Source organism: Dermochelys coriacea, chromosome 28, assembly GCF_009764565.3.
Source record: "Dermochelys coriacea isolate rDerCor1 chromosome 28, rDerCor1.pri.v4, whole genome shotgun sequence".
Taxonomy (NCBI): domain Eukaryota; kingdom Metazoa; phylum Chordata; order Testudines; family Dermochelyidae; genus Dermochelys; species Dermochelys coriacea.
Window position 1 is genome coordinate 552,370 of NC_050095.1, and position 133,938 is coordinate 686,307.

The 133,938-nt window shown below is 63.3% G+C and overlaps 8 protein-coding genes across 30 annotated transcripts in view; 4 read left to right on the forward strand and 4 right to left on the reverse strand.

Moving 5' to 3' along the window:
* Positions 1-4,654: 4,654 nt before the first annotated feature.
* MINK1 (misshapen like kinase 1) lies at positions 4,655-37,357 on the forward strand. Of its 18 annotated transcripts, XM_038386141.2 has the most exons (33): positions 4,655-4,736; positions 14,301-14,357; positions 15,090-15,215; positions 15,862-15,972; positions 17,368-17,458; positions 17,991-18,121; positions 19,078-19,132; positions 19,465-19,543; positions 20,673-20,848; positions 21,029-21,098; positions 21,559-21,769; positions 22,662-22,778; positions 23,352-23,438; positions 24,209-24,415; positions 25,014-25,193; positions 25,389-25,625; positions 25,760-25,848; positions 26,543-26,689; positions 26,836-26,948; positions 27,399-27,487; positions 27,889-27,912; positions 28,615-28,775; positions 29,748-29,871; positions 29,986-30,123; positions 30,259-30,367; positions 30,869-31,036; positions 31,641-31,784; positions 32,118-32,252; positions 33,043-33,143; positions 34,525-34,674; positions 34,853-35,012; positions 35,207-35,346; positions 35,971-37,357. In XM_038386141.2, the coding sequence occupies exons 2-33, from the start codon at positions 14,343-14,345 to the stop codon at positions 36,052-36,054; spliced, it is 3,969 nt and encodes a 1,322-aa protein (XP_038242069.1). In that variant the 5' UTR covers positions 4,655-4,736; positions 14,301-14,342; the 3' UTR covers positions 36,055-37,357. The 18 variants fall into 18 exon arrangements, with proteins under 18 accessions (XP_038242069.1, XP_043359612.1, XP_038242071.1 ...); XM_043503677.1 differs by having other exon boundaries at positions 34,525-35,012; XM_038386143.2 differs by lacking the exon at positions 27,889-27,912.
* A 2,909-nt stretch (positions 37,358-40,266) lies between these two features.
* Positions 40,267-54,343, forward strand: CHRNE (cholinergic receptor nicotinic epsilon subunit). Its single transcript, XM_038386039.2, has 12 exons — positions 40,267-40,340; positions 40,596-40,735; positions 40,873-40,917; positions 41,312-41,421; positions 45,292-45,447; positions 45,566-45,669; positions 45,947-46,147; positions 46,798-46,912; positions 47,200-47,314; positions 53,383-53,584; positions 53,691-53,821; positions 54,132-54,343. Exons 1-12 carry the CDS (start codon positions 40,289-40,291, stop codon positions 54,285-54,287), a joined length of 1,527 nt encoding a protein of 508 aa, XP_038241967.1. The 5' UTR covers positions 40,267-40,288; the 3' UTR covers positions 54,288-54,343.
* Positions 54,344-56,580: 2,237 nt separating this feature from the next.
* On the reverse strand, positions 56,581-66,836 carry SLC25A11 (solute carrier family 25 member 11). 2 transcript variants are annotated; one of them, XM_038386219.2, is made up of 8 exons: positions 66,528-66,836; positions 63,517-63,669; positions 62,444-62,650; positions 62,168-62,258; positions 60,065-60,155; positions 59,450-59,549; positions 58,873-58,924; positions 56,581-57,173 (listed from the first exon to the last, which is right to left on the reverse strand). In XM_038386219.2, the coding sequence occupies exons 1-8, from the start codon at positions 66,602-66,604 to the stop codon at positions 57,018-57,020; spliced, it is 927 nt and encodes a 308-aa protein (XP_038242147.1). In that variant the 5' UTR covers positions 66,605-66,836; the 3' UTR covers positions 56,581-57,017. The 2 variants fall into 2 exon arrangements, with proteins under 2 accessions (XP_038242147.1, XP_043359655.1); XM_043503720.1 differs by lacking the exon at positions 66,528-66,836 and adding an exon at positions 65,831-66,029.
* Positions 66,837-74,189: 7,353 nt separating this feature from the next.
* Positions 74,190-85,731, forward strand: RNF167 (ring finger protein 167). 2 transcript variants are annotated; one of them, XM_043503715.1, is made up of 10 exons: positions 74,190-74,373; positions 78,048-78,182; positions 78,304-78,384; positions 78,746-78,868; positions 79,178-79,265; positions 79,619-79,709; positions 80,082-80,187; positions 80,628-80,721; positions 83,739-83,819; positions 84,034-85,731. In XM_043503715.1, the coding sequence occupies exons 2-10, from the start codon at positions 78,090-78,092 to the stop codon at positions 84,351-84,353; spliced, it is 1,077 nt and encodes a 358-aa protein (XP_043359650.1). In that variant the 5' UTR covers positions 74,190-74,373; positions 78,048-78,089; the 3' UTR covers positions 84,354-85,731. The 2 variants fall into 2 exon arrangements, with proteins under 2 accessions (XP_043359650.1, XP_038242126.1); XM_038386198.2 differs by having other exon boundaries at positions 78,071-78,182.
* A 1,246-nt stretch (positions 85,732-86,977) lies between these two features.
* PFN1 (profilin 1) lies at positions 86,978-93,452 on the reverse strand. Of its 2 annotated transcripts, none has more exons than XM_038386239.2 (3): positions 92,896-93,385; positions 88,792-88,984; positions 86,978-87,284 (listed from the first exon to the last, which is right to left on the reverse strand). In XM_038386239.2, exons 1-3 carry the CDS (start codon positions 93,025-93,027, stop codon positions 87,187-87,189), a joined length of 423 nt encoding a protein of 140 aa, XP_038242167.1. In that variant the 5' UTR covers positions 93,028-93,385; the 3' UTR covers positions 86,978-87,186. The 2 variants fall into 2 exon arrangements, with proteins under 2 accessions (XP_038242167.1, XP_038242166.1); XM_038386238.2 differs by lacking the exon at positions 86,978-87,284 and adding an exon at positions 87,757-88,063 and having other exon boundaries at positions 92,896-93,452.
* Positions 93,453-95,173: 1,721 nt separating this feature from the next.
* On the forward strand, positions 95,174-105,546 carry ENO3 (enolase 3). 3 transcript variants are annotated; one of them, XM_043503710.1, is made up of 12 exons: positions 95,174-95,190; positions 100,463-100,552; positions 100,792-100,887; positions 102,147-102,205; positions 102,596-102,665; positions 102,845-102,978; positions 103,134-103,356; positions 103,828-104,025; positions 104,130-104,331; positions 104,768-104,876; positions 104,966-105,024; positions 105,266-105,546. In XM_043503710.1, the coding sequence occupies exons 2-12, from the start codon at positions 100,468-100,470 to the stop codon at positions 105,333-105,335; spliced, it is 1,305 nt and encodes a 434-aa protein (XP_043359645.1). In that variant the 5' UTR covers positions 95,174-95,190; positions 100,463-100,467; the 3' UTR covers positions 105,336-105,546. The 3 variants fall into 3 exon arrangements, with proteins under 3 accessions (XP_043359645.1, XP_038242106.1, XP_043359646.1); XM_038386178.2 differs by lacking the exon at positions 95,174-95,190 and adding an exon at positions 99,122-99,318 and having other exon boundaries at positions 100,466-100,552; XM_043503711.1 differs by lacking the exon at positions 95,174-95,190 and adding an exon at positions 99,242-99,305 and having other exon boundaries at positions 100,458-100,552.
* A 421-nt stretch (positions 105,547-105,967) lies between these two features.
* On the reverse strand, positions 105,968-111,437 carry SPAG7 (sperm associated antigen 7). The gene is given in 8 exon segments (XM_038386228.2): positions 105,968-106,854; positions 108,012-108,168; positions 108,407-108,496; positions 109,046-109,130; positions 109,619-109,629; positions 109,631-109,708; positions 109,827-109,894; positions 111,280-111,437. Coding segments are annotated over 8 exon segments (699 nt in total). The 5' UTR covers positions 111,371-111,437; the 3' UTR covers positions 105,968-106,735.
* Positions 111,438-111,998: 561 nt separating this feature from the next.
* The window catches only part of CAMTA2 (calmodulin binding transcription activator 2), a 36,313-nt gene continuing 14,373 nt past the window's right edge, over positions 111,999-133,938 (reverse strand). Inside the window, 24 exon segments of the mRNA XM_043503689.1 lie at positions 111,999-113,406; positions 113,711-113,785; positions 114,038-114,231; positions 116,291-116,311; positions 116,516-116,587; positions 116,963-117,194; positions 117,408-117,598; positions 117,940-118,247; positions 118,338-118,602; positions 119,154-119,232; positions 119,325-119,503; positions 120,568-120,686; positions 125,186-125,320; positions 125,593-125,719; positions 125,847-125,906; positions 125,908-126,123; positions 126,125-126,717; positions 127,530-127,670; positions 127,801-127,954; positions 128,163-128,234; positions 128,501-128,636; positions 128,777-128,844; positions 129,089-129,192; positions 130,685-130,794. Coding sequence (XP_043359624.1) covers positions 113,343-113,406; positions 113,711-113,785; positions 114,038-114,231; positions 116,291-116,311; positions 116,516-116,587; positions 116,963-117,194; positions 117,408-117,598; positions 117,940-118,247; positions 118,338-118,602; positions 119,154-119,232; positions 119,325-119,503; positions 120,568-120,686; positions 125,186-125,320; positions 125,593-125,719; positions 125,847-125,906; positions 125,908-126,123; positions 126,125-126,717; positions 127,530-127,670; positions 127,801-127,954; positions 128,163-128,234; positions 128,501-128,636; positions 128,777-128,844; positions 129,089-129,192; positions 130,685-130,715 — 3,636 coding nt within the window. The 5' untranslated portion in view covers positions 130,716-130,794 and the 3' untranslated portion in view covers positions 111,999-113,342.

Here is a 133,938-nt window from a genome sequence, read left to right on the forward strand (position 1 = left end):
AAGCCTGGGACGGAGGGGAAATAGCAGGGGCCCGGAGCGGGGAAGGGACTTGCCTGAGGTCTCCCAGCGCCAGCAGGGACCGGAAGCCCAGTCCCCTGACTCTCAGCCCAGCAGCCTACCCGCTAGGCCGTGCTATCTCTGTGCCTCAGCGTGCTGGGGAATTGCAGCAGGCTTCCGAATCCCCGGGGAATTGCAGCTCACCACCGGGCAGAGAATTCCCACAGTCCCCCCAGTGGCCGGGCGTCATCCCCACAGGGTAACCTGAAGCAGCGCCACATTGTGGGTCACTTGCCCAGAAGGCATTGCTGCCGAGGCAGCTCAGCCTGGAGTGTGTTAGCGATAGTGCGGCTGGCATACGCTGACCTGCCCCAGCGGGTAGCGCCACTCCAGGGCTGTGAGCACGGACCCTGGCGTCTGGGCAGGAGAGGGGAGCAGAAAGCCCTGCTAGCTGGCCTCTGTCCCAGGCCCCTTGTGATCGATCCCAGCCTGGCTTCTCTGTTAATTCCTTTGTGTGGCAGGGCTTGGGGTCCGGTTGGGCGGAGCTCAGCTGCTCACAGGGCTCTTTTGTGTTCCCCCTTGCACCACTCGTGTCAGCTGCCAGCTTTTTTGGGTGGCGTAAGGGCCAGGAGGGAGCGACAATGAATGCTGGGCCCTGAGAGCACTGCGCCGTCTCCAACAGACTGAGCCATTCCTGGGGCAGTGGGGGCTGGGAGCCAGGACTCCTGGGTTCTCTCCCCGGCTCTGGGAGGGGCGTGGGGGCTGGGAGCCAGGACTCCTGGGTTCTCTCCCCGGCGCTGAGAGCAACGTGGGGTCTGGTGGGTTAGAGCAGGGGGCTGGGAGCCAGGACTCTTGGTGTGCATCCTGGTCCCTTTCACTAAATCATTTCACCTCTCCGTGCATCGGCATGCCCCCGCCGTGGAAGGGTGCTGTATCTGTGCTGCGAGGGGGGATGAGTGCAGGGAGCAGAGCAAGGAGGGGCTGTCTGAAAAGTTGGTTCTAAGGTCCCATTGTGCCAGGCGCTGCACAGATCCCCGGGCTGAGATGGGGGGCGGGGGGCCCTCCTGACTGAGATGGGAGCCCTCCAGCAGGCAGGGTGCTGCATGGACACACACGGGCAGCCCCCACGAGCTCCCAGCCTAGCTAGGTCTCGCTGTAGCAGGGTGGGAACGGAGGAGTTTATGGCTCACGCCTCCTTGGGAGCATCTGTCTTCTCAGCCCCCAGGCTCCTCCAGAGACCTGCCCCTCTGCGCCCTGGGCGGGATCTGGAGCCCCTCGGCTGGCGGCCGGCGCTCTGTCGTCTCTCTGAGCATTGTACAGGCGCAGACCCGTTTCTGCCCAGGACGTCTTATCGCCAAGGCCTAGCGGGGGCACACGCATCCAGAGCTCCCAGGACAGCCCCCCCATGTATTCATAGGGAGTAGCCGCCTCCCCTCTGAGCCAGACCAGAGCTTTGTCTCCTCTGCTGAGGCCGGGTGGCCCATCCCCTGAGCACCCTGGGAGCCCCGGAATTCAGAACCGGAGCAGAATTGTCCCGAGGTGAGGGTGTTAGCAGTGGGGGGCCAAGCGTGGGACCAAACTCCATGGGGCGGGGCGGAGTTTTCTGGACCCTTTCTGGGAGATACGTTAGTGCAGCCCGAGGGATGGCCTCCCTGCGGAAGTAGCTGGTGGAGGGCCAGTCACAGGATGATCCGATGGGCTCTTAGGGTCTCTTCGGGCTGGTTTTGGCATCTGTCTCCATTTGTGCAGCTACCTCAGGCCTCCTCAATGATCTGAGGCCTGGGCCAAGATCGAAGGGACCTCATCATGCTATAAGCTGCATGGACTCCCTGCTGAGATTAGGGAGACCCTGTTGTGCTAGGTGCCTCTCGGAGCCCCCCAGCTGAGATGGGGAGGATCCTGTCACTCCGAGTGCCTCGCGGAGCCCCCCCAGCTGAGATGGAGGCGATCCTGTGATTCTGAGTGCCTCGCGGAGCCCCGCAGCTGAGATGAATGGGGATCCTGTCACTCCGAGTGCCTCATGGAGTCCCCCAGCTGAGATGGGGGGGATCCTGTCCCTCCGGGAGCTGCCCATGCACATAGCAAGGGACTGTCCTTGCCCTGAAGATCTTACTGTCTAAGTAATCGAGAGAGGGAGCATTATTCTTCCTTCGCATTTTACAGGGCACTGAGATCCAGAGACTCACCCGAGCTCAGGCAGGGAGTTCGAGGCAGAGCCAGGAACAGATCCCAGGAGTCCTGACCCCCCAGCCCCATGTCTGAACCACATGACTGCCCTTTCTCTCTCTAGGGTCCCAGTTCGCTCCACCATGACGCTTGCAAAATGCTGGTGAGCTGAGATTTCTGCTTATTCTAGGAGATCCTGGGGCCGGGTTCACAGAGCCTACAGCCAGGACCGCCAGGACCGGCTCGCCTGACTTCCTGTGGGCGATGCCTGAGAATTCCCCTAGGGATCTGCGGATCCCTGGGGGAACACTCCCGTACCAGCCCCAGAGGGGGTGTTTATTGTGCGGATGGCCCCGTCCAGGCCTGTACCAACCCAGAGCGAACAGCTGATCGCTAATAGACGCTCCTGCAATGTGACATTGTGCTCAGCACTTCCCTGCAGCTTGTATCTTGTTAGGTGACTTTCTTGTCTGTTCCCTGCCCTACTGAATATGTAAAACCTTCAGCCGCCTTCCTGTGCCCTTGTGAGAAATTAGTTTAATGAGGATCTTGAGTAAATCAATTAAGAAGAGGAAGGCAAGTCGCGCAGCAAGAGCCCTGCGTTCTGTTAGTCTTCTGGAGCCATTCATTGTACCCAGGCGATGATTCCTCCACCGAGACACCCATCTAATAGACCGTCCGGATAACCCAGAACAGAGGTTCTCATCCTCTTTTCCCTGTATTGAGCCCGGTCTCTAAAGCACCTTCCAGGAAGGCTCCGGGCCAGGTGGGAAGTGAGGAAGAGATGGATCCACCGCTGCCCTGGGGAGGAGGGTCTAATGGCTCATCACCCTGTCTGTGAAAACCTGGTGCCTTGTTTTCCCTGCTGGGTCCTGATCTGCCTCTCTCCGTTATATCAAAGAGCCCTGCAGCACCGGGGGTTTTCTCCCCATGGAGGGAATCTGCAGATAAGTCACCATCTGCATGCTGCAGATAAGTCACCACTTGATCTTTTTGTTAAGGACTCGATCGGTTTTAGCTTCATTCTCACTGCACAGCATCTTCTCCAGCCGTAGCCCCTCTCTGATTCCCCCCCCATCCTCTGTAAAATGCCCACCCCAGAGCGGGGCGCAGGGTTGGGTGTTCTTTGCCGGCTGGTTTGCATTATCTTTGTCAGTTGCTCAGCCCCACGCTGCCGCTCCTGGAGTCAGAGGGGACCTGGTATTCCGGGGGGTATTCGCAGGTATTCGGGGGGAGCTGACGCTGCAACCAGAGGGCTGTGTGGGAGAGAGGCCGGCTCATATGGCCTCGCTCTCCAGCTTTGGCGCAGCCCCAAAGTCCTTCCTGTGTTTTTGGAATCAGATAAGGGCTCCGGGCTCATCCTCGTGGTACAATACTCGTTCTCCGACCAGCCTCCTGGGCTATGAACACAGAGCAGCGGGGAGGTAAAACCCTCTCCTGTACACACCATCCTCCCCCAAAGTCTAAGAGCCAGCGTGCCAGGACCCGGTGGGGCCGGGCAAGGGCTCCGTGCACCAGCAGCTAACCTTGGGCGGGGGTTTTGGAGGCAGTGTGGTGAAGGAGGTGGCTGTGGGGGCTCAGTGTTTAAGGGAGCTGTGGGAGAAGGCACTAAGGGGCTCAACATCACCAATGGGCGATGGAGACTGGTGGCTCCGATCGGAGGTGGGGGTCGGTATCTCGAGAGAGGATAGGGTGGGTGGGGACAGGCAGCGAAGGGCCTGGAGACGGAAACTGAAGGGTTGGTGTCTGAGCCAGTGGAGAACAGGAAGAACAAGGGGGGAAACCTTGGTCGGGGGGGCGTCTGTGTAGCACCCAGAACAATGGAGGGCCCTGATCTCACCCTGGGGGGGTCTGTGTGGTACCCAGTGTGATGGGGACCTCAATCTGAGTCAGGGAGGGAGAGGTCTAAGCACCATCAGAGACTATGGGGGCCCTGACCTCCATCCGGGAGGGGTCTGCGTGGTGCCAGCGTGACAGGGTCTCCTGTCTTGGTCTGGGCTTTGTAGGTACTGTTACGATGCAAGTTACATCCACGTGGGAAGAGGGCAGAGAGAGGGGTAGGGAGCCAGGACCCCCTGCTCAGCGCTGGTAACCTGGCTGGCTGGTCCTGACTGTGTCTCTGAACCAGGAACTACTTGGCCAGCTGTACAGATGTACACCCAGCTCTCACGGGCTCGTCCCTCCCCCTCCAATATAGGTTAGCACTTGGCACATGCTGTGTGCCCGAGGGACCGCATGGCATCAGGCCCCAGCCATAGTATTAATAGCTCAGCAGTGTGATACGCGGCAAAGACCCTGCCCAGTGCTACCTGGGAATTGGAGGGTGGGCTGGGGCTGGGGGAGGAAAGGGGCTCTCCAGGGCAGGCCGGCACAGGGGGCAGGGACTGGAGTTGAGGTGGGGGGAGGACAGGGCAAGCTGGCACCGGGAGGGTCTGAGGGTGGGCTAGTGCAGCAGGAAGGTTTGTGGCACAGTCACCCCTGACATTGTGTCTGTTCCCCCCCCCCAGGACCCTGCCGGAATATTCGAACTGGTGGAGGTGGTCGGGAACGGGACGTATGGACAGGTCTACAAGGTGAGTTTGCGGCCGGCCCACCCTGTCCCGCTTTGCCATTCATCTGCCCCGTCCCCAGGCACCGTCCAGAGCCAACCAATGGCAGGGGCAGTCCTCTGAGCGCCAAGAACAGTGCACCATGACCCTGAGCCGGAGACAGGGGCTCTGCCCTGCCACTCACCCGCTAGGGAACGGTCCCACATTCTCAGGATGGGGGGAGTTTTAACGCGGACCCCCTCGGAGATGGAGAGGTCTTGTGTGTGTGTGATCGTTCATTGCCATGACAAACGCCCCCCGGCTGCTGGGGAAGCTGGGCAGGGAGAGGAGAGCTGTCTTGGTGGGGGCTGCTCAGTGCCCACCCCCAGCTGAGATCGGGGCCCTCACAAGCCTCACACCTCCCCCACAACTGAGGCTGCGGGGCTCCAGTTGTGCCAGGTGCTGTGCAGACCCCCGGGGAGAGACGGTCCCAGCCCCGGCACTCTAAATAGCTGAAGGATGGTAGTTCCGCAGAGACACACATAGCGGGGCAGAAACTCCCGCGAGGTCAGAGCCAGGAATGGAACCTGGGACCCCCTAGCCCAGTCACAGCACACGTTGTCTGGAACTCCACGGCAACCCGTGGCCGTGAGAACAGAGCCCTGGGTCTGCTCCCCATGTGCTTCCGTGGTCAGAACAGTGCTGGTCTTAGGGCGGTATTGCCTCGGAGCCCTGTCCTTGTGCTTGGCAAGGTGTGTTATTTAGTACGTCTATTATGGTAGTGTCGGGGTACCCCAGCCAGGGCCCCGTGGTGCAGGGTGCTGTACATTATTAGGTGTATTACAGTAGTGTCGGCATACGGGCCACGTGGGGCAGGGTGCTGTACATTATTACGTGTATTACGGTAATGTTGGCATACCCCAGCCGTGGCCAGGGCCCTGTGGTGCTGGGTGCTGTACAAACACAGCCCGAAACGTCACTCCCCGCCCCACAGAGTTGACATTCTCACTCACTCATCTCCCCACCTCCACAGGCCTGGCGCTCTACTAGCCCCCGGTAGGTGGGCCCAGCGAGCCGAGCACAGCCGCTGCAGAAACTCTTCCTCGTCTCGAGCCAGTTAGTAGCACCCCCGAGGCTGGAGGCGGCAAGTGTGCTTGGCCTTCGAGGAGAGAGCGGGCGGAGCTGTGAGACCCGACTTGAGCAGGGGCTTCAGCTGGCAGGAGCCCCGACCCTCTCCCCCACGGTGGTCCGGGGCACCCCCTTGCCGTCCCACTGGCTGGATGTGCGCAGACACTCCTGTAATAAATACGAGCAGTGACCTGTGCAGGGCCCAAGCTGCGTACAGCCTGGCGTGCGGTGATACCACTGGACACGCCGGTTCAGACTCAGTTCCGCACTGTATGATTCTGTGGCTCCAGCCCCACGGCTCTGCTCTTTAGGGTACTGAATTGCCATCCGAGTCTCTGCTGCCCCGTGGGCTATTTGCATGCGAGGATGATGGGGGAGGGACTTAATTTCCCCTGTGAATGGGAAGGGATGGGGAGGGAGCCCAGCAGCTTGGCTGGAAGAGATGGACCCTGCGGCTGTGGTGAAGTCTCCTCTCTGGGAACCCAGATCCATCTGTCTGGGTGCAGTCCAAGGGAACGGCAGTGAGGAGGTGACTTACTTCCTGCTCTTTCGCTCCGGTTCTATGGCTGCAATATCCAAGTGCCTCCCCGTTTTCAGTGGATTCACGGTCACAAACCCAGGTGGGGAAACTGAGTCACGGAGCAGCTAAATGACTCACTCAAGGTCATGCAGAAAGTCTGGCAGAGCAGGGACTCAAACCCAGTCTCCCCAGTCCCAGGCTGGCGCTGTGACCGTTCCCCACCCTTCTCCTCTCTGGAGCACTGATTGTGGGCCACGAATGCCAAATCCGGGTGGCCCACGCCCACGTGTGTCATTTCCCTGGGGAGTGGTGGGTAGACGGCCGGCACCTGGCATGCCAGGCTTGAGAAGCACATAGGCACGGGACTGGGGGAGCGGTTTCTCGGTGGGACATTGGGTTTGTTACCCACGTGGCCCCGGTGCCTCGTGGGAGTTGTAGTTTGGCTGCCCCTGTGGGCCCAGCAGCTTGGGTGGAATAATCTCCCATGAGGCACAGCGGTGGCTCTGCAGAAAGAGCAACCACGGTGCATCCTGGGAGATGTAGTCCAGGCAGAGAGCCAGGCCCACGGACAAGGGGCATGCAGCATCTGAACTACGCCTCCCCTGAGGCACCTGAACGACAATTCCAAATGGAAATTTTCAATTGTTTCACCACAAATGTGAGACTTAGTGTGGGGGGGGCACCCCCATTTTCCGATAGTCTCTGCTACAGGGCCTGGTACAAGGGAGACCGAGAGCAGCGTTGCTAACTCCCTTAAAGCCCCAGCTGCTGGAGTCATGCTGTTGCTGGGGAATCCTGTCTCCTTTTTTCTTTCCAGGGGAAGTTGCCAGTTGTCCTGGTTTGATTTGGGGGGCCATCTCCTTGCTGGTGGTCCCGGTGATTGCTAAATTGCTGATAGGTTTCAGAGTAGCAGCTGTGTTAGACTGTATTCGCAAAAAGAAAAGGAGGACTTGTGGCACCTTAGAGACTAACAAATTTATTTGAGCATAAGCTTTCGTGAGCTACAGCTCACTTCATCAGATGCATCCTTATGCTCAAATAAATTTGTTAGTCTCTAAGGTGCCACAAGTCCTCCTTTTCTAAATTGCTGATGTGACTGCTCACACTGAACGAGGCCAGCCCCAGCGCTCGGCATACCCTGGGAGAACCGCTGGCTGGCAAATCAGGCCTGCTTCCCATTAAGGTTCCACAGCTGAGTGGCTGTGCCGGGGTTAATGGGTGCTGAATGAATGTCGTAAGCATCCTAGCCTCGTCAGAGATGGGCGGAAGCCACATCTTGAGTCACGAAAGGTTGATCAGTCATTTATTAGAACACCTGTGAATCAGATGTAAATGGAGCTCGGGTAGGAGTACAGAGGTTATTTTACTTCTGCATTTGGCACTGGTGCTATCTCCAGCTTCCTCCGCCCCTGCTCTAACCACTAGCCCCCCTCCCCTCCCAGAACCAGGAGAGAATCCAGGAGTCCAGGCTCCCAGCCCCTCTGCTCCAACCGACCAGCCCCCACTTCCCTCCCAGAGCCGGGGAGAGAACCCAGGCATCCTGGCTCCCAGCACCCCTCTCCTCCCCCTGCTCTGACCACTAGCCCTCACTGCCCTTTAGTGCAGTGTTTGTGGTGAGAAATGTGATGAGGCGTTATACCACTGCCCTTGGCAGCCTGCCCTTCCCCCGAGAGGAGCTGGCAGGGCTAATTGCAGGCTGACGAGATCCAACTTCAAGGTGAACCAATGTGAAATATCTCCAGCGTTGTAGGTCAGTTCCTATCTGCGCTGGTTCCCAGCAGAGGGGTCCTGCTGGCGCACCACGCTTCTCCAGTCGCTCCAGTTCCGGGTACAGGCCTGAAAGCGCCTCTGCCACCTTTCCGGCCTGCCTCCAGGCACCCCAGCCTCTCCGCAGTCTCCCACCCTCCAGCCGGCATGTGGGTCCGCTTCTACCTGCTGACCTCCCCAGCAGCCTTCCCGGCAAGCGGCGTCTCTCCGATCCCCGATCGTGTAGTCCGACCCCCTGCGCGACACAGGCTGGAGGATTTCACTCCCCAGATCGGGTCCCGTCTGGGCTGGCCGGCAAGAGATGGGCACTCCAAGTAGCCGTCCTTGGGGGGCAGGGGATGATTTGAACCCAGCGTGTTTAGTGTGCGTGCATTGTATCTTGGGGGTGTGCCCACGCTAGGAGGAAAGAGGGCGGGTACCGTGTGGCCGTACTCCAGCTACCTTGGCACTCACAGGTCGTGCCCAAGCTTGGCCCCGTGGGGGGAACCCCGTTCAGCGCGACAGCCCTTCTCGGGGGTCTACTCTCTCTCGGCAGTCCAGCCCCTCCACCTCCTGGAGCCGCACCTCTCAGAGCCTTAGCATGCCTGTCTCTGCCGTGGGCCCCCTCAGAGAGTCCCCTCGCTCAGGACCCCTGGGGCCTCCATTCCCAGAGGGAATAATGCCCCTGTTCTCTAGAGTGGAGCGACTCCCAGCCAGCGTAAAACAGGGGGGGTTAGTGAGCGTCTGAACCCACCACAGGAAACTCTCCGGGCCTCAGGCCTGGCCTCCCCCAGCCCAGCACATCTAGGTCTTTTCCGCATCCAGGGGGCTCTGGGGGCTCCCTCTCTCCAGCCCAGCAGCCCCCTCCTTCCAGCTGATCATCCCATATCACCTGCCCCAACAGCTCCTCTGTCCCAGGTGAACAGGTCACTGGGGCCCTCTCTCTTCGTCCTTTGTTCCTCTCTGGCTGGAACTGATTGGTCAGGTCAGCGGGGTCTCTCCACAGCCCATTGTCCTCCCACTGGACAGAACCGGCTGATGGCCGAACTGGGGTGGGCCTCTTAATCACCATTTGTTAGGGTTCTCCATCTCCAGGCCATTGTCCGGGGGGGGGGGGTCGCAGCTGCCAAGTGAAGTCGCATCTGGTCCTCTGCAAGAACAACCCCTCTCCCACCACCTTGTTAAACATGCAGCACACAGGGAAACTGAGGCGCGCACACACTGTTCATGTAAAACACTACAAAAATCCCCACTTCCTCACAATAAGATTTTGCCACCTGGTTTAAAAGAAACCCAAAACAACCCCCCCTTTTCTCCTAGTGAAGATGGGGCCTGTCTCCCCACCCGGCTCTGTTTGGGATCTGCCCCAAAATCTCCCCCAAGGGCTGATTCCTTCTCAGCTTTGGTAGGCTGGTACAGCCGAGGGGTGTCCCTCTCTGCTCCGTCTGGTCAGATCAGGGCTTTGTGCCAGTCTGCAGAGGCAGGCCAGCATCCTCTCCTGCCCAGGCAGCGTGGGACGGGCTGTACAAGATGGGTGGCGAGGGCACAGCTTTTCCGCCCCCCCGCACCAGAGTAGCCGGGCCACCCGGTTAAGGATCGGCCCATCCACAGCCAGGTGTGGAGGCTGCTGTGGCTACAGGGGGAGTGGGAGAACCAAAGAAGGGGGCTCGTGTGTGTGTGAGAGAGAGAGAGAGAGAGAGATTCTGGTGTTTTAATTTCTTAATGTTCCTACTCCTTGCGGTCCGAGGCTGGTGGGAGAGTCTCTGCTTTTCATTAAAACCAAATCCGTCCGTTCCGAGCCCTGCGGCTGCAGAGCAAAGGTCCCCCAGCTCCTCAGGAGGCAAATGAAAAGAAGCAAAACTGGTTTCGGTTTTTTGAAGATTTATTTTTAAGCGACTCTCACGGCTTTTGAGAGCCTGGCTTATGATAATTGGGTTTGGCACGTTGGGGGGTTGTATGGGAACGTGTGTTCAAAACCCAGGAGTCAAGTCCTGAAACGCTGAGAAAAAAATCACAAGATTGATTTTTAAAAAGGTCCTTTTGTATGAGGTTTATGAGCACTGCCCAGACCCTCCCCAGCCGAGATCAGGGGCCCCTGTTGTGCCAGGCACTGTCCAGACCCTCCTCCCCCGCTGAGAGCAGCGCCCCCGGTGCCCACTGTTCAATTTGGGGTGACAATTTCTTTCCTTCCTGCTCTGTTTTGTGTCTGTGCCTTGCTGGAAATGCCCCTGTGTGTTGTTCCCATGGAAACCCCAGCTCCATTTTCTGGATCGACCCCCTGTTCCTGGAAGCCAGGCTGATCTCAGCACTGGGTAAAAATAACCCCCCCGACTCCCCATGGGAGCCCGATCCAGGGACCCCGCCACTCCTCTGCCGTCTCGGTGCGGCCGAGCATGTGCCAAGCTGTACAGTGCCAGGACTTGCAGCCCCCCCCAGGGAAGAACTGGAATCCCCTTTGAGCCTGAGCGTGGCATTTATAAGGGCACAGAGTCCTCATCCTCTTGAGCCCAGGCCAGGGAATTGCACTGAGCCCAGCTGCCTGGGTCAGACCAAAGCATTTCAGCCCCCAGGAGATCCGTTGGCATGGACCCCAGGAGGGAGCGAGGGGCCCCCAGCACCCCTGATCCAGCAGGTGACCCGTGCCCCATGCCACAGGGGAAGGGGAAAACCACCCCCAGTCCCTGCCAATCTGAGCCAGGGACAATTCCGTCCCTGCCCTGAGCGTGGCGCCCTGAGCCAGCCCACGCAGCTCAAGTGGCTCCCCGTGGGGCAGGCAGGAAGGGGACAATGGGAGTCAGGTGCTGTGGTGGGCCGCGCTGCGCACTTGTCTGCAGCTGCAGGTGCTAAAACCCTGGGAAATCTGGCCCTGAGTCACCCAGGGGCAGAGTGTGGGGCACCCAGGCTGCCAGCTGCCTAACCAGGAGCCCCTCCTTCCTCCCGGGCCCTAGAGCAAGTGTGGTAATCCCGTCCCAGTGCTGCTCCTTCCCAGCCGTTCCAGGCAAAGCCCCTTTCTCCCGAGTGCCTGGCTGCGGGGATGGTTTGAAGGGCCTCGGCCCAGTTCAAACCCCGGAGCTGCCAGCCCCTGCCCCAGCCACCTTGTGTCAGCAAATTGAGTCCCGGCTCTTCTCCAGGGCTGCAAATTGCCTCATTAGCAGATCACGAGCCAATTGTGCTCATCGCAAGGAGCTGGATTAGCCTGGCTGTGTTGCCGCGGGGCAGACCAGAGGCTAGGGGGATGGGTGCGCACAGTTAGGAAGGGGCCCACAACCAGGGGTGGAGGGTGGCAGTCAGAGCAGCTGCATTGAGCCCAGTCACTCGTGCTGGAGCAGAGCGTGCTGCAGCCCCAGAACGGGCCATGGGATTCCTGGGTGCAGGGCTGGGACCCCTGGGAGGCCTCTGCCCCTGCTCGAGCACCCCCCTGCCGGACCGGGGCCAGCTCCCTGGAGAAAGGAGATGCAATCTTCCTTGGCGGCGGCAGCAAGCATCTCCTGCGGGGGCAGGGGGCCACCTCCCACGCCCCCCGCACGTCAGTCCCCAGCCCAGAAGAGCAGGAGGCAGTTGCTAGGTGACGGCCGCCCACCCCCCCAGCGTGTGGCACACTGCACAATGCGGGCACGTGGCAGAGGGCTCTGGGGGCCCGCGTGGGATGGAGCCGTGGCACTGCAGCGCAGGGGTCAAGGAAATCCACCCAGGGGGTCTCCAGCCCCTGCACGTGGGACCCTCAGGCTTGCACTGCTTTAACCCCTTTGCCCCCTGTGGGGTCGGAGAGCCCCCAGCCAGCAGGCCTGATCAAAGCCAGGCTGGGACGGAGACCAGCTGCTCTTCTTAATTGGTGATTGATATGGCAGTAGATCAGTGCTAGCACCCGGCAGTCCTGGCTCCAGCCCCCCTGCTCTAACCACCAGCCCGCACGCCCCTCCCAGAGCCTGGAGAGAACCCAGGAGTCCTGGCTCCCAGCCCCCCCTGCTCTGACCCACCCCCCTCCCCACTGCCCTTCCAGAGCCTGGAGAGAACCCAGGAGTCCTGGCTCCCAGCCCCTGCAACCCACTCCCTACAGAAACACCCACACATGACTCTCCTCCCATCCCCCTCCTGGGCCCTGGCATGTCCGTGGGCTCATCCCATCACTGCCAGCCTGTGCCCCTGCCCTGGGTTTGCTTGGCCTGGAGCTGGAGCTGGGAATGTGCCCTGAGCCGTCAGCTGGCGGAGAGGCTCCCCGCATGGGTAGAGCCCAGTACAGGCATGGTGGCTCCTTCCCTGCTGGAGCGGGTCCCAGCTCCAGGTGAGTCCGGCCGGCCTGGAAGGGAGTCAGCACCAGCAGGCCCCAGCCTGCACACCAAGGTTCTCATCCACTTGGCCTGCCATTGCCTGCCTGATCTGGGGGTGCTTTGCCCACCTGGGCCCATCTAGCCCAGCCTTGAGTCTCCCCCAGGAGCAGAAAGCCCTTGGGGTGGCCAGCCTGTCCCCTCACCCCGAATTATCCCTGCTCACTGTGATCAGGTGGGTGGGCCTCAGGACATCTGGATTCTATTCTCAAGCAAAAGGATAGGCCCATCCCCTTCAGTGCCTCAGTTTCCCCCTCTGGGGTGTGCGGATAAGGAAACCTCTCCTTTGTGAAATGCCTTAAGAGCTAGGGATAATTTAACCAGGGGAGCACTGATCCTTTCCCAAACCCTTGCTGCAATCTAACCTGTTCCTCTGAAAAGCCTAGATCTTGTGGCAGGGAGTTCCGCAGGCTGCTAACACACTGCAGGGGGGATGTGTCTTTCCATCTGTTTGAAACTGGCTGCTGCTGTTTCTTCCTTGTCAGCCTCCTGACTCGACTGTCGGTAGCGCTGACGCTGCCCCATTGCCTGAACTCGCCGGGTCTGGCCTCACCCTCCCAGCCCCCCAGGAGGCAGGGCTGATTTCCCCATTGCACGGGTGGGGCACTGCAGCCCAGAGAGGCTGGGGGGCTTGGCCAAGGTCCCCCAGGGAGTCTGTGCAGCACCTGGCACAACGGGACCTCTAATGGGGCTGTGATCTAAGTTGGGGGGGGGCTGTCTGCAGGGCGTACGACATGGGCCCAGCACGGCCTGGCTCAGCCCCCTGGAGTCTTGGGGGGGGAAGCGTAGCCATCTGCAGCGGGGGGTGCATGCTGCGTTTCTGGCGCTGGGTCACGTGCTCTGCAGAGCGCACGGCGTGGAGCGAGCCCCGGCCTGGCCTGGCCTGAGCCAGGAGCCCACTGATGAGCCATTGGGCCTCCACCAGCGTCTCTGATCACACACTGACCCCATGGCCCGTGTGTTTCGCTGGGTCGCTGCATCCACTAGCCCCCAGAGCCGGGGAGAGAACCCAGGAGTCTGGCCTCCCAGCCCCACCCTGCTCTAACCACCAGCCCCCACTGCCTTCCCGGAGCTGGGGAGAGAACCCAAAAGTCCTGGCTCCCAGCCCCCCCTGCTCTAACCACCAGCCCCCACTGCCTTCCCGGAGCCGGGGAGAGAACCCAGGAGTCCAGGCTCCCAGCCCCACCCTGCTCTAACCACCAGCCCCCACCCGCCCCCAGAGCCAAGGAGAGAACGTGGGAGTGGGGGCTGGGGAGTAGAACAGGGGGCTGGCAGACCTGGGCTCTATCTCTGGTGTTGGCACTGCCTTGCTCTGGGTGTAGGACGTTCCCTTCTCTCTGGGGAGTGGCACAGGGCGACTCAGCTGGGACTGTGTGTTGCAGCCTGACTGAGGGGGTGGCGCCTCCTGCTGACCGTACCACTGCTATACTCTCCCGCCCTGTCACTGATGTAGCAAGCGGAGCGGGGAACGTGTCTATTAGGTGCGTGGACCCCAGCACAATGGGGCCCTGATCTCAGCTGGGGGGCAGGCGGCCGGTCTGGGTAGTGCCCGGCAGAATGGGGGCCCAATCTTCAACCAGCAGGCTCCAGGGGGCTAATTAATCACACACGTACCCCAGCCCCATGGTGTGTGGGGGGTGGAGGAATTTCCCCCTGCTCCCTGTTAGTTATGGGTCAGCTCTGCCCCAAAGCCTGACACTGAAACCCTGAACATACCCACTGTCCACAGCCACGAAGATCCAGTGGCGGTTAGTTCCACCGACCAGCCACACAGAGCTGGGTCCGAGTGCTGTGCCCATGGAGCGGGGCTGGACAGAGGAGCCCATCCTACCCCCCATGCCCCCAGCGCTCATGGGCTGACCCTCTGTCTCTCTGCCTTTGCCTCCCCAGGGCCGCCATGTCAAGACAGGGCAGCTGGCCGCCATCAAAGTCATGGACGTCACCGAGGTAAGAAGGATGGGGGTGGGGCACCCCATGTCAGCCCTGCAATGCCTGCCCCCTCCCCTTCCCTGGGGGCGCCCAGTCTCCCCCCTCAGCCCCATTCGCTCTGCATCCCTTCCGTTCCCCTGGCCTGCTGCAGTGGCTGGGCTCAGCCGCCCGCCTGCGTCTGCCCCCTGCTGCCACGGCAGGCCGGGCCCTGCTGGGTGAAACCCGTCTCCTCTCCGGAGATCCCTGGCCTGTTTGCCCCCCTTGCTCTGTGGCGGCCAGCACTCCTCTGCCCCGGGGGCTTATATCCCAGCCTAGCTCTGCCAGCCTCCATCCCCTGAGCTGTCTGGCATCCCTCCTCTGCACCCGGGCACATGCACACCCCCCCAATCAAGGAGGAACCAGCAGGGCTGGGCTAGCAGGTGCTGCGGGTCAGGAGTGAGGGGCACCGGCAGAGCCGGGGGGGGCAGGGCTGGGCTAGCAGGGGGCTGCGGGTCGGGAGTGAGGGGCACCGGCAGAGCTGGGGGGGGCAGGGCTGGGCTAGCAGGTGCTGCGGGTCAGGAGTGAGGGGCACCGGCAGAGCTGGGCTAGCAGGGGCTGTGGGTCGGGAGTGAGGGGCACCAGCAGAGCCGGGGGGGGCAGGGCTGGGCTAGCAGGGGCTGTGGGTCGGGAGTGAGGGGCACCAGCAGAGCTGGGGGGTCGGAGCCCAGCAGGGAGGGCTGCCTGTAACCCGGGTCCTTTCCGCCCCCCCAGGACGAGGAGGAGGAGATCAAGCAGGAGATCAACATGCTGAAGAAGTACTCCCACCACCGCAACATTGCCACCTACTACGGCGCCTTCATCAAGAAGAGCCCACCCGGGAATGACGACCAGCTGTGGGTGTGTGGGGCCGGCAGGGTGGGGCGGGCAGCCCCTCGGGCTCCCATGGCGCCAGGGCCTGAGAGCACGCGCTGCCGGGGGGACTCACAGATGGGGCCCACTGCTTGGCCATGTCTGGCACTTGCCCGGTGGCACCCAGGCTCAGAGAACAATTAGACAAGCTGCCTGGCTCTGTGCAGCGCTTGGCACAGTGGGGCCCTGATCTCACTTGGGGGGGGGGGATATCTGTGCAGAGCCTGGCGCAGCGGGGCCCCGATCTCACTCTGGACGTGGGGGGGGGTGTCTGTGCAGCACCTGGCACAGCGGGGCCCTGATCTCACGCGGGGGGGGGGGATATCTGTGCAGAGCCTGGCGCAGCGGGGCCCCGATCTCACTCTGGACGTGGGGGGGGTGTCTGTGCAGCTCCTGGCGCAGCGGGGCCCTGATCTCACTCTGCGGGGGAGTCTGTGCAGCGCCTGGCGCAGCAGGGCTCCAAGCTTGGTCACAGTCTATGCCACACTGAGATCCTGTGACCATCTGTCCCCTGTTCGCACCCAGCCCCGTCAGTGGGGCTGTCCCTGCTCAGTGGCTCTCTGCCTGTCCGTGCCCCCAGCCCCGGCCACGCGGCGTCCGGGGGGCCGGGCTGGTAACTCTGTTCTCCCCCCAGCTGGTGATGGAGTTCTGCGGGGCCGGTTCCGTCACAGACCTGGTCAAGAACACCAAGGGCAACGCGCTGAAGGAGGACTGCATCGCGTACATCTGCCGGGAGATCCTGCGGGTACGCTGGGCCGCGCTGCCGGACCCTGCCCTCTGCGCCCCACCGGCCAGGACGCTGGCAGCCAGGGCTCCTGGGTTCTCTCCCCGGCTCTGGGAGGGGAGTGGGGGCTGGTGGGTTAGAGCAGGGGGGGCTGGGAGCCCGGACTCCTGGGTTCTCTCCCCGGCTCTGGGAGGGGAGTGGGGCCTGGTGGGTTAGAGCAGGGGGGCTGGGAGCCCGGACTCCTGGGTTCTCTCCCCGGCTCTGGGAGGGGAGTGGGGCCTGGTGGGTTAGAGCAGGGGGGCTGGGAGCCCGAACTCCTGGGTTCTCTCCCTGGTGCTGGGAGGGGAGTGGGGGCTAATGGGTCAGAGCAGAGGGGCTGGGAGTCAGGACTCCTGGGTTCTCTCCCCGGCTCTGGGAGGGGAGTGGGGCCTGGTGGGTTAGAGCAGGGGGGCTGGGAGCCCGGACTCCTGGGTTCTCTCCCTGGTGCTGGGAGGGGAGTGGGGGCTGGTGGGTTAGAGCAGGGGGGGCTGGGAGCCCGAACTCCTGGGTTCTCTCCCTGGTGCTGGGAGGGGAGTGGGGGCTGATGGGTCAGAGCAGAGGGGCTGGGAGTCAGGACTCCTGGGTTCTCTCCCCGGCTCTGGGAGGGGAGTGGGGCCTGGTGGGTTAGAGCAGGGGGGCTGGGAGCCCGGACTCCTGGGTTCTCTCCCCGGCTCTGGGAGGGGAGTGGGGCCTGGTGGGTTAGAGCAGGGGGGCTGGGAGCCCGAACTCCTGGGTTCTCTCCCTGGTGCTGGGAGGGGAGTGGGGGCTGATGGGTCAGAGCAGAGGGGCTGGGAGTCAGGACTCCTGGGTTCTCTCCCCGGCTCTGGGAGGGGAGTGGGGCCTGGTGGGTTAGAGCAGGGGGGCTGGTAGCCCGAACTCCTGGGTTCTCTCCCTAGTGCTGGGAGGGGAGTGGGGGCTGGTGGGTTAGAGCAGGGGGGCTGGGAGCCCGGACTCCTGGGTTCTCTCCCTGGTGCTGGGAGGGGAGTGGGGGCTGGTGGGTTAGAGCAGGGGGGCTGGGAGCCCGGACTCCTGGGTTCTCTCCCTGGTGCTGGGAGGGGAGTGGGGGCTGGTGGGTTAGAGCAGGGGGGGCTGGGAGCCCGAACTCCTGGGTTCTCTCCCTGGTGCTGGGAGGGGAATGGGGGCTGGTGGGTTAGAGCAGGGGGGGCTGGGAGCCCGAACTCCTGGGTTCTCTCCCTGGTGCTGGGAGGGGAGTGGGGGCTGATGGGTCAGAGCAGAGGGGCTGGGAGTCAGGACTCCTGGGTTCTCTCCCCGGCTCTGGGAGGGGAGTGGGGCCTGGTGGGTTAGAGCAGGGGGGCTGGGAGCCAGGACTCCTGGGTTCCTGTGACAATCCCAGCTGACCTTTCCCTGCTCCCCTAGGGCCTGGCTCACCTCCACGCCCACAAGGTGATCCACCGGGACATCAAAGGGCAGAACGTGCTGCTGACGGAGAACGCCGAGGTGAAGCTGGGTAAGTGTGGGGCAGCGCCCAGAAGCCCCATTCCTGCTGAAGGGCCCCTCGTCCCGGACTCCTGGGTTCCGTCCCCAGCCCTGCCGTGCACTCTGGTCTCCAGCAGCTGCCATGCCCTGTGTGTGGGCAACCTGCCATCTTCTCCCCCGACAGCTCGGGGCGCTCCCTCCCGGCTCACGTGACGGGGTTAGAGTCCCATCTATTTCCTTTCTGTCTGGCTGATCTGACGGCCCACATAAGTGTCAGTCCTGATTCAAATCTCTTGAGGACCAGCAACATCCTGTGGCAGGGAGTTCCACCGGCCACCCATGGAATAGATTATCTACTTGACCTGCTTTAAAATGGGCCACTTCTCCCTGCCTGATTCTGCAGAGAGCCTGAGCCCATTGCTGTGAGGCGGGGAGCTTCTGGCTGGGGAAGGAAGGGTGACCATGCCACTGCCTCTCTGGGGTTGGGGCCGCAGGCCGGGGTTGCTGATGGGTGAGGGGGTGAGGGTTCCACGTGCTGATGGCTGCGTCTCCTCACTCCCCAGTGGATTTCGGGGTGAGTGCCCAGCTGGACCGGACGGTGGGGCGCAGGAACACCTTCATCGGCACCCCCTACTGGATGGCCCCAGAGGTGATCGCCTGTGACGAGAACCCCGATGCCACCTACGACTACAGGGTAGGGCAGGCCCCATGGACTGGGGGCTCGGCGGGGATCCCTGCTCCAAGGGGAAGAGGGGCAGCCTGGCCTTGGGATCCAGGACACCTGGGTTTTGCTCCCAGCCCTTGGGCCTGACTTCGGGGGGAACCAGCCCCATTCAGGTCAGCGCCGCACTCTCTCCACCCCTATTAATCCGGCCCTGCTACCCGTGGGGACAGGGCTGTGAAGCGACAAATCTTGCCTCTCTCAGCCCTGGGGCGCGCCTGTCCTCTTTTTGGGGAGCATGCTGGACTGGGGGGCCCTCCACTGGCTCACCCACCGAGTTCCCCCCAGCCCAGGGATTCCCCCCTGGCCCCCAGGAGGTCAGAGCTAGAGGGTGAACCCCAGGACCTACTGAATCTTTGTAGGGCTGGAGAGTCCTGTCGCCCATCCCTACACCCCTGCCCTTCGCCAGGGCATAGAGGGGACATACAGCGTAGGGGTGGGTCTCACAGGACCCCCAACCCCCTCAGTGTCCTCCCCCCACTCTGATCCCCCAGGTTCCCCACATCCCAGTCCCTCTGGGACCCCCCCACCCCCATCCCCCTGGGTCCTCCCCCACTTGGATCCCCCTGATGTCTCCCACAGTTTTGACCCCCTCTGGATTCTCCGTACCCCAGTCGTCCCAGCCCACCCCCCCCATACACACTTTGATCGCCTGGGTTACTCACACCCAGTCTCCCCCATCCCAGTCTCCATAGACTCCCCTTCACTTTGATCCCCCCGCGTTCTCCCCCCTCACCCTGATCCCCACAGACACTCCAATGCCTCTGGGTACCCCCGACTCTGGCTTCTGGCTCCCCCACAGCCCAGTCCCCCCTGCGGGCAAAGGTGCTCCCCATCCCCTCCCCACCTGCCGCATGGGCCCTGGGCTTGGAGCCATGGTGGTGCAGGGAGATCCCCACTCCCAACCTGTCCCTCCTTTCTCTCTGCAGAGCGACATCTGGTCCCTGGGCATCACTGCTATCGAGATGGCGGAGGGGGCACCACGTAAGTGCTGGGCTCTGCCCTGCCCAGAGGGGAAGCTGCTGCCCGGGTTAGCCACGCACACCCCCCTGGGGGGCTTGTAACCTGTGGGGAGTCAGAAGCTCTCCTGGGTGCTCTCCCCAGCTCTGGGAGGGGAGTGGGGACTGGTGGGTTACAGCAGGGGGGCTGGGAGCCAGGACTCCTGGGTCGATCCCCTGTAGGGCTAGGGGGTATAAGGATCTGCATGGGGCCATGGCCATTGCGAGCAGGGGGCCCAGGCCGGGCAGGGCACTCTGAGGGGACGCTGTGGCTGGCGGGGGGTGCAGCCCATGTGTGACTGTCTCTCTCTCCCCCAGCTCTGTGCGACATGCACCCCATGCGAGCGCTCTTCCTCATCCCCCGCAACCCACCGCCCAAGCTCAAGTCCAAGAAATGGTACGTTCCCCAGCAAGCCCAGCGCCTTGTCCTGGCCACCCGCACTGCCTAGCCAGAGCCCAGCTGGGGTCCCTGGGCCCAGATCCCCCCAGCTGGGGTCAATGGGCCCAGATCCCCCCAGCTGGGGTCAATGGGCCCAGATCCCCCCCAGCTGGGGTCAATGGGCCACCCCCCTTCGGAGTCCCTGGGCCCAGATCCCCCCAGCTGGGGTCAATGGGCCCAGATCCCCCCCAGCTGGGGTCAATGGGCCACCCCCCTTCGGAGTCCCTGGGCCCAGATCCCCCCAGCTGGGGTCAATGGGCCGCCCCCATCAGAGTCCCTGGGCCCAGATCCCCCCAGCTGGGGTCAATGGGCCGCCCCCATCAGAGTCCCTGGGCCCAGATCCCCCCAGCTGGGGTCAATGGGCCACCCCCATCAGAGTCCCTGGGCCCAGATCCCCCCAGCTGGGGTCAATGGGCCACCCCCATCAGAGTCCCTGGGCCCAAATCCCCCCAGCTGGGGTCAATGGGCCCAGATCCCCCCAGCTGGGGTCAATGGGCCGCCCCCATCAGAGTCCCTGGGCCCAGATCCCCCCTAGCTGGGGTCAATGGGCCGCCCCCCTTCGGAGTCCCTGGGCCCAGATCCCCCCAGCTGGGGTCAATGGGCCGCCCCCATCAGAGTCCCTGGGCCCAGATCCCCCCAGCTGGGGTTCCTGGGCCCAGATCCCCCCAGCTGGGGTCAATGGGCCGCCCCCATCAGAGTCCCTGGGCCCAGATCCCCCCAGCTGGGGTCAATGGGCCGCCCCCATCAGAGTCCCTGGGCCCAGATCCCCCCAGCTGGGGTCAATGGGCTGCCCCCATCAGAGTCCCTGGGCCCAGATCCCCCCAGCTGGGGTCAATGGGCCCAGATCCCCCACAGCTGGGGTCAATGGGCCGCCCCCATCAGAGTCCCTGGGCCCAGATCCCCCCAGCTGGGGTCAATGGGCCTCCCCCCTTCGGAGTCCCTGGGCCCAGATCCCCCCCAGCGGGTGTAGCCAGGACCTGGATGGTCCTGCCCGGGCTCCGACTGGGGCTGCAGACAAGCGTCACGGGCCCGTCTGGCCTCAGCCACGAAGCGTGGGGCTCATCCCATGTCCGCCCCCTTCCCCCAGGTCCAAGAAGTTCATCGACTTCATCGACACCTGTCTAATCAAAGCCTACATGAGCCGCCCGCCCACGGAGCAGCTGCTGAAATTCCCCTTCATCCGCGACCAGCCCACGGAGCGCCAGGTCCGCATCCAGCTCAAGGACCACATCGACCGCTCCCGGAAGAAGAGAGGAGAGAAGGGTGAGTGGGGCGGGATGGGGTCTGTCCCCTCTAGGGGGTGCCGGCTCCCTTCTGGCCACAGGGCGGGGCCTGGCTGGCTCGGGGGGAGTGGGGAATGGGGCAGGCACTGGGTTGCTCAGGGAGTGGGGCGCTGGCCCCACCCGGCCCATCGCTGTGTAACTGGGTCTCTCGCCCCCCCAGATGAGACAGAGTACGAGTACAGCGGCAGCGAGGAGGAGGACGACAGCCACGGGGAGGAAGGGGAGGCCAGGTAAGGAACGAGGGGGCAGGACAGATTCTGTGGGGGGCAGCGTGGCTGGTTGTTGGGGCAGAGCTAGGGGGCCTGAACTCGGGGCCATGGGCTGGGTATGGGGGCGAGGCTCTTGTGAGTGCGTGAGAAAGGCTGATGGCTGCCAGGGATGCATGGGGTGGGGCCATGTGGGTGGGGCTGGTGACAGAGTCTGTGGGGGGGGTTCTGGGGCGCAGCTGTGTGGGTGAGGCTGGGGGGCACCAAGGCGGGACCACGCTGTTGTGGAGTGTGTGGGTGGGGCCCAGGCGCTGGGGGCCGTTTGGCCATGATGGGGGGTGGGGCCCAGGTGCTTGGGGGCAGGGCTGGGGCCGGGTGGCCAAAGGGCTGGGCAGGGCCCAGGTGTTGGGGGCGGGGCCCAGGGGCTGGGGACGGGGCCGTGGCCCCCCACCCCCGCTGACGCCCCCGACGCCCCCGCCCCCAGCTCCATCATGAACGTGCCGGGCGAGTCGACGCTGCGGCGCGAGTTCCTGCGCCTGCAGCAGGAGAACAAGAGCCACTCGGAGGCGGCGCTGAAGCACCAGCAGCAGCTGGCGGCCCAGCACCGCGACTCCGAGGCCCACATCAAACAGCTGCTGCACGAGCGCCAGCGCCGCATCGAGGAGCAGAAGGAGGAGCGCCGGCGCGTGGAGGAGGTGAGCGCGCCCGGACGCCTGGGTCCCACCTCTCCGGGCCCCGCCACTGCCCTGGGAGGGGAGCGGAGGGGCTCCAGTCCGAGCGCGGGAGCTGGGAGCCAGGACTCCTGGGTTCTCTCCCTGGCTCCGGGAGGGGAGTGGGGGGCTGCTGCGTAGAACAGGGGGGCTGGGAGCCAGGACGCCTGGGTCCTCTCCCTGGCTCCGGGAGGGGAGTGGGGGCTGCTGGGTTAGAGCAGGGGGGCTGGGAGCCAGGACTCCTGGGTCCTCTCCCTGGCTCCGGGAGGGGAGTGGGGGCTGCTGGGTTAGAGCAGGGGGCTGGGAGCCAGGATTCCTGGGTCCTCTCCCTGGCTCCGGGAGGGGAGTGGGGGGCTCGTGGGTTAGAGCATGGGGGGCTGGGAGCCAGGACTCCTGGGTCCTCTCCCTGGCTCCAGGAGGGGAGTGGGGGCTGCTGCGTAGAACAGGGGGGCTGGGAGCCAGGACGCCTGGGTCCTCTCCCTGCCTCTGGGAGGGGAGTGGGGGCTGCTGGGTTAGAGCAGGGCGGCTGGGAGCCAGGACTCCTGGGTTCTCTCCCTGGCTCTGGGAGGGGAGTGGGGGCTGCTGGGTTAGAGCAGGGGGCTGGGAGCCAGGACGCCTGGGTCCTCTCCCTGGCTCCGGGAGGAGAGCGGGGGCTGGTGGGTTAGAGCAGGGCGGGCTGGGAGGCAGGACTCCTGGGTTCTCTCCCTGGCTCTGGGAGGGGAGGGGCTCCAGTCCGAGCGTGGGAGCTAGGAGCCAGGACTCCTGGGTCCTCTCCCGGGCTCCGGGAGGGCAGTGGGGGCTGGTGGCTCAGGGCAGGGGGGCTGGGCCCCCCACACACGGCCGGTTCCACCTGCCCCGCTGGCCCCTCCCTCCACAGCAGCAGCGTCGGGAGCGGGCGCAGCGGAAGCTGCAGGAGAAGGAGCAGCAGCGGCGGCTGGAGGACATGCAGGTGCTGCGGCGGGAGGAGGAGCGCAGGCAGGCGGAGCGCGAGCAGGTACCGCCCGCACCCCCCGCGGCCTTGCTCAGCCCCAGCTCCCCCGATGGGGGTTGGGGGGCGGGGCCAGGGGGCTGCGGCCCTGGGGACTCCCTGCAGTCGCCGCTGCGTCCTGGGGAGATCAGCACCCCAGGGACTCCAGCTGCCTGGCACCCCACGTTCCCCTCGTCCAAGCCAGGCGGGGCCTCAGCGGGGGACCTAGCAGTAGATGGAGTCTTCAACAGTGGAGCGGGGGCTGGTAGTTAGAGCAGGGGGGCTGGGAGCCAGGACTCCTGGGTTCTCTTTCTGGCTCTGGGAGGAGAGCGGGGGCTGGTGGTTAGAGCAGGGGGGGCTGGGAGCCAGGACTCCTGGGTTCTATTCTATTCCTACTTCTGATCTTGTGAGCTTGGAGCCCCTCTTCCCCCTCTCTCCCCCCCCCCCGGGGTCAGTGCACTAGACCGCTTGGCCACGGGTTCAAATCTGCCCTGGCCCCTAGCTGGCGGGTCTCCCCGGGGGGGTCTGGGCCCACTCCCCCTCCTCTTCTCGCTCCCTGCGCTGTGACCTGTCTCTGTCTGTCTGTCCGTCCCTCTCCAGGAGTATATCAGGCACAAGTTAGAGGAGGAGCAGAGGCAGCTAGAAATCCTCCAGCAGCAGCTACTGCAGGAACAGGCCCTGCTTCTGGTAACCCGGCTGCGCCCCCGGGCGGGGGGGCGCGCCCCGATCCCTCACTGCAGACTCCCTCGGAGCTGGCCCCCCCCCCACAGCCATGCTGGGGGGAGCATTCCCCAGTTGGAGCAGCCTGGGGGCTGCTCTGAGCTGCACTCAGCCATGGCGACGACCCCCAGTGCAGAGCGCCGCCGAGGCTGGGTGTTTGGCCTGGGGCGGGGGGTGGCGCCTGGCCAGGGTGCAGGGCTGGGGGCGCTGGGGGGCAGTGTCCACTCCCTACAGGCTGTGCCACTGGGGGGCAGAGATCCCCCTCAGCCCATAGCTCCCCCATCTGGTGGGGCTGGGGAGAGCTGCTGGGGGCCACCCCAGGGAGGGCAGGGTCTGAGATTTACCCCTCCTAACCCTGCATCCTCCCAGGGGCCATCTCCGGGGTGTGCATGCGTGTGACAGGACGCTGGGCTTACCCCTCCCTGCGTGTGCGCGTGTGTGTCGGGACGCCGGGGTTCCTCCTGCCTGTGCGCAGGTGTGTCGGGATGCCGGGGTTCCCCCTCCCTGCGTGTGTGTGTGTGTCAGGACGCCGGGGTTCCCCCTTCCTGCGGGTGCCAGGACGCCGGGGTTCCCCCTCCCTGCGTGCGTCGGGATGCCGGGGTTCCCCCTCCCTGCGTGCGCGCGTGTGTCAGGACCCCTGGGTTGGCCCTCCGTGCGCGTGCCAGGTTGCCTGGGTCCCGCGGCCAGCCCCGCGGCGGTGCCCAGCCCCCGGAGCCCCTGACGCTGCCGCCCCCCAGGAGTACAAGCGGAAGCAGCTGGAGGAGCAGCGGCAGTCGGAGCGGCTCCAGCGCCAGCTGCAGCAGGAACATGCCTACCTGAAGTCCCTGCAGCAGCAGCAGCAGCTCCAGAAGCAGCAGCAGGGGGCGCCGGCGAGCGACAAGAAGCCGCTGTACCACTACAACCGGAGCGCCCACGCCGCCGACAAGCCCACCTGGGCCCGGGAGGTGCGGGGGCGGGCGGGGCCCGGGGGGACCCAGGCACAGGCTAGGAAGCGGCACGGCCTGTGCCAGACCCTACCGGGGCTGGGAGACCCAGAGCCAGCCAGTCGTGGGTCCAGACTGGGTTCCCTCCCCGGCTCCAGGAGGGGAGTGGGAAGTGCTGGGTTACAGGAGGGCAGCTGGGAGGCAGGACTCCTGGGTTCCCTCCCCAGCTCTGGGAGGGGGGCAGGGGCTGGTGGGTCAGAGCAGGGGGGGCTGGGAGGCAGGACTCCTGGGTTCCCTCTCCAGCTCTGGGAGGGGGGCAGGGGCTGGTGGGTCAGAGCAGGGGGGGCTGGGAGGCAGGACTCCTGGGTTCCCTCCCCAGCTCTGGGCGGGGAGCGGGGGCTGGTGGGTCAGAGCAGGGGGGGCTGGGAGGCAGGACTCCTGGGTTCCCTCCCCAGCTCTGGGCGGGGAGCGGGGGCTGGTGGGTCAGAGCAGGGGGGGCTGGGAGGCAGGACTCCTGGGTTCCCTCCCCAGCTCTGGGCGGGGAGCGGGGGCTGGTGGGTCAGAGCAGGGGGGCTGGAGCCAGGACTCCTGGGTTCCCTGCCATGCTGTCCCCCTGCAGGTGGAGGAGCGGTCGCGGCTGAATAAGCAGAACTCGCCGGTGGTGCAGGCCAAGCTGGGCGGCACCGCGTCCGACCCGGCCCTGCAGACGCGCTCGGAGCCCGTGTCCCTGGGCTCCGGCCCCACGGCCCAGACCCCGCCCATGCAGCGCCCTGTCGAGCCGCAGGAGGGGCAGCACAAGGTAGGGAATGGGGGGCAGCGCACCCTCCTGGCCGCAAGTGGGACTGTCTGTGCGAGCCGCCTCCCTCCCCTCGAACCCGGGGGCTGGGCGCCAGGGCTCCGGGGTTCTGTCCCTGCGGGGTTCTAGGCCATGGGGGGCGGGGTGGTGCCAGGGGCTGCCCCAGGGGCCCAGCGGTGACGGCTCCCCTCCCCGCAGAGCCACCTAGCGCACCGGGTGCCGCTGAAGCCCTACGCCGCGCCGGTGCCGCGCTCCCAGTCCCTGCAGGAGCAGCCCACCAAGAACGTGGCGGCCTTCCCCGTGCAGGGCCCCGCCGCGCCCGCGCCGGCCCGCGCCGCCATGGCCCGCCAGAACTCGGACCCCACCTCGGAGACGCCCGGCCCCACCGCCCCGCGGGCGCCCTGGGGCCACACGGAGCCCGAGGCCCCGCCCAAGGTAAGGGGCCGCCCGAGCGCTTTCCCCTCGGCGCCCAGAGGCCGGGGTGAGGGGTAGGCCTGGATTGCGGGGGAGGGGAGGCAGGATTCCTGGGGCCGACACCCCCTCACCGCCCTCCTCCCTCCCCCCGCCAGGTTCCCCAGCGAACGTCGTCCATCGCCACCACGCTCAACGCCAGCGGGGCCGGGGGCAGCGCCCGGCAGGGCCACGCCGTCAGAGCCAGGTAAGGCCACCGCCCCCCCAGACCCCCTGAAACTCGGGCCCCGAGCCCAGCCCCCCCGTCACCCTGCCCCCTCGGGCCCCAAGCCCTGCGCCCCATCACCCTGACCCCCTCAGGCTCTGACCTGGCCATCCTGACCCCTCAGGCCCCCATCCCATTCCCCCCAGTCTCCCTGACCCCTATATTGCTTTGGCCCCAGGCCCCCTCTCATCCTGCTGCCCATATCGCTCGGGCCTGGCCCTGCCAGGGCCACAGTCCTCTTAAAGCCTTTGGAGCCCATTCCCAGCGCACTCAGATACCCCGTCCAATTCCTCCATCCCTTGGGGTCCCCCCAGTACCCCACTATCCCTCAGGCTTCTCCCTGACAGACTGGCCAGGACACCTGGGTTCTATTCCCGACTCTGCCAATGACCTTCTGGTCACCTTCAGCAAGTCACGGTGCTGCACTCTGCCTCAGTTTCCCCTCCCATCTCTTGTCAGTTCATTCGGGAGCTGTGGGGGGCAGGGACTCCTGGATGTGCATCTGGGTGGTGCCCCACCTCCCCTCCGCCTCCCAGGGCAGCTGCTCCTACTTCGGCTGGTCCCACTGGCTGGAGCCAAGATGCAGCCACCTCTGGGGCAGGATGGCTGGTGACACGGGGACCCCCTGGCTCCGGCTGCCCTCCAGGCACCAGTGACCCTCATCTCCGCTCCACAGACCCCGTAGCAAGTCTGCCTGGCACATCCACATGCACAGCCGGCTGGAGAGGGTGCTGCCCGAGGACCCCCCGGCACTGCTGCCCCCTCCCCAGCCGCCCAGGGGGGGGCAGCGCCGGGCCCCGGCCCCCATGCCAAGCACCAGTAGGTAATGGAGCGTGGCCGGCGGTGGTGGCGCTGCTTGGGACATGGTGCTGCTCCGGTGGTGACGGGCCGGCCCCAGCCAGGACGTGGGGGGGGGGTTGCGGGCACCACCTGACGCTTTCTGCTCTGCCTTCCCATCATGCCGTGCAGCAACCCGGACCTGCGGCGCAGCGAGCCCGGCTGGGAGCGAGCCGACAGCCTGCTGCAGGGGGGCAGCGCCAACCTGCCTCAAGCCGGCTCCCTGGAGCGCAACCGCATAGGGGGTAGGGACCGGCCAGGGGGCGCCAGGGGGTATGGGGCAAGACATGGGGGCACACAGGGGTGGGGGTAGGGGCATGGGGGTGCCACGGGGTGTGGGGCAAGACATGGCGGCACAGGGGGTGGGGGTAGGGGCGTGAGGGCACCAGGGGATGTGGGGCAAGACATGGGGGCACAGGGGGTGGGGGTAGGGGCGTGGGGGCACCAGGGGATGTGGGGCAAGACATGGGGGCACAGGGGATGGGGGTAGGGGCATGGGGGCACCAGGGGTCTGGGGCAAGACATGGAGGTAGGGGGGTGGGGGTAGGGGCATGGGGGCACCAAGGGATTTGGGGCAGAGGTCTATCCCTGCAATCCCATGCCCCCCCCCGTATCCCTGCAATCCCAGCCCCACAGGGCCCCTCTCCCCCACCCGCAGCTGCCCCACGGATCTGACCCGCTCTCCCCCACCCCAGCCGCATCCAAGAGGGAGAGCTCCCCCATCCTGCCTCTGGTGAGCAAGCCCAAGGTGGAGGATCACCGCTCGCGCCCTGGCCGTCCTGCGGTGAGTGTCGGGGTGGGGGGAGACGTGGGGGGTGGATGTGGGGCGCCCTGTGGGACAGTGTTCGGGGCGGTCGCCCCGGTTGGTAGAGCTGGAACCATGGGCAGGCCAACCGTCCTGGGGGGCTGCAGGGCCCTGGGTGTTGGAATTGGGGTGGCCAGGCCATCCGGGAGGAAGCTTTCAATCCTGTGACCTGGGGAGAGAACCCAGGAGTCCGGGCTCCCAGCCCCCAGCCTCTAACCCCCATCCCCCACTGCCCTCCCGGAGCCGGGAAGAGAACCCAGGAGTCCTGGCTCCCAGCCGCTGGCTGCGTGGTGTGTGTGAGGTGGGGGTGCCGGGGGGTCTCGCTCTAACGCGTTAACGTCTGCGCCCTTCTTCCCTCTGCTCCCCCCGCGCCACCACAGAGCTATAAACGCGCCATCGGCGAGGTTAGTGCGTCCGTGTGTCTGTGCCCGGCCCGGCCCTGTCCTGTCTGCTGCTCTGTGCTTCGCCCGCCAGCGCCGGGCAGAGAACCCAGGCGTCCTGGCTCCCAGCCCCCCTGCGCTAACCCACGCCCCCACTGCCCTCCCGGAGCCAGGCAGAGAACCCAGGCGTCCTGGCTCCGAGCCCCCCTGCTCTAACCCCCAGCCCCCACTGCCCTCCCGGAGCCAGGGAGAGAACCCAGGCGTCCTGGCTCCCAGCCACCCTGCGCTAACCCACGCCCCCACTGCCTTCCCGGAGCCAGGGAGAGAACCCAGGCGTCCTGGCTCCCAGCCCCCCTGCACTAACCCACAGCCCCCACTGCCCTCCCGGAGCCAGGGAGAGAACCCAGGCGTCCTGGCTCCCAGCCCCCCTGCACTAACCCTCAGCCCCCACTGCCCTCCCGGAGCCAGGGAGAGAACCCAGGCGTCCTGGCTCCCAGCCCCCCTGCACTAACCCTCAGCCCCCACTGCCCTCCCGGAGCCAGAGAGAGAACCCAGGCGTCCTGGCTCCGAGCCCCCCTGCTTTAACCCCCAGCCCCCACTCCCTCCCCGGTGTTTGGGGGCCATGCCCCGGTTCAGGAGCTCCCCACCCCGCTGGCTGCTTGTGTGCGGTTTGGCTGTTAGCCAGGTGCAGGGAGCGTGGCTCTAACCCCCCGCCCGGCCCCCCAGAACTTCGTGCTGCTGAAGGAGCGGCCCGAGGAGCCCCTCAAGCCCCCCAAGAAGGCCATGGATTACTCCTCCTCCAGTGATGAGCCGGAAAGCAGCGAGGAGGAGGACGACGAGGCCGAGGGGGAGCCCCAGGATGGGGGGGGTGAGCCCGCCGCGACCAGGTAGGGCATGGGGTGCCAGGGAAGCGGGGGGGAGGTAGGGGATGGGAAGGGGAGCAGTGGGGGGACAATGTAGGGAGGGGGTGGGGGAACGGGGGAAGGGAAAGGGTGGTGGGGGGATGCTGTAGAGAACGGGAAGCGGGGGGATGGGAAGGGGAACAGTGGGGGGCTGATGTAGAGGACGGGAGGTGGGGGGACAGTGTAGAGGACGGGAGGTGGGGGGATGGGAAAGGGAGCAGTGGGGGGACGATGTAGGGGAAGGGAGGTGGGGGGACACTGTAGAGGACAGGGGAGGTGGGGGGATGGGAAGGGGAACAGTGGGGGGACAATGTAGAGGACGAGAGGTGGGGGGACAGTGTAGAGGACGGGAGGTGGGGGGATGGGAAAGGGAGCAGTGGGGGGACGATGTAGGGGAAGGGAGGTGGGGGGACAGTGTAGAGGACGGGAGGTGGGGGGATGGGAAAGGGAGCAGTGGGCGGACGATGTAGGGGACAGGAGGTGGAGGGAAAGGGGTGGTGGGGGGATGGGAAGGGGAGCAGTGGGGGGACGATGTAGGGGAAGGGAGGTGGGGGGACACTGTAGAGGACGGGAGGTGGGGGGATGGGAAGGGGAACAGTGGGGGGACAATGTAGAGGACGAGAGGTGGAGGGACGGGGGGATGGGAAGGGGAGCAGTTGGGGGACGATGTAGGGGACGGGAGGTGGGGGGACAGTGTAGAGGACAGGACACGAGGGGGATGGGAAGGGGAGCGGGGGGGACGCTGTAGGGAGCAGGGGAGGGGGGGGAAGGGAAGGGAGCAGTGGGGGGACGGTGTAGAGGACAAGGGGTGGGGGGATGGGAAGGGGAGGTGGGGGGACGGGGGCATGGGAAGGGGAGCGGGGGAGGTGGGGGAAGGGAAGGGAGCAGTGGGGGGACGGTGTAGAGGCGGGGGGCCGGGGGCAGGACGGATGCGGCCCCTGACCCCCGCCCCCCCAGGCCGAGCGGGGACGGCGACACCGACAGCGTCAGCACCATGGTGGTTCACGAGGTGGAGGAGCCGTCGGGCAGCGGGTCGGAGAGCGGCTCCTACGGCGGGGACGGCACCATGCTGGTGCAGCGGGTGAGCACGGGGGGCGCTCCGGGCCCTGGGGGGGTTGGGACGGGGGGCGATGCCGGGCCCTGGGGGTAGGAGGGGTGTCCCGTGCCCCCCGCTGACCCCCCCGTGCCCCCGCAGACCCCCGAGGAGGAGCGGAGCCTGCTGCACGCCGACAGCAACGGCTACACCAACCTGCCGGACGTGGTGCAGCCCAGCCACTCGCCCACCGAGCCCAAGGGCCAGGGCGGCTCCCCCGCCAAGGACAGCGCCAGCGACGTGAGCCCCCGCGCGGGGGGGTCGGGTCAGATCGGGGAGCCCCTAACCGGGCTGCTGGGGGAGGGGCAGGGGGGCAGTTGGGGAGAGGGGTACTGGAGGGGGGGCCGTGTCTCACCTTGTCCTTCTCCCCCCCAGTACCAGTCGCGGGGGCTGGTCAAGGCCCCTGGCAAAAGCTCCTTCACCATGTTTGTGGACCTGGGCATCTACCAGACCACGGGCAGCGGGGACACCATCCCCATCACCGGTGAGCGGGCTGCGGGGGGCACTGGGGGGCTGTCGGGGGGAGGCTGGGCAGCGGGGACACCATCCCCATCACCGGTGAGCGGGCTGCGGGGGGCACTGGGGGGCTGTCGGGGGGAGGCTGGGCAGCGGGGACACCATCCCCATCACCGGTGAGCGGGCTGCGGGGGGCACTGGGGGGCTGTCGGGGGGAGGCTGGGCCAGCCGGGGACACCATCCCCATCACCGGTGAGCGGGCTGCGGGGGGCACTGGGGGGCTGTCGGGGGGAGGCTGGGCAGCGGGGACACCATCCCCATCACCGGTGAGCGGGCTGCGGAAGGCACTGGGGGGCTGTCGGGGGGAGGCTGGGCAGCGGGGACACCATCTCCATCACCGGTGAGCGGGCTGTGGGGGGCACTGGGGGGCTGTGAGGGGGGGCAGCGGGCAGAGGGGTCAGCAGGGGGCTCTGGGGTCCAACAGGCTTGGTGGGGGGCAGCCCAGCCGCTGACCCCCCTCTCCCCCCAGCGCTGGTGGGGGCCGACCCCAGGCAGCTGGAGCAGCTGCAGCTGGAGGTGCGGAAGGGCTCGGTGGTGAATGTGAACCCCACAAACACACGGCCCCACAGCGACACCCCTGAGATCCGCAAGTACAAGAAGCGCTTCAACTCGGAGATCCTGTGCGCCGCCCTGTGGGGTGAGCGTGGGGCGGGTGGGGAGGAGGGGGTGGACCGAGGAGGCCCAGTGGGGAGGAGGGGGTCGCTGTGAGGCCAGCAGGGAGGAGTGGGAGGTGCTGGGGGGGTGGGTGGGGAAAGGGGGCGCTCCCAGGGAGGAGGGGTCGCCGTGGGGCAGGCGGGGAGGAGGGGGTGGACCGAGGAGGCCCAGTGGGGAGGAGGGGGTCGCTGTGAGGCCAGCAGGGAGGAGTGGGAGGTGCCGGGGGGCTGGGTGGGGAAAGGGGGCGCTCCCAGGGAGGAGGGGTCGCCGTGGGGCAGGCGGGGAGGAGGGGGTGGACCGAGGAGGCCCAGTGGGGAGGAGGGGGTCGCTGTGAGGCCAGCAGGGAGGAGTGGGAGGTGCCGGGGGGCTGGGTGGGGAAAGGGGGCGCTCCCAGGGAGGAGGGGTCGCCGTGGGGCAGGCGGGGAGGAGGGGGTGGACCGAGGAGGCCCAGTGGGGAGGAGGGGGTCGCTGTGAGGCCAGCAGGGAGGAGTGGGAGGTGCCGGGGGGCTGGGTGGGGAAAGGGGGCGCTCCCAGGGAGGAGGGGTCGCCGTGGGGCGGGCAGGTCTCACGCTGCCCCCCGTGCCTAGGGGTGAACCTGCTGGTGGGGACGGAGAACGGGCTGCTGCTGCTGGACCGCAGCGGGCAGGGGAAGGTCTATGGCCTGATCAGCCGCCGGCGCTTCCAGCAGATGGCCGTGCTGGAGGGGCTCAACCTGCTCACCACCATCTCGGGTAGGTCCCCGGCCCCCCACGGCGCCCCCACGGCGCCCCCCACGGGCCTCAACCTGCTCACCACTCTCTCGGGTAGGTCCCCGGCCCCCCACGGCCCCTGTGACCCCCACGGGCCTCAACCTTCTCACCACCATTTCGAGTAGGGTCCCCAGCACCCCCTACACGCCCCTCACGCGCCCCCCATAGCGCCCCCCACGGACCCTGTGACCCTCTTGGGCCTCACCCTGCTCACCACCATCTCGGGTAAGGACCCCCCAGCGCCCCATGGCCAGCTCTCCCTGGTGCCCCCAAACCGCCCCCCGGGCCCCCCATCTCAGCGCCTGTCTCGCCCAGGGAAGAGGAACAAGCTGCGGGTCTATTACCTGTCCTGGCTGCGCAACAAGATCCTGCACAACGACCCCGAGGTGGAGAAGAAGCAGGGCTGGACCACAGTGGGCGACATGGAGGGCTGCGTTCACTACCGCGTGGGTAAGAGACCCCACCCCCTCCCTGCCCCACGGCCACCCCACTACCGCGTGGGTACGAGACCATGCACCCTCCCTGCCCCATGGCTGTTAAGAGGGCTTATTCCTTCACCCTCCCACTTCCCTGCTCCTTCTCGCATCAACACCCGAAGTCTGAAGGTGCGAACAGTCGGATGGTTATTGGGGGGATCTTGCAGCGAGCTTCAGTCCAACTTCCTGGTGCCCCTATTTCCCAAGCCCCACTTCCTTCCTGGCTGGTCTCAGCTACCCCTTCACTGCAGTCCATCCGACCAATCCGAACGTGGGAAGGTGATTCTCTAGCCAATCACGCCCCACTGCGCTAATGGCTCGCAGCGTCCATGGTACAGCAGACGGCCAATTAGCGCCCCAGCCCGCCTGCCGCCAGGAAAGTGGGGGGCACAAAGATCAGACGGACGGAAATGAGGGTTTCCCTCCGTACGCCGGCCGACGGTGGTTTTCGTTCTTTGTGTTTCTACCAATGTGATCAAACTCCCCCAAAGATCTTGGAGTCCGGGCCCTACAGGCAGGCCACCCCCCGGTACCGTGGGGGTAAGGGAGCCCCCCAGGGCACAGCCACACACCCCAGTACCCTGCCAATAGAGCAGCCAGACCCCGTTACTGCGCGGGTAAGAGATCACCCCCCCAGCTCTGCTGGTCTCCTCCATCCCGAAGCACAGCCCCGCTCCCCCCACTGGCCCCCAGATCTCTGCTCCGTCTGCCCCACGGCTCGGCACCCTGGCTGGGCCGTGACCGGGGCCCGTCTCTCTCGGTAGTGAAGTACGAGCGCATCAAGTTCCTGGTGATCGCCCTGAAGAACTCGGTGGAGGTCTATGCCTGGGCCCCCAAACCCTACCACAAGTTCATGGCCTTCAAGGTATCAAGGCAGCCTGGGAGCCAGGACTCCTGGGTTCTCTCCCCGGCTCTGGGAGGGGAGGGGGGGCTGGGAGCCAGGACTCCTGGGTTCCCTCCCTGGCTCGGGGAGGGGAGTGGGGGCTGGTGGGTTAGAACAGGGGGGCTGGGAGCCAGGACACCTGGGTTCTCTCCCTGGCTCTGGAAGGGGAGTGGGGGCTGGGGGTTAGAGCAGGGGGGGCTGGGAGCCAGGACTCCTGGGTTCTTTCCCCGGCTCTGGGAGGGGAGTGGGGAGCTGGTGAGGTAGAGCAGGGGGGGCTGCGAGCCAGGACTCCTGGGTTCTCTCCCCGGCTCTGGGAGGGGAGGGGGGGCCTGGGAGCCAGGACTCCTGGGTTCCCTCCCTGGCTCTGGGAGGGGAGTGGGGAGCTGGTGGGGTAGAGCAGGGGGGGCTGGGAGCCAGGAGTCCTGGGTTCTCTCCCCGGCTCTGGGAGGGGAGGGGGGGCTGGTGAGGTAGAGCAGGGGGGGCTGGGAGCCAGGACGCCTGGGTTCTCTCCCTGGCTCGGGGAGGGGAGTGGGGAGCTGGTGGGGTAGAGCAGGGGGGGCTGGGAGCCAGGAGTCCTGGGTTCTCTCCCCGGCTCTGGGAGGGGAGGGGGGCTGGTGAGGTAGAGCAGGGGGGGCTGGGAGCCAGGACGCCTGGGTTCTCTCCCTGGCTCGGGGAGGGGAGTGGGGGATGGTGGGTTAGAGCAGGGGGGCTGGGAGCCAGGACACCTGGGTTCTCTCCCTGGCTCTGGAAGGGGAGTGGGGGCTGGGGGTTAGAGCAGGGGGGGCTGGGAGCCAGGACTCCTGGGTTCTCTCCCTGGTGCTGGGAGGGGAGTGGGGAGCTGGTGAGGTAGAGCAGGGGGGGCTGGGAGCCAGGACGCCTGGGTTCTCTCCCTGGCTCGGGGAGGGGAGTGGGGGCTGGTGGGTTAGAGCAGGGGGGGCTGGGAGCCAGGACTCCTGGGTTCTTTCCCCGGCTCTGGGAGGGGAGTGGGGAGCTGGTGAGGTAGAGCAGGGGGGGCTGGGAGCCAGGACGCCTGGGTTCTCTCCCTGGCTCGGGGAGGGGAGTGGGGGCTGGTGGGTTAGAACAGGGGGGCTGGGAGCCAGGAGTCCTGGGTTCTCTCCCTGGCTCTGGAAGGGGAGTGGGGGCTGGGGGTTAGAGCAGGGGGGGCTGGGAGCCAGGACTCCTGGGTTCTTTCCCCGGCTCTGGGAGGGGAGTGGGGGCTGGGGGTTAGAGCAGGGGGGCTGGGAGCCAGGACGCCTGGGTTCTCTCCCTGGCTCGGGGAGGGCAGAGGGCTGCAGTGGTTAGAGCGGGGGGCTGTCAGGTTTCGGGGGACCCTGCACACTGACTTCCCACCCCCCCGTTTCAGTCCTTCGCAGACCTGCCACACCGGCCGCTGCTGGTGGAGCTGACGGTGGAGGAGGGTCAGAGGTTAAAGGTCATCTACGGGTCGTGCGCCGGGTTCCACGCCATTGACGTGGACTCAGGAAACAACTACGACATCTACATCCCCGTGCATGTGAGGGGGGCGGGGCCGGGGGCGGGGCACAGGGGGCGGGGTGGGGCACAGGGGGATGCCCACACAAGTGGGCCCCAGGGTGGCCTTGGGTGCTCACGCACACACACAGCACTGGGGGGGTCAGGCCATGGGGCAGGTGGGTGCCCTTTGCTCCCTGACCTTTGCCCTATGCCGGCAGATCCAGACCCACATCACGCCCCACGCCATCATCTTCCTGCCCAACACGGAGGGCATGGAGATGCTGCTCTGCTACGAGGACGAGGGCGTCTACGTCAACACCTACGGGCGCATCATCAAGGACGTGGTGCTGCAGTGGGGGGAGATGCCCACCTCCGTGGGTGAGCCCGGACGCCTGGGTCCTCTCCCCAGCTCTGGGAGGGGAGCAGGGCGGGCTGGGAGCCAGGACTGCTGGGTTCTTTCCCTGGCTGCGGGAGGGGAGAGGGACCTGGTGGGTTAGAGGGGGGGGCTGGGAGCCAGGACTCCTGGGTCCAGTGAGGAAGGGTCCCCCACTGACTCTCTCATCCCCCCCCAGCGTACATCTGCTCCAACCAGATCATGGGCTGGGGCGAGAAGGCCATCGAGATCCGCTCCGTGGAGACGGGGCACCTGGACGGGGTTTTCATGCACAAGCGGGCCCAGCGCCTCAAGTTCCTCTGCGAGCGCAACGACAAGGTGGGCGCTAGGGGGCGCCGGGCGGCAGGGAGTGGGGCAGGGAGCTCAGCAGCGGGGTCTCCCCAGAGCTACTTCTGTCCCCAGTGTCCCCGCAGCAAGGATGTTAGACAGCTGCTGTGCCCCGCCCCAGAGGTGGGCGCGTCTCGGCGCCGGGCGAGGGGTCCCCGGGTCACCGGCCGCCCCGCCCCGCCCCAGAGGTGGGCGCGTCTCGGCGCCGGGCGAGGGGTCCCCGTGTCCCCATCTGCCCCGCCCCGGAGCGGGGCGCGTCTCGGCGCCGGGCGAGGGGTCCCCGGGTCACCGGCCGTCCCGCCCCGCCCCAGAGGTGGGCGCGTCTCGGCGCCGGGCGAGGGGTCCCCGGGTCACCGGCCGCCCCGCCCCGCCCCAGAGGTGGGCGCGTCTCGGCGCCGGGCGAGGGGTCCCCGGGTCACCGGCCGTCCCGCCCCGCCCCAGAGGTGGGCACGTCTCGGCGCCGGGCGAGGGGTCCCCGGGTCACCGGCCGCCCCGCCCCGCCCCAGAGGTGGGCGCGTCTCGGCGCCGGGCGAGGGGTCCCCGGGTCACTGGCCGCCCCGCCCCGCCCCAGAGGTGGGCGCATGCCAGACTCACCCCTGCTCTGCTCCCCCTCAGGTTTTCTTCGCCTCCGTCCGCTCGGGGGGCAGCAGCCAGGTTTACTTCATGACACTCAACAGAAACTGTATCATGAACTGGTAAAAGGCCCCGCCCCTGGCACTGGCCCCGCCTCTGGAGGAAAGGGGCGGGGCCCCCTCAGACACTGGATCCCTATGCCGGAGACTCCGCCCCCACAGCCAGTGAGGATCAGGACCGACCAATCAGCAGAACTGATGCCTTGATCACCTTGCCCCCACCCATCTCTGATGCTGCTTTGGGGGGGGAATCTCCATGGTGACAGTGCCCCCCCGCCGACTGACAGACTGACTGCCCTCCGCTTCGCTCGCTCACCCCCTCCTCCGACTCATGGGGACCTGCTTTGTTCATAGCCTGACCCAAATCTCCACAGCGGGCGAGGGGTCCCCGTGTCACCGGCCGCCCCGCCCCAGAGGTGGGCGCGTCTCGGCCCCAGGCGAGGGGTCCCAGGCGTGTGTGGGGTGACGGGCAAACTCCCCGGTGAAACACAAGGAGGGAGGTGGCTGCAGGCCCAGGCTGGGGGGACCCAGTGCTGACGCTGTGGGGTGCTGCAGCTGCCACAGCCCCCGTGGAGGGGACTTAGATCGGCCGCGGGGGGCGCAGACCCAGCGCTTTGTGCCAATTTCACTTTGCTTAGAGAGGGGGACGGGGCCTTTCCCGCCCCCTGGGTAGGAGCCACGGTGGTGGTAGGGAACCCCCAAAGCAGCCCCCAGACTGCCTTGTGCACCCCCAGAACTCCTCCCCCTGCAGGTCCTGAGCCGGGCCAACGGGGGTGACCCGCCGCAGGCGTCTGGGGGGGTGAATGTACCAGGGGGACATGGGGGAGAGGGGCAATGGCCCCTCTGGGCTCTGTGTATATTTTGCTTTAATTATTTTTATTTTGTAACAATGATTCATTAACAAAGCACTTTAAAGCCCCGACTGCATCTCATGGGGGGCCGGGAACACCCCCTGGGGCGGATTTGGGGTTATTCTCTAACTGACCCAGGAGAGCTGGTCCTAGGGCAGGGACTGGCTGGCTCAGGGGGGCGGGGAATGGGGCAGGAACCTGTCCCCTCTAGGGGGCACCAGTTCCCATCTGGCCCCATGGGAGCCCAGCTGCAGCAGCAATGCAAGGGTTAAACTGGGGGGCACAGAGCCAGCATGCTGATTCCCCTCCCTGCCCCTCTGACGCTGTCTGCAGTTGAGGGGTCCTGCCTGGTGGCCCCCCAAGAGCCATATGGAGGGTGTGGGGGGGTTATGGAGTTCATGGGACCCCCCCAGTATTCAGTTTCATCTGTACGTTGCTTGCATCTATCAAGCCCCCCCCATCCCACCCCGCGCCGTGGCCTTGAAATTTCATCTGTTAATAAAAAAACAAATTCTATGACTTTCCCCGCCTGGTCCGGAGTTATTTACCCCACAGGGGGCGGGCAGGGGGCAGCCCCATGCCCGGGAGGTGCCGGCAGGAGGCCGGTGTCCCTGGGCAGAGTTGGCGGCAGCCCCTGGCTTGATGCGGTTTGTCTCGGGCAGCTGGGGCAGGGCCCGGGGGGGAGAGCCAGGGCACACTGCGGAAGTGGGGTTCACGGGGCCCATCCACACTATACCAGCGGGTGCTGCAACAACGTCAGGACCCCGAGTAAACTCTCGTCCTCATTCCGAGGGTCCTTATCACCCCAGTGCCGCCCTCCTGTTCTTCTGCCCAAGCGTAGTAACCTCCAGACCAGTCACCCACAGGCTCCGGCCGGTGCCGCAGAGAATTGCGGCAGAACCGTGTCGGTGATAAGTGGGATTGTTTAAGAAAATCCCAAAAGCCGCCAGGAAAGATGCTGAGACGCCGGCCCGGCAGCGAGAGCAGCGTCGAATGGACGACCCCTGGAAGCAAGGGGAAGCCGTGACGAATGTAAACCCGAACTGTAGGACACTGATGAGGAAAGCTAAAGGCCAGAGGGAGATCTGGGCAGCCGGCGGCGTTAAGAACGCGCGTCGTCATTGTATCGGGGACCAACCGAAGCCTGACAAGGGGTTCACACACATGTCAAGGGCGTGTTTGCGGTGAAGTGGCCCGGTAACCCCCCTCCAGTCATGGTGGGGACGGGGAACTGCTGTACTGAACCATCAATCCAGCGTGTCTCAGTCCCTGGTTTTGGGTGTCTGGCAGAGCGATGGATTCAGCTCCCCGGTTCCTCTGGATCTGTGACCCTCAGAACATCCCAATGCCCCCCAGCCCCATAACTGGAGGGGTGGTAACAGGCCACTTTGCCTCGAATGGTCCCTTGAAATGTGTGTTTAGCTGAGTCCCTCTCCCAGCCTGCAGAAGGGCTCGGTGGGGCCCAAAAGCTCGTCTCACCCACCAATAAAATACATTCCCTCCCCCACCTTGTCTCACTCAAGGTAGCCACTGGATGACTTGCCTCCAAGAGTTTTAAAAGAGCTGGCCGGGCAGCTTGCTGAAGCATTCATGTTGATTTTCTTGGCGCACTGGGCAAGTTCCAGGGAACTGGAAGAAACCCAACGCTGTGCCGATGTTTAAAAAGGGCAAACGGGCTGACCTGAGTATTTCCAGGCCTGTCAGCCTGACATCGAGCGTGGGCAGGATAATGGAGCAGCTTGATACAGGACTCGATTACTAAAGCAAGGCGGCGTAATTCATGCAAATCGACATGGGATTGTAGCAAACAGAACCTGTCAAGCCAACCTGATCTCTTTTTTTTGACGAGAATAGACGGGGGTCTATCATGGGGGGTGATAGACGAGGACACCCGTGAGGCCCTTGACTCGGTACCGCCGGACCTTTTGATTGAAACTCTCAAACGATAGAAAAGGAACAGGGCCCGTGTGAAACGAACGAAAACCTGGTAACTGATCGGTCTCGACTGTACCTGGCAACGCGGAATCGTCATCGAGCAGCTCGCTTTCCGGTGGCGTCCCGTAGGGCTCGGGTCTGGGAACTGTGAAACATAAGATCACTCCAATAAAGTTTGCAAGTGACCCCAAAATTGGGGGAGTGGGAAATAAGGAAGAGGCCGTGTCCCCGGTTCAGAGCAATGTGGGTCACAGCCCAGTACTGTGGTTTGAATACGGCTAAATGTCAACGTACGCAACAAGGAACGAAGCGCGTCAGCCCTACACGGGCTGGGGAGTCTCTCTGGGGGTGCAGCGACTCTGAAGCAGATTTGGGGGGTGCGTGGTGGGTAATCAGCGGAATGGGAGCTCCCGGCGCGACGCTGTGACCAAAGGGGCGAATGCGACCCCAGGCTGCGTAAGCGGGAGTCTCGCGTAGGGCAGAGAGGCGATTTTATCGCTGGATCGGGCCCTGCTGCGACCAGCCGGGGGGCGATTACATCGGAGAGGGGTCAGTGAAGAGCCGCGAGAAGGATTCAAAACCCAGCCTTCGAGTGAGAGACTCCAGGAGCTCAAGTAGCTTAACGGCGAGGCGGCGAAGGGGTGACTGACCCGGTCTGTGAGTACCAGCGCGGGGAGCAAATACTCACAACGGGGTCCCCAGACTAGCAGAGGCAGGTCCAACCCGGGCCGAGGGCTGGGAGTTGGAACCAGGCGAATTCGGACTGGAAACAAGATGCAAAGCGTCTAACGGTCAGGGGGGCTGGTAGGTTAGAGCAGGGGGGGGCTGGGAGCCAGGACTCCTGGGTTCTCTCCCCAGCTCTGGGAGGGGAGTGGGGGGGGGGCTGGGAGCCAGGACTCCTGGGTTCTCTCCCCAGCTCTGGGAGAGGAGCAGGGGCTGATGGGTTAGAGCAAGGGGGCTGGGAGCCAGGACGCCTGGGTTCTCTCCCCGGCTCTGGGAGGGGCGTGGGGGCTGGGGGTTAGAGCAGGGGGGGCTGGGAGCCAGGACTCCTGGGTTCTCTCCCCAGCTCTGGGAGGGGAGTGGGGGGGGGGCTGGGAGCCAGGACTCCTGGGTTCTCTCCCCAGCTCTGGGAGAGGAGCAGGGGCTGATGGGTTAGAGCAAGGGGGCTGGGAGCTAGGACTCCTGGGTTCTCTCCCTGGCTCTGGGAGGGGAATGGGATCTGATGGTTGGGGGGGAGGGGGGCTGGGAGCCAGGACTCCTGGGTTCTCTCCCTGGCTCTGGGAGGGGAGCGGGGGCTGGTGGGTCAGGCTCTCTCTCTAACATACTCTCTGGCCTGTCAGCCCCTGGGATGTGGGGGGAACAGGTGCAGCAAGGGGGGGGTGGGAAAGTGACTCGATGCCGGTGGATTGGGGCGGGGGGGAGATCCAGTGTCTGTCCCACCCCGGAAGCTGGAACCAACCTCAAAATAACTTGCCCCTTTTTAATCAGCTGCCGCCGGGGGGGGATTCAGCCGCGATGCAGGGACTGGGGGTGCTGCTCCTTGCCCTGCTGTGTGGGGGGGTCAGTGGTAAGTTGGGAGGAGGAAACCTGAGCCCTCCGGGGGCCCTGACATCCATGGGGGGCCGATGGAGCCAGTCCTCATTCCCCTGAAATGGGAGGGGGGGTGTCTGAGCCAGTGGGGAGGGGGGCCGGGGCCAGGGATAATCTGGAGGGGTTGAACCAGGACTGGGGCAGAGTGGGTGGCACAAAGGTGGTGGGAGGGCAGGGCTGGGGGCGGGCTGCTCCCCACACACCCCGGCCTGACCCCTGCCTGCCCCACAAGGGGACCCGGGCGGGAACAAGGAGCTGCAGCTCTACGAGAAACTCTTCGCCAACTACGACAAGAACACGCGGCCGGCGAGACACCCCAACGACACGGTGGAGGTGCAGATAATGCTGACGCTGACCAACCTCATCTCACTGGTGAGATGCCCCTCGCTCCCGCCCCCCGGCCGGCCCGGCTGCGCCCCTCACTCCTGCCCCCCGGCCGGCCCGGCTGCGCCCCTCACTCCCGACCCGCAGCCCCCCAAACCACGCTGATGGCCTCCATCCTGTTGCAGAATGAAAAGGAGGAGACTCTGACCACCAATGTCTGGATAAAGATTGTGAGTACCCCCCGCACCCCACAGACATGTGGTCTCCTGCCCCACTCAGGCCCCCCCAGACTCCTTGTTGACACAGGCCCTCAAGTGACCCCAGAGTAGGAGCTCACCTGCCCCCCCGCCCCCCCATCACACTCATGGCCTGAGGCTGAGGGGAGAACCCAGGAGTCCTGGCTCCCAGCTGCTCCTGCTGCATTAATCCCCCCCGGTTCCGGCAAGTGACCTTGTCCTGCAGGGCCGTGGGGCAGCTGCTATCCCCTGGCCCCCACAGCTCTGCGGTGCCCCTCACTCCCGACCCACAGCCCCTGCCAGCCCAGCCCTGGGCTCCTCACACACAGCTCTGTGGCTAGGGGTGCAGGGGGTCCCCCAGCCTCACCCCCCGTGTCTCTGCCTCCAGGAATGGGTGGACTATCGGCTGAATTATAGCAAGAGTGAGTTCGAAGGGATCCGCTCCCTGCGGGTCCCCTCCGACATGGTCTGGCTGCCGGACATCGTCCTGGAGAACAAGTGAGACTGGGGAGGGGAGGCTAGGGGCTGACGCCCCGGGGTGTGTGTGGGAGGGAGGCTGTGGGGGGAAGCCGGATGACTTGCGGTCTCGGGGACCCTGGGAGATTCGGGGTGGGGTGGATTTCCGGGCTGGCAGGATTTTGACGGGTACTGGAGTTTGCAGCATTTGCACAGGGGCAGATCTCAGGGGGACATGGGGCAGGTCTGGGATGATAGTTCTTGGGTTGCATGGGCCCCGCAGGGTGGGTTTGGGGGGCAGACCTACATCACCCCTCTCCCAGCATCCTCGGGGCTTTTTCCTACCCCTTCCCTCCCAGTAACTGGGGCCGCGACCTGCTTGCTCTGCACCCCACAGGTTTCCTTCCCGCTCGCAAGAGGGACAGGAAACGTCTGCACTTCTTCCTCCAGCAGTTGGTCACGGTCCCAGCCCCAGCTCCCGCCCCCTGTCAGCTGGGCCTGAAGGCCCCAGGAGAATCTGGAGTGGGGGGCTCTGGCTATGTCACGTATAGACGCTCTCGGGCGTCCAGGTCGAACACCTCCTCGAACCCTGGACAGGGCGTATCTCGGAGAAGCAGCGGTTAATTGCGACCCGCACTGAGCCGAGCAAGCGTCTAGCTGCACTTGCTACCGGGCCGGTGGCTCACCTCGCCGAGCCCGTGTCCGGCTCCCTGGCTCCAGCCCCCCGCTTCCCCCACTCCCCCATTAACACTCGGCTCCATGGCTGGGGCCTTGCCCTGGGGCAGGGGTCTCGCGCTGCCCGGTGGGGCAAGGAGACCAGGGTGCAGCTCCCCAGAGGACCACCGGCTCCCGTTGGCGGATTGGGCGCCAGAAGCTCCACCGCCAGCAGATTTTCCTCCGGCCCAGATGGCGGGTGGCTCGTTTGGGTCTGGCTTCGAGATCCCTCCGAGCTGGAGAGGGGCCAGGGGCCGGACCCTGGATCTCCACAGCTCTGGCCTGGCGTTACCGGCCGCTTGGATACCAATTGCTTGTGCCGGCTGCTGCTACTGCTTTTGTTCGACCCTCTTGCTGCGATTCCCCAAGGAGTTGAGACGAGGCCACTTTCTGGGCGCAGAGAGGTCAGCCTCTGCCCTTTGCAGCGGCTGATTAGGGTGCCGGTCTCACCGATCACGCATCAGCTTCCTGGTGACCCCACGGCCGACGTGGCCGGATTCGCACGGCTGGTGACAGGCGAAAAGGATTTGTCATTCTTTCGGTCACAGCTTGTCGAATATCTCGGAGAGCTGCTTCCTCGCTCCCTCGCTTTCCGCCCACTCCCTTTGTCACCGGTACGATCCCCATGCCCACACCGAACATAAAGCAGAATCGTCTCTGCAACTGGCTCGTGCGCTGTGGACATGTTCCCGTCTCTCTCTTTGCTGCTGCGTTGTGGGAGATACCTGTTCCGTAGCTGTCCCATGGCTGAGGATTGAAGCAACACAGATGTCTTCAACCCCGCTTCCCTGCATCCACACCCGTGGAATTCATTGCATCTCACGGGCAGCATCGTCAAATTCGTTTGGATTCCTTCCACTTCATCAACTGGGCTCTGCAGTGGGCTGCTTCATCGTACACGACACCAGCCCAGTCTTGGTCCAGAGCGTGGGGCATAACTCAAAAAAGAGTCGTGCAAAAAGCAGAAACTCAGTCAAATTACAAAGGATGAATATTTAAAAAAAACCCACCATAAACAGATAGGGACAAAATTAGAAAGGCCAAGGCACAAAACAAAATTCAACTAGCTGGGTGATAAAGGGTAACAAGAACACATTTTACAACTACATTACAAGCAAGAGGACTTCCTGCCCTTAGGACGGGAGAATCCCAGGCACTGCTACAGACTAGGGACCGAGTGGCTCGGCAGCGGTTCTGCAGAAGAGGACCTAGGGGTTACAGTGGGTGAGGAGCTGGCTAGGAGTCAGGAGTGTGCCCTCGTTGCCAAGAAGGCCAATGGCATATTGGGCTGTATTAGTAGGAGCATTGCCAGCAGATCGAGGGATGTGATTATTCCCCTCTATTCAGCATTGGTGAGGCCACAGCTGGGGTATTGCGTCCAGTTTTGGGCCCCCCACTACAGAAGGGATGTGGACAAATTGGAGAGAGTCCAGCAAAGGGCAAAGAAAATGATCAGGGGGCTGGAGCACATGACTTATGAGGAGAGGCTGAGGGAACTGGGATTGTTTAGTCTGCGGAAGAGAAGAATGAGGGGGGATCTGATAGCAGCCTTCAACTACCTGAAAGGGGGGTCCAAAGAGGCTGGAGTTCGGCTGGTCTCCGTGATAGCAGATGACAGAACAAGGAGCAATGGTCTCAAGTTGCAGTGGGGGAGGTCTAGGTTGGATATCAGGAAACACTATTTCACGAGGAGGGTGGTGAAACACTGGAATGGGTCACCTAGGGAGGTGGTGGAATCTCCTTCCTTAGAGGTTTTTAAGGCCAGGCTTGACAACGCCCTGGCTGGGATGATTTAGTTGGGGATTGGTCCTGTTTTAAGCAGGGGGTTGGACTAGATACCTCCTGAGGCCTCTTCCAACCGTAATCCTCTATGATTCTACGAAGACCAAGGACAGGGTAGGCCCATTACTCATTGAGGAGGGAAAGACAATCACAAAAAACCGCACCAGTGGCCGATGTGTTAAATGCCCTTTTTGTTTCAGTTTTCACCAAAAAGTTAGTGGTGACCAGACGACTAACACCATGAACGTCAGTGTAAACGGGGTAGGATCTGAGGCTAAAATAAGGAAAGAACAAGTTAAAAATGACTTAGACAAGTTAAATGTCTCCAAGTTGGCAGAGTCTGATGAAACACATCCTGGAGTACTCTTCAGCCCGTTTCTTGAGGTCTGAGCCATCGGTGACGCTCTTTCAGTACGCGTGGCGGTGGGTGCACCACTGGTTGGAAAACCGTTCCCAGAGAGTACTTATCAGCAGTTCACAGTCAAGCTGGAAGAACCTAACAAGCGGGGTCCCCCAGGAATCTGGCCGGAGTCCGGTTCTATTCAATATCTTCTTAAATGATTTCCATAATGGCATAGAGAGCACACTTACAAAGTTTGCGGACGGTACCAAGCAGGGAGGGTGATAAATTGTTCTCCTTATCCACTGAGGACAGGCGAAGAAGCAAGGGGCTTAAACTGCAGCAGGGCCGTTTAGGTTGGACATTAGGAAAAAGTCCCGGTCAGGGTGGTTAAAGGCTGGAACAAACGACCTAAGGAGGTTGTGGTACCTCCGTCATTGGAGGTTTTTAAGAAGAGGCTGGACGAACCCGTCGGGGATGGTCTAGAAGGGAATACTTTGTCCTGCCTCGGTGTAGGGGGCTGGACTAGATGGATTTAGAAGCGTTCTGCCAGTTTGGGTTAAAGTCAGACTACGCCCCGGAGTGACGTCCCTTTTTGCGATTGGGTTATTTCGGCTGGCTGTCCCCCTCCCTGGTGTTCCCACCCCATTTTGGTCTGTCCCTGCTTTAGTGGCTCAGCCTCACACGGGGTGGGTCATGCTTCCCAGGTCACCTCTGTCTGGGTAGCCCAAAAGCCGGCCAGATCACAGAAAAGTCTTTCCGGGGACGCCCCCCCAAAAGTCAGGGTCTCCCCCAGCAGCTGGATTCTCCACTGAGATGAAGGTGGCCATCGGGACGCAGAGCTGCTCCTTCACTCTCACAGGCTTCAGGCCACAGGGCAAGTTGGAGGGGTGCCGATCTTTTGGGGTGCAGGGACTTTGGTGTGTCAATATACGATGGTGTCTCGTGGCACCCAGGGATGCTGGTGGTTTTGGGGCACAGAGATGTTGTTTTCCGGGCTGCATGGGGAGTGTCTGGGCTGCAGGGATTGGGGGGGGGCCCTTGCTGACGTCCCCTTTCGCTTCCCCTCCCCACAGCATCGACGGGCAGTTTGAGATCGCCTACTACGCAAACGTGCTGGTGTACCCTGGGGGGGCCATGTACTGGCTGCCCCCCGCCATCTACCGCAGCACCTGTGTCATTGAAGTCACCTACTTCCCCTTCGACTGGCAGAACTGCTCCCTCGTCTTCCAGTGAGTGAGTTGCGGCCACCTCTGGGGCGGGAAGCCTGGTTACCCAGGCTCCCCTCGCCCAGTGCCAGGGCTGGCCCTAAGGAGAGGGTGCCCCCGCTGACCCCCCGTGTGCCCCCAGGTCCCAGACGTACAGCGCTAACGAGGTTGAACTGCAGCTCTCAATCAATGAGGAGACAGCCCTTCCCTTTGACAAGATCGATATAGACCCTGCCGCCTTCACAGGTATGGGGGGCCCTGGGACAGGGGATATCTGCCAGGTCCCCCCCAGATCCCCCAAGGGGCAGGGGATGTCTGCCACAGCCCCCTAGCAGGTCGACTCCAGGGGGGAGGTGGTGTCTGCCAGGGTCCCCCAGTGGGTCTCCCCCAAGGGGCGGGTGGTATCTGCCACAGGTCCCCCAGGGGCAAATGTCTGCCGGGTCCCCCGCAGTGGGGGTCTCCCCAAAAGGGCAGGGGGTGCCCCCCAGAGAACCGCCTGCATCCCGCGCCTGTTGCCCTGCAGAGAATGGGGAGTGGGCCATCCGGCACCGGCCAGCCTGGAAGGTGCTGCACCCGGAGCTGGGCCGGGAGGCGCTCGGCTTCCAGGAGATCCGCTTCTCGCTCATCATCCAGCGCAAGCCCCTCTTCTACGTCATCAACATCATCGTCCCCTGCGTGCTCATCTCCTCCCTCGTCGTCCTGGTCTACTTCCTGCCTGCCCAAGGTGAGCCCGGCCACGGGGAACGCCGCCCTGCCGGCCACGGGGGCGCCCTGCCGGCCACGGGAAACCCCACCAGGCCACCAGAAACCCCACCCAGCCATGGGGACACCCAGTCGGCCATGGGAAACCCCACCAGGCCACTGGAAATGCCCTGTCAGCCGCATGGATGCCCTGCTGGCCACGGGGACCCCACCAGGCCACCAGAAACCCCACCCAGCCACGGGAATGCCCTGTCGGCCCCAGGGACGCCCTGTCAGCCACAGAAAACCCCGCCCGGCCATGAGGATACCCTGCCGATCACGGGAAACCACGCCTGGGCACGCCTTAACAGCCACAGAGGCACCCAGCCCAGCCTACAAGATGCCTAGCCGGCCATGGGAAACCACACCTGGCCACAGGGATGCCCAGCCGGCCATGGGGAAACCCTGCCCGGCCACAGGGCAAGGAGAGATACTCCCTACCACACTCGCGTGGGGGACACGTTTGCTGGCACTAGGAGCAAAGGATAGGGGCATGAACCCCAATCTCTCCTGGCTGCCCCCCTCGGGAGGCCCCAGGCTAGAAAGCCCCAGGCCCTGGGCAGGAGAGGGCAAAGCAGGCTGTCAGAGGAAAGCCAAACAGCCCCATGTCACCCCTGTTCTCTGCCCCGGCAGCCGGCGGCCAGAAATGCACCCTCTCCATCTCAGTGCTGCTGGCTCAGACTGTCTTCCTCTTCCTCATCGCCCAAAAAGTCCCAGAGACCTCGCTCAGCGTTCCCCTCATTGGCAAGTGAGTGGCACCCCCCATCCCATTTCCCTGGGAGCCAGGACTCCTGGGTTCTCTCCCTGGCTCTGGGAGGTCAGTGGGGTCTGGTTAGAGCAGGGGGGGCTGGGAGCCAGGACTCCTGGGTTTTCTCCCCAGCTCTGGGAGGGGAGTGGGGGGCTGGTGGGTTAGAGCAGGAGGGGCTGGGAACCAGGACTCCTGAGTTCTCTCCCTGGCTCTGGGAGGGGGGTGGGGGCTGGTGGGTTAGAGCAGGGGGGCTGGGAAGCAGGACTCCCGAGATATCTCCCCGGCAGGTACCTGATGTTCGTCATGGGAGTGGCGACGCTGATCGTGATGAACTGTGTCATTGTGCTGAATGTTTCCCTGCGAACGCCGAACACCCACTGCATGTCTGAGCAACTCAAACACGTGAGGATCGGGGGCAGAGCACAGTGGGGAGATGAGGGGGATCTGGGGAGGGAAGTGCCAGTGGGGTGGGGGTGAAGAGAGTGCTCTGGAGACCTTGGGATCAGTGCCAGGGGTCATGGGGGGCACCAGCCTTGGAGGGGAATTGGAGAACCAAAAACCAACCAAAGGGGGAATAGAAGTTGGGGAGTGGCCCGAGCTTGGCTGGGGAAGTGGGGGCTCAGGGCAGGGAAGAAGGTCCAAGGGCTGAGCCTGGACCCTTAAGTCCAGTATTTTAGATGTCTGTATACTAATGTGAGAAGTATGGGGAATAAGCGGGAAAAACTCAAAATGCTAGTAAACAAACACAACTATGAGATAGCTGGCGTCACGGGGACTCGGTGGGATAGTACGCATAACCGAAATATTGGTAGAGAAGGGTACAGCTTGCTCAGGAAGGACAGGCAGGGGGAAAATGGAGGAGGTTTTGTCTTGTATATTAAAAATGGATAGACTTGGATTGAGGTTGAGATAGACATAGGAGACAGACTTGTTGAAAGTCTCTGGATAAGGATAAAAGAGGTAAAAACCAAGGGTGATGTCATGGTAGGGGTCTACTACAGACCACCTAACCCGGAAGAAGAGGTGGATCGGGGTTTTTTTCAAGAACAAACAAAATCAACCAAAGCCCAGGACTTGGTGGTGATGGGGCACTTCAACTCCCCAGATGTCTGTCGGGAAAATAACCCAGCAGGGCACAGATTATCCAACCAGTTCTTGGAATGTATTGGAGACAATTTTTTATTTCAGAAGGGGGAGAAAGCTACCAGGGGGAGGCTGTTCTAGATTTGATTTTGACAAATGGGGAGGAACTGGTTGAGAATTTGAAAGTGGAAGGCAGCTTGGGTGAAAGTGATCATGAAATGAGAGAGTTCACGATCCTAGGGAATGGTAGGAAGGAGAACAGCACATTAAAGACAATGGATTTCAAGAAGGCAGACTTTAGCAAACTCAGGGAGTTGGTAGGTCAGATCCCATGGGAAGCAAGTCTAAGGGGAAAAACAATTTAAGACAGTTGGCAGTTCTTTACTAAGGGCACAAGAGCAAATTATCCCACTGCGTAGGAAAGACGGGGAGTATGGCAAGAGACCAGCCTGGCTTACCCAGGAGATCTTCAATGATCTGAAACTCAAAAAAGAGTCCTACAAAAAGTGGAAACTCAGTCAAATTACAAAGGATGAATATAAACAATACATACAAGTATGTAGGGACAAAATTAGAAAGGCCAAGGCACAAAACGAGATCAAACGAGCTAGGGACATAGAAGGAAACAAGAAAACATTCTACAAATACATTAACAGCAAGAGGAAGACCAAGGACAGGGTAGGCCCGTTGCTCAATGAGGGGGGAAAGACAATAACAGAGAAGGTGGAAATGGCAGAGGTGCTTAATGACTTGTTTCGGTTTTCACCAAGAAGGTTGGTGGCGAGTGGACGTCCAACACAGTGAATGCCGGTGAAAATGAGGTGGGATCAGAGTCTAAAATAGGGAAAGAACAAGTCAAAAATTACTTAGGCAAGTTAGATGTCTTCAAATCACCAGGGCCTTATGAAATGTGTCCTAGAATACGCAAGGAGCTGACTGAGGAGATATCTGAGCCATTAGCAATTATCTTTGAAAAGTTATGGAAGACAGGAGACGTTCCAGGAGACTGGAAAAGGGCAAATATAGTGCCCATCTATAAAAAGGGAAATAAGGACAACTCGGGGAATTACAGACCAGTCAACTTAACTTCCCAGAAAGATAATTGAGCAAATAATTAACCAATCAATTTGCAAACACCTAACATAAGAATGGCCCTACTGGGTAAGACCAAGGGTCCATCTAGCCCAGTGTCCTGTCTTCCAACAGTGGCCAGTGCCAGGTGCCCCAGAAGGAATGAACGGAACAGGGAATCATCTAGTGAGCCATCCCCTTTCTCCCATTCCCAGCTTCTGGCAAACAGAGGTTAGGGACACCATCCCTGACCATCCTGGCTAATAGCCATTGATGGACCCATCCTCCAGGAACTTATCTAGTTCTTTTTTGAACCCAGTTATGGTCTTAGCCTTCACCACATCCTCTGGCAAGGAGTTCCACAGGTTGACTGTGCGTTGTGTGAAGAAATACTTCCTTTTGTTTGTTTTAAACCTGCTGCCTATTAATTTCATTTGGTGCCCCCAGTTCTTGTGTTATGAGAAGGAGTAAATAACACTTATCTACTTTCTCCACACCCGTCATGATTTTATAGACCTCAATCATATCTCCCCTTAGCCATCTCTTCCAAGCTGAAAAGTCCCCGTTTTATTAATCTTTCCTCATACAGAAGCCGTTCCATACCCCTAATAACTTTTGTTGCCCTTTTCTGAACCTTTTCCAATTCCAACAGATCTTTTTGGTGATGAGGCAACCACATCTGCAAACAGTATTCAAGATGTGAGTGTACCATGGATTTAAATAGAGGCAACATGATATTTTCTGTCCTATTACCTAACCCTTTCTTAATTATTCCCAGCATTCTGATCGCTTTTTTGACAGCCGCTGCACATTGAGTGGATGTTTTCAGAGAACTATCCACAAGGACTCCAGGATCTCTTTCTTGAGTGGTAACAGCTAATTTAGACCCCATCATTTTATATGTATAGTTGGGATTATGCTTTCCAGGGTGCATCACTTTGCATTTATCAACATTAAATTTCATCTGCCATTTTGTTGCCCAATCACCCAGTTTTGAGAGATCCTTTTGTAGCTCTTCGCAGTCTGCCAGGACTTAACTATCCTGAGTAGATTTGTAGCATCTGCAAATTTTGCCACCTCACTGTGTACCCCTTTTTCCAGATCATTTATGAATATGTTGAATTGGACTGGTCCCAGAACAGACCTCTGTGGGACACCACAATTTACCTCTCTCCATTCTGAAAACTGACCATTTATACCTACCCTTTGTTTCCTATCTTTTAACCGGTTACCGATCCATGAGAGGACCTTCCCTCATATCCTGTGGCAGCTGACTTTGCGTAAGAACCTTTGGAGAGGGAACTTGTCAAAGGCTTTCTGAAAATCGAAGTACACTGTATCCACTGGATCTGCTTTGTCCACATGCTTGTTGACCTCCTCAAAGAATTCTAGTAGATTGGTGAGGCAGGATTTCCCTTTACAAAAACCATGTTGACTCTTCCTCAACAAATTATGTTAATCTATATGTCTGACAATATTATTCTTTATTATAGTTTCAACCAGTTTGCCTGGTACTGAAGTCAAGCTTACAGGCCTGTAATTGCCGGGATCACCTCTGGAGCCCTTTTTAAAAATTGGTGTCACATTAGCTACCCTCCCGTCATTTGGTCCAGAAGCTGATTTAAATGACAGGTTACAGACCACAGTTAGTAGTTCTGCAATTTCACATTTGAGTTCCTTCAGAACTCTTGGGTGAATCCCATCTGGTCCTGGTGATTTATGGCTGTTTAATTTATCCATTTGTTCCCAAATCTCCTCTAATGACACCTCAATCTGGGACAGTTCCTCAGATCTGTCCCCTAAAAAGACTGGCTCGGGTTTGGGAATCTCCCTCACATCTTTAGCCGTGAAGACCGATGCAAAGAATTCATTTATTTCTCCGCAATGGTCATATTGTCCTTGAGTGGTCCTCTAGCACCTCGATCGTCCAGTGGCCCAGCTGGTTGTTTAGCAGATTTCCTGCTTCTGATGTACTTACAAAAAAAAATTTTGATATTACTTTTTGAGTCTTTGGCTAACTGTTCCTCAAATTCTTTTTGGGCCTTCCTAACGGTATTTTTACACTTCATTTGCCAGTATTTATGCTCCTTTCCTCACTAGGATTTAACTTACACTTTTTAAAGGATGTCTGTTTGCCTCTCACTGCTTCTTTTACTTTGTTGTTTAGCCACAGTGGCTCTTTTTTGGTTCTCTTACTATGTTTTTTAATCTGGGGTATACATTTAAGTTGAGCCTCTATTATGGGGTCTTTAAAAGGTTTCCAAGGAGCTTGCAGAGATTTCACTTTGGGCACTGTACCTTTTCATTTCTGTTTAACTAACTTCCTCATTTTTGTGTATTTCCCCTTTCTGAAATTAAATGCTACAGTGTTGGGCCACTGTGGTGTTTTTCCTGCCCCATGGATATTAAATTTAATTATATTATGGTCACTCTTACCAAGCGGTCCAGCTATATTCACCTCTTGGACCAGATCCTGTGCTCCACTTAGGACTAAATCAGGAATTGCCTCTCCTCTGGTGGGCTCCAGGACTAGCTCCTCCAAGAAGCAGCCATTTAAGGTGTCAAGAAACTTTATCTCTGCAGCCCATCCTGAGGTGATATGTACCCAGTCAATATGGGGATAGCTGAAATCCCCCATTATTATTATTGGTTTTTTTTTATTTTAATAGCCTCTCTAATTTCCCTGAGCATTTCAGTCACTATCACTATCCTGGTCAGGTGATTGGTAATATATGCCTACTGCTATATTCTTATTCGAGCACAGAATTTTCATTTGACTCTACTCTTTCTTTCACATATAATGCCACTCCCCCACCAGTATGACCTGTTCTGCCCTTCTGATATGTTTTGTACCATGGTATTACTGTATCCCATTGATTATCCTCATTCCACCAAGTTTCTGTGATGCCTGTTATTTCAATATCCTCATTTAATACACTCTAAGACACTCCAGTTCACCCATTTTATTATTTAGACTTCTAGCATTGGTATATAAGCACTTTAAAAACTTGTCTCCTTTAGCTGTCTGCTGTTACACAATGTAATTGAATGGGACAGATGATAACCCAGAAGCTGATAATAAGGTGATAAATTACAGTCAGCATGGATTTGTCAAGAACAAGTCGTGTCAAACCAACCTGATAGCTTTTGACAGGATAACAAGCCTTGTGGATAGTGGGGAAGCGGCAGATGTGGTATATCTTGACTTTAGTAAGGTTTTTGATACTGTCTCGCATGACCTTCTCATGAATAAACTAGGGACCTGCAACCTAGATGGAGGGTGCAAAACTGTTTGGAAAACCGTTCCCAGAGAGTAGTTATCCGTGGTTCACAGTCAAGCTGGAAGGGCATAATGAGTAGGGTCCCACAGGGATCGGTTCTGTTCAATATCTTCATCAATAATTTAGATAATGACATAGAGAGTACACTTATAAAGTTTGCGGACAACACCAAGCTGGGAGGGGTTGCGAGTGCTTTGGAGGATAGAATTAAAATTCAAAGTGATCTGGACAAACCCGAGAAATGGTGTGAAGTAAATAGGATGAAATTTAATCAGGACAAATGCAAAGTACTGCCCCTAGGAAGGAACAATCAGTTGCAAACATACACAATGGGAAAGGACAGCCTACAAAGGAGCACTGTGGAAAGGGAGCCGGGGGTCATAGTGAACCACAAGCTAAATATGAGTCAACAGTGTGATGCTGTTGCAAAAGAAGCAAACATCGTTCTGGGCTGTATTAGCAGGAGTGTTGTAAGCAACACCCAAGAAGTCATTCTGCTCCGCTCTGTGCTGATTAGGCCTCAACTGGAGTCGTGTGTCCAATTCTGGGCACCACATTTCAGGAAAGATGTGGACAAATTGGAGAGAGGGCAGAGAAGAGCAACAAAAATGATGAAAGGTCTAGAAAACATGACCGATGAGGGCAGATTGAAAAAGTTGGGTTTGTTTAGGCTGGAGAAGAGAAGACTGAGGGCGGACACGATCACAGTTTTCAAGCGCATAAAAGGTTGTTACAAGGAGGAGGGAGAAGAATTGTTCTTAACCTCTGAGGCTAGGACGAGAAGCAATGGGCTTAAATTGCAGAAAGGACGGTTTAGGCATTAGAAAAACTTCCTACCTGTCGGGGTGGTGAAGCACTGGAATAAATTGCCCAGGGCAGTTGTGAAATCTCCATCCTGGGGGTTTTTAAGAGCAGGTTGGACAAACCCGTCGGGGATGGTCTAGATAATCCTTAGTCCTGCCACGAGTGCAGGGCACAGGACTAGAGACCTCTCGAGGCCCCTTCCAGTTCTATGACTCTATGATATCCCCCCAGGTGTTCCTAGAGGTGCTGCCACGGTACCTGGGCTGGGCCCTGGAACCCATGGGGGACCCCTGGGCCGCGCCCCCTGCCCGGCGGCGCAGCTCCTTCGCCATCATGCTCAAAGCCGAGGAGTACATCCTCAAGAAGCCACGCAGCGAGATCCTCTTTGAGCGGCAGGGCCAGCGGCATGGCCTCACCAGGCCCCCCACCTGCGGTGAGAGACCCTCCTCCCCCACACCCCACTGCCAGGGGAATGCAGTGTTAGTTCAGGAGCCGGGACTCCTGAGTCCCTGACTCTGCCCTGCCCCCTCTCTCTGCAGATGGGGTGGATGTGGGCGTCACCAGCACCTTGTACAAGAACCTGGCCAGCGCGGCCCCCGAGATCCGGGCGTGCGTGGAGGCCTGCACCTTCATCACGGAGACCACAAGGGAGCAGAACGCCAGCAGTGCTGTGAGTCCCACACAGAGCTGCCCCACACCAGCCTGCCCCAGCACCCTGGGGGAGCATTGGGGCCAGCACCCCCTACAGGGGAAAATCCCTGGGTCCCATGTCCTAGTCTGACTCTTAATCTAATCCACGTGCCCCCAATCCCCTCCCAGAGCCGGGGAGAGAACCCAGGAGTGCTGGCTCCCAGGCCCCCTCTGCTCTGACCCACCAGCCCCCCTTCTCCTCCTGGTGCTGGGGAGAGAACCCAGGAGTTCTGCCCCCCCCCCACGCTCTAACTGCAGGGGACCCTGATGCCCCTCTCTCTGCCGCGCAGGCGATGGAGAACTGGGTGCTGATCGGGAAGGTGATTGACAAGCTCTGCTTCTGTGCTGCCATCCTGCTCTTCACTATCGGCACCCTCGGCATTTTCCTCATGGGACATTTCAACCAGGTGCCCGACGACCCCTTTCCCCTGCAGCCGGACCCGTAGCTGGGACCCCGCCCCGCCCTCCCCACAGGGGCCGTTCCCCCAGCTGACAGGGGTATCAACACCCAATGAGGTAGCCAGGTGGACAAGTGTGATGTCTGGATGGGAGCCCCCCCTAATCTCTGCAGCACGGCACCGGGACAGCCCTGACCCTGCAGTCTAGGAGCCTTGTCCCAGGGCCACCCATAGCCTGGGGAAGTCACTAGACTTTTACCCACAATCCCCTAGTCCCAAGCAGCTGCAGGCGCCGCTCCAGGGCTGGGCTCAGCAATGCTGCTGGTATTGGGGAGGGACACCCCACACCAGACATAGACGTATCTCAGCACTGGGCAAGGGATCCCTGTATAAACAGTGCCCCACACCAGGCAAGGATGCATCTTGGTACTGGGCAAGGGATCCCTGTATAAACCCTACCCCAGACACAGACACATCTCAGCACCGGGTGAGGGATCCACGTGAACAGCCCCCACATCCCACCCCAGAGGCAGCTGCATCTCAGCCCCCATGACTCTCCCCTCCAGACCAGCGAGGAAATTCTGCGGATATACAGCTCTGTGGAAGTAGCTCTAGTCAAAACAGGTGGGGTCTGGACCTTGTCACAGCACCCGCTGGGCTAGGGTAGATGGGCCCTGTGGCTTCCATCCTCTGGGAGCACCTTGCTCCCAACTCCAGACCAGGCCGCCCCACACCTGGTCCCACCTCACCTTCCCAGCCTTGCTGATCGCAGCTGGTGCCCTGGGTGGGGGAGATGAATGTGATCACACACCAGCTCGAAGTTAGCTGCTCCGGGCCGGGGGTTAACCTGTGTGTCGCCTAGGGTCACCAGCAGTCTACGGCTTGGTGCCAACCACCTGGTGTCCGTCCCCACCGCCTCCTTCCAGCACCTCTCTGAGCCTGGGGGTCACTGCCCCTCGCTCCAGGAGCCGATGCCCTCACCCGCCTGGCCCTGGCTCACAACGGTTCACAGAGCTGATTCCCGGGAGCAGCTGTGGACCTTGCCTGAGCAGGCCTGTGAGTGGCTAACCAGGCTGCGGGACAACGCCCTGGAGGAGCTGCTGCGGCTGTCAGGGAACCGGCTCCGCACCCTGCCCAGCGGCTTCTTCCCACGACTGTGGGCTGACCTAACCCTGACAACCACTTCAGCGTCTGCACACAGGAGCAGAGGCCAGACGGGCTGCCCACCGAGAATGAGCCCCCTGAGGTAGTCACACTCGGTTCACTTATTCCCTGTCTTTCTGCGCTGCTTGACAGGGACTCGCTTCTCCGGCAAGGTGGCCGTCAGCCAGCCCCATAGCACGCTGCCCGAGGGGAAAAAGCCCCCATGGGGTGCAGCCTACCTGCAATCGGTTCTACCAGCACAGGGCGAGGCGGTGGGGACCTGAGCCCTGCACGTTTCGTTAAAGCAAAGCAGAAGCTGGCAGAGGTAAATACAGAGCGTGCTCTGGTAGCCTGGTCCCCGCTGGCGTCATGGCAGTCTGAGGTCGCTCGGTCCTGGACCGAGTGGGACAGCAATTTCCCTTCCCTTTTGTCTACTCCAGCCAATAAAGTCATGCCTTGTAACCCAGCGGGCACTTTCAGGCTTGCTTTTATGATTGATGTGCAGGGCAGTGACCGACCTGACTAGGGATTGCTGGGCAATGGGTGCAAAAGGGCTAACAAGCTGCTGGAGACATGAGGTGTCTCACTCTCCTAACTCCCTGGGGATGTGTGGCTGGGTCCTTAAAGGACTGCCTGAAACCGACTCACATCCATGGAGGAGCTGGCGAGAACTAAACCATTGACACCTACCAAGAAGAAATCCCGCCATCAGGCGGAAGATGTGAACTCAGCAGGGGGCTCTGATGGGAGGCTAGGGTACAGCCGGCCTTGGGAGAGGGGCAGGCGCTCACCTGGGACAGAGAGAGAGAGAGAACCAAGATGGCGTGGCCAAGGCACACTGTGTCTGACCCTGCGCTTCTCTACGCTAACGTCAGGCCTCCAGGGCACTAATAAACCCTGCTCTGCTCCGAAAAGGCAGCCGGGCGTCACTGCAGACACCGGCTGGGCACCCGGGTTCCTGCAGAGCGGACAAGGCTCTCACGGGGCAGAGCTCGCCAGCTGAAGCAGGCTGGAGCCCCGAGGCACAGCTGACCCGTAGGCCTTGGGGGTCTGACACACTGAAGGGGTTCTTCCCAGGGCCTATTTAGAAGCTGGGGCGTAGCTCAGAGCCCGTAGATCCATGACATGCTGTTGCAGAGCATTACCGAGGTGTCCTTCCTCCCTGCCCCCCACAGGAACCCCAAAGCAAACGTGCCAGTAGGACCATGATCTGTTTACTGAGTTCAAAGCAAATAGAAGGGGGAGAGAAGATAAAAAGCTCGGCCCAACGCACAGACCTACACCTCGCATGCGGGTCGGCCATTGCTACCCAAGGGTTTGCGTTCCAAAGTACTGGCCCAGTCTCGACCCCCCCCCAAATAAATAATCCAGAGACGTGTGGAGCACCCCACCCCAGTCCATACAGAAGCTGTGCCATCCTCCCCACCGATCCTTTCACATGATTCAGGAAACAGGGAAGAACCGTGATATGACTGATACCAAACACAGAGGAAGGAGAGGGGCTCCAGCTGGATCCTTGCTTCAGACCCCAGTGAGAGCCGGGTCTGGTTCCCCAGCAGCAGGCAGACGCTGGCCCGGCGGACGGGCTGCGCTCTGGGGAGGAGGCGCCCAGCAACAGCAGGGCAGGGCCTCCTCTTAGGCACTGAGGAAGAACTTCTTGTAGAATATGTTCATCTGCTCGAGGAAGATGAAGGTCAGGACTGTGTGGGGGCCCAGGCGGGCGTAGTAGGGGGTGAAGCCCTTCCAGAGGCTGAAGAACCCCTCATAGCGGATGACTTTCAACAGCACATCCTGGAATTCAGAAAGCAGAGGTCAGCACACGGCGGATGATACTCCGGCGCCGCCACGCCCCTGCACTGGCTAGTCGCTCGAGCGAGCGGGGGGGAGGCAGGACTCCTGGGTTCTATTCCTGGTTCTGCCACTGACTCTGTAGCTTCCAGCAAGCCACTTCTCAATCTCTCTCTCTGCCTCAGTTTCCTTCGCCATACAACGCCTTCTGAGCTCCCGGAGCTGGGCTATTAATGAATATCGGCGTCTCCCAAGTCTCATATCTGACCGGCCACTGCCCCCCAGTGGCCAGATGGATTCGGGACCGGTGAAGAAACACACTGGGATTGCGCCGTCGGCACAGCGTAGCCTGCGTATACTTAATGAGGATGCCACGCTGAACATGACACAGAGGAGGTGACCATCGTATGTCTTCACTTGACTGTCCTCCTGAGTCCTTTGCTTTCCCTAGACACAGGCATTTGGAGAAATGCTTTCTCCCCTGCCCCAGCGTCACGGATTCACACCCAGGGTCTCGGTGCAGGGTCCACCAGCACTGCAAGGGCTCGGAGCAAAGGCATGATGGGTGAGTGGCTCTGAGTTAAAAGCCTGATGGGAATATTCCTCCACACCCCAGAGGTTAAAGCCCCTGGGTCCTGTTCTCCCTGGCAGCCAGGTGACCGGAGGGGGTGCAGAATGGAGTGGCTCCCTGCCCATGGGGAGACTCCGAGATTGGGCAGCAGTAAGAATTCCTGAACTAACCACCACAGAGCGGGAGTTTGCGGAGGGAAATCACCTGCCTGTTGAGGTAACTTTCCTAGCCACACAATAGGGGCTCAGAGCTGGCTTCTCAGAACCCCTCCAATAATATCCAGAGGCCCCGTATCTGGGCTGAGGTGATGGGCCACACGGTGCACTCTAGCACCCCACAGGCCTGGGCCCACTCTCACCACCAAACATTTCCACCTTGTTTCCAGGCTGAATTTCTCCCACTTCCAGCCCTCAGACCGGGTTAGACTGCTAGACTGAAGAGCCTGTTACTAACCATTCGCTCCCCGCGCCGGTACTCACAGACCGGGATCAGTCACCCCTTCACCGCCTCGCCGTTAAGCTAATTGAGCTCCTGGAGTCTCTCACTCGAAGGCAGGGTTTTTAATCCTTCTCATGGCTCTTCTCTGACCCCTCTCCGATGTAATCATCCCCCGGCTGGAACTGAGGGCGATGCCCAATCCAGCAGTAAAATCACCTCTCTGCCCCTACTCGAGACTGCCACTTACGCAGCCCGGGATGGCATTAGCCCTTTTGGTCACAGTGTCGCACCGGATCGCACGTACAGCGATTCTCCACCCCCCAAACTGACAGCTCCCGTCTCCACACGGCTTTGAGGTACAGGACAAAGGGGCGCCTGCATGTCTGGACCCCATGGTACAGCCGAGTGCTGCATCTCACTGAACAGCTGGGGCGTTCTCCTCCCACGGCTGAACCTGGCTCCTTACCAGAGTTTGACCTTCTACGCTTGCCATAGGCGCCTCCATTTCCCCACGGCCAGGAGGGAAGCACAGCTGCTCTATCAATAGAAACATGCCCTATGGAGTGGCAGCGTGAACCCGCCATCTGGACACAGGGCCAGGAACATTCATCAGAGGAACACAACACCCCAAGCGCGACCAGGGGCACAAAACAGCAGATCCCAGTATGTGCCCTGGCTCCAGCTGTCACTTACCAGCCCATTCTTGTACTCCGGCTTCCCGTCTATCATCCGCATGTTCTGAATCCTGTGTGCCCGGAGGAAAGGAGGGAGGAAGCTTTAAGCCAGCAGCAGGCGCTCAGCGGGGGCCTGCCACTTATTTATACATCAAGATCAACTTTCACATATCTAGGGATCAAGGGTGGATCTGGGACCAGGGAAGCCTGCAGCCAGACTAGCTTGCCCTGTGATCCCTGCAACCTAAGCAAGGTCAAGTCTTTATGAAACCCGCCCCCAGAACAGGGGCACTATGGGTAATGCTCCTTATGTATGCATCCCTACCCCTGGAAGGTGGGGAAGAGTTCAAATCCCATGGCCTGTTCGCTGCTGACAGGGGGTGATTCCCTCGCGTGGTGATGGGCACTGCTGTCCCGTTAGGGCTGAGAACTCACCAACTCAGCTCTCAAAATACCCACAAGGGAGGAATGAGGCAGCAAGTATGGATTCCCCTCCAGCAACAAAACCCTCCACTCCCTGTTCCTGATCCATCTCTGTGCCCCCCTCAACCATCCCAGCCTCTGCCGAGGGCACACCCAGCGCTCCTCCCACTCGCCTGGTCTTGGCGATATCCACCGGCATCGAAGCAGCCGTGGTCACCAGCCCACTGATCATACTGGCACAGAAATGGCAGAAGATGTTGTCTCGGAAGTAACCTGGAGAGGAGAGGAGAGGAGAGGAGAGGAGAGGAGAGGAGAGGAGAGGAGAGGAGAGAGAGGAGGGGTTTTAGGACCCCTTGGAGGTCAGAACTAAGCCATTCTCAAGCAGGGGGGCTAGGAGCCAGGACTCCTGGGTTCTACACCTAGCTCTGGGAAGGGAGTGAGGTCTCGGGGGTTAGAGCAGGAGGAGCTGGGAGCCAGGACTCCTGGGTTTTCTCCCTGGCTCTGGCAGGGGAGTGAGGTCTCGGGGGTTAGAGCAGGTGGGGCTGGGAGCCAGGACTCCTAGGGTTCTCTCCCCAGCTCTTCCAATGAGATATTGGGAAGCAGCCCTGCCCCTCTCTGTGCTTCAGTCCAATGTGTATAACACTTAACTACCTCTTGGGGGGCATCTGGACTGGTTAGGAGGGGAGATGCACCAAGCATAATACTGGCATGTTGGCTGGCTCGAGCAACTTGGTGCGGTGCTATCTCACAGCCATGCATTTTATGTCAGACTCGTGAGCGGGACTTACCGGAGCCCAGCAAGAACTGCTTGGACTGAGAGTAGGAGGCTAACTGGGCAGCATTCACAACCACCGCTCTGGCCATGGTGGGGACACAGCCCTGCAATGCAAAGAAAGGAGGGGCAGTTAACAGGGGGGTGGGGGGGAGGACGACACGGGAAACACCATGCAGACACAAGGATGGGGAATCTAAGCGCTTGCCTTGCGTGAGAAGGAGATGCCTGCCGCAGACTAACACCCCTTCGGCCCCCTGAATGTATCTGCCCATAGGCTGTGTGGCATCACGCCCCATATTCTTCCGAGTAATATTATGATATGATTATGGTGTAACTACAATGTATTTTATGCAAGATAGGTCCTGTAAGATGTCATTGAAACGGTTCTGATTCACCGAATAGGATTATCCTAGTTGAATGCATGTATCATTTTGGTAGCTGAGAATACTGAAGTTAAGAATATTGTTTATGCATCTATTACAAATGTGTTTACACCTGGGGGCCGCCCACTAGACAGAATACAATCAGTCTAGATGGCTGGCTGAGAACAAGTCAATGGCCCATTAGGGAGAACAAAAGGTCTTAGAAGATGGCTTGCATAATCACAGGTTTCAGAGTAGCAGCCATGTTAGTCTGTATTCGCAAAAAGAAAAGGAGTACTTGTGGCACCTTAGAGACTAACACATTTATTTGAGCATAAGCTTTCGTGAGCTACAGCTCACTTCATCGGATGCATCCTTGCAACAAAGCCCGTTGCCAACTCTGTCCACATATCTATTCAGGGGATACCATCATAGGGCCTAATCACATCAGCCACACTATCAGAGGCTCGTTCACCTGCGCATCTACCAATGTGATATATGCCATCATGTGCCAGCAATGCCCCTCTGCCATGTACATTGGCCAAACTGGACAGTCTCTATGTAAAAGAATGAATGGACACAAATCAGACGTCAAGAATTATAACATTCAAAAACCAGTTGGAGAACACTTCAATCTCTCTGGTCACTCGATCACAGACCTAAGAGTGGCTATCCTTCAACAAAAAAGCTTCAAAAACAGACTCCAACGAGAGACTGCTGAATTGGAATTAATTTGCAAACTAGATACAATTAACTTAGGCTTGAATAGAGACTGGGAATGGATGAGTCATTACACAAAGTAAAACTATTTCCCCATGGTATTTCTCCCTCCCACCCCACCCCCCACTGTTCCTCTGATATTCTTGTTAACTGCTGGAATTAGCCTACCTGCTTGTCACCATGAAAGGTTTTCCTCCTTCCCCCCCCTGCTGTTGGTGATGGCTTATCTTAAGTGATCACTCTCCTTACAGTGTGTATGATAAACCCATTGTTTCATGTTCTCTGTGTGTGTGTATATAAATCTCTCCTCTGTTTTTTCCACCAAATGCATCCGATGAAGTGAGCTGTAGCTCACGAAAGCTTATGCTCTAATAAATTTGTTAGTCTCTAAGGTGCCACAAGTACTCCTTTTCTTTTTGCGAATACAGACTAACACGGCTGCTACTCTGAAACTAGTAAATAAACACAAACAATCTAATCTGCTTTGATCTGTTTGCTATCCCTTATAATCACTTAAAATCTGTCTTCTGTAGTTAATAAACTTATTTTTGTTTTGTCCAAAACCAGTGTGTGGAAGTTACAACTGGAGGCAAAAAGCTGCGTGTATTCCTTTCCACACTGAGGGAGGGGGCGAATTTCATGAGCTTACGCTGTACAGTTCCCTGTGCAGCACAAGACGGTGTAATTTTGGCTTTACCCTCCGGACGGGGGGATGCACTTGAGTATCTGGGCAGTTCCTTAGCTGAAGCCTTCCCAGGCAGACCTGATCTCAGCATCCGTGTGTGTGTTTCTGCAGCTGGGTGTGTCCCTACCTTTATGTGTGCTGGTGAAAGTGTGTCTGCAGCTCGTCACAGGGTGAGGGGGAGCTCAGGCTGGTGGGTCAGGTGGGATCAGTGGTACCCCAGTTCCAGGTGGTACCCCAGAGGGGAACCCATCACAGGCTGATCCCACAAACCCAGTCTCCACCCCTCCGCCCAAGTAAATTCTCCTGGGTGCATCTGCGGCCAGGCCTAGCCCTCTAATGAGTGCCGTACCCGCCAGAGTGTCAGCACGCCCTCTTCGCGGGTTATCCTCAGCAGTGCGTTGAAGACGTTGGTGTAGCCTCTCCTCTGGTCACGGGGCAGCCTGGGAATAAGAACAGAGGAGGGGAGCAAGGGGGCAGTTCAGACGCACAGACCCCCTCGAAGCGTGGCCTAGTGGGTTACAGCAGCAGGCTGGGGCCACTGAGTTTCTCAGAGGGGCTAGCGGCACCGCCGCCAGGCGAGGAAGCAGCAGCATTACCGCATCATGTGCAGTTCAAACCCGCTCACCTGCCATCCGCTGTCATCCTGATGAGCGCCACCTCAGCCGGTGTGCCCACAAAGGCCCCGGTGGCGCCGGCCGTCATCCCGATCCCCGCCTTCATGAAGAAGTTGGGCGGCGTGCCGTCCGCCTTGGTGAGCTGCTCAAAGAGGATGGTGTAGATGCCCAGGCGGGTGGTGGTGTAGGTCGCCTGTCTCAGGAGCCCTGCCGACAGCCTGCCAAGGGTGGGAGGGTTATGGGTCTGTGTGGTTGCTGGACTCCTGCGCTCTAGGCCAGGTCCAGCTCTGCAGCAACCATGAGAATTAGGTGCGTTTGCTTACAGGGCCTGAGGCCTGGCACACGGGAGGGCCAGAGAAAGGCTGGCCACGACTCAAGATACGTGTCTCCCGGCTGCATGGACAGCAATGGCTTCCCGCCTGCACCATGTGTGCCCTGGCCCTCACGAGCACCTGACTGTACCTCTGCATGCACTGAGCGTGGCTCAGCTCCGCACTGGGGAAAGGAGCAGAACTGACAAAAGTTAACGCTATACCCACACCGGGAGTTCCCTCTGTGCAGTTCTTAATTATCTAGGGGGTGGGATGAGAGTGTGTGATCGTTACAGAGCCCTAGAGGGCAGGTGTGTACAGGGGTCTGGACACAGAATGGCCGACACCCTGTTTCCTGGCCACTGATGGCCTGGACCCTTCCCCACTGCAAGGTGAGAGCTAAAGGGTTGAAGAACAAAGGAATCAGGTGCCCTCCTGGCCCGGGAAAGGGACAAAGCCAAGAGGAGGAGGGGCTGGAGAGAGTTTCAGTTTGGGGCCGGCTGGGGATGAGGAGTGAAGTGCAGATGGGGTTGTCTGGCTCACTGCCCCCAAAATGGACCCAGCTGAGGGGTCCTGTTCGGGCTCAAATCATTTCTCACAGGGCACTCAGCGTCCGCCGGGAGACAATGATCCTGGTCACAACACAGCTGGGGCTGTGGTGCCATGTGTAGCCTAGAGGGGAAAGGCCTCATGTCCCGTTCATCAACCCCTGTGCCAGAACAAAGGAGCCATCGGAAAGGTGCCCTCAATCACCCATCCCCGCCCCCTCATACCCAGTGTAGATGCCACGGACTCCTTCCTTCCTGAGGATGCTCCTGACTGCGTGAAAGCTGGTTTTGTACTCTTTGGTCTTGGCTCCTTCCCCACTCAGCTGCATGCGGTTCTTCACCAGGTCCAGGGGCTGCACGAACACAGTGGCCCCCATGCTGCGGAGCCACAGGGAGCGTTTTATAAGAGACAAAATGGAGGAGACCAGCCTACACGGCGCAGTTAAGGAGTATCTAAAGTGATTGCCTGTATTGGGATAGCGCCTAGCAGCATACATCATGGATCAGGACCCCACTGAAGAGCTGACAACCTAAGCTTTGGGGTAATATTCCCCTCCATTTCTCACAAGGGACCCAGGAGCCCTGACAGTCAGCCCCCTCCACTAGCCACTTCTCACAAAGCTGCCAGTTGAACCCAGGAGTCCCAAGTGCCCGCTCTACCCATGACAAACACAGGGCAGTTTATCTGTAAGTGGGAATAGTCAGCTTGCCAGGAAGGGACTGTCACAGCTGTCCAGCCTTCCACAGCTTTCAAATTATCAGGTCCAAAATTCAGACAACCAAATAACTTTCGGACACGCACTCCGGTTCGGACTCTGACCCACACGTAAGAGGGGGAGGAGAGAGTGCTTATTTATCAATGCCACAACCCCCAGTTTAGAGAAGAGATTCGCCTTGCTTGCTTTGGACAATCCACAGAGGTGGCACAGACCTACGGACGACAGCATGAAGGGGCACCCTCAGATTCGTGGGTTAGGAAACTCCACTTTCGAACCAGTGCCCTATTGAAGATGGAAGACTTAGCCCATTCTCTGATTCCCCTGAGCTAGCTGGTCCCCCTTCCTGAGAGGGAAGAGACCCTGTATCCTCTGGAGCCAGCCCGTCCCACCTGGAAGCTGCTCCTAGAGGTGGAAGGGGCCTAGACGGCCAGAGGCTAATAGCACATTTGCTAGGCATGTTCTGGCGAGGATTAAGAGTAAGAGAAACAGCAGCTAACCCTCATGCGCTGTCCCTGACAAATCTCCTAGTCAGGCTAAAGCCCAAGGAAACCCTCAGGCTGCAACAAGTGGATTAACATTTTTGGCCACAGCAAAGCCAAGCTTTGCTCCACATGTAATCCCATGCTGTGCCAGTTTGCCAAGTCCTGAGCACAGCAGGTGATGACCAAACACGGGGCACCCCCACTTCACGGGGCAACCAGTCACATCCCTGCCAAGGAACGGCGTTCACTATGGCGCCAGCTAAAACCTAACAAAAAGAACAGGAGGACTTGTGGCACCTTAGATTCTAACAAATTTATTTGCGCATAAGCTTTCGTGAGCATCCGATGAAGTGGGCTGTAGCTCGCGAAAGCTTATGCTCCAATAAATTTGTTAATCTCTAAGGTACCAAAAGTCCTCCTGTTCTTTTTGCAAATAAAGACTAACAGAGCTGCTACTCTGAAACCTAAAACCTAATGTTATAAATCCTCATTTTGGCACCTAGGGGAGGGCTCGGTGCTGGTGGGTTATACCCTCCTCTTCTCACAGACCTCATGTCTAAGGGCTGGAAGCAGCTTTATCGAACACGGGAAGCAGCACAGTCTGGTGGAGACGTGAGGGCCGTTCCCAGCAACTACTGACCCTCTGTGACCTTGGGCAAATAACTGCACCTCTGCGTGCTTCACCTGTGTAACACGACCCAGGAGTCCTGGCTCCCAGCCCCCCCCGCTACAACCCCCCAGTCCCCACTCCCCTCCCAGAGCCGAGGGGAGAACCCAGGAGTCCTGGCTGCCAGCCCCTCCTGCTCTAACCCCCCAGCCCCCACTCCCCTCCCAGAGCCGAGGGGAGAACCCAGGAGTCCGGGCTCCCAGCCCCCCCTGCTCTCACCCCCCAGCCCCCGCTCCCCTTCCAGAGCCAAGGGGAGAACCCAGGAGTCCTGGCTCCCAGCCCCCCGCTACAACCCCCCAGTCCCCACTCCCCTCCCAGAGCCGAGGGGAGAACCCAGGAGTCCTGGCTGCCAGCCCCTCCTGCTCTAACCCCCCAGCCCCCACTCCCCTCCCAGAGCCGAGGGGAGAACCCAGGAGTCCGGGCTCCCAGCCCCCCCTGCTCTCACCCCCCAGCCCCCGCTCCCCTTCCAGAGCCAAGGGGAGAACCCAGGAGTCCGGGATCCCAGACCCCCTGCTCTAACCCACCAGCCCCCACTCCCCTCCCAGAGCCAGGGAGAGAACCCAGGAGTCCGGGCTCCCAGCCCCCCCGCTACAACCCCCCAGCCCCCACTCCCCTCCCAGAGCCGAGGGGAGAACCCAGGAGTCCGGGCTCCCAGCCCCCCCTGCTCTCACCCCCCAGCCCCCGCTCCCCTCCCAAAGGTCCCGTGTCTCCAGGGCTGAGGGGTGTTTGAGAAGAGGCAGGAATTGAGGGGGAGCGAAGGCGGTTGAGTCTGGAAGGGGACATGGCCGGGCAGGGCTCCAGGAGCACCCCCAGTCCCAGCAGGGGAAGGAGACCCCATGGGGTATCCCCCCATGCCCAGGAGAACCCCATACTGCGAGGCCAGGGCTCGGGGGGTGCAGACCAGCACCCTGGAGGGAGGGGCGCGCTCTAAGGGGGGGGTCACGAGCAGGGGGGAGGGGCGCGCGCCGGAGGGGGAGGAGTCACGAGGAGGGCGGGCGGGCGCGCGCGGGGGGAGGAGTCACGAGGAGGGCGGGCGGGCGGGCGGGCGCGCGCGCGGGGGGGAGGAGTCAGGAGGAGGGCGGGCGCGCGGGGGCGGAGGAGTCACGAGGAGGGCGGGCGCGCGGGGGCGGAGGAGTCACGAGGAGGGCGGGCGCGCGGGGGGGGGAGGAGTCAGGAGGAGGGCGGGCGCGCGCGGGGGGAGGAGTCACGAGGAGAGCGGGCGGGCGGGCGGGCGCGCGCGGGGGGGAGGAGTCAGGAGGAGGGGAAAGGGGGCGCGCGCTGGGGGGAGGGGGCGCGAGCAGGGGCACGCACGGGGGTCACCAGGAGGGGGAGGGGTCACGCGGGGGGGAGGGGCGCGCGGTCTCTCACCCGGCCAGGCCCCCGAACAGGAACTTCACGGCCTTGGGGGAGGTTTGGGGCCGCTCGGGCGCGGGCGCCGCCGCCATCGCCGGGTCCGGCCGGGCCGGGACCAAGGTGACTTCGGCGCCGGGACTGGAGCGAGCGAGCCCGGCTGCGCGCGCAGCCAACAGCGCTCCGGGGCGGGGCCAAACCCGGCTGCGCGCGCCGCCAAGGACGCTCCCCAGGCGGGCGCGAGAGGGGCGGCGGCGCGCGCAGCCGGGCCCTCTGACCGCCCCCGCGTCATGAGGGGGTTGCCCGCGTGGCGGCGGGGCAGCCGGTTTTGGCGGGAACGGCGGTTGGGGCCGCCGTTGGGGGCGCGCGGGGCCCTTGAGGAGGGGGAGGGGTCAGTGGTACCGTACTCCTCGGCCAGCAACCCACAATACTCGGGGGGGGGGATAAATACTCCCCCGCAGAAGTAATACATGGGGGCAGGGGTCTGGCAACACACAATACTCAGGGGGGGATAAATACTCCCCCCCAGAAGTATTACATGGGGGCAGGGGTCTGGCAACACACAATACTGGGGAGGGGGAGGGGGATAAATACTCCCCCCCAGAAGTAATACATGGGGGCAGGGGTCTGGCAACCCACAATACTCGGGGGGCGGATAAATACTCCCCCCAGAAGTATTACATGGGGGCAGGGGTCTGGCAACCCACAATACTCGGGGGGGGATAAATACTCCCCCCCAGAAGTAATACATGGGGGCAGGGGTCTGGCAACCCACAATACTCGGGGGGGGGTAAATACTCCCCCCCAGAAGTAATACATGGGGGCGGGGGTCTGGCAACACACAATACTCGGGGGGGGTAAATACTCCCCCCCAGAAGTAATACATGGGGGCGGGGTCTGGCAACACACAATACTCAGGGGGGGATAAATACTCCCCCCCAGAAGTATTACATGGGGGCAGGGGTCTGGCAACCCACAATACTCGGGGGGATAAATACTCCCCCCCAGAAGTAATACATGGGGGCGGGGGTCTGGCAACACACAATACTGGGGAGGGGGAGGGGGATAAATACCCCCCCCCAGAAGTAATACATGGGGGCGGGGTCTGGCAACCCACAATACTCGGGGGGGGTAAATACTCCCCCCCAGAAGTAATACATGGGGGCGGGGGTCTGGCAACACACAATACTCGGGGGGGATAAATACTCCCCCCCAGAAGTAATACATGGGGGCGGGGGTCTGGCAACACACAATACTGGGGAGGGGGAGGGGGATAAATACTCCCCCCCAGAAGTAATACATGGGGGCGGGGTCTGGCAACCCACAATACTCGGGGGGGGGTAAATACTCCCCCCAGAAGTAATACATGGGGGCGGGGGTCTGGCAACACACAATACTCGGGGGGGGGTAAATACTCCCCCCCAGAAGTAATACATGGGGGCGGGGTCTGGCAACACACAATACTCAGGGGGGGATAAATACTCCCCCCCAGAAGTATTACATGGGGGCAGGGGTCTGGCAACCCACAATACTCGGGGGGATAAATACTCCCCCCCCAGAAGTAATACATGGGGGCGGGGGTCTGGCAACACACAATACTGGGGAGGGGGAGGGGGATAAATACCCCCCCCAGAAGTAATACATGGGGGCGGGGTCTGGCAACCCACAATACTCGGGGGGGGTAAATACTCCCCCCCCAGAAGTAATACATGGGGGCGGGGGTCTGGCAACACACAATACTCGGGGGGGATAAATACTCCCCCCCAGAAGTAATACATGGGGGCGGGGTCTGGCAACACACAATACTCAGGGGGGGATAAATACTCCCCCCCAGAAGTATTACATGGGGGCAGGGGTCTGGCAACACACAATACTGGGGAGGGGGAGGGGGATAAATACTCCCCCCCAGAAGTAATACATGGGGGCGGGGTCTGGCAACCCACAATACTCGGGGGGGGGTAAATACTCCCCCCCAGAAGTAATACATGGGGGCAGGGGTCTGGCAACCCACAATACTCGGGGGGCGGATAAATACTCCCCCCCAGAAGTATTACATGGGGGCAGGGGTCTGGCAACCCACAATACTCGGGGGGGGATAAATACTCCCCCCCAGAAGTAATACATGGGGGCAGGGGTCTGGCAACCCACAATACTCGGGGGGGTAAATACTCCCCCCCAGAAGTAATACATGGGGGCGGGGGTCTGGCAACACACAATACTCGGGGGGGGTAAATACTCCCCCCCAGAAGTAATACATGGGGGCGGGGTCTGGCAACACACAATACTCAGGGGGGGATAAATACTCCCCCCCAGAAGTATTACATGGGGGCAGGGGTCTGGCAACCCACAATACTCGGGGGGGATAAATACTCCCCCCCAGAAGTAATACATGGGGGCGGGGGTCTGGCAACACACAATACTGGGGAGGGGGAGGGGGATAAATACTCCCCCCCAGAAGTAATACGTGGGGGCGGGGTCTGGCAACACACAATACTCAGTAGGGGAGGGGGGGTAAATACTCCCCCGCAGAAGTAATACATGGGGGCAGGGGTCTGGCAACCCACAATACTCGGGGGGGGGTAAATACTCCCCCCCAGAAGTAATACATGGGGGCAGGGGTCTGGCAACCCACAATACTCGGGGGGGGATAAATACTCCCCCCCAGAAGTATTACATGGGGGCAGGGGTCTGGCAACCCACAATACTCGGGGGGGATAAATACTCCCCCCCAGAAGTAATACATGGGGGCAGGGGTCTGGCAACCCACAATACTCGGGGGGGATAAATACTCCCCCCCAGAAGTAATACGTGGGGGTGGGGGTCTGGCAACACACAATCCTCGGGAGGGGGAGGGGAGGGGGATAAATACTCCCGCCCAGAAGTAATACGTGGGGGTGGGGGTCTGGCAACACACAATCCTCGGGAGGGGGAGGGGAGGGGGATAAATACTCCCCCCCAGAAGTAATACGTGGGGGTGGGGGTCTGGCAACACACAATCCTCGGGAGGGGGAGGGGAGGGGGATAAATACTCCCGCCCAGAAGTAATACGTGGGGGTGGGGGTCTGGCAACACACAATCCTCGGGAGGGGGAGGGGAGGGGGATAAATACTCCCGCCCAGAAGTAATACGTGGGGGTGGGGGTCTGGCAACGCACAATACTCGGGGGGGATAAATACTCCCCCCCAGAAGTAATACGTGGGGGTGGGGGTCTGGCAACACACAATCCTCGGGAGGGGGAGGGGAGGGGGAGGGGAGGGGGATAAATACTCCCCCCCAGAAGTAATACGTGGGGGTGGGGGTCTGGCAACACACAATCCTCGGGAGGGGGAGGGGGATAAATACTCCCGCCCAGAAGTAATACGTGGGGGTGGGGGTCTGGCAACACACAATCCTCGGGAGGGGGAGGGGAGGGGGATAAATACTCCCCCCCAGAAGTAATACGTGGGGGTGGGGGTCTGGCAACACACAATCCTCGGGAGGGGGAGGGGAGGGGGATAAATACTCCCGCCCAGAAGTAATACGTGGGGGTGGGGGTCTGGCAACACACAATCCTCGGGAGGGGGAGGGGAGGGGGATAAATACTCCCGCCCAGAAGTAATACGTGGGGGTGGGGGTCTGGCAACACACAATCCTCGGGAGGGGGAGGGGGGTAAATACTCCCGCCGAGAAGTAATACGTGGGGGTGGGGGTCTGGCAACGCACAATACTCGGGGGGGATAAATACTCCCCCCCAGAAGTAATACGTGGGGGCGGGGCCTGGCAGGGAAGCCCGCGCTGGAGCGTCCACACAGCCTGCTAAACCTGGGCGTCCCGTTGCGGGAGCCGGGTGTCGCGGCTGCGCTCACGCGCCCACAGCTGCGCGCCATGGCCCGCCTGAGTGGGGTCGGCGGCTCGAGCTGTGTCCGCACTGCGAAATGCCGGGGCTTGGCCCCGACTCCCCGCAGGCCTCAAGCCCTGACTCTGGCTGATTGGCGTGTGGACGGAACAGGGGCTCGGGCTCCAACCGGCGTGGAAGCGGAGTCCGTGTGGACGCGCCCCGGGCATCCTGCCCCTGTGGCTTTGCAGCTGAGACAGGACAGCTCCCCGAGGGAGGGAAAGTGCTCTCCGGTTACTAGGTGGGGCGTGAACTGCTGTAAGTGCATCGCTCATCGGATGGCAGCACAGCCCGTGCAAATGAAAAGGGCCCAACCGTCTCCAGGAATAAGACGCCCACTAACTCTCTCCTAGGACTCCTGGCTTTTATTCTCGCCTCTGGGAGGGGAGTGTGGTCTCCTGGTTAGAGCAGGAGGGTGTCAGGAGCCAGCACCCGTGGGTGGCAATCTTGGCCAAGTGGGTTTTGCTCCTCAGGCTGAACAGCGCTGCATGCTGCTACAAGCTCCCAGAGTCATGTGCGTTAGTTTTGTTTTGCACCAACTTCGGTGCCTCTTTCTGTGAGCCGGTTGGAAGGGGAGACCCAACTGGGCTGGGGGGTAACATGGTACCTGGCCTTTGCAGAGCAATGGGGCAGGTGTGGGGGAATGAACTCCCAGGCTGGGATTCCTAAGACTCAGAGAATATCAGGGTTGGAAGGGATCTCAGTCCAACCCCTGCTCAAAGCAGGACCAATGCCCAACTAAATCATCCCAGCCAGGCCTTTGTCAAGCCTGACCTTAAAAACCTCTAAGGAAGGAGATTCCACCACCTCCCTAGGTGACCCATTCCAGCGCTTCACCACCCTCCTCGTGAAATAGTGTTTCCTGATATCCAACCTAGACCCCCCACTGCAACTTGAGACCATTGCTCCTTGTTCTGTCATCTGCCACCATGGAGAACAGTCTAGATCCATCCTCTTTGGACCCCCCTTTCAGGTAGTTGAAAGCAGGCAAGGGGGTCGTTACCGACACCACGGGAGAGAGCGCCCCCTGCAGCCCTAGCACCATCTGGGGCATTGGGGTCAGGACTAGTGCCCCCTACAGAGCCCCCCACCTGCAGATGCATGCCCCCTAGAAATGTGAGACCTTGGGGGTGAGGGCACCCCCGATTGAGTCACTGGTTCCATCTCCCAACAGCACCCTGGGGTTTTTTGCTTAGCGCAACCCAACCCAACCCTCCTTAGACTAATTACGTCATCTTATTATTGACGAGGTGCTTTACTTTAGTGCCCAGGAGGCCCCGTCACGGGCCAGCACCCCATGGCGCTAGGTTCAAACACACCCTGTCTGAAAGAGCTCCCAAACTACATCTCAGACGAGAGACAACAGACGACATCGGATAGGCAGGGAAAACAATGAGACAATACCAGAGAGGACGTGATCTCAGCACACCAGCAGCCCCACGGCACTCGAGTTTTTCCCAGGCGTCCGTGAGTCCGTCACACCGTGGTATCTGTTTTTTTCACGCTCTGCCCAATAAGCTTGGCGTGTTTCTTTAAGTGGCCTTGCAAACCCCAGGGCTTGGGCAGCCTGGGTTAAAACAAATGACCCGCAAGACAACACGTAAAATCACCGTGCAGCAGCCCTGAAATCTCTGCAGGCATTCGTACAGCCAGTCCGCAGCGCAACAGATCCCGCTTAGAGATCGGCAGGGGTTTGAGGATACAGCGGGCCTGGGCTGAGCGTATCCAGTCTCTGCTGCTCTAGCATCAAATAATCAGATCGGCTCCGCTCAACAGAGACCCAGACCACAAATGCAGGTGAGATCGGAGGAGGCCCAGCCCCGGTGCGCTCCATGCCCAGCAACTCCGACCACGACACACACGCACAAGAAAAATACACCAAACGGAAAACATGCCACTGTTGTGCCATGCACTGCACAGACCCCCCCCCACCATCCGAGATTGGGGTTCCCTGTGGTGCCAGGCACTGCACAGACCTTCCATCCGATATAGGGGTTTAACCACTAGACCCCCACAACCCCAAGCTGGGGACAGAACCCAGGAGTCGTGGCTCCCAGCCCCCCTGCTCTAACCCACTAGATCCCATTCCTTTCCCAGGGCCAGAAAGAGAACCCAGGAGTCCTGTATAACCCAGTTCTGCTGCCAGGCACTGCACAGACCCTCCATCTCAGATTGGGGTCCCCCGTGGCGCCAGGCACAGCACAGACCCTCCATCCCAGATTGGGGTGGCCCATCGCCAACTGAGATTGGGGTTCCCCCATGCTGCCAGGCACTGCACAGACCTCCCCATCCAAGATTGGGGTGCCAGGCACTGCACAGGGCTCCCACATTGTGCCAGGTGACATGCTGACCCCATATCTGAGGTCGGGAGCTCCCCATTGTGCTGGGTGCTGCCCAGACCCCCTGGTCCGAGATAGGGAGCGCCTGACTCCCTGGGCCGGGGCCTACGACAAGCCGAGAGGGAGCAGACCCGGTTAAACCAGGGGGGCCCGGGGCATCCCCGAGTGCCAGGCACTCCAATCGGGCTTCATGGGGAACTCCGGCCCGACTGCACTCCCGGGGCGCGGCCTGTCCTGCAAGGCCCCACGCAGCCCGGCCCGGGCTGACCCGACCAGGCTCAGGAGCATCTCAGCACCGGAGGGACACAGCCGTGCCCTCGCCCGGCCCAGGGGCCCAGGGGGAAACCGAGGCACTGGGCGGGGACATAGCAAGTTAGTTGCAGAGCTCCAGATGGAACCCAGGAGTCCTGGCTCCCTGCCCCCCCGACATCTAACCCACCAGCCCCCACTCCCCTCCCAGAGCCGGGAGAGAACCCAGGCGTCCTGGCTCCCAGCCCCCCCTGCTCTAACCCACCAGCCCCCCCTCCCCTCCCAGAGCCAGGGAGAGAACCCAGGAGTCCTGGCTCCCAGCCCCCCCACTCCCCTCCCAGAGCCAGGGAGGGAACCCAGGCGTCCTGGCTCCCAGCCCCCCCTGCTCTAACCCACCAGCCCCCACTCCCCTCCCAGAGCCAGGGAGGGAACCCAGGCGTCCTGGCTCCCAGCCCCCCCTGCTCTAACCCACCAGCCCCCACTCCCCTCCCAGAGCCAGGGAGGGAACCCAGGCGTCCTGGCTCCCAGCCCCCCTCCTCTAACCACTAGCCCCCACTCCCCTCCCAGACCTGGGGAGAGAACCCAGGAGTCCTGGCTCCCAGCCCCCCCTGCTCTAACCCACCAGCCCCCACTCCCCTCCCAGAGCCGGGAGAGAACCCAGGAGTCCTGGCTCCCAGCCCCCCCTGCTCTAACCCACCAGCCCCCCCTCCCCTCCCAGAGCCAGGGAGAGAACCCAGGAGTCCTGGCTCCCAGCCCCCCCTGCTCTAACCACTAGCCCCCACTCCCCTCCCAGAAAAAGGGAGAGAACCCAGGAGTCCTGGCTCCCAGCCCCCCCTGCTCTAACCCACCAGCCCCCCTCCCCTCCCGGAGCCAGGGAGAGAACCCAGGAGTCCTGGCTCCCAGCCCCCCCACTCCCCTCCCAGAGCCAGGGAGGGAACCCAGGCGTCCTGGCTCCCAGCCCCCCCTGCTCTAACCCACCAGCCCCCCCTCCCCTCCCAGAGCCAGGGAGGGAACCCAGGCGTCCTGGCTCCCAGCCCCCCCGCTCTAACCCACCAGCCCCCCTCCCCTCCCAGAGCCGGGAGGGAACCCAGGCGTCCTGGCTCCCAGCCCCCCCTGCTCTAACCCAGCAGCCCCCGCTCCCCTCCCAGAGCCGGGAGGGAACCCAGGCGTCCGGCTTACTGGGAGGGGGAGGGGAGGAAGAGTTGCTCCTCCTCCTCTCGCGAGAGCTTGTACCTCCCATTTTCCCGAGAGGAGAGTTGTAAACAGAAGGAGGCGGAGGGGACCCCCCCTCCAGCCAGAGGGGGCCCCCTGTTCCTGACTCAGCCCTGCCCCAGGGGACAGACCCTCTGCTCCTCCATGAGCCAGCACTGACCAGGGGAGCCCCCCCGGCCAGCCAGAGCAGGTCAGTGAAGGGGTGGCCCCTCTCTTAGACACCAGCTAGATAAGGGGGTGCTGCTGGTGAGGGGGGGCTGAAAGGAGAGGGGGGCTGCTGAGGAGGGGGGACTGATAGAAGGGATCCCCCATCTGGGGAGGGGGTGCTGCAGGGTTTTGGGATCTCCCATTTGGGGAGGGGGTCCTGTGGGGACTGGGGGCTTAGACAGAGGGGACCATACTCGGACCAGCCAGGAGAGGGGGGTCATGCCAAGGGTGCACCTAAGCGCTGGGCGAGGGGTCCCTGTGTCACCCCCGCCCTGCCCCAGAGGTGGGCGCATCTCAGCACCGGGGGAGGGGTCCCTGTGTCACCCCCGCCCTGCCCCATAGGTGGGCGCATCTCAGCACCGGGGGAGGGGTCCCTGTGTCACCCCCGCCCTGCCCCAGAGGTGGCCGCATCTCAGCACCGGGGACGGGTCCCTGTGTCACCCCCGCCCTGCCCCAGAGGTGGGCGCATCTCAGCACCGGGGACGGGTCCCTGTGTCACCCCCGCCCTGCCCCAGAGGTGGCCGCATCTCAGCACCGGGGGAGGGGTCCCTGTGTCACCCCCGCCCTGCCCCAGAGGTGGGCGCATCTCAGCACCGGGGGAGGGGTCCCTGTGTCACCCCCGCCCTGCCCCAGAGGTGGGCGCATCTCAGCACCGGGGGAGGGGTCCCTGTGTCACCCCCGCCCTGCCCCAGAGGTGGGCGCATCTCAGCACCGGGGGAGGGGTCCCTGTGTCACCCCCGCCCTGCCCCAGAGGTGGCCGCATCTCAGCACCGGGGACGGGTCCCTGTGTCACCCCCGCCCTGCCCCAGAGGTGGCCGCATCTCAGCACCGGGGACGGGTCCCTGTGTCACCCCCGCCCTGCCCCAGAGGTGGGCGCATCTCAGCACCGGGGACGGGTCCCTGTGTCACCCCCGCCCTGCCCCAGAGGTGGCCGCATCTCAGCACCGGGGGAGGGGTCCCTGTGTCACCCCCCGCCCTGCCCCAGAGGTGGGCGCATCTCAGCACCGGGGGAGGGGTCCCTGTGTCACCCCCGCCCTGCCCCAGAGGTGGGCGCATCTCAGCACCGGGGGAGGGGTCCCTGTGTCACCCCCGCCCTGCCCCAGAGGTGGCCGCATCTCAGCACCGGGGACGGGTCCCTGTGTCACCCCCCGCCCTGCCCCAGAGGTGGCCGCATCTCAGCACCGGGGACGGGTCCCTGTGTCACCCCCGCCCTGCCCCAGAGGTGGGCGCATCTCAGCACCGGGGACGGGTCCCTGTGTCACCCCCGCCCTGCCCCAGAGGTGGCCGCATCTCAGCACCGGGGGAGGGGTCTCTGTGTCACCCCCGCCCTGCCCCAGAGGTGGGCGCATCTCAGCACCGGGGGAGGGGTCCCTGTGTCACCCCCGCCCTGCCCCAGAGGTGGGCGCATCTCAGCACCGGGGGAGGGGTCCCTGTGTCACCCCCGCCCTGCCCCAGAGGTGCGCGCATCTCAGCACCGGGGGAGGGGTCCCTGTGTCACCCCCGCCCTGCCCCAGAGGTGGCCGCATCTCAGCACCGGGGACGGGTCCCTGTGTCACCCCCGCCCTGCCCCAGAGGTGGGCGCATCTCAGCACCGGGGACGGGTCCCTGTGTCACCCCCGCCCTGCCCCAGAGGTGGGCGCATCTCAGCACCGGGGACGGGTCCCTGTGTCACCCCCGCCCTGCCCCAGAGGTGGGCGCATCTCAGCACCGGGGGAGGGTTCCCCGTGTCACCCCTGCCCTGCCCCAGAGGTGGCCGCATCTCAGCACCGGGGGAGGGGTCCCTGTGTCACCAGCTGTGCTGCCCCAGAGGTGGCCGCATCTCAGCACCGGGGGAGGGGTCCCTGTGTCACCCCCGCCCTGCCCCAGAGGTGGCCGCATCTCAGCACCGGGGGAGGGGTCCCCGTGTCACCCCCGCCCTGCCCCAGAGGTGGCCGCATCTCAGCACCGGGGGAGGGGTCCCTGTGTCACCAGCTGTGCTGCCCCAGAGGTGGCCGCATCTCAGCACCGGGGGAGGGGTCCCTGTGTCACCCCCGCCCTGCCCCAGAGGTGGCCGCATCTCAGCACCGGGGGAGGGGTCCCTGTGTCACCCCCGCCCTGCCCCAGATGTGGCCGCATCTCAGCACCGGGGGAGGGGTCCCCGTGTCACCCCCGCCCTGCCCCAGAGGTGGCTGCATCTCAGCGCTGATTGAGGGCAGTCCTGAAGCAGCTCCCTGGCCCCATGGCTCCCCACACACACAGCTCCCCTCACACTCCTGCCCTAGCATAGGGAAAAGGGGCTCAGTTTGCGTGACCCCTTCAGCCCTCGGGCTGGCAGCATGGGCTAGCGGGCCTGGCCTGAGACTCAGGACGCCCAGATTCTGTTCCCAGCTCTGCCACTGACCTGCTAGGCAGGTCCCGGCGCCTCTGTGCCTCGGTTTCCCTTCCCCACCGTGATCCGTCTCGCTTAGTTAGCTCATAAGCTTTCAGAGTAGGGACAGCCCCATGTGTCTGTAGTGCCTGACTCCATGGGGGACCCCAATCTCGCTGCAGCCCCCAATTTTAGAACTGGACTGAGACCCTCCCAACTCCTGTCACCCGGGTGCCAGCTGGGAAATTCCCCCCCCCCGGTCCTGGCCCTTCCCACTTCCCAGCCAGCTCTTCATTCCTGCTCTTGGCCATAAACCCATCAGTGCCCCTAAACTTTGCTCTGTGGTTCAGTGCCGCTGGCACGGGGAGGCTCCTGGCAGCCAGGCCGCTGCGCCCGCCACCGGGCTGAGCCAAGCGCCTCCCAGCCTGGGCCAGGAAACCAAGAGCGTCGGACTCCGGTCCACGCCCAGACCTGTTCGGGCAGGACTCCCCGCACCTCCCTCCCGCTGAGCGCAGGGCCCCTGGGGGGCTGGGCCCTGTGCTGACCCCACCTTCCGGCCGAGATCAGGGCCCCTCCGTTGTGCCATTTCATCAAGAGGGAGTGGTGTTTAGCGGTTAGAGGGGGCTGGGAGGCAGGACTCCTGGGTTCTCTCCCCGGCTCTGGGAGGGGAGTGGGGGGCTGGTGGGTTAGAGCAGGGGGGGCTGGGAGGCAGGACTCCTGGGTTCTCTCCCTGGCTCTGGGAGGGGAGTGGGGGGCTGGGAGGCAGGACTCCTGGGTTCTCTCCCTGGCTCTGGGAGGGGAGTGGGGGCTGGGGGGTTAGAGCAGGGGGGGTGGGAGCCAGGACTCCTGGGTTCTGTCCTGGAGGGAGTGGGATCTAGTGGGTTAGAGGAGGAGCGACGGCCCATTGACCCCAGCTGGGATCCGGCCCCACTGACCCCACGGAGCGACGGCCGATGGACCCCAGCTGGGATCTGGGCCCCCGCTTACCTTGCTGCTGTTGTCAGGGGCTCACTGCCAGTGCCCGCCTCACATCCGCCTGCCGCAGCGTGGCCTCATGGGTATTCAATGGGCCCTTTGTCCCGGCTGCGAGCCCCGGGGCCGTCTCTCCGGGCGAACAGGCTGCTGCCGATCCGGCAGCCGCCCTCGGGACGCGATGCAGGGGAGCAGATCCAAGACTCCAACGGGGCCTGACTGGGTTCTGGCCACCCTGCCCCTCTGGCCTCAGTTTCCCCTCACGCCCTGCGTTGTGGAAGGTCTTTGGGGCAGGGACGGTCTCTGACGGGGGGTGCGTGCCGGGTCTCCCGCGCTGGGCTCCCGCCTCTCCCACTTGCAGGGCTCCACCGGCCGCCAGGATGTGGCCCGAGCGCGCCTTCCCCAGCCCCGTCGTGGCCCTCCTGCTCCGTGCCTGCCTGCTGCTCCCCCCGGCGGACGCCTACATCCACGCGGTGAGTGGCTGAGGGCCGGGACCTGGGGAGAGTGTGGGGGCAGGGACCCAGGGAGTGCTCAGATGGGGGGGGAAACGGAACCTCTCTCATGCCAGCCTGATCCTTCTCCCCGTCCCGACAGGTGAGAGATCACAACACCAGCATGGACTTCGCAGACCTGCCCGCCCTCTTCGGGGCCCTGCTGCCCAGGGAAGGACTCGTGGTACGTCGCCGCAAGATCCAGCGGTCTGGTGGTCAGAGCAGGGGGGCTCCAGGACGCCTGGGTTCTCTCCCTGGCTCTGGGAGGGGAGTGGGGTCCAGTGGGTTAGAGCAGGGGAAGGCCTGAGAGCCAGGACTCCTGGTTCTCTCCCTGGCTCTGGGAGGGGAGTGGGGGCTGGTTGGTTAGAATGGGGGTGCTGGGAGCCAGGACTCCTGGTTCTCTCCCTGGCTCTGGGAGGGGAGTGGGGGCTGGTGAGTTAGAGCGGGGAGGGCTGGGAACCAGGACTCCTGGGTTCTCTTCTCCGTTTATCCTGCCTGGCTGCAGGCCTGTGGGATACTGACTCTGACGTCCTGCTTTGCTCCAGGGCTACCTGCTGGAGGCCAAGCCCAGCAACGCCTGTCAGCCCATCGAGGGGCCCCCGGACTCCAGCAACGCCACCCGGTTCATCGCCCTCATTCGCAGATACGATTGCAACTTTGACATCAAGGTGGGGGAGGTCTTGGGGGGCAGTGACGGGGAGCTGGGGGGCAGCCGTGGGGGAGCCCAGCCCAAAGCTGGGACCTCCAGACAGATCCTGTTCTGACGTCCCATCCAGGTTGTGCCCTGGACCACGAGGTCCAATAACCCTTCTCACACATCTGCTGAGCTCAGGACTCCTGGGTTCTCTCCCGGCTCTGGGAGGGGAGTGGGGCTGGGGGGTTAGAAGCGGGGGGGCCAGGAGCCAGGACTCCTGGGTTCTCTCCCTGGCTGTGGGAGGGCGCTGTCCCCCCTGACCCGTCCCCCTCCCTCACTGTAGGTGTTGCACGCACAGCAGGCTGGGTTCGACGCTGCCGTGGTGCATAACACGGGCTCCAACAAACTGCTCAACATGGCCTGGAATGATGGTGAGTGGGGCAGGGGAGGGGCTTTCCCTAGGCTCCGCCCCCAAGTTCTGGCATGGGGGGGTTGCTCTCAGGGCTCCCCAGGGAGGCGCTCCGCCCCCCATGTGCAGGCTGGATTGTGGCAGCTCCTAGCAGCAGGGGTGCAGGAGTGAGACTCCTGCTCTCTGCCCCCAATTGGCTCCCCTCACTGCCAGAATCCCCTCAGTCCACCTCCCCTGCTGCTGGGGTCCACACGCCACCCACCTCCCCTCGGGGGAGCCCTGGGCAGAGCGAACCCACTGTCTGAGGGGTTAACGTCCCCCCGGTGTGGATCAGGATGTTCTCTTGAGCCCCTCTGCCATCTCTCTGCCCCACAGAGAGGATTCGGGAGCAAATCGCCATCCCGTCGGTCTTCGTGGGGGAGACAGCCTCCGACTACCTGCGCTCCAGGTTCAGCTATGAGAAGGGGTAGGCACTTGCCCGCCCGTGGGGGAGCGCTGTGTGGCCCAAGCCCCCTGCAGAGAAACGCCATGAGCCATGGGAGACCCCCATCTTCCTCCTGTCCCCCACGCAGAGCCCTGAGCCTGAAGGAATCCCAGCGGGGGCCAGGCCCCCTGCTTGGAGCGCATGTGGTGTGTCACCCACGGGACAGACGGGCATGGCTTACCTTGCTTTCCCTGGGTGCCCCCAAGTGCTCCATCAGTAGGGAGGGGAGTGGGGGCTGGTGGGTTAGAGCAGGGGGCTGGAAGCCAGGATGCCTGGGTTCTGGTCTGGAGGCAGAGTTGGGGCTAGTGCCCAGCACCTCCACCCTGACTGACCCCACTGTCTCCGGTCCCCCAGCGCACACATTATCCTGATCCCTGAGTACATCTTCCCGCTGGGGTATTACCTCATCCCCTTCACCGGCGTGGTCGGCATCATCATCGCCGTGATGTGCACCATCCTGGTGAGTGACGTCACGCCGCAGTGTGCGGGGCAGTGGGGGGGAGCCAGGACTCCTGGGTTCTCTCCCCGGCTCTGGGAGGGGAGTGGGGGCTGGTGGGTCAGAGCAGGGGGGGCTGGGAGCCAGGACTCCTGGGTTCTCTCCCGGCTCTGGGAGGGGAGTGGGGGCTGGTGGGTTAGAGCAGGGGGGCTGGGAGCCAGGACTCCTGGGTTCTCTCCCCGGCTCTGGGAGGGGAGTGGGGGCTGGTGGGTTAGAGCAGGGGGCCTGGGAGCCCGGACTCCTGGGTTCTCTCCCGGCTCTGGGAGGGGAGTGGGGGCTGGTGGGTTAGAGGAGGGGGGGCTGGGAACCAGGACTCCTGGGTTCTCTCCCGGCTCTGGGAGGCAGCGGGGCTGGGGGGTTAGCTGGGGGGCTGGGCGCTCCCTAACCCCCCGGTCCGGCGGCAGATCATTCGCTGTGTGCAGCACCGGAAGAGGCTGCGGCGTCACCGGCTCTCGAAGGAGCAGCTGAGGAAAATCCCCGTCCACAAGTACCAGAAAGGTAACTGGCCACCAGGGGGCGCTGCCACGGGCCACAGCCCCCAGGCAGCCGCCCCCCTGGGAGTCAGGGCTGCCCCCAAAGCCCCAGGGCGGCACTGGGGGCGCTGGGTACAGGGGGTTCAGTGGGGGGGGCCTCTCCCCTGGCGGGCAGGGCCCCCCGTGCCCCAGCAGGAGGCCTAAGCCTGTCCCCAGAGGTAGCCGCAGCGTGTGGGGGTTTTGGGGTTCAGGGGGCTGGCCCTGAGCCCTCTTTATCCTGGCACCCCCACCACAGGGACAGCCTCTCCAGTGGCAGGGCGGGACCCTTCCCAGCATGCAGTGGGCATAATGGGAGCAGAGCACTGCATGCTGGGACGCGCCCCCCCAGCCCAGAACTGCCCCTCACCCATCCAGGCTGCAGTACAGCCTCTCCCCAGCAGAGGGGCCCCCTGCCCCACGGCTGTCTGTCCTTCCGCAGCCCCTTTTGGATCCCGGGGGGGGGGGCTGGCCATCGGATCCCATCCCCTCACACTATGAGGAGGGGGCAGATCAAAGGAACAATCCCTCCAGCTGGGAGGCAGCCGGGGGGGGGTCTAAGGGTGCCCCCTTGGGGGTACAGGGGAGGGGAAGCTGAGGGCTGGGGGTTCCTCCACAGATGTGGGGTGTCTGTCTGAGCCCCAGCACGGGACTCTGGAAAGTCCCAGGTTCAGTGCGAGGCAGGTGGGGGGGTTGATGGCCCCGTGTCCGGCTTCCGGCAGCCAAACCCAAAGTGGAGGTGTCAGGCCAGGGAGCGAGCGGCTGTGACTGAGGGTGGAAGACCGGCTCTGAGCGTTTCCCCTGCCTCTCAGTGCGCCCCCACTTCGGCTCCCAGCCCCCTTTGCAGCCCCTGGGCTCACATATCTACTGCGTGTTTTGAGGGACCCCCCCCAAGTCACCCACTTTCCCCTGTGTCAGAACCGGGCTGGGATTCCTTGCATGCTCACTGCAGGCTTACACTCTTGGAGCCAGGACGCCTGGGTTCTCTCCCCGGCTCTGGGAGGGGCGTGGGGGCTGGGGGTTAGAGCAGGGGGGGCTGGGAGCCAGGACTCCTGGGTTCTCTCCCCAGCTCTGGGAGGGGAGTGGGGCTGTGGGTTAGAGCAGGGGGGGCTGGGAGCCAGGACGCCTGGGTTCTCTTCCCCATTGCAGCAGCCGGTTCAGCCCTGTCCCAGCTCTGGAGCGGGGGCGCTAACCGCAGTGACCTGAGGAGTTGTCACCTCACGGCTGTGAAAGTTTCCCCAGGCCGGCAGCCGGTGGGGAGGCTGACCAGCCTGCTGGGGACGTGTGGGGGGGGGCACTCTGGGGTCAGCCCGCCCTGCCGGCTCCAGTCCCCGATCCTGAGATACCCACCCCCTCCCCGGGCTGTGGGAGCCCCCGGTCTCCCATGGAGCTGTCTGAGCTCCCCACAGTCCCTGGGGGACCCTGGGCAGGCAGGAGTCAGGGGCAGGTTTCCTTGCCGGCCCCCCCAAGTCTTAGATCTCTGCCCCCTGGATCCAGCTGCTGCAGGGTCCCTATGGTGGGGGGAACGGGGTGGGGACTTCCCTGGCTGGTGCTTGTGGCTCTGGCTTCCTGCTGCTGCCAGCCCTTGCCCAGCCTCCGGGGGGGGTCGCTCCTCCAGAGGGGGGAAGCAGGCAGACGCAAGGCTGGGAGCTGGGCCACTGCAGCCCACACTTACACCCCCTCCCTAACCCCTTCCCAGCAGTCTGAAGGTGCCGAGCCCCCTCCAGCGTGGGGTCTGGTGGGGTAAAGCAGGGGGGGCTGGGAGCCAGGACTCCTGGGTTCTCTTCCCAGGTCTGGGAGGGGAGTGGGGGCTGGTGGCTTGGAGCAGGGGGGGCTGGGAGCCAGGACACCTGGGTTCTCTCCCTGCTCTGGGAGGGGAGTGGGGCCTGGTGGGTCAGAGCAGGGGGGGCTGGGAGCCAGGACTCCTGGGTTCTCTCTCTGGCTCTGGAAGGGGAGTGGGGGCTGGTGGGTTAGAGCAGGGGGCTGGGAGCCAGGACTCCTGGGTTCTCTCCCTGCTCTGGGAGGGGAGTGGGGGCTGGTGGGTTAGAGCAGGGGGCTGGGAGCCAGGACTCCTGGGTTCTCTCCCCAGCTCTGGGAGGAGAGTGGGACCTGGTGGGTTAGAGCAGGCGGGGGCTGGGAGCCAGGACTCCTGGGTTCTATTTCTGCCATTAGAAGGGGGAAGGGATGCAAAAAGTACCTCCTGCCTCTCACCCTCCTCCCTTCTAGCCCCCAGATCCCTCCCAGAACTGGTGAGAGAACCAAGGAGTTCTAGCTCCCAGGTTCTAGCCCTCAGTCTCCCCCTCCCCCCTGAGCTGTCAGTAGAACCCAGGCGTCCTGCTCCCCCCCCGCCCTGCTTCCAAGGGAGCTGTTGCAGCCGTTTCACCGCCTGGCGGGGCGGCTGAGCAGGGCGCTCTCGGGTTGAGTAAGCGCCCGGGGAGGAAGCGGCAGGGGAGCGCTCGCATTTACCTTATAAGGGCTTGAGCCGGAGTGGCTGGGTTCACTCTGCAGCCCCCTCTGACCGCTTCCCCTCCCGGGCAGGCGCTGGGGCGGGAGCCGGAGCTTCCTGTTTTCGCTGAGACACTCGAGCTCTGGAGCTGAAATGGGCCTCGGGTCCCAGCCCTCTTTCATCCAATGCAGCCACCTCTGGGGCGGGGCAGCTGGTGACACAGGGACCCCTCGCCCGGGGCTGAGATGCGGCCACCTCTGGGGCAGGGATGTAGGTGGAAAGGAGGATTTTGGCCTCAGACACCTTCCTGTGACTTGCCATGTGTGTTTCATTGCTCCTAAGTCCCAGCAGACTAAGCACAGTTCTAGACCTGTCCCCAGGACTCCTGGGTTCTCTCTCTAGCTCCGGGAGGGGAGGCTGGTGGGTTAGAGCAGGGAGGGCGCTGGGATGCAGGGCTGTTATCCTCTCACTGTATGAGCTTGCCCTGGTCCCACCCCCTCCCTGTGCCTCAGTTTCCCCCATATGTCAGGGCTAACGGCTCCCTCCTGTCTCTCTGCCAGGGGACGAGTATGATGTCTGCGCCATCTGTCTGGATGAGTACGAGGAGGGAGACCGGCTGCGGATCCTGCCCTGTGCCCACGGTGAGGACGCCCGGGTTCTCCCTCCAGCTCTGGGAGAGGAGTGGGGGGCTGGTGGGTTAGAGCAGGGGGGGGCTGGGAGCCAGGACGCCTGGGTTCTCTCCCCGGCTCTGGGAGGGGAGTGGGGGGCTGGTGGGTTAGAGCGGGGGGGCTGGGAGCCAGGACGCCTGGGTTCCACGCCTGGTGGCGGGGTGTAACTGCTGTCCCCCTCCCCCAGCCTATCACTGCCGGTGCGTGGACCCCTGGCTGACGCAGACCAAGAAGACCTGCCCAGTGTGTAAGCAGCGTGTGCTGCGGACGGCCGAGGACTCTGACTCGGAGGGTGAGGGCCGCCAGCGGGGCGAGGAGGAGGAGGAGCAGCCGCACTCGGAGCGAACCCCATTGCTGGGCCCATCCTCCACCGCCAGCAGCCCCTCCTTTGGCAGCACGGCCGAGGTGCGGGGCCCGCCCTCCGGCGAGGAAGGCTCTGAGAAGGGGCCCCTGGCCACTCCCCAGGGGCCGCCCCCTGAGGGCCTGGGGGACAGCATCCTTGTCTGACACCCCGGATGGACTCCCCGGGGGGCCTCTACCCCCAAGCTTTCTTTGTATTTTAAACTGTGCACAAAACAGGGGCCCCCACCAGGGATCCAGGCTTGGACCCCCTTCCTGTGGGACTGGGGTGACCTCCAGCTCCTCTTGGGGCCTGCAGCCCCTGCCCCGGGGGATCGATTACGTGCCAAGGCTGTGGGAAACAGGGTGTCAGGGCTTTGCAGGACGGTGGGGGGGGGGCTTTGCACAGCTCGGGGTGTGAGGGGCATGGGGGGAAGATGGATTTGTCCCAGAGGGGAGTGGGGGCTGGTGAGTTAGAGCAGGCGCAGTGGGGGTGGGAGCAGGAGCCAGGACTCCTGGGTTCGCAGGGCAGGGAGCACACAGCCCTGAAGAAACCAGCCACCCTTCCCCCCCTCCGGGGCTCAGCAGCCAGCTGGGTGTAAACACTGCAGCCGGGTGACATTCCTGCCTGCACGTGGGCCCGCTCCTGGCCTCCCCCCGCGGGCACCCGCCCCACTTCACACCAGCTGCTGGGATTTGGGAGAGGGGGCTTTGGCCAGCTGCCACTGCCCCTTGCCCCATTTCATGGTCCCGCAGCAGGACACAGGGGCAGGCCCACTCTTTCTGGGGCAGAGAGCAGGGAGGATGTGGGGTAGAGACCGTGCTGGCCCCCACCCCAGGCTAGAAGAATGTGGCTGCACCCTGGGAGCCGTGGGAAGCCTTGGCTCCCATATGGGGGAGGGGGGGTGTTACCCATAATCCCATGGGGTATAGCCCATCTGTCTAGTCTGGAGTCTGTCATGCTGAAGCCTTCAGGCAGGGTGGATCTAAAGCCAGACCTGTCCTTGCCCCCAGTGGCTACCCCCCCCCCCCGTTAGGAGGCTAGCAGGGGGCAGGGACTGCTTTCCTTTAGTCACAGGCCCCACTCCTGCAGGACTCCCGTCTCCCCCACACCCCCCCTTAACCTGAGAGCCATTCCAGCCCTTCCTTCTTAGCCCCAGGGGCCAGCCCAACCCCGGCTCCTGCTTTTGATTTGCAGGCATGACTTAAAAACTTGGGGTGCAGCATGGTTCCCCCACCTTCACTCTGCAGAGTTCTGGACCAAAATGGGGGGTGCCACTGCCCTTCTCCTGTTTGTGCTTTTAGCCCCCTGGGGGGGTCCTGTGGACCACTAACACCTTGTCTGTCTGTCCCTGGCCCAGCTGCGTGGGGCCTGTTCCTTTCACACTACAACCCATAACCCCCAGGGGGGGTTTACTGGAGCTCATTCCTCAGCTGCTTTTTTTAACCAATCATGGGGTGGGTTGCACCGGGCACCCCAGCCATGCGTCCAGGGCCCGTCTGGCAGGTCAGGACACCTCTTTGAATAAAAGATACTTGCCCTGTATTGACTGGTGACTCTTTGGGGTCGCATGCACTGGGCAGGGGGTCGGGCTGGGCGCAAGGCAGACATGCTGGGGTGTGCACACACCATTGCCCCCTCCACCCCCAGCACACTGTATGTAACCCCCCTTTTGTCCAGCAGCACCAGAGTCCGGAAGGGCTGCGACTTGGGGGGCATCATTTCGGAGCCAGCCCCAGCAGACGAGGGGGGAAGGACTCAGCTGGGCGCAGGGCAGGCACGCGCTCCTGGGTGGCTCGCTCACTGGCAGCGGGCACAGGGCAGGGTGTTTAAGACGAGTTCGTTGGCAGCACGGAGGTGCTTCGTTCCAGGAAGGTCTGGAGCGGCTCAGCTCCAGGCTCCCCCCCCAGGCCAGGCCCAGCCCAGCTCACCCCCCACAACTGGGGCTGTGCAGACACCCCCCCCCCAGCCTCGAGCACCTTAGACAGCTGGGAGGGGGAAACCGGCCCCAGGCCTTCCCCTCTCTGTGCACAAGGGCCAGGAACCCAGGCGTACTGACTCCCCCCCAGCCCAGCACCCAACCCCTAGGCCTGACCCCCCTAGGGCTAGCCTCCATCTCCCTGCTGGTACAACAGCTAGGGGAAGACCTGGCTGCTGGGATGGGCAGGAAGCCAGCCCTGGGTGCCCCACTGCAATGGGGCAGAGCCTGGGGCCCAGACCGCTCTACCTCAATGGGCAGCAGCAGAGGCGGGAGTCCCCCCTTGTCCCCCGCAAGGCAGGATCCCTGGGACCAAAGCTCTGGCCAGATCCCTGGCCCCTCCCAATCAGCCCCTCCCTGCACCATGACTCAGGCTGTGTGCAGGACTGTGCACCTCTCTCCTGCCAGCTGGGGGTGGGGGCAAGAATCCAAGGGAGGAATCTCCCAGGCTGCACCCCCTCCCCCAGCTGAACTCTGACTCCCCAAGCCCCTCCCTAGCCAGGGAGAGAACCCAGGAGTCCTGGCTCCCAGCCTCCCCTGCTCTAACCTACCAGCCCCCACTCCCCTCCCAGAGCAAGAACCCAGGCGTCCTGGCTCCCTGCCCCCCTGCTCTAACCCACCAGTCCCCGCTCCCCTCCCAGAGCCAGGGAGAGAACCCAGGAGTCCTGAGTGTCCCCTGAGCAGACACTAGACACAGATACACCTTGAGAATTATTCAAATTTCCTTTTTATTTTTCTTGTTCCAATATAGTTTTTTCCCCCCTCTTAACCTCCCCTTCCCTCCCCCCCAAAAAACCTACAACTTTTTTTTTAAACCAGAAAAAATTTGGCAGCAACCAAGAGGATTTTTGTGATAGAAAAGATGGCGGAGAGACAGGGTGGGCGAGAGTCGAGATCCGAAAGCGAGGAATAGGGGGTGCTCCAGGCCCGGGGTGGGGTGCACCCCTGCGGGGGGGCGGGGCCCTGGGTGGTCCCTGCCAGCATGGGCATCAGTAGTACCGCAGCGGAGTGCCAGGCCGGCATCAATACTGCGAACGTCTCAAGTGATTGGCCATGTCGTAGCATTTCTTGTTCATGCAGCCGCCGTGAACGCCCTCCTTGCCCATGACCAGCACTATCGCTGCGGGGGGGGGGAGAGAGAAAAGAGGGGTGAGGGGCCAGGCTGCGACCCCCAGACTACCCTCTGCCCCCTCCCCACCATCACAGGCCAGGGATGGAAGAGGACGATGGCCCCATGGGGTCTGATCCAGTCAGGTAACCCCTACCCCAGCACCTACAGGAAACCTAGGAGTCCAGGCTCCCAGCCCCCCGGCTCTAACCCACCAGCCCCCACTCCCCTCCCAGAGCCAGGGAGAGAACCCAGGAGTCCAGGCTCCCTGCCCCCCTGCTCTAACCCACCAGACCCCACTCCCCTCCCAGAGCCAGGGAGAGAACCCAGGAGTCCTGAGTGTCCCCTGAGCAGACACTAGACACAGATACACCTTGAGAATTATTCAAATTTCCTTTTTATTTTTCTTGTTCCAATATAGTTTTTTCCCCCCTCTTAACCTCCCCTTCCCTCCCCCCCAAAAAACCTACAACTTTTTTTTTTAAACCAGAAAAAATTTGGCAGCAACCAAGAGGATTTTTGTGATAGAAAAGATGGCGGAGAGACAGGGTGGGCCAGAGTCGAGATCCGAAAGCGAGGAATAGAGGGTGCTCCAGGCCCGGGGTGGGGTGCACCCCTGCGGGGGGGCAGGGCCCTGGGTGGTCCCTGCCAGCATGGGCATCAGTAGTACCGCAGCGGAGTGCCAGGCCGGCATCAATACTGCGAACGTCTCAAGTGACTGGCCATGTCGAAGCATTTCTTGTTCACGCAGCCACCGTGAACGCCCTCCTTGCCCATGACCAGCACTATCGCTGCGGGGGGGGGAGAGAGAAAAGAGGGGTGAGGGGCCAGGCTGTGACCCCCAGACTACCCTCTGCCCCCTCCCCACCATCACAGGCCAGGGATGGAAGAGGACGATGGCCCCATGGGGTCTGATCCAGTCAGGTAACCCCTACCCCAGCACCTACAGGAAACCTAGGAGTCCAGGCTCCCAGCCCCCCGGCTCTAACCCACCAGACCCCACTCCCCTCCCACAGCCAGGGAGAGAACCCAGGAGTCCTGGCTCCCAGCCCCTGCTCCCCTCCCCGAGGAGAGATCCCAGGAGTCCTGGCTCCCAGCCCCCCTGCTCTAACCCACCAGCCCCAGGGAGAGAACCCAGACATCCTGCTGCTTCCCGCCCCCTTGCAGCTGTTCATGAAGCCTGGCCCATTATTCGGGGATGTGGGGCTGAAGCAGCTGGATCCGGGGCCAGCTGTTGTGGGCCCCGCTGCAGGGAAAGGGGTCAGGCCTTGGGCTGCCCAGGCAGCAGCTGCTGGGAGGGAACGCCGCCCTGCTGGCTTTGGGGTGGGGACGTGGGAAGCAAGGGCCCAACAGGCAGCCCCAGCTGCAAGAGATGGGGAGGCTGGCTGGACCCCACTCCCCTCCCAGAGCCCGGAAGAGAACCCAGGAGTCCTGGCTCCCATTCCCAGCCAGCAGACCCCAGTGGGGTCACTGGGGGTCCGCCAGGGGAAGGGAGAGGACCCAGGCGTCCGGCACTCACTCTTGTTGGTCATGCAGACTGTAATGTTGTAGGTGGGGGTCTCGCCCGTGGTCTTGGTCCGCAGGTCCATGGTGAACTCCCCTTCCACGTGCAGGTTGTCCCGGATCACTGAGCACTTCTGGCCCCCCAGCGTCAGCCCGTTGATGAATATGTTGCTACGGTCCTTGGCCACCAGCATGTTCACCTCTGCCGGCTGGGGGGGGGGAGCAGAGGTCAGGGGTCACGCTGGACAGGCTCGGGGAGCCCTGCCCCACGCCTCTTCTGGCACTGGGGAGAGAACCCAGGAGTCCTGGCTCCCAGCCCCCGCTCCCCTCCCAGAGCCGGGGAGAGAACCCAGGAGCCCCCAAGCAGCTGCTTCCCATGGGGCAGGGGGGAGAAACAGCTGGACCCAGAGCAGCTGTCCAATCAAACAAGCCCCCCTTCTATTCTCCACCAGGAGACACCTGCCCCCCATCCCTCCATCTGGGTGCAATCCAGCCATGCCGGGGCCGGGTCATTGGCCCCCTTTGGGGGCAGAGTCTGGATCCACACTGGTCATAAAGGGGCATTAAGGGTCCTGGATTCACCCCCCCAAAAATATCTCTCTCTCTCGCTACAGCCTCGGGGGCGGGGGCAGACCAGATCCTCCTCCCACCCCCAGTCAAGCCCAGACTCCTGCCCCCTGCAGAGTCCTCACCCAGTTTGTTGTGGGGGTGGGATGGGGGAAAGAATTGGACCCCCACCTCTAGGGGGCAGGTGGGCTGAGCAGTCTTAACCCCCCCCAATTTCCCCTTAAGAGTTTCTTGTCTCAGCAGACACCGCCCCCAGCCCCTCCCCCCCAGAGCTGCTGCCACCCCCCCTCCAGAAATCTAGGTGTCCCCACCCCCACACAAAGATCCTTATCTTCGGGGGATGGGACAGGACAGGGACTTGCACATTTTAGGTTTATTTCCTCTATCAGCTGCCCAGCCCCCCCCCCCGTCTGCACCCCACCCCCCTCCCCCATCAGTTTCCATAGGAAACTGACAACCCTGCAGTGGGGGTTTTGAGGTTTTAAACCTCTTCCTCCCACAACCTCTGTCCCTAAGCCCAGGGGAGAGAGACCCCATCCCCACGGGGAGGGACCAGGTGGAGTTTGGGGAGGGGGTTTGTGAGCTTAGGAATAGGGGGGCTCATTGGATGTCCCCACTGCCCCGAGAATAGATATGGGGGGCAGCCCCACCTTGCAAACTGGGGGAGGGTCCAGAGCACAATCCACTCTCCTCCCAGAGCCAGGGAGAGAACCCAGGAGTCCTGGCTCCCAGCCCACCCTGCTCTGACCCACCAGCCCCTACTGCCCTCCCAGAGACAGGGAGAGAACCCAGGAGTCCTGGAGGAAACAGGATATTTTAGAGGGGGTTCCCCATGGATGCCATGGGCTTTGGGAAACCCTAGCCCAACCTTTAACAGCCCCAGCCAGGATACGAGACTGGCACTGCACCCCACTGCACCTGGGGCCAGCCATGTGCCAGAATCCACCCAGCTGGGGCCCTGCCGAGCCCCCCTCCCAGTATAAAGTTCTGCAGACACTGGGGAAAAGAGGGGGTGCAGAGGGGTCCCAATACATGAGCAGCAGGTCCCTGGCCCAACCTCGGGGGTGGGGGCAGAGACTGGGGGTAATGGGCAGGGAAGGGAGGGGAAGTGTCCACCCCCAAATATTCTCCAACCCTAAGCTTTTCACCACCCTGCCAAGATCGGGGCAGCCTCACACCCCGAATCAGTAGCACAATTGCAGGAAGTGGGGGGGGGGGAATATTTCTGTGGCAATGAGCAGCTGGAGGAGAAACAGGTTTGTACCAGCTCTGTGCTGACCCAAACCCAAGTCACTTGGGGGGGTGAAGGGGGGGCCACCCCCCAGGATCAGAGCCACTCAAGGGACCTGACGATCACATGCACCATCAGGATGTGGGAGATCTGGGAGAGTTTCACCAGACTCCCTCCCCTTTATGGCCAGGAGACAAGGACGTAGATACTCTCCCAAGCAGGGGCCCCCCCGAATTCTGGGTGGTTTTCCAGGCAGAAAGCTGGGAGGGGGGAGGATCCGTTTTCAACACAAGTCCAGCCACTGAACAAGGACAGTTTGAAGAGGGGAAATATTTTTGCCTTCCCAGCCAAATGAAGTTTCTGCAAAGAGTGAGAAAGGCAGGCCGGGAGTGGAGGCCCTGAAACAGACTTCAGTTTTGAAACAGAACTGGGGAAGCCAAAGATTTAGACCAGGCCCCCGCCCCACAAGAAAGGCAAGGCTGAACTAAAGAATGATTGTTGCAAAGCCATTGGGGGGGGGGGGGGAAGAGAGACACGAAAGGGAAAAAAAGATCTGGAAAGATTAGGAGGGAGATGGATTCAGGCCCCCGCAGCGGCAGGCAGAGACAGAGACGTGGCAGTAAAAGGAGAGATTAAATACAGACAGACGGCTTCCTGCCCCCACCCATTTTATTAACCAAGGGGGGAGGGGGAGTCAGCTTTGCTTTCGAAAAGTTTGCAAAAGTTTCTTCTCCGCTATCCGGGATTTTTTTTGCACACAGAGCAAATGCTCAATTTGCCTCCTAAGTCCCAGACCTCAGGCTGGCAGCCACCCCCCCCCCCATCCTGGTGTTGCAAGGGGTGTGCAAATGGGGGGGGTTGTCTATTCAGAGGGATGCCACACAAAGTTAGCCATTTTTAACTCTGTTACAGGGATGGAGAGGCCAGCTGCAGCCATCTCTGGGGTGGGGCAACTCCCCTCATAGGGATCCCAGGCCCCAAGTTGCAGCCACCTCTGGGGCACGGCCGGCAGCTGATCCCAGGCCCTGGCATTGAGATGCAGCTGCCTCTGGGGTACGCGGCAGCCCCCAGAACCAGGGAACCCAATTCATTCCTCAGCACAGTTTAAACAAAAAAAAAAAGAAAGCTAAAAGCTTTCCCGCCCCTAGACACTGGCAGATTCACTGTGGCGGTTCCTGTCAGCCAGGATGGGACAAGCTGGGAAAACAGCCCTGGGCCTTCACGGGGGGGGGGGGGGGGGGGGGGGGGGGGGAGGGAAAGAAAAGAGACTCCAGGATCCGGGAATTTGGACCCTGGATCCAGTTCACTTTGCAGAGCCAGGGGCAGATTTAGGCCTCATCTCCCTCCCCACACACACACCTACTCTCCCTCCCCCTTGGCCTTGAGTCATTTCCTCCGGGTAGCTGCCTGGGCCTTTCAGCAGCAGCAGGGTGTGGCCAGGCCAGAAGGTGCCAGCTGGGCCCGATCCGCACCCGCCCAGGGTGGGTGGGAAGCAGGGAGACATCCCTTCCCATCCACAGGAAGCGGGGGGGAACCCCTGCTCGAAGGGCAGCAGGGCAGAGGGAGGAACTGGAGGCTGGGGCTGTATTAGACCACACTGAATCGCTGGGGGGGGGGGTCAACACCCCCGTCACTGTCTGACGCTTTGCAAAAGGAAGTGGCTTTTTTTGTGCGAGCAGAGATCCTGCAAGGGTGATGGGGGAGGGGCTGGCAGTAAGGGGGGGGGGGAGCTGCAGAGGAGGAGTCGCCTGGGGGCTGTAGCTCGCTGGCTGCAAACTCTGGGTTCTGCCCCCCTCCCTGCCACTTTGCAAACTTGTTTGTGTTTTAGCCAGTGGCCCTGGCTTCCAGGGCAGGCTACCAGAAAAGTCTTCCCCCCCCCACGTGCTCCCATCACATGCCGCCCCTCCCAGTTCCTCTTCTTCGCCATGGACAATCTAACACCCCCCCTTTGCCCCAAGCACCCCATTTCTGCCTCCCATGTGCTCCCCTTTTCACTCAGAGCCCTCCTTGGGTGCCGCCCCCGTAAAGGCCTCTGTTCCCAACCCCCCCGATCCCCTTCTCTCCAATGCACCCCTTACCTACATACACCGCCATAATCCCCCTCCGAGGCACCCCAAGGGGTCCCCCTTTCTGAAATGAGAGCCCCCCCAGGGTGCCCCCTGCCTTTTTGCAACGCACCTCCTCCCTACCCCCCTTTTGCAGTGCAGCCAACTCTACACCCCACCCCCCATCCACTCTTCACCCGCACTTTAGCGATGCAAGCCCCCCCATGGCACTTCCGGCCTCCCCTCTTTGCAATCCAGCTCCCGATGCGCCCCTCACCGTGATGTTGCACAGCGTCTTGCCCGGGGTGGCGGCCCAGACGCACGGGCTGTCCTTGTAGCCCACGATGGCCGCGTCCTGGCAGTTGCCGTCCGCCAGGAGGGTGTCGATGTAGGAGCTCCAGCCGCTCATGGCTGCTGCTGCTGCTGCTGCTGCTGGGGAGGAGCCGGCGGCGGGGGCAGGAGCAGGAGCCGGGGCGCGCGCGCGAGGCCCCGGGGCTGCAGAATCCCGGGGGGAAAAAAAAAAAAAAAAAAAAAAGGGCGCGAGACGCCGGACGCGACCGAATCAACCTCGCCCTGGAACGTGGAGGCCGGCGGGGGGGTGCGCGCGCGCGGGGCGGAGGGAGGCTCGCGCTGTGGGGGATGCACCGAGCTCGCGCCGCTTCTGCACCACCGCGGACGGGGGTGGGGAGCAGAGAGACCCTGGAGCCGGTGCAGCGCGCGCTCCGGGTGCAGAATCCGAGAGGCGTATGGGGGGGCCCCCCGGGCCGGGTTCGCGGCTTTTACAGAGGCCGACACCCCGCCCCTCCACCTTGCTCCTCTGGGCGGGGCTAAGCGAGCCCCGGGATCCATCCGCGCCCCCCCCCCGCCGCCCCGAGCCGGGACTATTTCCCCTTCTTCCGTGCACCCCGTTTCCCTTCCCCTTCTCTGCAATGCACCCCCATGCACCCCCCCGAGGTCCCCTTTTAACAGTGCACCCCTCTTCCCCCTCATGTATCCCCCAGAGGTCCTCCTTTTCACACTGCACCCCCCTTTTCCCCTATGCACCCCTGAGAAGTTCCCTTTTCACATTGCACCCCCCTTTTCCCCTATGCACACCACAGAGATTCCCTTTTCACATTGCACCCCCTTCCCCCTCATGCACCCCCCAGAAGTCCCCCTTTTCACACTGCACCCCCGTTCCCCCTCATGTACCCCCCAGAGGTTTTCTTTTCACACTGCACCCCCTTTTCTCCTCATGCACCCCCAGAAGCCCCTTTTCACACTGCACCCCCCTTTCTCCCCATGCACCCCCCAGAGGCCCCTTTTCACACTGCACCTCCTTTTCTCCTCATGTGCCCCCAGAGATCTCCTTTTCACTCTGCACCCCCGCTCCCCCTCATGCACCCCCCAGAGGTCTCCTTTTCACACTGCTCCCCCTTTCTCTCATGCCCCACCAGGGGTCCCCTTTTCACACTGCACCTTTCCCCCTTCATGTGCCCCCTGGGGTCCCCTGTTTGCACCCATTTCTTCTCATGCACCCACTAAGGGTCCCCGTTCAACACTGTGGCCCCCAAGGGATCCCCTCTTTGAATGCACCTCCCTTTCCTCTTATGCCCCTGCTAAGGGTCCCCTTTTCACACTGCATCCCCCTGGAGGTCCCCTTTATTTGCATTGCAAAAACTTCCCCCTCCCCATGTACCCAGTTTTAGGCAGGGCATCCCCTTTCCACCATGCTCCATCTAAACCTCTGCTTTCTGCCTGGCAACCCCTCCCCCATGTGCACCCCAGGAACCCTCATTTTCCACTGTGCATCCTCCCCCACATGTGCCCCCCAAGAGCCCCTCTGTGTCATTCAATCCCTCCCCTCATCCCCACAGCAAATGGGGCGATCCCTCCCCTCAGCGCATATGGGTCTGACCCCCCCCATGCATCCAGTCCAAGATGGGCCTCCCCGAGGCATGCGGGGCGACTCGCCTGTGTCCCCCTCCCACAGGCACACATCATACATGTCAACACACGTGTTCAGAATAACACACACACAAGCTGCGTGTCCAGAGGGCCCCCCACTGCCCCAGCCCGATGCCCTGGGAACCTGGGGAGATCCCACGTCTTTGGGTGCGTAGGCAAAGCACAGGCCATGTGTGGACACATATGAACATGCACACGCCATTACATGGCATCTCCCCCCTCCCCACACACATGCACAAAAACTCGGGTCTACATGGTGGCGTGCAAGCGCCCGGCCTGGGCTCCATGGAGCCAACCCGCTGCACCCACCGGCCACACGTGACAAAACACACACGCGTGTCAGCTCATGTTGCATCCACATACATGTACCCCCGCACCCATGCAAATCGCACATGCGCCCCGCACACGCCAGGACATACATGTGAACCCCCACCCCCACAAGCTGACATGCGAACACAAGTGTGACTCCGCCCCTCCCCCCCCATGTCCAATCAGACATACCAGGCCACACAGCGCCCAAAGCGGGGGGAGGGGGAACCCTCCCGCACCCAGAGACGCGGGCTCCCATTGGCCCGTCCCCGTGTCTGCGTCAGACGCCCGGGCGGGACTATTTGGCGGAGGGACACAGTCTGCAAAACTTTTCCTCTCTTGTTCTTCGACCCAACTTTTTTTCGGGGGGGGGAGGGGCAGAGAGTTTCACTTCCTGTCGGTGGGGGGAGGGGCATTGGGGCTGGGGAGGGGGTCGGTCCAGTCCGGGCGCTCCGGCCCTCTTGCAAGGGGCCCAGGGCCCTATTCCACCCTTACACTCCACAGCCACATGCTGCCCCCTCCACCCCGGCCCAGCGCTGCTGGGATGCGCCCATCTCTGGGGCGGGGCGGCCGGTGACCCGGGGACCCCTCGCCCGGCGCCGAGATGCGCCCACCTCTGGGGCGGGGCGGCCGGTGACACGGGGACCCCTCGCCCGGTGCCAAGATGCAGCCAGCTCTGGGGTATGGGGGGCTGGTGACACTGGGACCCCTCACCCGGCGCCGAGATGCGGCCACCTCTGGGGTGGGGCGGCTGGTGACACAGGTAGCCTGGCATGCTCTGGAGTAAGCAGGCTCCATATCCCCTGAGCTCCTTATCTTATCAGTGGGCCAATTAGATTAGTCACCCTGAGCCCCTGTGATGAGCTTTCCAGATAAGCATTTTATCCCCCCACCCTGACCCCAGGGCCTTTCTGCTGGGGGGCCCAGCCAGTACATTGGGGCATCTGTCTCAGGGCCCCTTCCTGGGGGGCAGTAAAACCAGCTGGGGAGATTTGTGGATTCCTCAAGACTTGATAGGAAAACCAGAGCTCTGGGAGGGGAGTGGGGGCTGGTGGATTAGAGCAGGGGGCCTGGGAGCCAGGACTCCTGGGTTCTCTCCCCAGCTCTGGGAGGAGAGTGGGGGATGGTGGATTAGAGCAGGGGGCCTGGGAGCCAGGACTCCTGGGTTCTCTCCCCAGCTCTGGGAGGGGAGTGGCGCTGGGAAGGAACCAGGACTCCTGGGTTCTCTCCCCGGCTCTGGGAGGAGAGTGGGGGCTGGTGGATTAGAGCAGGGGGCCTGGGAGCCAGGACTCCTGGGTTCTCTCCCCGGCTCTGGGAGGAGAGTGGGGGATGGTGGATGAGAACAGGGGGGGCTGGGAGCCAGGACTCCTGGGTTCTCTCCCCAGCTCTGGGAGGGGAGTGGCGCTGGGAAGGAACCAGGACTCCTGGGTTCTGTCCCCGGAGCTGGGAGCAGGTAATTATCCCCTTTGGAGTTTTCCCAGGACGCCGGGGTTCACTTGCTGGTTGGTGGCACTGGGGCCTGTGAATTTCCAAGGACCGAGGGTTCAGCTGGGCTCATTTGAAAGCAAGCGCCTCTGTCCTCCCAAACCCCCTGCCCCCCAGCAAAGCACTGGGCCCAGCCCTGACTCCCTGGGGTGAGCCCCCCCCCACTCCTGGCAACCCGGACGCTCCCATCTACACCCTGAGTCACGCCTGTCCCGCTCCACACCCCAGAGCCAGTTGGCAGCCCGGTCAGGTGCAATTCTGCCCCGGTTCCTGGGGCAGGGCCCTTGGCTCCGGGAGCCTGCGGGGACCCGGCCCGGCCATCAGGGGTGCAGGACACCCCTCTCCGGGCAATGAGCCCTACCTCGGAGCATTGCATGGGGCGGGGGCGGGGGAATTCCCAGAGCCTGAGTCACCTGGAAATGGAAGCGGGTTGCAAACAGACGGGCCAGAGCCAGCTGGTCCCCGCCCCGGGCCCCATTCCCTGACCCCTGAGCCAGCCAGTCCTCGCCCTGGGGCTGGATGGGAGCCGGCGCCCCCTAGCGCGGACAGGCCCCATGCCCCATTCCCTGCCCCTCTGAGCCAGCCAGTCCCCACCCCAGCATTAAGGAACGAATCTTGCCTGGGGACACTGGTTCTATCCTAAAAAGCGGGTGGATTTCCCGACATGGCCACTGGGTAGCGCCCCCCACTCCTGAAAGCCGTGTGGGGCGGATACACATTGTAGATTGTGCAGATGGACGCCCTGATTGTCGGAGCCCTGGGCACCTGGGACCCCTGCAACGAGCGTGTGCTGCGGACCTGCGGGATCGGTCGACGCTACGCTCGGCTCATGCGGTACCCCATGGTCTCGGACGCCATCCGATGGTCCAGGGACGTCTACATCGAACACATCACCGGCCACTGACAGTACCCGGAGTGTGAGCCGGTACGACATCGTGCATCAACCACGGGAAAGGGACTGAGAGACTTTTGTCATTGGACCATATGAACTGGAACCGTAAACTCACTGAACCGTTTTCTTTTTACTTCAACATTATCTTAATAAAATATTCAAGGAAAGGAGCCCCAGGCTGGTGATGGGAGACTGGCTACAGTCATGATCCTCACCTCCAGGGGCCGCAGAGAGAACCCAGGTGTCCTGGCTCCCAGCCCCCCCTGCTCTAACCCACCAGCCTCCGCTCCCCTCCCAGAGCCGGGGAGAGAACCCAGGAGTCCTGGCCCCCCCACCCCCTGCTCTAACCCACCAGACGGGGCAATGTGATGCATTCAGGGTTCAGGTTCTCAGTGGGGCTGGTACGAATGGATGGAGACCCCCCCTGCCCCCCAGTGTCACTCCGAACCCCTACATCCCAGCAGCCCCAGGAAGGGGACCCCCCCCCACGTGCTATGTGAGGCGAGCGTCTCAGGTTGCCGTGTCCTTTCCCCGCTGCTTGGAACGGGCGCCCTGGATCTCTGACCTTTAGCGAACTAGCCGGGGGGCTAAATATAGGGCTAGAGACCAGCTCAAGGGGCCCCGGCCGTCTGGAGAGGCCTGCACGGCCAGGTGGGGGTGGGGAGCCCCCATAGGAATGAGCAACGGGGAAAGAGCATCCCCTTGAAGGGGTGCCAGGGTCAGAGCCCCCCTGACTTTGCCTTCACATCTGCAGTCATGTGAGGCCCCAGCCCCATTCCCCACCTCCCTGAGCCAGCCAGTCCCCCTCTGGCGCCAGGAGGGAGCTGGCACCCCCCAGAGGGGACAGGCCCCTGCCCCATTCCCCACCCCCCTGAGCCAGCCAGTCCCCCCTGGGGCCGGGTGGGAGCTGGTGCCCCCCAGATGGGACAGGCTGTGGGTTCTGGGAGCTGCCCCAGTGGGCCCCAAGGGGTGTGTAGGGCGGGTGCTCTGCAGAGACAGGGGCCTTGTCCAGCCCAGGGAACGGGGTGTGTGGAGGATTCGGGTCAAATCCCGCCTCCTTCCTTGTCCTCACCAGGCCCGATGCACCCTCCCCCCCCCCGAGCCGACCCACAGAATCTCACAGAGGCCACGGTCAGCCCAGTACAGGGCAACCCCCGTCCCCACCCCCATTGCCCCACAGGAGAAAGCCTCTGAGGGACCCATGGCTAATGACCTGTCAGAGAAGGAGGGGTGGGGGGAGTCTCCGAATGCCCCAGTGCCTGATTCTATCCGGGCTCTGGGAGGGGAGTGGGGGCTGGTGGTTAGAGCAGGGGGGGGCCTGGGAGCCCGGACTCCTGGGTTCTCTCCCCGACTCTGGGAGGGGAGTGGGGGCTGGTGGGTTAGAGCAGGGGGCTGGGAGCCCGGACTCCTGGGTTCTCTCCCTGGCTCTGGGAGGGGAGGGGGGACTGGTGGGTTAGAGCAGAGGGGGCTGGGAGCCAGGACTCCTGGGTTCTCTCCCCGGCTCTGGGAGGGGAGTGGGGGCTGGTGGGTTAGAGCAGGGGGGGCTGGGAGCCAGGACTCCTGGGTTCCCTCCCCAGCTCTGGGAGGGGAGTGGGGGCTGGTGGGTTAGAGCAGGGGGGACTGGGAGCCAGGACTCCTGGGTTCTCTCCCCGGCTCTGGGAGGGGAGTGGGGGCTGGTGCGTTAGAGCAGGGGGGCTGGGAGCCAGGACTCCTGGGTTCTCTCCCCGGCTCTGGGAGGGGAGTGCGGGCTGGGGGGTTAGAGCAGGGGGGACTGGGAGCCAGGACTCCTGGGTTCTCTCCCCGGCTCTGGGAGGGGTGGTGCTGTGCGTGAGGGACACTGGGATCTTTCACGGAGCCACATATTTGTGTGGGTGCCAATGGCCTGTCTGGGGTTGGCCTGTCCCCACACGGGCAGGGCACTTACAGACAGTCCCTAACTGGCCCTGGGTGGGCGGAGGATGCCAGGGACCTTGGGTATAAAAGAGAGGGGGCAGCCACCACCTGGGCACTGTCAGCTGCCCACCCCCCTGACAGCCACCGACCGGAGACGAGACAAGATCCTACCAAGTGAGTACAAGGGCCAGGGTCCTCCCCTCTGGTCCATTTCCCCTTTGGAGGGGCAGGAGGGAGGGGCACCGGCAGGGCTTGGGGGGGGGCAGGGCTGGGGTAGCAGGAGCTGTGGGTCGGGAATGAGGGGCACTGGCAGGGTTGGGGGGGCAGGGCTGGGCTAGCAGGGGCTGTGGGTCGGGAGTGAGGGGCACCAGCAGGGCTGCGGGGGAGCCCAGGGCTGGGCTAGCAGGGGGCTGTGGGTCGGGAGTGAGGGGCACCGGCAGAGCTGGTGGGGAGCAGGGCTGGGCTAGCAGGGGCTGTGGGTCGGGAGTGAGGGGCACCGGCAGAGCTGGTGGGGGGCAGGGCTGGGCTAGAGGGGCTGTGGGTCGGGAGTGAGGGGCACCGGCAGGGCTCGGGGGGTCAGGGCTGGGCTAGCAGGGGCTGTGGGTCGGGAGTGAGGGGCACCGGCAGGGCTCGGGGGGTCAGGGCTGGGCTAGCAGGGGCTGTGGGTCGGGAGTGAGGGGCACCGGCAGGGCTCGGGGGGTCAGGGCTGGGCTAGCAGGGGCTGTGGGTCGGGAGTGAGGGGCACCGGCAGAGCTGGTGGGGAGCAGAGCTGGGCTAGAGGGGCTGTGGGTCGGGAGTGAGGGGCACTGGCAGGGTTGGGGTAGGGGAGGCCAGGGCCTGCCCCTGTGTGGGCCCCAGCTGCAGGCTCCCCGCTATCAGGGGATGCGGTGACCTCTTCCTCCAGCGGCCGGCCCTCCGGCTGTGTGTGGGTCTATTTTTAACCCTGGCAGCTGCCCAGGGTGTGGGTGTGGTGGTGTGAATGTTGAAAGGTTCAGACCTGCTCCGGATTGGACGGAGGGTCCAGGGTGGGTGGGACTAGGAGCCAGGACTCCTGGGTTCTCTCCGCCCCCCGGGCTCTGGGAGGGGAGTGGGGGCTGGTGCATTTGAGCAGGGGGCTGGGAGCCAGGACTCCTGCGTTCTCTCCCCGGGCTCTGGGAGGGGGTGGGGGCTGGTGGGTTAGAGTGGGCGGGGGAGGCTGGGAGCCAGGACTCCTGGGTTCTCTCCCCGGCTCTGGGACGGGGTGGCTGTGTATGTGGGGGGACCAGCCTGGGGCATGTGCTTTTCCAAGCCCCCTGCCACCCCTCTGTTTTTCTCCCACCAGCCATGTCCATCCAGAAGATCTACGCCCGTGAGATCCTGGACTCCCGTGGGAACCCCACGGTTGAGGTGGATCTGCACACGGCCAAGGGTGCGTCGGGGGGGGCAAGGGGGGCTGGGGTGTGGAGAGGGAGGAGTGGGCTGGAGTGTGCATGTGGGGGGAGGGCTTGAGTACATGCAGGGGGGGATTCCTGTGGGGACAGGGTGGGTAATCCCACGGCTGGGGTTCAGGGGGATCCCGAGGCAGGATGGGGGAGGCTGGTGGGTGTCAGGCTCCCCTGGCTGTGGGGGGAACCCCATGTTAGTTACTCCCCCTGCTTCTCCCCCCAGGTCGTTTCCGGGCCGCCGTCCCCAGCGGCGCCTCCACTGGCATCTATGAGGCTCTGGAGTTGCGGGACGGGGACAAGTCCCGATACCTGGGCAAAGGTGAGGGGCCCTCGGGGGAGGGGGGGCTGATGCTAACCAGAGGCAGGAAGATTTATCCCTCCCTCCCCACACACCCTGTCCTCCATCCCCACTCCCCTCCATCCAAAGTCAGGGTTAGTTCAAGGCGCTGCTGCTTGCGGGACACATGTCCAGAGGTGATAAAAATCTTGAACCCCTATTGGGGTCAGGGGGGGACGCTTCTAGTCACCCCAGCAGGAGTTGCTGGCGCAAGCCCCTGGGAGCAGCCCGTGGATTCAGGGATGGGTTTCTTGCCTTGTTCATAGGGGTGGCTGAGAGGTTCATTGGCTGGTTGGCTGGTTGGCCAAGAGGTTCATTGGCTAGTTGGTTGGCAGGTTGGCTGAGATGTTCATTGGCTGGTTGGTTGGTTGGTAGGGTTGGCTGGTTGGCCAAGAGGTTCATTGACTGGTTGGTTGGTTGGTAGGGTTGGCAGGTTGGCTAAGATGTTCATTGGCTGGTTGGTTGGTTGGTAGGGTTGGCTGGTTGGCCAAGAGGTTCATTGACTGGTTGGTTGGTTGGTAGGGTTGGCAGGTTGGCTGAGATGTTCATTGGCTGGTGGTTGGTTGGTAGGGTTGGCTGGTTGGCCAAGAGGTTCATTGACTGGTTGGTTGGTTGGTAGGGTTGGCAGGTTGGCTGAGATGTTCATTGGCTGGTTGGTTGGTTGGTAGGGTTGGCTGGTTGGCCAAGAGGTTCATTGACTGGTTGGTTGGTTGGTAGGGTTGGCAGGTTGGCTGAGATGTTCATTGGCTGGTTGGTTGGTTGGTAGGGTTGGCTGGTTGGCCAAGAGGTTCATTGACTGGTTGGTTGGTTGGTAGGGTTGGCAGGTTGGCTGAGATGTTCATTGGCTGGTTGGTTGGTTTGTTGGCTGGCTGTGAGGTTGATTGGTTGACCGGTTGGTAGTCTTGACTGAGAGCTTAATTGGCTGGTTGGCTGAGAGGTTACTGGTTGGTTGTGTTGACTGGTTCATTCATTGGTTGGCTGATTTAATTGGTTGGTTGGCTCATTGGCTGGTTAAAAGTGCTGGTTGGTGCATTCTTGGGTGGTTTGTTAGTATGTAGTTAATTAATTTAAATAAAGCTCCCGATCTCCTAAAATGAACTCCCAGGACATCCCATGGAAATCTGGGCTTGTCTAAATGACTAAGGGCTAGGTGGCCAGCTGGGATGGATGCGGGGGCACTGGGGTAATGGGTGGGGCTGTAGAGACCAGCTGGATACAACATCTCTGTCCTCCCCACCCAGGGGTGCTGAAGGCTGTTGAACATATCAACAAAATCATTGTGCCTGCCCTCCTGGAGAAGGTAATCACCCCCTGCTCACGCCTGTAGGGGGTACTCATGTACTGGGGGTCTGGGCAGTACACGGGTATGGAGGGGTACCAGAGGGTACCTGGCTATGGGGGGAGGCCCAGAGGACATGGGGATCCTTGGGGAGGGCGTATCTGGGTATTAGAGGGAGGCCCAGGAATGGGGTTAGCTGGGGAAGGGGACTAGATACGTTGTGGCGGGGTCCCTGGGTACAACAGGCTGTGTATAGGGTGGTGTCTGGGGGGCTGTATGTACAGGTGGTGTTTGGGGGGCTGGCACCTGGCAGAGTAGGGGAGGCAGCGGGGTGAGGTCCTGGATGTGGGGGACACCTACCCATGGTGCCTGTGTGACCCCCCCCCACTGTTTACCCCCCCCACATCCCAGAAACTCAGTGTTGTGGAGCAGGAGAAAATCGACAAACTCATGATCGACCTGGATGGGACAGAGAACAAATGTGAGTGAGAGACAACGCCACCGACCCTCTGCCAGCCCCCAATTCCCCCTCTGGCCCCTTCACCTCCAGCCCCCTCACCAAACCGCAGCCCACCCCTTTCCTGCCCCCTGCTGATCCCTCCCTGTTACCTGACTGTAGTGGGGGGAGGGGCGCTAACCCTGTCTGTCTTCCCCCCACAGCCAAGTTTGGGGCCAATGCCATCCTGGGGGTGTCTCTGGCGGTGTGTAAGGCTGGGGCTGCGGAAAAAGGGGTGCCCCTCTACCGCCACATCGCTGACCTGGCTGGCAACGCTGAGCTCATCCTGCCTGTCCCGGTGAGAGCCCCCGGACACTGGGGTTCCTCTTGGGGGGGGGGGGCTGGGAGCCAGGACTCCTGGGTTCTCTCCCTGGTTCTGGGAGGAGAGTGGGGTTCAGTGACACCTGGGGACCAGGACGCCTGGGTTCTATGCTGTCCCCCCTCCCCCGGCAGGCGTTCAATGTGATCAATGGGGGCTCCCACGCGGGGAACAAGCTGGCCATGCAGGAGTTCATGATCCTGCCGGTGGGGGCGGCCAGTTTCAAGGAGGCCATGCGCATCGGGGCCGAGGTCTACCACAACCTGAAGGCCGTCATCAAGGCCAAGTACGGCAAGGACGCCACCAATGTGGGGGACGAGGGCGGCTTCGCCCCCAACATCCTGGAGAACAATGAAGGTACCGGATGCCTGGGTTCTCTCCCTGGCTGTGGGAGGAGAGTGGGGGCTGGTGGGTTAGAGCAGGGGGGGGGCTGGGAGCCCGGACTCCTGGGTTCTCTCCCACTCCACTCCCTGGCTGCGGATTGACAGGAAGGGGGGAGCAGCTACTTATAGGCCTGCGGTTGGGTTTCAAGACTTTCTCAGGCTGGGTTTTCGCCTCAGCTCCCGATTCCCTCGTCAAAGGTCGCAGCCATAATTAGTGCAGCTGCTGGTAACCGGAGCCGCAGGGAGCACGGTGAGCATTGCTGGGCCAGGAAAGGTCACAGTCTACAGGGACCCCGGCGCCGAGACGCGCCCACCTCTGGGGCAGGGCGGGGCGGCCAGTGACACGGGGACCCCGCGGCCGGTGCTGAGACGCGCCCACCTCTGGGATGGGGCACCCCACGTGTGTCCCTAGGGCTCACCCGTCGCCTGTTCGCCTCCTCCCCAGCGCTGGAGCTGCTGAAGTCGGCCATCGAGAAGGCCGGGTACCCCGACAAGGTGGTGATCGGGATGGACGTTGCCGCCTCCGAGTTCTTCCGCGGCGGGAAGTACGACCTGGACTTCAAATCCCCCGACGACCCCGCCCGCCACATCAGCGGGGAGAAGCTGGGCGAGCTGTACCAGAGCTTCATCAAGAATTACCCCGGTGAGGGGCCTGTCCCGGCTCGCCCCCGGCCCCGGGGCGGGGAATGGGGCGGGGGCCTGTCCCCTCTCGGGGGGCTGGCTCCAACCTTGTGCCTGCCCCCCCAGTGGTCTCCATCGAGGACCCCTTCGACCAGGACGACTGGGAGACCTGGCGGAAGTTCCTGACCCAGGTGCCCATCCAGATTGTGGGGGACGACCTGACAGTCACGAACCCCAAACGCATCCAGAAGGCCGTGGAGCTGAAGGCCTGCAACTGCCTCCTGCTCAAAGTCAACCAGATCGGCTCCGTCACCGAGTCCATCCAGGCGTGAGCCGCTGGGGGGGGCACACTGGGCGGCCCAGGCCAGCTCTAACTGGGCCTATGGGGGCTGGGAGCCAGGACTCCTGGGTTCTCTCCCTGGCACTGGGAGGGTGGTGGGTTAGAGCAGGGGGGCTGGGAGCCAGGACTCCTGGGTTCTCTCCCTGGCACTGGGAGGGTGGTGGGTTAGAGCAGGGGGGCTGGGAGCCAGGACTCCTGGGTTCTCTCCCTGGCACTGGGAGGGTGGTGGGTTAGAGCAGGGGGGCTGGGAGCCAGGACTCCTGGGTTCTCTCCCTGGCACTGGGAGGGTGGTGGGTTAGAGCAGGGGGGCTGGGAGCCAGGACTCCTGGATTCTCTCACATGGGGGGGAAGGGGTTAGATTTGGATTCCCCCACACACACACAGCAGCACCCATGGACACCCTTCTCCCCCCGTTCCCTCCCAGGTGCAAGCTGGCCCAGAGCAGCGGCTGGGGGGTGATGGTCAGTCACCGCTCCGGGGAGACTGAAGACACCTTCATCGCGGACCTGGTGGTGGGGCTCTGCACAGGGCAGGTGAGCAGTGGAGGGGCTGCACCCCCCCTTCACCTACAGCCCCCACAGGCGCCCTGAGCCCCTAACCCTGGCTCTACCTCTCCCCACAGATTAAGACTGGAGCCCCCTGCCGATCTGAGCGCCTGGCTAAATACAATCAGCTGATGAGGTAACGGGCTGGGGCCTGTCCCCCCTGGGGGGCGCCGGCTCCCATCCGGCCCCAGGGCGGGCACTGACTGGTTCAGGGGGGCAGGAAATGGGGCCAGGGGCCTGTGCCCTCAGGCGGGGGTGCTGTCTCCTACCCAGCCCCAGGGCGGAGACTGGCTGGTTCAGGGGGGGCGGCGAATGGGGCACAGGATCCCCCCAGCTGAACCTCCCCAGAGCTCACCCCCTTCCCTATCTCCCCCCAGGATCGAGGAGGCCCTGGGCGCCAAAGCTCACTTTGCCGGGCGCAAGTTCAGGAACCCTCGTGCCAAGTGAACCCCTTGTCCGTGCCCCCCCAGCGTCGGCACGGCCCTGCCCCACGGCGGGGGCGGCACCGAAGGGACGGGGCCCGGCCTGGACCCTCGCCACCGGGGCTCCCCCCAGGGCAGCGTGACGTGACCAGCGAGTGCCGGCGCCACTCGGTCCAGCCCCATTGTCCCGCGGTCTCTCCGGGGCTGGCCTTTGAATAAAGACACCTGGACAGACAGCGGCTCGGTGTGGTTCTTTCCTGGGGGCCAGGACGCCTGGGTTCAATCCTAGCTTGTGGGGGGCCTGGTGGGTAAGAAGAGGGGGGGCTGGGAGCTAGGACTCCTGGGTTCTCTCCCCTGCTCTGGGAGGGGGATGTAAGGGGTGAGGTGAGAGTGACAAAGGTTCTGCCCCCACAAGGGAGCAGCGGATGCAGTGAGGGGGGCGGGGGGCAGGGGTGGGGGTCTCCCGCAGTGATCGTTCCCATCCCAATGGCTGCTGCAGAGACCCCTGGCAGCTTGACGCTGGCGGGACCCAGTGCTGTTGGCGGGATGGGGAATCTCCAGGGGGTGCAGTACAGGCCCCCTGACACACAGCTGCTCCCAGCCCCGCTCACACCAAGTCGCTCCAAAACCCCACCCTGGCAGGAGGAGGCAGGCTGATCATGATTCAACAGAGACAGGTTTATTAGGGTGATGCTCCTGCAGCCCCCCCATTACCACACATGGGGGGGCATGCACCCCACAACACATTGCTGGGAGGGGATCTGGCTGCCCCCTGCTCAGAGCTCTGGGCCTGGGGATTGATTCTATTTACAGTTAAATAACAAGCAAATCCCCGCCCCTGCCCCCACCCATTAGCTGAGGGGCCGCGAGCTCCCAGCGAAGAGAACAGATTAAAATTACCCCCAGGCAGCCACCGCCCCCCCCCCCGGCAGGGATCCCAGCCCCTTTCCTCCGGCTCTCGCACAGGCTAATTTCCCCAAGGGTGGGGGAGGGAGTTCAGACGTTTGGGGGACCCCCCCATACGAGCAGTGCCCTCTGGTGGCAGCAGTGGGATGCTGCAGCCTGTTCTGAGGCCCCAGGCGCCCTCTGGTGGGGGAAGGCGACGCTGCACCCGGATCTCTATTCCCTGCCTCCCGCCCCCCCAGGCCCAACACACCCCAAAAATAGACTCTCCCCCCCCCCCATAACTAGAGAGAAAAAACAATTCCAAACAAATCACTTAAAATACCCCCCCACACACACATTGAAATCCTAAAAACTCTCCTAGGCTAGTGGGTAAATACAGAGGGAGGGGAGTAAACTGGGAATGTGGGGGGGCAGGGCAGCCCCCCCCCACCAGCCAGGATGCCCCAAGCAAGGTTCACACACAGCCGCAGGTTTGGGGTCATTCCCTGTGATCTGCTCTTCCCCCCCCCCGCGGCAGCACTAGGAGGTCCCAGCCCCGCCCGGCCCCTCGTCCTCGCTCTGCCGTAGCCTCTTCTTCGCCCGGATCTCGTTCATGGCCTCCTCGATGGAGCGCGTGTCCCGCTTGTTGGCCACGGGAACTGGACAGGAGAGCGGGGGTGTGAACCCAGGAGTCCTGGCTCCCAGCCCCCCCCCGTTCTAACCCACCAGCCCCCACCCCCTCCGAGAGCCAGGGAGAGAACCCAGGAGTCCTGGCTCCCAGCCCCCCCCCGTTGTAACCCACCAGCCCCCACCCCCTCCCAGAATGAGAACCCAAAAGTCCTGGTTCCCCGTTCTAATCCAGCATCCCCCATTCCACCCCCAGAGCCAGGGAGAGAACCCAGGAGTCCTGGCTCCCAGCCCCCCTGCTCTAACCCACCAGCCCCCACTCCCCTCCCAGAGCCAGGGAGAGAACCCAGGAGTCCTGGCTCCCAGCCCCCCCCCGTTGTAACCCACCAGCCCCCACCCCCTCCCAGAATGAGAACCCAAAAGTCCTGGTTCCCCGTTCTAATCCAGCATCCCCCATTCCCACCCCCAGAGCCAGGGAGAGAACCCAGGAGTCCTGGCTCCCAGCCCCCCTGCTCTAACCCACCAGCCCCCACTCCCCTCCCAGAGCCAGGGAGAGAACCCAGGAGTCCTGGCTCCCAGCCCCCCCCCCGTTCTAACCCACCAGCCCCCACCCCCTCCGAGAGCCAGAGAGAGAACCCAGGAGTCCTGGCTCCCAGCCCCCCCCGTTCTAATCCAGCATCCCCCATTTCTGCCCCCAGAGCCGGGGAGAGAACCCAGGAGTCCTGGCTCCCAGCCCCCCCCCCGTTCTAACCCACCAGCCCCCACCCCCTCCCAGAATGAGAACCCAGGAGTCCTGGTTCCCAGCCCCCCCTGTTCTAATCCAGCAGCCCCCATTCCCGCCCCCAGAGCCGGGGAGAGAACCCAGGAGTCATGGCTCCCAGTCCCCCCTGTTCTAACCCACCAGCCCCCACCCCCTCCGAGAGCCAGGGAGAGAACCCAGGAGTCCTGGCTCCCAGTCCCCCCTGTTCTAACCCACCAGGCCCCACCCCCTCCGAGAGCCAGAGAGAGAGAACCCAGGAGTCCTGGTTCCCAGCCCCCCCTGTTCTAATCCAGCATCCCCCATTCCCGCCCCCAGAGCCAGGGAGAGAACCCAGGAGTCCTGTCTCCCAGCCCCCCCGTTCTAACCCACCAGCCCCCGCTCCCCTCCCAGAGCCGGGGAGAGAACCCAGGCGTCCGGGCCGGCGCTCACCGCAGCCGTAGGCCTTGTTGGCCTGCATGGTGTGGGCAGCGTCCTTGGCGGCCTCCTTGCCGATGAGGTGACTGTATTTGTCCTTGTAGTCGGTATTGGGGTTCACCACGGCGGGGCCCCTCAGCGCCTCCTGCTCCGCCTCCCTCTGAGCCAGCTCCTGGTGGGGTGGGGGTGGGGTGAGATGGGGCAGGGACACGCCCCCACCCCTCCCACCTAGAGAAAGACACGCCCCCTACAGCGAGGGAGGCGACACCTCGGCCCCGCCCGTGAGGATGACCCCCCCTCCCCACAGTCCTGCCCACTCAAAGAGAGACAGGGAGAGAGACGCTCCAGCCCCCCAAGATCCCCCCCCAGCCCTGGGGCCAGCAGAGCCCAGGGCGGAGGGGCCCCCACACCTTGAGGTGGCGTTTCTCCTCGGCCCGCTGTGGGTCCCATTCCTCCCCGCAGCGATAGGCCTCCAGCTCCTCGTCCGACGGGGCAAACTCCTGGGGGGCAGGGGGCAGAGCATGAGACACCCCATGGCCCCAAGAGCTTCCCCCAGGCTGCCCCCACCCCAGCACGGGCCCCAGCCCCACACCGCGAGGGCAACAGCACTCCTGGGTTCTCTCCCTGGCTCTGGGAAGGGAGTGGGGGCTGGTGGGTCAGAGCAGGGGGGGCTGGGAGCCAGGACTCCTGGGTTCTGTCCCCAGCCCTGGGAGGGGAGTAGGGCTGGTGGGTCAGAGCAGGGGGGCTGGAGCCCGGACTCCTGGGTTCTCTCCCTGGCTCTGGGAGGGGAGTAGGGGCTGGTGGGTCAGAGCAGGGGGGCTGGGAGCCCGGACTCCTGGGTTCTCTCCCTGGCTCTGGGAGGGGAGTGGGGGGCTGGTGGGTTTAGAGCAGGGGGGGCCTGGGAGCCCGGACTCCTGGGTCCTCTCCCTGGCTCTGGGAGGGGAGTGGGGGCTGGTGGGTTTAGAGCAGGGGGGGCCTGGGAGCCCGGACTCCTGGGTTCTCTCTCCGGCTCTGGGAGGACAGGATGTGGGGGAGGGGGGGTCGCTCACCTTTTTAAAGATCATGACATAACGACTCTCCTCGTCCTCACCGAAGGAGAAGGACGTCAGGCCGGCCACTTCCACCACATCGTGCCTGGGCCACGTGCGAGGGGAGAACACGACACTCACTGACACACGGAGCAAACGTTCCCGGGGCTGGGCCCAAAGACCCCTCGCCCGGCGCCGAGACGCGCCCCCCTCTGGGGCGGGGCGGCCGGTGACCCGGGGACCCCTCGCCCGGCGCCGAGACGCGCCCACCTCTGGGGCGGGGGGCCGGTGACACGGGGACCCTCGCCCGGCGCCGAGACGCGTCCATCTCCGGGGCGGGGCGGCCGGGGACCCGGGGACCCCTCGCCCGGCGCCGAGACGCGCCCACCTCTGGGGCGGGGCGGCCGGGGACCCCTCGCCCGGCGCCGAGACACGTCCATCTCTGGGGCGGGGGGGGGGTGACATGGGGACCCCTCGCCCGGCGCCGAGACGCGTCCATCTCCGGGGCGGGGCGGCCGGTGACACGGGGACCCCTCGCCCGGCGCTGAGATACCCCCCACCCCACATGCGGCCCCCCCACCCCGGGAGGCTCACAGGATGCTGCGTTTCAAGCTTGTTCATAGGCTGGAATTTCTTTTTGGTCTGTGTGGTGTCCTGGATGAAATCAGACACGTCCTTCTCCATCTGCGAGGGGACACGGAAGGGAAGGCTCAGGGGGGCGGGGAATGGGGCACGGGGCCTGTCCCCTCTGGGGGGCGCCGGCTCCCACCCGGCCCTACGGCCGCCTCTGTGGGTCACTCACCCTCTTTCTGAACTCCACTTTCTGCCGCTTCTCCTGCTCCTGCAGCTTCTTCAGCCGGGCGGCTTGTTCTGCCGGGGCGAGAGAATCCGCCGCTCAGGGTTGGGTGGGTCAGAGCGGGGGGCCTGGGAGCTAGGACTCCTGGGTTCTCTCCTTTGGGTGCCCTCGGAGAAGTGCCCTCCCCCAGTAAGTTGGGGTTACCCCGGCCTCTGGGGGGTGCAGGGTCCCCTGCTGATGCTGAGAGCTCCAGCCCCATGGCGGGGCAGGGCTGGGTCTGTCTCCCCTGCGTGGCTCAGTCCGTAAGGCCCCCCTGTAGCGACCGGCGGGGTCCTGGGCCTGGCGCCGGCTCCGCAGGGGGGTCCTGGCGCCGGAGGATACCGGGGTCGGCGCAAAGCCGGGAACCTCGGGTCGGTGTCTATTTATAGCCTGGTCTGTACAGCGCCCCTCCCCCACCCCTATGTCTATTTATAGCCTGGTCGGTACAGCGCCCCTCCCCCGCCCCTATGTCTATTTATAGCCTGGTCGGTACAGCGCCCCTCCCCCGCCCCTATGTCTATTTATAGCCTGGTCTGTACAGCGCCCCTCCCCCACCCATATGTCTATTTATAGCCTGGTCTGTACAGCGCCCCTCCCCCGCCCCTATGTCTATTTATAGCCTGGTCGGTACAGCGCCCCTCCCCCCGCCCCTATGTCTATTTATAGTCTGGTCGGTACAGCGCCCCTCCCCCACCCTATGTCTATTTATAGCCTGGTCGGTACAGCGCCCCTCCCCCACCCTATGTCTATTATAGCCTGGTCGGTACAGCGCCCCTCCCCGCCCTATGTCTATTTATAGCCTGGTCGGTACAGCGCCCCTCCCCCGCCCTATGTCTATTTATTAGTCTGGTCGGTACAGCGCCCCTCCCCCCCCCCTATGTCTATTTATAAGCCTGGTCTGTACAGCGTCCCTCCCCCGCCCCTATGTCTATTTATAGCCTGGTCTGTACAGCGTCCCTCCCCCGCCCCTATGTCTATTTATAGCCTGGTCTGTACAGCGCCCCTCCCCCGCCCCTATGTCTATTTATAGCCTGGTCGGTACAGCGCCCCTCCCCCGCCCCTATGTCTATTTATAGCCTGGTCGGTACAGCGCCCCTCCCCCTGGGTCAGGGCCATATGGTTACAGGGTGGGGGGTGATGGAAAGAGCTCGGGGGGGGGCCGGGCCATGGTGTACTGGGCGTTGGGGGGGGGGGTCAGAGGGTAGGGGCGGGGCTTAGTGCCGGAGGCGGGGCTAAAGGGCGGGGCTCTGTCTCAGGGGCGGGGCGATGGGCCGGGGGCGGGGTGAGGCCATGGGACAGGTGGGCGGGGCCAGGGGGCGCTGGGCGGGGCTCTGTGACAAGGGCGGGGCCGCGGGGCGTTCTGGGCTCCCCGCTCCTCGGCCCCCCCCCCCCCCGCGGCCCCGCCCCCGTGACCCCTGACCTCGCGCGCGGCGCCGCGTCTCCTGGTCGCCGAGCCCGGGCGGCCGCTCCATGGCGCTGAGGATGGAGCCCAGCAGGTCCAGCTCCGCCATCGCGCCGCGCCCCGCCCCTTCCGCCGCGTCACGCGCCGCGCCCCGCCCCTTCCGCCGCCCGCGCGCGCCGCGCCCGCGGGTTGAAAGGGAAGGAGGGGAGCCCCGCCCCCCTCCCCGCGCAGTCGCGAGCGGGGAGCCTTAAAGGGGAGGCGCGGGGCCGCGCCGGCGGACAAATAATAGGAGGGGAATTAAAGGGGAGGCGCAGGGCCGCGCACCCCCACAGCCCACGCGGGCGGGGGGGGGGGGAGAAAGAGGGTGGAAGGACGCAGCCCCTCCCCCTCCCGGGTGCCTGGGTCCCCAAGTTCAGGACCCCCCTCTCCCCCCCCCAATTCTCAGGGGTGGGGACTAGTCGCCCCCCTCCCCCCACCGGGGCCGGTCCTGTAAGGGGGGAGAACCTGCCCCCCCGCATCCCAGCCCCCCCTCGTCCTGCGGCGGGGAGTCCCGCAGGGTAACGTCCAGCTGGTTCCGCAGGCCCGGCCCAGGGGGCGTCGCATTTCCCCACGGGGGGGGGACAGAAACCCCTCGCGGCCAGAGCTCCCCCACCCTGGGGACGATCCCCCTTGCCCCCCCCCCGGCCCCGGCCCCTCAGCGACTTCAAGGGGGCGTTTTTTGTTTTTTTTTTTTCTTTCTTTTTAATGTAAATTTGTACAAACAAACCCATGCAAAAGGTAGAAAGGTGGGGGACAGAGATTTCGGGGAGCGGGGGGGTGAACACCACGGGGCTGGGGGTGGCAGGTGTTGTTTTAATGTTTACCGGCCTGCGCCTCTTTCCCTCCCCCCCCCCCGCCGCACACCCTGGGGGGGGCCCCAGCGGCTTCAAGATTTGTTTTTAAATATATCCTTCAGTATAATTTTAGGTTGCGGGTTCCTCCCCCCAATATATTACAACTATGTACAGGGGGTGTGTGTGTGTGGGGGGGGGGTGCAGCCGGGGGACAAACAGGCTTTATACAGCAAGTGGGGGAGGGGGCAGCCGTAGGGGCTTGGGGAAGGTTTCTCTCAGCAAGCCCCCCCCCCCCCCGCTCTCTAATATATACACAGCTGCCCCACGGCGGGGGAAACGACCGACCCACGCTCTCCCAGGGCGCGACCGAGGCCAGGGCCCGACGGAGACCAGCCCGAGGGGCTGCTGCGGGCAGGTGGAGCAGCAGCTTGGGAGGTGGGGCAGGGACCCAGAGCCAGGGGATGGGTTGTTCTCAGCACAACCTGCCCCACCCCCCCAGCCCAGGTTGAGGGGGGAGGGAGACAGCTAGGGGGAGAGATGAGCCAGTCACAGGGGGCTGAAATGCAAACAGGGCCCTTTAAGTACGGAGGGGAGTGGGTATAACACCACCAACTTAAGACAACGCACCAGACCCCTCGCCCAGAGCCAGGGGACAGGACCCAGGCATCCTGGCACCCAGCCCCCCCCCCACTCTAATGCACCAGCCCCCATTCCCCTCCCAGAGCCAGGGACAGAACCCAGGCGTCCTGGCACCCAGCCCCCCCTGCTCTGACCCACCAGGCCCCCCGCTCTCACCCCGGAGCCGGGGAGAGAACCCAGATGTCCTAGCTCCCAGCTTGGGCGGGGGTAACTTGGCACAAAGATCCGGTGACATTAAGGGAGTAGGGGAGGATATGGGGGTTACAATGGATGGTACCTCAGTTCTGAAGAGATCCCCCCACCCAGCATGGCTGCATCATCCCCTTCAGGCCAACTCAGGGGACCCCCCTTGGTGTGCAGAGCGAGCCAAGGGCTCCCATCACCCCCTGGTCCCCCAATCAGCTCCCCTCCAGCCAGGCTCTATTGCACAATCGTTAAGACGGGGGGACCCGGACTCCCCCCAGGGGAGGCCACAATCCATCGCCACCAGGGGGTTAAGACTCCGTCGTCACAGTTTCAGAAGGGGAGCGAAGGTGGGGGTGGCTGACCCCGGATGCCTGGGTTTCCAGCATGGCTGCCCCGGGCTTTGGCAGGCCGCAGGGGGAGGCGCTAAGTGGCCAGACCTCGCTTCTGTAAACTTTCCACCTCTTTGCTTTGTTTGAGTTCCTTCATCCTGCGGGGGGCACAGAGAGATGGGGGTGAGGTGTGGGGGGTTCCCGATGACCTCCCAAATCTTCAATCCCGCCCCATGGGTGTTCCCCACGCCCCCCCAGGCCCCAATCCCAGCCCTGGGAGTATGGACACTTGTGCACCCTCCTACCTGTCATCCAGCGCACCCCCCAGCCCTCCAATGAGCCAGATTCCCATCTCGTGAGAGCACATGTTGGTCCCCCTGCCCCGTCCCGCACCACCCCGCCACCGGAGGTGCCCCACCCATCCTCGGATGCCCCCCTCACTGCCCGCCTGCCCCCACATACCTCTGCCGGCAGCGACGCAGGAACCGCATGATCTTACGGGCTGCCTGGTCCTGCTTCTTCGTAAGGAAAGGGCCCCTGGGGAAAGACAAGAAGCGAAGGTGGAGCAGGGCAGATGGTTGTAGAGACCCCTCGCCCGGTGCGGAGATGCGGCCAGCTCTGGGGCACGGCGGCCCCAGCCAATGCCACCTAGATCTGTGGGATCTTGTCATAGCCAGAGAGGAGACAGGAGCCAGTGGGGATGGGGGAGAAGCCACGAGCTTCTAACCCACGAGCCCCAACTCCCCTCCCAGAGCCGGGGAGAGAACCCAGGAGTCCGGGGGCACCTACTTCATCTTCTGCTGCATGGCGGCAGAGGCGCGGTGGCCCTGTTTCAGCTTCTCGTACTCCTTGTAGCTGCGGTAGTACTGCTGGATCAGAACCGCGGCCCGGCGGCTCTGCTGGAACTTCTTCTGCTCGTAGTAGCTGCGGAACTTGCTCTGGATCAGGATGGCTGCCTGCGTCATCTTCTTATACAGAGCGTACTGCGGGGCAGCAGCGGGGTCAGTGGGGGACCCGGAGCACTCCCCTCCCAGAGCCGGGGAGGGAACCCAGGAGTCCTGGCTCCCAGACCCCCTGCTTTGACCCACCAGCCCCCACTCCCCTCTCAGAGCCGGGGAGATACTCCTGGGGGAATTCTGCGCCACTGCAGACGTGCAGAATTCATGTGTCCCGCAAGCATTTTTTTTGCCCCCCCCCCCCCGACGATACGTTTCTGCCCCAGAAGTGCTGCAGTTCCGCCTTTCCCCCACCAGAGGCTGTTGTGGTGCCAGAACAGCGGCCTCTGGTGGGCACAAGGTGGAACTGCAGCACTTCTGAGGCAGAAACGTATCGTCCGTGGGAGAAAACACAATTCTGCGCGGGCGCAGAATTCCCCGGCCCAGGTGCAGAATTCGTCACAGCCCCCAGCGCCAGGTTAGGACAGAGGGGGGGCACACAGGGCTGCTGGGGAGGTCACAGACTGGGGACCTCAGAATGGCTAGTGGGGTGACAGCGTTGAGCCTGGTGACGGGGAAGAGGGGCTGCAGAGACCTATGGGGATGGGAGGTGCAGGAACAGGGGCAGGGGCAGACATGCCTGACTGAATGGGAGAGTCTTGGGGTCAGCCAGGGTCTGCATGGGGGAGGCTCCCGGACACCCTAACAATCTCACCCACCCCCCAAAGAAAAACCTCCCACCCACACCCAGCACCCTCCAGGTTCGCTCTTCCGTTACCCCGAGTCCCCCCCAGCCTTTGCCCTGCTTCCGACAGGTGCTGGGAACCCGGTTCCGGATTGTCATGTAAATGAATTGCACAACGCTTGGCATTATTCTGCCGCGTAAGGAATCTATTCGTCAAAAAATAAAATGACCAGAATCTGGGTTTTTTTGGGTCTGTGTTGTTACAGACATAGTAGCAGACAGATAAAGGACCAAGATTATTGAAACTGGCGTGATTGTGTTCTTTTGATGAATAAAATATACAGAATGTTAAAATATCGCGTGCAGAATTTTACATTTTTTGGCGCAGAATTCCCCCAGCAGTAGGGCAAGAACCCAGGAGTCCTGGCTCCCAGCTGCCCCAGCTCCTCTGTAGCCTGTAAGATTAACCTGCTTGCTGGCATATATATTTGGTTTACTGTAATAGGTTTATAGATTTATATTAAAGTAAGTTCAGCTGTCATGCACGGCCATGCTAATGTCTAGTCCAATGGCATTAATAGGTCTGTTCATGTCATCACTGCCTACAAACATACCAGCCTATGGAGTAAGTGGATCCTGACAGTTTTGGGGGTGAGGAATGAAGTTTGGGCATAGGACGAAGGATTTCCGGCACCTATAAAAGAGGTGACCCACCTCGCTAGAGAGGCCGTACTGGTTTTTCTTAACCTTTCTAAGCTGCAAGGGGACTAAGCGTTTGTTCTTAATTTTGTGCATTAGGTTTTGATTTTAAATTTAAGTTCGCTGAGTAAACTCGAAGTTCGCTTCGCTAGCTCTTAGCTCTAGTTTCTCCTAAGCGCTGCACCTCCCACTTGAGAAGTGAGGAACCTGAATCGCCAGAGGCGAGGCTGGTCCCGTCTCTCCCCCCACCCGGTTATCAAGGAAGGGTGCGAGTCTCTTAACCAAAGCTTTGCAGCATGTAACACCATAATACTATATGGATCTTTTGAAGAGCAGGAATAAAACCCCTATTATCCAAACTAATATTATTAACCTTATAAATCAGGCAACACCTCCCAGAGCTCGGCAGAGAACCCAGGAGTCCTGACTCCCAGCCCCCTCGTTCTAACCCACCAGCCCCCACTGCCCTCCCAGAGCTGGGGAGAGAACCCAGGAGTCCTGGCTCCCAGCCTGCCCCCCACTCTAATCCACCAGCCCCCACTCCCCTCTCAGAGCTGGGGAGAGAACCCAGGAGTCCTGGCTCCCTGCCCCACCGTGCTCTAACCCACCAGACCCCAGCACCGGGAAGAGAACTAGCATCTCACACCCTCCCCGCAATCAGAGTCTCTCCAACCCCCTATTCCCCACAGGGTCATCCGAGCCCCCCCTCCCCCCGCTTGTTACCTTCAAGGCGATCCATGTGAGCTTGCGAGACAGAGAGAGAAGAGGTGGGTTAGCGGGGCGGGGGTGCTCCCAGGCAGAGACCCAATGGACTTGGCTGCCATGGGCACCAGGCTACAACCCCGCTCAGGGTGGGCGGGGGATGATGTGGCCGGCACCCAGGGCAGCCCCCCCCACCTTGGGGCCACCCGAAGGGCAGCACAGGGGGGCCCCCCAGCTGGGCGTTACCTGCTTATATTTGCGGTAACATCGCTGGATCACAGCCGCCGCGGTCTCCTGCTGCTCCTTCAGCCGGCGGCCCTGCGGGGAGAGGGAAGTGAGGGGCAGGGACGGAGGTGGGGGGCAGGTCCCTGGCACCTGGGGACAGCGGGATCGGGCGAGGGCTTTCCTGCTGCTGGGCAGGTAAGGGGGGGTGGTATCTGTTGCCATGGCGAATTCCCAGTTGCCAGGGGACTCTGAGAGACACCGGGATGCCGGTTACCAGGGGACAGTATGAGAGACACCGGGATGCCGGTTGCCATGGGGAATTCCCAGTTGCCAGGGGACAGTACATGGAGATGGCTGTTGCCGTGGGGATCCCTGTCGCCGGGGAACAGGGGAAAAGTGCAGCATTCCCATAGGCAGGGGAGGATGGAGGGAGGGGGGAGGCCCCTCGCTGGGGGGCCCCGGGGGTACCTTGTACTTGCGGAAGGCCGTCTGGATGACGCGGGCAGCCTCGTAGAGCTCGCGCTGCTCGTGGTCGGACAGCGTCAGCAGCGCGAACTCGCTCTCCATCTTCCCGTTGGCCGAGGCGTTGAGGAACTCAGCCCAGCTGGCGGCCGTGGGGGGTGGGGGCAGCCGGTCGAAGGGCAGCTCCCCCAGCGGGGCCTGCAGGGGGCTGAGACACACCCGGGACGAGGGCACCGGCCTGGGGATGGGGGGCATGAGACAGACCCCAGTCACCCCAGTGCTCCCTAGAGGGGACAGGCCCCGCACCCCATTCCCCACCCCACCGAGCCTGCCAGTCCCCACCCTGGGGCCGGGAGGAGCTTGCGCCCCCCAGAGGGGACAGGACCCGCGCCCCGTTCCCCGCCCCCGGAGCACGCCAGTTGCAGCGCTGCCCGGAGGCCAGGCCGTGTACCTGTGCTGGGAGACGCCGGGCAGCTGGTCCACGCTCTCCAGGTAGCCGGCCAGCCAGGACATGGTCTCGCTCAGCCCCATGTTCCCGCTTCGTTCCCGCAGCGGCACCTCGGTCGCGGAGCTGAAACCCTCCTGCTTGATGTGCTCGGGCGTCGCCTCGATGATCTGCTTGGCCAGTGTGATCATGTCCACCTGCGGGAGGGGAGCGCCGGACTCCTGGGTTCTCTCCCCGGCTCTGGGAGGGGAGTGGGGGGCTTAGAGCAGGGGGGGCTGGGAGCCAGAACTCCTGGGTTCTCTCCCCAGCTCTGGGAGGGGAGTGGGAGGGGTTAGAGCAGGGGAGTCTGGGAACTAGGACTCCTGGGTTCTTTCCCCAGCTCTGCCCCTGCCAATGACTTGGGGCCAGTCAATTTGCCTCTGTTTCTCTTTCTTTACCAGAGGGAGAAGAGGTGCCCCCCGATCACAGCCCATCACCCTGCATAGCCCCCAAGCCTTTCACCACCCCCCAGCCAACCCATCCACCAGCCCCCCGGTACCTGGAGCACGTCAGTGGCCGGCAGGTACCCCTCGTTCTCCGTGTTCTCCCCGTAAGCCAGCAGCTCTGGCTCGGGGGGCCCCTCGTAGTCCATGAAGAAGTGGGGGGAGCAGCGCAGGCCAGGCGGGCTCGGGGGGTCCCGCAGGTACCAGCCCTCAGGGGGCGGCCCGAAGTCCATGGCGGCCTCAGGCTCGGGGCTGCCGGCGGGCGAGTCGCGCAGGGCCGAGGTGCTGGAGTAGGCCGACGTGACGGAGATGGAGCCGTCCGAGAGCTCCGAGGGCGAGGAGACGCTGCTCACCGTGCTGAGCCCTGGGGCAGGGGACGAGAGGGGTCAGCGGGGGGGGGGAACCAGACACACACACCCCCTCCCCCCCCCAGCCTCCCGCACGGGTGCTGTACCTGTGTCGGGGCTGGCGGAGAGCGGGGAGGGGAGGCCCAGGGCCTCGGCCGAGCACGGCGGCCCCCAGCCCTTGTCCAAGGCGCCCTCGGGGCTCGGCTCCTGGCGCTGCAGCTCCTCCAGGCGGGCGGCGAGGGCCACGTGGCCACGGGAGCGAGCCACGGCCAGGGGCAGCCGGCCCAGCGAGTCCGGGATGGAGAGGGCCCGGCCATCCCAGCGGTACAGCAGCAGGGCCGCATCCAGGTGGCCCAGGGCACAGGCCCACATCTGTGGGGGGAAGAGAGCAGGGAGCTAAGGGGCGCTGCGGGGTAGGGAATGGGGTGGGGGCAGCAGGGGGTGCTCTCCCCTGGCAGTCGGGGCTGGTTCCAGGGGCGCTGTGGAGCAGGAAGCGGGACGGGGGCTCATCGGGGGCATTCTCCCCTGGCAGTCGGGGCTGGTGCTATGGGGCGCTGTGGGCAGGAAGCGGGATGGGGGGCTCAGTGGGGGGGCGCTCTCCCCTGGCAGTCGGGCTGGTGCTATGGGGCGCTGTGGGATAGGGAGCGGGGCAGGGGGCTCATCGGGGCGCTCCCCCCCTGGCAGTTGGGGTTGGTGCTATGGGGCGCTGTGGGGCAGGGAGCAGGGCGGGAGGCTCAGCGGGGGGTGCTCTCCCTGGGCAGGCAGGGCTGGCCCCAGGGCAGCGCTAGGGGGCGCTGTGCTGTGCGGAGCGGGTCATGGGGCCCATCAGAGTCAGCCACCCCACCTCCGAGGCTGCATCTCCAGGATCCCTCCCCTTGGAGCACGTCCCCCCCAAATCCTCCCAGCTTGGGGGGCCCCCTCACCAGGGGGGTGCAGGAAAAGTGGTCGACGTTCAGCGGGTCCACTTCCTGCTCCAGATCGAGGCTCTCGGCACTGAGGTTCCTGCAGGAAAATCCCCAAGAGTTAGGGGGCAAAGAACGGGGATCCCCCAAAAGACCCCCCCACCTCGCCCTGCATCAACCTGGGGAACTCACCGCCACTTGATGAGGGTCTCAATGAGCCGGGCGTAACCCTGGGCGGCTGCGAGGTGAAGCAGAGTCATGCCCCGGAAGCGGATGTCATGGACCAGGGTGTCAGAGTGGAGCCAGGAGGAGCGAGACATCATCGTCTCGCACAGGGCCACGATCCGCTCCTCAAAGGAGTCCGCCACCGCCTGCGGAGAGAGCGCAGGGTCCCCGTCACCCACCGCCCCGCCCCAGAGGTGGCCGCATCTCCGCGCCAGGCGAGGGGTCCCCGGGTCACCCGTCGCCCCGCCCCAGAGGTGGCCGCATCTCCGCGCCGGCGAGGGGTCCCCGGGTCACCCGTCGCCCCGCCCCAGAGGTGGCCGCATCTCCGCGCCGGGTGAGGGGTCCCCGGGTCACCCGTCGCCCCGCCCCAGAGGTGGCCGCATCTCCGCGCCGGGCGAGGGGTCCCCGGGTCACCCGTCGCCCCGCCCCAGAGGTGGCCGCATCTCCGCGCTGGGCACTCCTGGATCTCTTCAGGAGGATAAGCAGAGGCTGGGCTGAGACCCCCACAAGCGGGTGCTTAATACAGCCCCCCCGAGCCACATATGGCCCCCCCAGGTGGCCCCCGGCCCCCGCAGGGTCTATTTTCCCCTCGCTCAGGCTGGAAAGAATGCCTGGCCTGCCGGGCTGGAAAATGCCTTCTGTAATCCCCCCGCCCCGGCCAGGAACAGCCGCCGGGGAGCGAGCCCAGCCCTGCGACATCCGAGCCACGCCGCACGCCGCCTGGCTAAAATTAACCCCCCCCTCGGGAGGGGGCCCCCAAAATAGCAACACAGATAAAGGCTTAAGGGGGGAGTGACGTCAAGCTGGGCAGAGCGAGGAGGGGGGAGGACAAAGGCTGATGGGAGAGGCCAAGCAGGACCCAGGGGACATGTGGAGATGAGTGTAGGGAGGGCGCCGTGGGACCTGGCTCCCAGCCCCCCCTGCTCTGACCCACCAGCCCCCACACCCCTCCCAGTGCCGGGCAGAGAACCCAGGAGTCCGGGCTTCCAGCCCCTGGCGCTCCTGAGGGTTTGCACAGTAACTGACAGGAGCTATTCCAACCACAGCCTCCCCCAGGACACCTGACAATACCGAATCTGCACACCCGGCCCCCGGACTCCTGAGAGACCCTACAACAACAAACAACCCGAAATACCTCCAGGAGACCCTATGATAACCACCCAGCCCCAGCGGCTCTCCCCCTGGAGAATCCAGCCCCCGGGGGTCTCACCTGCGTGTGGGGGGTATCCCCCGAGGCCCCTCGCTGCTGCCGGGAGGAAGCCGTCATCTCTGCCATCCGCTTCTCCATCTGCTCCAGGCGCTCCAGGATCGACATCCTGAACTGGTTATCTGGGGGCAGGGGGCACGTGTGAGACAGGGCCACGCGGCAAAACATTACACCCCCTCCCCTTCCTGGAGCCGGAACCCCCTGCTCTAACCCACCAGCCCCCCACTCCCCGCCCAGAGCTGGGGAGAGAACCCAGGAGTCCTGGCTCCCAGCCCCCCTGCTTTAACCACCAGCCCCCACTCCCCTCCCAGAGCTGGGGAGAGAACCCAGGAGTCCTGGCTCCCCGCCCCCTCCCGCTCTAACCCACCAGACCCCACTCCCCTCCCAGAGCCAGGGAGAACCCAGGTATCCGGCTAGCTGAGCGGTGCGACCCTGCTGTGCCCGCCCCCGTCTGTCCCATAGGGATTAGCCTGGTTAATTTCCGGGGCCAGTGGAACGGGGCCGGGCAGCTAATCAGCCTAGAGGGTGGATTAGCCTGTCAGCAGCACCCCCCCAGGGCCCCCCCCAGCTCCTGCGCTGAGACCCACCCCCAGCAAGGCCCTGCCCCATCTCCAGGGCGGGAAGGGCTGAGCGACGCCACCCCCTAGCTGGGAGAGGAGCTGGAGGGGGTGTTTGAATTTGTGCGCGTGCTGTGCTGGGGGGGGTTCCCAATGGGGTCGGCACATGGCTGTCTTCAGGCACCTCCATCCAGCTTGCCCCCCCATGCCCCACCATGTGCCCCCTTACACCCCATCTATCCTCCTGCACCTTCCACAAAGCGCCACATCCCTCTCCCCACAATCCAGCACCATCCCTTCCCTGCTGCCCCTCACAATCCACCCCCCCCCCCACTGCACCCCACAATCCACCCCATCCCTCCCCCGCTGTGCCCCACAATCCAGCACCATCTCTCCCCCGCTGAACCCCACAATCCACCCCATCCATCCCCCAATGCCCCCCACAATCCAACCCATATTTCCCTGCTGCACCCCACAATCCAGTACCATCATCCCCTCCCCCTTGCAACCCACAATCCACCCCATCCCTCCCCCATGGCACCCCACAATCCAGCCCATCCCTCCCCCACGGCACCCCACAATCCCTCCCCTCACAGTCCCCTTCCCAACCCACCCCGGTACTCTCCAGGCACCTCCCCCCCCGAGTCAGGGCATTGGGGTTCGCTGGTGCCCTGTGCCCCATGGAGCCCCTGCCTCGGTACCTTCCTTCTCCATAGCTTTGGGCACGGGCCCCAGGGCGCGAGCGGGCGTTCAGACGACTCCCTGAAGGAACCGGTGTTTCCTGGCAGGGATCGTGTGGGGCTCCCCCCGTCACGTGCGTGCGAGGACGCGGTGGGGGGGCGGCAAGCAAGGAGCGGGGTGGAATTACCGGCATTGGAAAGAACCAACCGCTCCCCCCAAACTTCCCTGAGATCCGGTGACATCTCCAGGCGGGGGGGGGGGGCAGGGGGATTCTCCCCTGCCCCGAGCCCCCAGGCATCTGTCCGTCTCCCGCCTGCAGCCACGGCACTCTGCATGAGACCTGCACCCCCTCCCAGCTCTCAATGGGACCGAAATAGGACAGGGAGGGGGGGCGCCCCCCCCAACAGCAACCCTCCCTGGCCCAGCCCGCTGTTAACCCTTTCCTGCCCCGGGGGGGGAAAGAGGGCTAGATTTCATGGGGTGCAACTGTGTGCGCAGGGGTGGGGCGATATTGTGCAGTGTATGACTGTGTGCAGGTGTATCTGGGGGTAGGGCGTGGTATCGTGCGGTGTGCGATTGTGCGCGTGTCCAGGGGTAGGGCGTACAAGTGTCCGTGTGTGTCTGGGGGTAGGGAGTGGTATCGTGCGGTGTGCGATTGTGCGCGTGTCCAGGGGTAGGGCGTACAAGTGTTCGTGTGTCTCTGGGGGTAGGGCGTGGTATCGTGCGGTGTGCGATTGTGCGCGTGTCCAGGGGTAGGGCGTACAAGTGTCCGTGGGTCTCTGGCGGTAGGGCGCGGTATCGTGCGGTGTGTGACTGTGTGCAGGGGTGTCTGGGGGTAGGGTGTGGTATCGTGCAGTGTGCGACTGGGTGCGAGGGTAGGCTCTGCGATTGTGTGCGTGTCCAGGGTAGGGCGTACGAGTGCCTGTGTGTGTCTGGGGGTTGGGCGTGGTATGTGTGGCGTGCGACTGTGTATGGGGGTAGAGTGTCTGACTGACGGTGTGGTGGAAGGGTGTGCGATTGTGTGGTGTACGACTGTGTACAGGGGTAGAGTGTACAACTGGAGGGGTGTCTGGGGTAGGACGTGAAGTTGTGCAACTGTGTGGGGAGGTAGGATCTGTGATTGTGCGGTTTGTGACTGTGCACACGGGTGGTCTGAGGGCAGGGTTTGAGATTGTGCGGTGTGCAACTGTGTACGTGGTGTCCGGGGGTAGGGTGTATGTGTGTGGGGTGTAGACTGTGATATTGAGCGGTGTACGATGTGCGCGGGTGACCACGAGTAGGGTCTGCGATTTTGTGTGCATGTGTAGGCTGCGTGACTCTGTGGTGTGCGACTGTGTGCCCACGGGTGTCTGGGGGAAGGACGCTGTACCCGGGGCCTTGGAGGGGAGGGGGGACTGGTGGGTTAGAGCAGAGGGCGGGAGCCAGGACTCCTGGGTTCTCTCCCCGGCTCTGGGAGGGGAGCAGGGCTCTGGGGGAACCAGGACTCACGGCTTCGCCTGGCGCTGAGATGCAGCCACCTCTGGGCAGGGTGGCGGTGACACAGGGAGTGAAGCTCTGGGGTGGAGCCCATCTCCATGCCCAATGCCCGCGGGGGGGGGCTTCCGGGGAGCTCAGCCCCGACGCCGGGGTTCACACCTCAAGAAGCCAGGGCCGTGCCCCAGGACGTTGCATGTGCGGGATTCTCCAGAGACGCCCCCCCACGTCACGGCAGTGGTGACGCCGGGCGGCGTCGGAACAAACCCAGAGTCTCCTTATTGCCGGTCAGGATATTCTGGGGCTGCTGACTCACGACCCTGGAAACCGGGCCCCCGCCCCCCCCCCGCTGGAAATTCCAACCCAGGCAGGGCCAGGGTGGCGGGTGCCTGACGCCAGCTGACGGGGGAAGGAGCAGAGAGGGACCCGCCAGGCCACTGCATCAGAGGAGCCTTCCACTGAGCAGGGAGTGGGTCAGAGCAGGGGGGGCTGGGGACCAGGACGCCTGGGTTCTCTCCCCAGTTCTGGGAGGGGAGTGGGGGCTGGGGGGTTAGATGTGGGGGGGGGGGCTGGAGCCAGGACTCCTGGGTTCTCTCCCCGGCTCTGGGAGGGGAGCAGGGGCTGGGGGGTTAAAGCGGGGGGGCTGGGAGCCCGGACTCCTGGCTTCTCTCCCCAGACAGCAGGGGGAAGACAGGGGGTCCGTACCCCACCTCCTCCCGTCTGCCCCAGGGTGATGTAACTTTGCTCCCAGAGGAGGTGGGGGTCACCCCCTGCACACCCCACCTGGTTTCAGCTGGGACCCACGGCCCAGCACCCACCTGCACCCTTACCCAGGCTCCCTCCCTCCCCAGGCAATCCCAAAGCCACCCACACCGCACTGCCCAGCAAGGGGGAAGAGGGACTGCAGGGGGGCGCCATGTGGCAGGGGGCTCAGCAGAGGCGCTCTCCCCATACTTGGTGCCAGCCCCATAACCCCAGAGCTTCCCTCCAGAGCTGAAAATAAATCCAGCATCCTGACGTACCCTCAGCGGCAGTTTCATTCACACAGCGGCTTCGCCTTCACTTCCTGTCCTAAACTCAGGTGCACTGCAGCTGTCAGACACCTGCCATGCCCTGCCCCAGAGGTGGCTGCATCTCAGCGCCGGGCGAGGGATCCCTGTGTCACCAGCTACCCCGCCCCAGAGGTGGTCGCATCTCGGCGCCAGGAAGGGATCTCCCCCCGTTTTGGAGGTGGGGCGGGAAATTCTGTCTGGGCCTGTTATATCCGACCCAGCTGCTCTACACACACATTCCCGGGGGTCCCTGTCTGTGCTCTGCTCCCTTCCCAGCATCCCCCCCCCAAACACACCCCCACCTTCCCCCCACCGCATACACCAACCCTGCTGCCATCTACTGGTCCTATGTGGACTAGCTCTCGCCTTCTGGCTGCCACTTGGGGGGGACCCCACAATTCTCCACTCACCTCCTGCTCCGCCCCTTACAATGGCGGGAGGAGGGGGCAGAATCAGACCCACGAGCAGAGGAGAGCAGGGACAACACAGGCCATGCAGGTCTCATGCCAATGAGAAAAGACCCAGGAGTCCTGGCTCCCAGCCCCCCTGCTCTAACCCACCAGCCCTGACTCCCCTCCCAGAGCCGGGGAGAGAACCCAGGAGTCCTGGCTCCCAGCCCTGTCCCCTCCCTCCAAGCCTCTGGAAACTGGGTGGGGGCGGAGACAAGTCTCTGTCCCTGTTAACGATTAATTACGGGGTATCCCACAAAGGCTGCTGCCCTGGGCCACAAAGACCCCACCCCACAATCTCTCCTGCCCTCCCCAAAACGCCGCACACTCCACACTGGCTCCCAGCCCCACGGTCTCCCCCTCCCCACACGAACCCAGAGCAGCCCCCCCCATCCCGTGCCCCACTCACCGTCTAGGGAAAGCCAGTCCAGCTGGGTGCTGGGCAGCGCCAGGAACCCGCGGCCCCGGTACTCGAACAGCACCGAGGCGGAGACCAGCTGGGTGTCGCGGGCCACCTGCAGGGCCACCAGCCCGGCTTCGTGGGCTACGGGAGAAGGGGGCAGTGAGAGGGGGCAGCACAAAGCACCCCCGCCCGCCAGTCCCTGCCCCGGGGCCGGGTGGGAGCCAGCGCCCCCTAGAGCGGACAGGCCCCTGCCCCATTTCCCCGCTCCCCCCGAGCCAGCCAGTCCCCGCCCCGGGGCCGGAGGGGAGCCGGTGCCCCCCAGAGGGGACAGGCCCCTGCCCCATTCGCCGCCCCCCCCGAGCCAGCCAGTCCCCGCCCCGGGGCCGGAGGGGAGCTGGCGCCCCGTCCCGTACCGGGGCAGTAGCACCGCAGGACGCCCGACTGGATCAGCGCGGCCGGCACAGCCACCCGGTCGAAGAGGCAGCTGTAGGAATCCGTCTCCTCTGTCCACGGCCCCGTGATCAGCACCTTGACGCCGCCCTGCGAGGAAGCGAGGGGTTAACTGGGGGTGTGAGGGGAGGGTGGATGCCCCACTGCCGGGTGCGGTGAGAACGGCAGGGCCCTTGGGGTGAGGGGCCCCCCGATCCCTGCTCCCCCCCACGCTCACCTCGGGGTAGGACCAGTCCGGCGAGAAGTCGGTGATGGTGACCAGAGGCTCCGGTGCTGTCGAGCCCCCCGGGGGGGGCGGCCTCGCCTGGGGTGTCGGGCAGGGCCGGGCGCGGCGGGCTGCTCCCCTCCCCAGCCCCGGCCCCCTCCGTCATGAGCTCGGAGATGAGGCTGTCCAGGGAGAGGCCAAAGGGCAGGTCCGGCCCCCCTCCCACCCCCGTCTGGATGATGGAGTACAGCTCCTCCGGCAGCTGCTCCCCGGCCCCGCCGCCCGGCCGGGGCCCCCCCCATCTCCATGGGGGTCTCCCCGGCCAGAGGCCGCCCACCCCCCCGCCCCGGCGCCCCCCCGTCGTCCTGGATGAAGAAGCGGTTGCCGGCCGGGGGCGGCTCCGGGGCCCGGCGCCCGTAGGTCTGGCCCCGGGTGGGGCTGTTGAGGAAGCAGTCGGGGTCGAAGGTATCGGAGCCGGCCTCCCCCGTCTCCATGCTGGCCTCCAGGTTCTGGGACAGGACCAGCCCGGGGCCCGGCAGCAGGGCCAGGCCCACCGGCGGGTCGCCCGCCACCAGGTGCTGGCTGGGCGTGAGGGCCAGCGGCTTCTCCAGGCCGGTCATCACCAGCACGGCGCTGCCTGGCAGCCCCACCGACAGGGCCACGGCAGGCGAGGGCCGGGGGGCATCTGGGGAGGGGGGCTCGGCAGGTGCCGGGGGCTCCTTCCGGTCAGGCTTGGCCGGCTCCGGCTCTGGCTTGGGGTCGGTCAGGCGCGGTGGCTCGGGGAGGGCCGGGACCGGGACCGGGCAGGGCCGCGCCGCCACCTTCGGGGAGATGATGCGATGCCTGGTGGTGCCGCACTTGTGCGGGACGTGCCCCGGGCTGCCTGCGGGACGGACAGACACCGACGTGAGGGGGCGGGCGGGAGGACAGACAGACAGAGGGACTGACAGACAGCGGGGTCACGGGGGGAGGGGTGGAGAGACAGCGGGACTGACAGGGTTGCAGGGGGATGGACGTACGGACAGGGGGATGGACCGTGAAGGGAGGGTGGACAGACAGCTGGACAGTGAGATGGGGGGAAGGGGACAGACTGTTGGACAAAGGTTGCAAATCCCCAGCTCCCATCCCCATGCCAGACGCAGGCCCGTGTGTCCGTCCCCCCGCCTCTCCCGCAGATGGGACCCCAGGGGAGAGACCCCAGCCAGGGAAGGGGAGGGCAGCTCTGGACTCAAGGCATATGGGGGGGGCTAGAGCTGGGGGGCAGGATGGCACAGTTCCTGCGTTCATGGCAGCAGTGCCCCCCATCCGCCACTAGGGAGCACCGGCAGCCCCCTGAGGAGCCAAAGGGATCCACAGGACCTAAGCATGGGACACGATCTGGGAAGGGAGGGGGGGCTGGGAGCCAGGACTCCTGGGTTCTCTCCCTGCCTGTGGGAGGGCAATGGGGGCTGGGGGGTTAGAGCGGGGAGGGCTGGGAGCCCGGACTCCTGGGTTCTCTCCCCAGCTCTGGGAGGGGAGCGGGGGCTGGTGGGTTAGAGCAGCGGGGCTGGGAGCCCGGACTCCTGGGTTCTCTCCCTGCCTCTGGGAGGGCAATGGGGGCTGGGGGGTTAGAGCGGGGAGGGCTGGGAGCCCGGACTCCTGGGGTCTCTCCCCGGCTCTGGGGGGAGCTGGGGGGGGTCCCGGCGGGGCACTGACCGAGGCTGCTGCTGCAGAGGCAGGCGTGGGTGCGGGGCGGGGGCTTGGCCTGGTGGCTCTCCAGGATCTGCTGCACCAGCTGCTCGATGGAGAACTCCGTGGTCCCGTTCCCGTTGCTGCAGGTCCACTTTATCCCGTGGACTGGGGGAGCAGAGACAGACTTGGGGGGGGAGCAATCCAGCCGCGCCCCCCCCAACCCACTGGGGGGCTGGTCCGCCCCCCGCCGGCCCCACCCATCCCACCCCGCCGCCCCCTGGTGCCCCCTCCTTACACATGGGTTTGAGCTGGTTCACCAGCTCCTCCTTGGACCACTTGAGCCACTCCTTGCGGTCGCTGTTGATGGAGCAGAGGATGGGCCCGCAGACCTTGGCGCAGTCCTCCAGCGCCGGTACGTTCAGGTAGTGCACCAGGACGATGTCGGGGTTCTGCGGGGGCGGGGGGAGCGTCAGGACGCCGGGGTCCCCTGCCCGGCCCCGGGAGGGGAGTGGCGGGGGGGGACGGGACTGGAAGTTTGCGAGACCTGTGGGATCCCGGTTCAGAGCCCTGATTTTCGGTGCTTTAATACCGTGACCCTTGAGCCAGGCCCCCCCCAAACCAGGGCCCCCCTCCACTTGCCCCAGGCCCCCCCGGTACCTGCAGCAGCCAGTAGCACCGTCGGTGGAATGTGGGGACAATGGACGAGTGGACGTAGCAGCCGTAGAGACACTGCGGAGAGGCGGGGGGCACACACTCAGCGCTGGGGGGCACGCGGCTGGGGCCCCCCCAACCCCACAGTGGGTACTGCTCACACCAGCACCCCATTGCCCCACTCCCGTGGGGCAGGCAGCCCCCCCAACCCAGTCCCCCAGGCCTAGGGGCACTGACCCCCCCAGACTCCAGCCTGGCCCCCAGCCTGTGTGGGGCACCCCGTTCCATACCCCCCCTTCCCACAGCTGTGACCCAGCCCCCCGGGGCCCTGCCCCCAGGCCTACCTCCATCCCTTGCACCTTCAGCTTCATGTGGTCCTCCCGCGTGGTCTTGCCGTCCTTGCGCTTCTTCCAGCAGTACCCGTCCTTGCGGTACTTCACCTTCTTCCGGTTGTACAGGATGATGGAGCCGTTCTGGGGGCTGGCGCCGGAGGAGAGCGGACGGGGGTCACCCTGGGGCGCCACAGAGCCCCCCCGCCCCCAAACAGATCTCCTGGGGAACAGCGCCCCGGGCCGCTCCCTGCCCCCCTTCCCCGCCGCCCCCCCGCGCGGGCCGCTCACCGGGTCTTGGGTGATCCCGACAGCCATTCCTCGTGCCGCTCGAAGGTGATGAGATAGGAGGCGATTTCCTGCGACACACCGGCACCCGTGGGTCAAGATATGTGGGGGGGCCCCCCCACAGGCAGCCCCCCCTTACCATGCCCCCAGCCCAGCACATGGCGCGGAGACCGGGCTCTTGACAACCAACTCATTTCACATGCGACAGGCCCTGTGCCCCATTTCCCGCCCCCCTGCAGCCAGCCGGTCCCTGCTCTGGGGCTGGGTGGGAGCCGGCGCCCCCCGAGGGGACAGGCCCCGTGCCCCACTTCCCACCTCGTTGGTATTCCAGCGCAGTCGTTCCTTGGGCAGGGCAGGGCATTTGGGGAGACACTCCACCAGCTTCTTGGGCAGGAAAACCTTCAAGTGGTGGCTCTTCTCTGGAGACACGAGAGTTACAATCAGGTATCACAGACGGGGCTGAGACCCCGGACGCCTGGGTTCTCTCCCCGGCTCTGGGTGGGGAGTGGGGGCTGGTGGGTTAAAGCAGGGGGGGCTGGGAGCCAGGACTCCTGGGTTCTCTCCCCGGCTCAGGGAGAGGAGTGGGGGCTGGTGGGTTAGAGCCGGGGGGGCTGGGAGCCAGGACTCCTCGGTTCTCTCCCCAGCTCAGGGAGAGGAGTGGGGGCTGGTGGGTTAGAGCAGGGGGGGCTGGGAGCCAGGACTCCTGGGTTCTCTCCCCGGCTCAGGGAGAGGAGTGGGGGCTGGTGGGTTAGATGTCAGGGGGGCTGGGAGCCAGGACACCTGGGTTCTCTCCCTGGCTCTGGGAAGGGAGTGGGGGCTGGTGGGTTAGAGCAGGGGGGCTGGGAGCCCGGACTCCTGGGTTCTCTCCCCGGCTCAGGGAGAGGAGTGGGGGCTGGTGGGTTAGAGCAGGGGGGGCTGGGAGCCCGGACTCCTGGGTTCTCTCCCCGGCTCAGGGAGAGGAGTGGGGGCTGGTGGGTTAGAGCCGGGGGGGCTGGGAGCCAGGACTCCTCGGTTCTCTCCCCAGCTCAGGGAGAGGAGTGGGGGCTGGTGGGTTAGAGCAGGGGGGGCTGGGAGCCAGGACTCCTGGGTTCTCTCCCCGGCTCAGGGAGAGGAGTGGGGGCTGGTGGGTTAGATGTCAGGGGGGCTGGGAGCCAGGACACCTGGGTTCTCTCCCTGGCTCTGGGAAGGGAGTGGGGGCTGGTGGGTTAGAGCAGGGGGCTGGGAGCCCGGACTCCTGGGTTCTCTCCCCGGCTCAGGGAGAGGAGTGGGGGCTGGTGGGTTAGAGCAGGGGGGGCTGGGAGCCCGGACTCCTGGGTTCTCTCCCCGGCTCAGGGAGAGGAGTGGGGGCTGGTGGGTTAGATGTCAGGGGGGCTGCGAGCCAGGACACCTGGGTTCTCTCCCTGGCTCTGGGAGGGGAGTGGGGGCTGGTGGGTTAGAGCAGGGGGGCTGGGAGCCAGGACTCCTGGGTTCTCTCCCCGGCTCTGGGAGGGGAGTGGAGGCTGGTGGGTTAGAGCAGGGGGGGCTGGGAGCCCGGACTCCTGGGTTCGCTCTGGGGCCCTGGGAGGGGAGTGGGGGCTGGTGGGTTAGAGCAGGGGGGGCTGGGAGCCAGGACTCCTGGGTTCTCTCCCCAGCTCAGGGAGAGGAGTGGGGGCTGGTGGGTTAGATGTCAGGGGGGCTGGGAGCCCGGACTCCTGGGTTCTCTCCCCGGCTCTGGGAGGTGAGTGGGGGCTGGTGGGTTAGAGCAGGGGGGGCTGGGAGCCCGGACTCCTGTGTTCTCTCCGCAGCTCTGGGAGGGATGTGGGGGCTGGTGGGTTAGATGTCGGGGGGGGGCAGGGAGCCAGGACTCCTGGGTTCTCTCCCTGGCTCTGGGAGGGAAGTGGGGGCTGGTTGGGGGTCCGCACTGTGACTCACCGGGGAGCTCTGTGGTTTCCTTGTAATTCATGGTCGGGGCCTGGCGCTGGGCGACTAGAGCTCCGGGCCGGGGGGGCTCAGCTCATGGGGCGCAAGGGAACGGCTCAGACCTGGAAACAGAAGAGCAGCAGGAGTCAGATTCACCCGCCACCAGGGCGCAACGTGCCCCCAGTCCTGCCTGGGGCCCCCGTCACCAGCCCAGAGCCACGGGCTCCTCGGGCCTGGTCCGTGCTGCCCCCCCACACCCCCTTCGAGCCGTCACCTCCCTCCCGCCCCACGACTGCATCTAGTGCTCGCTTCTCCAACGACTGCCACAGGAGATGCGGCCACCTCTGGGGTGGGGCGGCAGGTGACACGGGGACCCCTCGCCCGGTGCTCAGCTTTAGGAGCAGAATGGGGGCTAGGGGGTTAGAGCAGCGGGGAGGGGGCTGGGAGCCAGGACTCCTGGGTTCTCTCCCCTGGGTCTGGGAGGGGAGTGGGGGGGCTGGTGGGTTAGAGCAGGGGGGCTGGGAGCCAGGACTCCTGGGTTCTCTCCCCTGGGTCTGGGAGGGGAGTGGGGGGGCTGGTGGGTTAGAGCAGGGGGGCTGGGAGCCAGGACTCCTGGGTTCTCTCCCCCAGGTCTGGGAGGGGAGTGGGGAGCCAGGACAAGAGGGAGGTTTCTAGGGGCAGGTTCTTCCCTCGGGCCCCAAGCAGCTGCCTTTTTAACGAACTACCAGACGCAGGGTGCAGCCCGGCCCCTCCCCAGCCCAATTGCAAGGAGGTTTCTGCCCCCTCTGCCCCCCGGGAGCCGAGCCAAGGGGAAGTGACTTGGCCTGAGTCACCGAGGAGCCCTGGGAACCCCGGGGAAGCTACTCGCCAGCATGCCAGGAAGAGAACCCCGGAGTCCAGGCTCCCAGCCCCCCAGCTCTAACCCACCAGCCCCCCCTCCCCTCCCAGAGCTGGGGAGGGAACCCAGGAGTCCTGGCTCCCAGCCCCGCTGGCTCTAACCCCCAGGCCCCCATCCCGCTCCTAAAGCTGAGCACCGGGCGAGGGGTCCCTGTGTCACCAGCCGCCTCACCCCAGAGGTGGCTGCATCTCAGCACCAGGCCAGGGCGACTCTGGTGTCTCCCTCTCTCTCCAGCTCTGCCATCCGTTCCCCGATCTCAGGGTGGGGGGTTCTGTGCAGCGCCCAGCACCAAGGGGGGCTCCCAATCTCAGAGTGGGGGGTCCTGTGCAGCGCCTGGCGCCACGGGGGGCTCCAATCTCAGAGTAGGGGGGTTCTGTGCTGCGCCTTGCACCACGGGGGGCTCCAATCTCAGAGTAGGGGGGTTCTGTGCTGCGCCTTGCACCACGGGAGGCCCTGATCTCACAGTGGGGGGGTTCTGTGCAGCGTCTGGCACCCCAGGGGGCCCCGATCTCGGGGTGGGGGTGGGGTCTGTGCAGCATCCAGACCAAATGCTGAGGGTCCCTGTGCCCTCTGGATCGGGGGGGTCACGGGCCCAGCCTGTCCCTCCTAGTGCCCCTGAGCGCAAGCCACTGGCCTCCACCCCACAGCCTGCCCCAAAGGCGCCAGCCTCTGTTCTCCACACCCTTCCCTGTTGTCTCCCTGGTCCTTGTAGCCCCCCAGCATCGCCTCCCTGCCCCCAATAACCCTCAGCCCCCATTCTCACCTCGCCCAGTGCCCCCTCTCCACCCCAGTACTCCCCTCAGTGCCCCCTCCCTGTCTCGACACCCTCACTTCCAACACCCCCTCCAAGCCCCACACACAGCTCCAGACCCCCACTGCCCAGCATCCCCTCCCCTCCACCCCCTGCCCCCCTCACCAACAGCTGCAGACCCCCAGCGTCCACCTGCTCCCCACACCCCCACCAGCCCCTCCCTGGCCCCAATCTCCCCACCCCACCAGTGTACCCCCAACTCAGCACCCGCTCCCTGCCCCCACCACAAGTGCCCCCTCAACTCCAATGTCCCCTCCACACCCACACAATGCACCTGCCATTGCACACCCCCAGCATCCACCTGCCCCCCCACGCCAACCAGGAGCACATCCCTGCCCCACAGAGCCCCCCACACAGCTAGCATCCACCTGCCCCCAACACACACCCCAGCAACATCTCCCTGTCCCAGACCCCCCCCACACCCAGCATCAACCTACCTCCCAACACACCCCAGCAGCATCTCCCTGCCCCACAGAGCCCCCGACACATCCAGCATCCACCTGCCCCCGCACACACACCCCAGCAGCTCCTGCATGCCCCACAGAGCCCCCCACACAGCCAGCATCCACCTGCCCCCAACACACACCCCAGCAGCTCCTCCATGCCCCACAGAGCCCCGCACACAGCCAGCATCCACCTGCCCCCAACACACACCCCAGCAGCTCCTGCATGCCCCACAGAGCCCCCCACACAGCCAGCATCCACCTGCCCCCAACACACACCCCAGCAGCTCCTCCCTGCCCCACAGAGCCCCGCACACAGCCAGCATCCACCTGCCCCCAACACACACCCCAGCAGCTCCTCCATGCCCCCACAGAGCCCCGCACACAGCCAGCATCCACCTGCCCCCAACACACACCCCAGCAGCTCCTCCATGCCCCACAGAGCCCCCCACACAGCCAGCATCCACCTGCCCCCAACACACACCCCAGCAGCATCTCCCTGCCCCACAGAGCCCCCCACACAGCCAGCATCCACCTGCCCCCACACACCCCAGCAGCTCCTCCATGCCCCACAGAGCCCCGCACACAGCCAGCATCCACCTGCCCCCAACACACACCCCAGCAGCATCTCCCTGCCCCACAGAGCCCCCGACACATCCAGCATCCACCTGCCCCCGCACACACACCCCAGCAGCTCCTCCATGCCCCACAGAGCCCCGCACACAGCCAGCATCCACCTGCCCCCAACACACACCCCAGCAGCTCCTGCATGCCCCACAGAGCCCCCCACACAGCCAGCATCCACCTGCCCCCAACACACACCCCAGCAGCTCCTCCCTGCCCCACAGAGCCCCGCACACATCCAGCATCCACCTGCCCCCGCACACACACCCCAGCAGCTCCTCCATGCCCCACAGAGCCCCGCACACAGCCAGCATCCACGTGCCCCCGATACACACACCCCAGCAGCTCCTGCATGCCCCACAGAGCCCCGCACACAGCCAGCATCCACCTGCCCCCAACACACACCCCAGCAGCATCTCCCTGCCCCACAGAGCCCCGCACACAGCCAGCATCCACGTGCCCCCGATACACACACCCCAGCAGCTCCTCC

Coding starts and splice junctions, on each gene's coding strand:
- CHRNE (XM_038386039.2), top strand. CDS start 40,289: ATGCAGGGACTGGGGGTGCTGCTCCTTGCCCTGCTGTGTGGGGGGGTC. Junction 45,448..45,565: donor AACTGCTCCCTCGTCTTCCA/GTGAGTGAGTTG, acceptor GTGTGCCCCCAG/GTCCCAGACGTACAGCGCTA. Junction 53,822..54,131: donor AGCAGAACGCCAGCAGTGCT/GTGAGTCCCACA, acceptor TCTGCCGCGCAG/GCGATGGAGAACTGGGTGCT.
- PFN1 (XM_038386239.2), bottom strand. CDS start 93,027: ATGAGCGGCTGGAGCTCCTACATCGACACCCTCCTGGCGGACGGCAAC. Junction 88,985..92,895: donor AGACGCTGTGCAACATCACG/GTGAGGGGCGCA, acceptor CCCCCCCCCCAG/CCGGCAGAGGTGAACATGCT. Junction 87,285..88,791: donor AGTCTGCATGACCAACAAGA/GTGAGTGCCGGA, acceptor CCCCCCCCGCAG/CGATAGTGCTGGTCATGGGC.
- RNF167 (XM_043503715.1), top strand. CDS start 78,090: ATGTGGCCCGAGCGCGCCTTCCCCAGCCCCGTCGTGGCCCTCCTGCTC. Junction 78,869..79,177: donor ATTGCAACTTTGACATCAAG/GTGGGGGAGGTC, acceptor CCCTCACTGTAG/GTGTTGCACGCACAGCAGGC. Junction 79,710..80,081: donor AGGTTCAGCTATGAGAAGGG/GTAGGCACTTGC, acceptor CCGGTCCCCCAG/CGCACACATTATCCTGATCC.
- SLC25A11 (XM_043503720.1), bottom strand. CDS start 66,012: ATGGGGGGATACCCCATGGGGTCTCCTTCCCCTGCTGGGACTGGGGGT. Junction 63,670..65,830: donor AGGGGAGCGGGGGCTGGGGG/GTGAGAGCAGGG, acceptor GTGGCTCCGCAG/CATGGGGGCCACTGTGTTCG. Junction 57,174..58,872: donor CGGAGTACAAGAATGGGCTG/GTAAGTGACAGC, acceptor TCTGAATTCCAG/GATGTGCTGTTGAAAGTCAT.
- MINK1 (XM_043503677.1), top strand. Junction 21,770..22,661: donor AGCGCCGGCGCGTGGAGGAG/GTGAGCGCGCCC, acceptor CTCCCTCCACAG/CAGCAGCGTCGGGAGCGGGC. Junction 25,849..26,542: donor GGCCACGCCGTCAGAGCCAG/GTAAGGCCACCG, acceptor TCCGCTCCACAG/ACCCCGTAGCAAGTCTGCCT.
- ENO3 (XM_038386178.2), top strand. CDS start 99,210: ATGCCAGGGACCTTGGGTATAAAAGAGAGGGGGCAGCCACCACCTGGG. Junction 99,319..100,465: donor ACGAGACAAGATCCTACCAA/GTGAGTACAAGG, acceptor TTCTCCCACCAG/CCATGTCCATCCAGAAGATC. Junction 103,357..103,827: donor CATCCTGGAGAACAATGAAG/GTACCGGATGCC, acceptor CCTCCTCCCCAG/CGCTGGAGCTGCTGAAGTCG.